The 105,521-nt window shown below is 43.2% G+C and overlaps 2 protein-coding genes across 18 annotated transcripts; one reads left to right on the forward strand and one right to left on the reverse strand.

The window, feature by feature from the left end:
• Positions 1-5,632: 5,632 nt before the first annotated feature.
• Positions 5,633-69,961, reverse strand: LOC132886624 (uncharacterized). Of its 16 annotated transcripts, none has more exons than XM_060921514.1 (5): positions 25,486-25,968; positions 25,327-25,386; positions 15,220-15,420; positions 15,001-15,118; positions 5,633-11,877 (listed from the first exon to the last, which is right to left on the reverse strand). In XM_060921514.1, the coding sequence occupies exon 5, from the start codon at positions 10,599-10,601 to the stop codon at positions 9,699-9,701; it is 903 nt and encodes a 300-aa protein (XP_060777497.1). In that variant the 5' UTR covers positions 10,602-11,877; positions 15,001-15,118; positions 15,220-15,420; positions 25,327-25,386; positions 25,486-25,968; the 3' UTR covers positions 5,633-9,698. The 16 variants fall into 16 exon arrangements, with proteins under 16 accessions (XP_060777497.1, XP_060777496.1, XP_060777498.1 ...); XM_060921513.1 differs by having other exon boundaries at positions 15,220-15,302; positions 25,486-25,967; XM_060921515.1 differs by lacking the exons at positions 25,327-25,386; positions 25,486-25,968 and adding an exon at positions 69,794-69,961 and having other exon boundaries at positions 15,220-15,302.
• LOC132886623 (protein NYNRIN-like) lies at positions 52,132-59,028 on the forward strand. 2 transcript variants are annotated; one of them, XR_009654716.1, is made up of 4 exons: positions 52,132-52,710; positions 55,265-55,601; positions 56,439-56,583; positions 57,992-59,028. XR_009654716.1 is itself a non-coding variant. In XM_060921506.1 (2 exons), exons 1-2 carry the CDS (start codon positions 55,626-55,628, stop codon positions 58,012-58,014), a joined length of 981 nt encoding a protein of 326 aa, XP_060777489.1. In that variant the 5' UTR covers positions 55,608-55,625; the 3' UTR covers positions 58,015-59,028. The 2 variants fall into 2 exon arrangements, 1 of the variants encoding a protein (XP_060777489.1); XM_060921506.1 differs by lacking the exons at positions 52,132-52,710; positions 55,265-55,601 and having other exon boundaries at positions 55,608-56,583.
• Positions 69,962-105,521: the final 35,560 nt, after the last annotated feature.

The following is a 105,521-nucleotide window of genomic DNA, read 5'->3' on the forward strand; positions in this document are numbered from 1 at the left end:
GGCAGACGTCCAAGAAAGAGTGTCAAAGATGAAGAGCTGGACAGCACCAGGCCCCGATATGATCCATACGTACTGGCTGAAGAAGCTAACTGCACTCCATGAACGCCTAGCAGCACAGATGAACCAGCTGCTGAGGGATGGGACCGACCCAGAATGGCTAACCCAAGGCAGGACAGTCCTAATCATGAAGGACCCCCAGAAGGGACCCATCCCATCCAACTACCGGCCAATTACCTGTCTCTGCACAACATGGAAGGCCCTGTCAGGCATCATTGCGGCAAAAATGAGTAAGCATGTGGCTCAATACATGAGCGAGGCACAGAAAGGAATTGGCAGTAACACCAGAGGAGCCAAGCACCAGCTACTGGTCGATAGAACAGTCGCCCGAGACTGTAAGAAGAGACAGACCAACCTGTGCACTGCCTGGATTGACTACAAGAAAGCCTACGACTCAATGCCACACACATGGATACTGGAATGTCTGGAACTGTATAAGATCAACAGGAACCTAAGGACCTTCATACAGAACTCAATAGAAATGTGGAAGACAACCCTAGAGGCCAACTCAAAACCCATTGCCCAAGTCAACATCAAGTGCGGCATATACCAAGGAGATGCGCTATCACCACTGCTGTTCTGCATAGGCCTGAACCCCCTCAGTCAGATCATCACGAAGAGCGGCTACGGGTACCGATTCCGTAGTGGGGCAACAATCAGCCACCTGCTCTACATGGATGACATCAAGCTGTATGCCAGGAACGAGCGAGAAATAGACTCGCTGATCCACACCACCCGGATCTACAGCGATGACATAGGGATGTCATTCGGATTGGACAAGTGTGGCCGGATGGTCTCAAAGAGAGGCAAGATGATCCGGACTGAAGGGATTGACCTACCAGAGGGCAACATAGGTGATATCCAAGACAGCTACAAGTACCTTGGCATCCCACAGGCTAATGGAAACCATGAAGAGGCCACAAGGAAGTCAACCACAGCCAAATACCTCCAGAGAGTAAGGCAGGTCCTGAAAAGTCAGCTGAATGGTAAGAACAAGGTCCGAGCCATCAACATGTACGCACTACCAGTCATCAGATACCCCGCTGGTATCATAAACTGGCCAAAGGAGGAGATAGAAGCCACAGATATCAAGACTAGAAAGCTCCTCACCATGCATGGAGGGTTCCACCCCAAGTCCAGCACCCTGAGACTATACACTAAGCGGAAAGAGGGAGGCCGAGGGCTAGTGAGCGTCAAGACCACGGTCCAGGATGAAACATCGAAAATCCGAGAATACATCAGAAAGATGGCCCCAAAGGATGAACTGCTAAGTGAATGTCTCAGGCAGCAGAACCCTGATGAGAGTGCAGAGGAGGAGGAGGAACAGACAACCTGGAGAGACAAACCCCTACATGGCATGTACCACCGTCAGATAGAGGAAGTGGCTGATATCAAGAAATCCTACCAGTGGCTGGATAATGCAGGACTGACAGACAGCACAGAGGCACTAATCATGGCAGCACAAGAACAGGCCATAAGCACAAGAGCCATAGAGGCCAGGATCTACCAGAGTAGATCAGACCCAAGATGCAGACTGTGCAAAGAAGCCCCTGAAACAGTCCAGCACATAGTAGCAGGGTGTAAGATGCTAGCTGGATCAGCGTACATGGAGAGGCACAACCAAGTGGCTGGGATAGTATACAGGAACATCTGCAACCAGTATGGAATAGAAATACCCAAGTCCCAATGGGCCATACCACAGAAGGTGGCTGAGAACAACAGGGCCAAGATTCTGTGGGACTTCAGCTTCCAGACTGACAAACAGATCCTGGCTAACCAACCGGACATAGTGGTGGTGGACAAAGAGCAGAAGAGGGTGGTGGTGATAGATGTGGCGATCCCAGCTGACGCCAACATCAGGAAGAAGGAACATGAGAAACTTGACAAGTATCAAGGGTTGAAAAAGCAGCTGGAACGGATGTGGAAGGTCAAGGGTTGTGTGGTCCCCGTGGTAGTGGGGGCACTTGGGGCAGTAACCCCCAAACTGGGAGAGTGGCTCCAGCAAATCCCAGGAACAACATCTGAAGCCTCAGTCCAGAAGAGCGCAGTCCTAGGAACATCGAAGATACTGCGCAGAACCCTCAAACTCCCAGGCCTCTGGTAGAGGACCCGAGCTTGAGGATGACATGGATACCACCCCCCCGCCGGGGGTGAGAAGGAGAGATTTATATACACAGTGGCTCTTGAAAGTTTGTGAACCCTTTAGAATTTTCTATATTTCTGCATAAATATGACCTAAAACATCATCAGATTTTCACACAAGTCCTAAAAGTAGATAAAGAGAACCCAGTTAAATGAATGAGACAAAAATATTACACTTGGTCATTTATTTAGTGAGGAAAATGATCCAATATTACATATCTGTGAGTGGCAAAAGTATGTGAACCTTTATTTCAGTATCTGGTGTGATCCCCTTGTGCAGCAATAACTGCAGCTAAATGTTTCCGGCAGGGCCATGCAAAGACCTTTGGAGGGGCAGGGGCTCAACATTCAAAATAGGGCACTTGGAACAAATTTATCACACAAGTTAACTTTATTCAAAACTAAATTTCAATTGCAACTGAACATTCTGTGTGTATGATTTTCTACATCTTCCACACTCTCTGCACTCTCTTCCTCTTCCTCCACATCAACATCTCTCTGTGACTTCACTGTTTCCTGCACACTTCCTGTGCCTCCTGCGTGAACTCCATCTTCTACCTCAACCTGTTCATCTGATCTGGAACTTTCCACTCCTGAGAACAAGTAACAGTTTATTTACCATTCAGTAGTCTATTCAGCAATCACTTCAATGTGAGCAACTGGTACATTAGTTCAGAATTGACAACATGCATCTGACTTATTACCAATATTTTCATACTGTATTTATTGAAGCATTAATATGAAAATATAGTTGATCTTGGTAACAAGACATGTCAGATAGTTCTTGTTCATTCTGAAGTGAAGATTAGTCTGACCTGTAGTTTTCTTTCTGACCCAACTGGACAGAGATCCACTGCCTTTTGCTGCCTCCCGCAGCTCCTTCTCTTTCTGCTTCTTTATCCTCTCTTTCCTTGGCATCTTTGCATAATGCAGGCTTTCACTTATTTAGAAAACGTTTCCCTGTGTTTTAACTCAACTAACCTAAGCTACTATAATAGTCTTGATAGAATGTTGTGGACGTCGTCATTCAGCCTTAAGTTTTCGAAGCTGCTAGAATATGTTATTAACGCCGTCGTTCAAACTAAAGTTTCCGAATCTGCCATGTTAATGAAATGGATGGAGCCAGGGGCGCCGCCAGAAATTTTGGGCCCCATGAAAGATTAGAATTTTGGGCCCCCCAACTTTGCCCACCCTCGTCACAATTGCACTATTGTCATTATTTGACTTTTGATAGCCCATGGACCTTGAGTTTGTGACGTTGTTATTACATTTTATGTATTAACCTACCAGGGACTACAAAAAACTATGAAACTACAAAAAGCTACTATGAAAACTGGTCAGTGACTAATTTTGCCACATGCCTTCTTGTGCTAGGACAATTGGTAATGAAATGTGTGATGTGACTGCTAATAAATCATAGAAAAGTTCTCTCCAGCTCCTCAATTTGAAACCAATGGTTTAGAACGTGTGAACATTCCACACACGTAACCATGTCAAACACTTGACTGGTGTCCGTTATTAGCAACACTTTAATCTAGCAAACTGTATATGGTGCTCGCTCATTAAAAACTTCAATCCTAAAGCATTTATGGGTTGTATTGCTGCTTACCTCCTCCAAAGGGGGGTTCAGTGATTTGGTAGGGCGGCGGTCCCCCTGAGGCTGAATCTGTGCATATCTGTGCACCCCATTAGTTATGAAACTGGTTATTAGCACTAGTTATTAGCACCAGCATAACGTAATATTTCATCTTGTTTATCACACAAGTCAGTTCAGTTATTAAAATGGAAAAAAATGTCACTGTACAAACTGTAAAAGTGTTCTCTTAATAGGCTAATCCAACCACGTTCATACTGTTCATTTACCATTCGCTAATATTTTGAACACACGTGAGCAATAGCTACCTTTCTTTGGGAAAAACTGAGTGACCAGTTGCCTGCCTCTCCGGTCCCTCTCAGCTTTCAGCTGCCTTTCTTTACGTTTTTGACAGCCACTCTTCATATTTAGCAATCATAGACTGTACGCACTCCACTGCTGGCTGGCTGGCTGGCTGCTGCACCGCGACACAGCAGCAAGCAGCGTTGCACTGATCAGCACACAGATTTAACGCATCGCGCTTCTACCAGAACTGGACCATACCATTTTGCAAAAGGGGGAGGGTTAAATGACAATATGTTGAAGAACTCAAGAAATAGACAACCTTGTTCAATTAGCTCATTTTACCAGATGGAATATTGCATTGTTGTTGTTATTTCAAAAGTCTTATTAAAATCATTAAAAGCATATTATCAGCCCCTTAAAGGGCCCCATGGCAGTGCTGGGCCCCTAGAATTGCTCTAACCTTTCCCCCCCTGGTGGTGCCCATGGATGGAGCAAACGGTTTAAATATAGCCTAGGCGGCTTCATTAAATGATAAACAACCCTACGCATTTACTGTTGTGTTCTAAGCTGCACAATATTGCATGTTCAGATAAGAAATGAAAGGAGACTCAGTGTGACCTTACCATGCCGTTCCTCGCACTGTCTCCCACTGTCATCCGCCTGCATGCGCTTTCTGCACGGAGGGTCACTGAATGCATGACGTCACGGATTGATGTCCGCATTTACATAGAAAAACTTTATTTTATAAATCTGTAACTTCATATATTGTCAAATTGTAGAGAATATTGATGTTGGAGCTAACTTATCTTTTACAAATATTAAAAAAACAAAACAGTCCCTATGAAAAGGGCACTTTGGATAGCAAACAGAAAAGGGGCAGGGGCTAGAGCACCTGTAGCACCGGTTCATTGCATGTGGGTGGTTTCCGGTAACTGTTGATCAGTCCTGCACACCGGCTTGGAGGAATTTTAGCCCATTCCTCTGTATAGAACAGCTTCAAATCTGGGATGTTGGTGGGTTTCCTCACATGAACTGCTTACTTCAGGTCCTTCCACAACATTTCGAATGGATTAAGGTCAGGACTTTGACTTGGCCACTCCAAAACATTAACTGTAGTCTTCTTTAACCATTCTTTGGTAGAACGACTTGTGTGTTTAGGGTCGTTGTCTTGCTGCATGACCCACCTTCTCTTGAGATTCAGTTCATGGACAGATGTCCTGACATTTTCCTTTAGAATTCGCTGGTATAATTCAGAATTCATGGTTCCATCAATGATGGCAAGCTGTCCTGGCCCAGATGCAGCAAAACAGGCCCAAACCATGATACTACCACCACCATGTTTCACAGATGGGATAAGCTTCTTATGCTGGAAAGCAGTGTTTTCCTTTCTCCAAACATGAGGCTTCTCATTTCAACCAAAATGTTCTATTTTGGTCTCATCTGTCCACAAAACATTTTTCCAATAGCCATCTGGCTTGTCCACGTGATCTTTAGCAAACTGCAGATGAGCAGTGTAATGGAAATTTCTAATAAACACTTCAGAACGCTTAACAGTTGTCTTTTCAGTCATTTATTATAGTAGATCATATAAAAGATATATAAAATAGGAAAGGAAAGACAAGAATAGAAGAAGACATCACTTCTGATGATGCCGAGAGTACGCGCACTCTGAGTTGTGTTTTAGGAATGTTATCTATTATACTCTGAAAGCATTCGCTCACTGCTTGTGTCTTCACGTGATTGGCTCAAGATTTTCTATGAAGCTTTGTTAGAGCGTGCACCTGGCGTGCGGATGCGTAGTTATGAGAACTCAGGCACCCTGCTTATCACCACCAAGGTCAGGAAAGGTGGTTACATCATGAGAAGATGCAAGCTAGGATGAACTCAAGCACCCTGCTCATTACCACCAAGGCCACAGAAAAGCGATTACAACATAGGAAAAAACATCTTTCTCAGTATAGGCCACTTGAGCTCAACACACAGAAACACAGAGAATAATAATGTTCATCCATTAAAAATTCCCTCACATTCCCCCCTTTTTATCCTACAAGATAAATTACTAAAAGGAAAGAAAAGAACTGTACACAGTTTCAGTGATGATAGTTCTCAGAGAGATTCAACTTAACACGTCATTGAGTGTACAGGGATAATGCTAAGGCTGTTTTTATAAGACATAGACATCTTAAATAAATGCTAGCAAGCCATATACATAGATCAGGAATAATAGAACAGGAAACAATCATAATGAAAGTGTTTTAAGTCAGGACTAGTTTCATGTCAACTGTGCTGATGTCATCGAACGGTGGGTTATAGTCTTCGTGTGAGTTTGGAGGCCAGTCAGGCAAGTCGTCTGAGTCTATTTTCACCATCTGGTAACCAATATTTGTCAGCTGCCTCTGAAACACAGACATACAACATTGACAGAAAACAGGGAGCAAACATAGCATCACAATCGCTAAGCCCAGGACCGGTACGGTGGATAGAATCAGAGTCTTCCATCCACTGAACTAACACGATCAGCTGTCTTCAACTCCTCCATGTTCATCTGCTTATGATTGTTCAGCAACCTTGCGCATCTTGTTCAGTGCCTCAATGATGTTACCGAGTTAACCCTTGCCCTTCTTGACGTGTATTGGTGCTCAGAGGGCGGGCACGCCCTATCAGCCCTCGTCCCACCTCACCGGGACTTGGAGGAAACTCAAAACCCTAAGACTTATCTATCAGCTAGACACAAATACTCTTCCCTATTGAGGGTGCGTGCGTGATTGATGTGATACTCGCACTGTTCCATGCAGTGATGCCTTTCTTCCTCACGAGCTTTAGTCAGCGTTTGGTCACTTAGGCCTTCCTTTTCCTCCTGCTCAGCCGGTTCAGGAACCCTCCTGCAGTGGCTAGCATGGATCCACATCACTCTGCCTGTGACTTTCACTGCCGTTGGGGTCGTGAGCAGGACCTGGAATGGGCCGTTCCACCGTGGCTTGTTCCACTTGGTTCGTCGGAAGTCCTTTACCACGATCCAATCCCCTGGTTGTAGATCGTGCAGAGGTCCCTCAGCGGGTTTGGGAAGTGCTTCTTTACCTGTTTGTGGATAGATTTCAAAGCAGAGGACAACGTTGCACAGTAATTCAACATTGCATCATCACACAGTGTGGTGTCCGGCAGTGTTCCTTGAGCTGGCCCTATCCCCATGTTGGGTACTCGTCCAAACAGAATTTCGAATGGGCTTAACCCATGTTTAGGCCTAGTTTGCATCCTCATTTGTGTGAGTACTACAGGGAGGACCTTTGTTCATCCTAGCCCTGTTTCTGCACAAGCTTTGCTTAGTTTATTTTTAAGTGACCCATTTTCCCTCTCTACTGCTCCCGCACTGGCAGGATGATAGGCACAATGTTGTTTCAGGTCTATCCCTAGGAATGCTCCTATTTTCTTTAGGGCTGCATTAACAAAGGGTGTTCCATTGTCACTTGAGATTTTGCTAGGTATACCCCACCTAGGAATTACATCTCTCAGGAGTGCTTTGACTACCGCCTCTGAGTCTTGTTTAGCTGTGGGGAATACTTCTACCCATTTTGAAAACATGTCAACTATTACCAGGCAGTACCTTTTCCCTTCACTAGGTGTCAGTTCAATAAAGTCCATTTGGAGGTGATCAAATGGTTTGTCTGGTATTGGATGTGCTGCTTGAGTTAGTCTGATACCTTGACCTGCATTATGTTGTGCACATATCAAGCATTGCTTGCAAAATTTCACAGCATAATTTGAAAACCCTTTTGTGAACCATCTCTTTGTTACTTCTGCTACCATCCCCCCTTTTTTTGACACATGGGTGAGCCCATGTGCCAATTTTTCATAGTAAGGGAACATGTATTTTGGTAGACAGGGACGGCCCGAGGGACAAACCCAGACAGAGTTTGCAAGGATACAGCCCGCCTATTTCCAGACTCGTCTCTCGTCCTGGATGGCAGTGCTCTGAAGGTCCGCTAGCTGTAAACAAGGGGTAGAAGCCTGAGGAAAGGCAAGGTTAGAGGGTGAACTGGAAGCCGAGGCTGCACACTTAGCTGCCACGTCCGCCCTGGCATTCCCTTGAGACACAAGATCAGTATTGTTAGTATGGGCAGCACACTTACACACAGCAATGGCTCTAGGGAGTAGAACAGCATCCAACAACTCAGAGACCAGTTTATGATGTGCAATGGGAGATCCTGTGCTAGTGAGAAAATTTCTGTGTTTCCAAATAGTGCCAAAATCGTGCACAACGCCAAACGTGTACCTACTGTACGTAAAAATATAGACAGATCACCCTGCAGCCAATTTGCATGTCTCGATAAGGGCACAGAGCTCTGCGGCCTGTGCTGACAGGTTTGAGGGCAGACATGACGCCTTGAGGACCTCGTGATCTGAGACTATGGCAAAACCTACTTTGTTCTTTCCCGTCTCTGGGTCTCTGGAGGCTGAACCATCCACATAGAGGACCATGTCTGGATTTTCCAAAAGGGTCACTCTTTATGTCTGCCCTGGGGGAACAAAAATCATTAGTGAGAGCAACACAGTCATGTGGTTCTCCATCGTCCTCTGTAGGGAGAAGAGAGGCAGAATTCAGAACAGAACAACGTTTCACAATGATGTTAGGCATATCAAGTATGACAGTGTTATACTTCAACCATCTCTGTGCTGACAAATGTGACATCTTTTCTCCAACAGAAGCAGGGAGACAGCATGTGGGACCAAAGGGTGAGGTTAGAATACCCCACAATATTTCTGGAGGCAGTTACCGCCTTTTCAGCTGCAGCAACTGCACGCAGGCAAACAGGAAGTCCAGCCGCCACTGGATCCAGCCTGCTGGAGAAGTAGGCTACAGGTCTCAATCTATCCCCGTGTTTCTGCAAGAGAACAGAGGTCATAAAACCCTTCTTTTCATTGACAGTTTGAACAAATGGTTTATTGGGGTCAGGCAGTCCCAGAGTGGGTGTGGTCTGCAGAGCGCTCTTTAGGGACGTCAGGCGTGTGCGGGACAGCCGCAGCATTGACTGCTTGCAGATCTTGGACAAACCTCCACTCATCGGGCTGGGACGGTTTTCTTCCTTCTTAACTGGAAAAATAGGAGTGCGCACTGGAGAGTCCTGGCAAGGGACAATTACATCTGCCTTCAGCAACGAATCAAAGACCGGTTTTATACCTGCAATTGCTTCTGGTTTGAGTGGGTACTGGGTCTGTTTAGGCCTGAAATCTAATTTGGGGGTGATCACCACTGGTTCAGCATTCTTTATTAGGCCCACATCATGTTTACCCTTCGCCCAAATGGAATTTGGAACTCCCGCCAATTTGGGGTGCACCTCTGCTGGAGTTATGCCTGTGGAAACGGAGACAAACAGGCCACTATGGCCGGGGTCCCCAGGATCCCGGTCATCAGTGGCTAATATTACGCTGCGCTTAACATGCACACACACAGCATGACTTTGTTTGTAGACCCCAAGCCTTTGACAAAACAACACACTAGGGTCCTCTGTTTGGGACCATTCATTGCCATCGACTGCGCACTTCTTGACCCATTTCCCCACGTCTTTCCAATGGGCGACTCATGGCCTTGGTAATGAGACATGGGATATAGAATTAATGATGTCTAAGAAATCATGTTGGCAGCAGCCGACCTCAAAGTCCTCTGACACAAGGCTGCGTATAACATGTTTGAGAACACTGCGATGAGCATTGATGCAGCTGTTTGGACAATGAGTAAAATGGACCTGCACAGCGCAATAATGTTTAGACCAATACATAGTTTGAGGGTCAATCTTTCACGTGCATGGGGGTCTGCAAACCAAGTCTTTTCAAACTCTACATCTTGACCTTGGTGAACATGTGCTGTACAATGCAAATCTTCCTCTTTCATATAATCTGTGTCAACTGATGAGGTGTTCAAGTGTGCGAGCTGTACAAGGTGTTTTGGAGTTTGTGTGAACTGATCTGAGCAGAGCTGCCAGACATACACATACAGGGGGCTTCCAAACCCATACTGCACACCGCACATTTCACTTACTTCAATAGTTAGTCCATCTGGAGTGGATGTGAGATTTACTTCTAATTTGCACATTAAATCACGTGCTAACAAATTTACTGGACATGTATGTGAGATGAGGAATGAGTGGGACGTAACTATTCCTCCCTCGCTTTTACACGGGAGGTTGACTGAGAAAGTTTCGGTTACAGGTCGTCCTGAGATGCCCATCGTCTGAATAGAATTTGAGCTGAGCGGTGGGTCTACTGGAAGTACCCCATGTTGTATCACTGAGTGTCCTGCTCCAGAATCTACTAGAAAGGCTAACACATGCCCACACACAGTGAGGGGCATACAAGGGAGTTTAGAAAAGGGAGTAGTTGTGTATTTTAACAAACTTAATGCAACTTCAGGTGTATCTATCTGGACTGGTGTATCGGGCATTTCTGTGTAGTCTTGCTGTTGCATGCAGGTGCTGCTACTAATGTGTTTAACGTTATGTGAATGCTCCTGTCTGTGTATGTGTATCATCAGGTGTGTGTGTGTGTGTTACCTCCCCTGTTCTCTGTGTGGGGCCCATTCCCGGAGTCCGCCCATCAGTCTGCTTTGCTGTACTCCTCACAGGGCTTCTGGCTGCTTCTGTGGAGACAATTTCGAGCAATGTGTCCCTTTTGATTGCAGTTGTAGCAGGTTGCACCTTTTATCCAGGACGAGTCACTCCAGGTTGTCCTGTCTCGGCCCCTACTTCGACCTCTTCCTCCTCTTGTTCCTTTTTCTCCAGGCTGAACAGTCTGAAAAGAGTGAGAGTGGCGGTGTGTAGATCTTGGTCTCTTTGTGTCGACTTTGTCTTCTCCTTCTCTTTCAGCAGCTTTTCTGCATGCACAGCGTACTGCTCGATCTTGGTGAGACTGGTGGTTTCCCACAGGAGACAGAGCTGCTTTACTAACTTGGCCACTGCTGGATCCATACCGCTCATGAAACTGTTCTGCAGATGCGCTTCCCAGATCTCAGGAGTGCCTTCCACTGCAGCCAGGTTCACGGGTCTGGTCAGGCCACTGTTTTCTCGTGCGTGGCGGTGAGACGGGTGAGAAATGCTGACACCACTTCTCCATCTTCTTGCTTACACATACTGATCTTAGTCATGTCTATGTTCAAAGGAAAAGCACTATCCAGACGAGCACAGAGAGCAGTGATGGTATCTCTATACTCACTATTGCCAGCCGCGCTCCAGTCTGGTGTAGTCATTCGCTGGTCAGCTTCCGGCCACTCTTTGGAAACTTTGTTCCAATCTACACCCATCTTGGTCATGATTAGGCGGCGAAGTTCATGGGTGGTCGGTCAGAATTCTCTGCAAAATATCAACAGTTCGTTACCAAATCTCTTTCCTCCTACCTCTCTCACGTTGGGAAGAGAAGCCATACTTTCCTTGATATCAGCTGTCATCCAGGGTCTGTGGACTAAAAGCACGCCGTCAGCTCCAGCCACTTCCATCATTGGAAGATGAAGGACTTCAGACTTTAGGTTATGGCCTTGTGGACCCACTGGTGAGCACGTGGTCAGGTCCAGGAGAGTGGTCTTTTCCATCGCCATATGTAAGACCGGATCTCATGTGTGATGGAGAAGCGAGGGGAGGTGCTGATGCTGGAGGCAGCTGGTAGGCTGGGGGAGATTCCAGAGGCTCAGTTTTTTCCTTCGTCTCAACTTCTCCCCTTCTCTGTGGGTGAGGCGCTTGTGGGAATGATGCTCCGCCTTGCTGAGGAGGCAGTGTGTGTTGGGGTGGTGGGGCAGACTCCAGGTCAGGGTCCATCTGAAATTTCAAACACTGAGAAGAGGGTGAGAGCCCTGCCTGTCATTTCTCTCTTTTGTACTCTCTCTTAAGTGTTTCTTCTTTCCATGCAGAAAACGCCCTCCAGTCCCCTAAGAACTTAACATTATCTGCAGACTCTTCTTTTTCCTTCTGTTTCAACTTTCTTCTAACTGTCCTATCTGCCTGGGACTAAAACTGCCCTTCTCAGGGAATCCTAAGTCCTTTACCCATATATCAAACTGTGCCAAATAATCCTCACCATACGAGGTTTTCATAAACTGGATGTTTGGGCTGTCATAGGAACATCCAATTCTTATTATAGCACATGTAGCTTCACACTTACTTGCTTTTTCTTTTCTTTCCCTAACTTACTGTTTCTGTTCCTCATTGTACACTGTTATATCAATAGGTTATGACAACAATGGCTGAGTTTTTTTTTTTTTTTTTCAGAATCACAAGAAGAGCAAGTTGGACTATGTCCAAAAATGCAACACAATAATCTTTTAGGTGTGTTCTTATTAGTAAACAATTTATCTGACATTTGCCTTAAACCAAAGTAGGTATCATTTAACACAACCTCAAAGACAACTCGCGCATGTGTACAAAAGCTGTTTCTCTGTTTCAGAATTTGGAGGAGGACAGTACTCTGTTGATTCATCAATATTTTGCGTGCACACCGGTGTGTCTTTGCGTTTTCGCGATCGAACCTCTCTATCCCGTTCCCCAGACGGGCCAGTTGCTCACACAGAACAAAGGGAGCAAGATTCAATTCCCACGAATCGCTGAACGTGAATCCGTCGAAACACGCACCCGTACTTCCCCTCCTCAAGTAGGCGAGCGATTACCCAGTCGTCACTTAGGCGGATAATTCTCTAACACAACCCAATAAACTACTCGCAGTTTATTGTCTCAAAATTGTGTTTTATCCGTTGTCTGCAAACATATTGATGGTACCACAGTTTAGCAGTCCTCCTGGGCTCGGACAAACTTCTGTCCGTCTCTTATATCAGTCTTCCTTGACTGGGACAATCTCTGTCCATGTCTTATATCATTCTTTAAATACTAGGACAAATCTCTGTCCATTTCTTGTATCATTCTTTAAATACTGTTTCCACTAATTTCTTTACACAAGAATGCAAAGTTATCACTTACTGGTTCGGTGAGCCCTGATGGTCTGGTCTCTCGTCCGAGTTCTCAGCTCCGCACCGTAGCCTTGAGAGTGTTCCGTCGTCCGAGGATCAGACGCATAGGGCCCACCCAGGGACGCCAAATTGTAATGGAAATTTCTAATAAACACTTCAGAACGCTTAACAGTTGTCTTTTCAGTCATTTATTATAGTAGATCATATAAAAGATATATAAAATAGGAAAGGAAAGACAAGAATAGAAGAAGACATCACTTCTGATGATGCCGAGAGTACGCGCACTCTGAGTTGTGTTTTAGGAATGTTATCTATTATACTCTGAAAGCATTCGCTCACTGCTTGTGTCTTCACGTGATTGGCTCAAGATTTTCTATGAAGCTTTGTTAGAGCGTGCACCTGGCGTGCGGATGCGTAGTTATGAGAACTCAGGCACCCTGCTTATCACCACCAAGGTCAGGAAAGGTGGTTACATCATGAGAAGATGCAAGCTAGGATGAACTCAAGCACCCTGCTCATTACCACCAAGGCCACAGAAAAGCGATTACAACATAGGAAAAAACATCTTTCTCAGTATAGGCCACTTGAGCTCAACACACAGAAACACAGAGAATAATAATGTTCATCCATTAAAAATTCCCTCACAAGCAGCAATGTTCTTTTTGGAGAGCAGTGACTTTCTCCTTGCAACTCTTCAAGATTAGCAAGGACCTCAGAGTTTTTCAAACGGCCAAGCAAGAGCGCCTGATCAGGCGCAATAACTTCATCCTCCTGTTGATCACAATAATTGGTGACCCAGTTAGCATGTCCAGCTACACAAGCTGCTTGCGGAACACTTACTTTGGAACCACAGGATGACGGACGGGCGTAATAAGGTTTTAATAAGTTAACATGGCAGAGCTGTGTGCTCTTCCTACGCTCCGGGGTAGCGATTAAGTAATTCTGCTCCGTGACCTGTTTCACCACAGAGTACGGCCCTGAAAACTTGGCCTGGAATGGAGACTGAAGCAGGGGGAACAAAGCCAACACCTGATCTCCAGGGACAAACACCCTACGCTCAGTATTTCGGTCATACCATGACTTCATTTTTTGTTGCGCTGTACCCAACTTCTCTTTCGCCAACATACCTGCCAAATAAAGACGATGCCTAAACCCATTCACATACGCAATCAAATTGGTTGGAGGAGTCTCCTCCCGCCAGGCATCTGCCAGGACCGCTAATGGACCCCGCACCGAATGAGCGAACACAAGGTCATTTGGGCTAAACCCTAAGCTTTCCTGTGTCACCTCCCTAGCCGCAAGCATTAGCCAAGGTAAACCCTCCTCCCAGTCTCAACCCAACTCTGTACAATAAGCCCGAAGGAGAGACTTAAGTGTTTGGTGAAATCGCTCCAATGCCCCTTGACTTTGAGCATGGTACGCTGAAGCCTTGTTATGCTGAATACGGAGTTGCTTTAAAACCTGAGCAAATACACGAGATAAGAAGTTCGACCCTGGATCAGATTGAATAATTTTGGGAATACCAAAAATTGAAAAATTGTGACAGAGCACGAACTACTGATCTGGTTGTAATCGATCGCAGTGGGTAAGCTGCCGGATACCGAGTGCTCTGACACATGACTGTTAACAAGTAGTTAGAACCAGACTTAGAGCACGGTAGCGGCCCCACACAATCAATTATTAAATGCTCAAACGGCTGACTAATTGCAGGAATGGAATATAATGGTGCCGGCTTTAGACGCTGATTTGGCTTATCGGTTAGTTGGCATATGTGACAAGTCTTAATGTAGGCTGAGACGTCCCTTTTCATGCAAGGCCAAAAGAAATGTCTCAACAATCGATTATAAGTCTTCTTAACGCCAGCATGTCCTGATCCATCATGAGCAACTTTCAACACAGACTGACGCAACTTAGTGGGTAAGACGACTTGAAAAACAGGGTCCCCAACAAACAAATCTGTGTGCCAAGCCCATTTTCTCACCAATAGTGAATCTTGAAGAAAATATCCACAAACACTGTCCCGCATTTCACTTTCAGGTTGGACCAACTCATACAACCCAGCCAGCGAAGAGTCAGCTTGCTGCTCAGCAACCAACTCACTACGAGACACAGACACAGGGAAATAAGACAGAGGCAGTGAAAATTTCTCCAACAACTTACTCTCACCAGACTGAAGTGTCGGCTCAGACTCTGCCCGCACCATAGCATGTGTTACCGCACAAGCAGGAAAAGTCTCAGGAAAATTTTGTGCACACTCTTCGAGTCCAGCTCTCGGCACAGGATCTACCACCAAAGCAGGAGAAACATCAGACCACAGTTGAGCACCTACCAAGCCATTGCCAAGAATCACAGAGATCTCTTCAATTGGCAATGCAGGACAAACAGCAAGTGCAGCCTCACCCTGAAACAAGTCACAATCAAGCATTACTTTGTGTAGTGGCACATGCATAACATTTAAACTCATTCCCTGAACTGGCACTGAACTGCCCAGTTCAGAATTTTCAGACAGAGGCAACACCTCAGCTTTAATAAAAAAGAGTCAAATGCCCCTGTGTCTCTCAAGATTTTAACAGGCACTTTTACATCACTGCCAACCATAGACACAAACCCCGTTCTAATGAATGGCAAATAAGAATCAAGTGCATTGACAGAGTGTATTAGATGTGGCTCGCCATCAACCATATGGCTATCAACAGCAACAGGTTTATTAGAACGTCCAGGTGCAGCCAGGCCTGCACCCTTAGGGCGCGAACCTGGAGGTGGCTTAGTATTACCAGACTTGAGCATGTAACAATCAGCTTTCCAGTGGCCACGTTTATGACAAAAATTACAAATCTTATATGCATTACCAGAACCACTAGGCCCACTAGTAGGCAGAGGAAATCTGTTTGAATGATTAAATAATTCAGCAGGTGTACTACCACTACTGGCCTGAAAACGACGATCAGATGGAATGTTTTGATGGATTAACACAATCATCAGCTAAAGCAACTGCTTCAGCTGCAGTACGAGCCTTGTGTTCACATACATAAGTGGCAACATGAGGAACAGAATTTTTAAATTGTTCTAACACAATTAGATCACATAGACCATCAAAATCGGACACTTCGACAGAAGAACACCAGCGGTTAAAATAAGTTGTTAAATCCCGTGCAAACTCTAAATGGCTCTGTCTTGGCCCCCTTTTCCACGATCTAAATTTCTGCCTATAATGCTCTGGAACACACTCATACGCTTTCAGTACAGCTAATTTTACCTTATCATAGTCTTGACTATCACCAGGCGACAAGGCTGAAAACGCCTCTTGTGCCTTACCAGTAATCACACACTGAAGCAATAATGCGCGAGCGGAATTGGGCCAGCTTTGCGCATCAGCTAAACGTTCAAACAAAAGAAAAAATGTATCAGGATCGCTCTCGGAGAATTTAGGCACTAAACGCAAATTACCCCGCACGTCAAAACCCAGTGTGTCAGATTGATCGACGCTAAAATGTAAGCCAGAGTTTAACCGAGGCGCAGGTGTAATTTTGCCCTCCCTGATAACTTGGAGCTTATGTTCTAGATCTAAACGCGTCTGTTCAGTCTCCTGACGCAACTTTTCAACTGCTAGATCTTTCTGGAACTCCGCCTCAATCTTATACTTCTCATGCTGAATTTGTAACAGTAACAACTCTTTCCGCTGATCAAAACTCAAGCCTTCCATTGATATAGCCAACGGAGACGTAATTGAAACTGGTTCACGCTCAATTAACACACCTGTAGCGACTAAGTTACTCTTCACAATTGCCTTAACCTTATCCTTCGCAAATTGACCATTTACCTCCACCTGATAATGCTCTGCTAACTTAAGCAGCTGATCCTTCGTACACTGGTCTAATATCTCCTCCGACGGAGAAGCAATAAAATCTTTAACTTCCACCGTCTGCATTATACCGCAGTGCGCAACGTTAAACAAAAAAACAAAATTAAGTGTCTGACTCCATGCACAAGACCCCCAAACTGAAGGCCAAACAAAAACAATGCCTGTCCCGCTACCTACAAAGCCCCACAACCTATTTAAGCTGCAGCCTAGCTCTTCATGTAGCTACTGGCGGTGGGTAATTAAGTGCCAAAGCCCAATAGGGAGAAAAAGCAACCAGAAACTGGCGACTCCTCTCACACTATGGAAACACTCCCGAGACAATTGCTCTGACCGCTTTCACCACAACACTACAAAACCCCCCCCGACGAAGTCCAAAGGGACAACGCCGCTCCACCTAACAAGGGACATTCATCGCTCATTTAAATTGAACCAGTGCAACAAGTCAAAGACTTACCTTATTAAGCGTTGCGCACCGAGGCAGAGCTTCCAAACTTTACCTCAAACAAAACTGCGCCTCCTCAAACAATAGAGACTTCCCGTTTCATTAGCTCTACACCTGTAACCTGAGCTAAACGTGAGGGAATACCCACAAGAAGTGACGTACCTAATGACGACATGCCATTCACAAAATTGATCTGCAACGCTTGCAGATCAAAAAAACTGCATCAAACAATTTAAAAAAAAACAAACGGGTTCTAAATTTGACGAGCCCCCATTTGTCACGGCTTGGCTCAAACCATGACAAAGAGGAAGACACAGGGGGTAAAGTTCAAATAATAATTAATTTATTATAATAACAAAATACAAGAAAAATCAACAAAATCAGCAAAGTGGAATGCATGAATGCGTGAACAATGAGCTCGTGCGTGTTACATGCAAAAAAAAACAAAAGGAAGGAAAAAAAAAGAAGCTCCCATTGAAAACGGGGAAAAAAGTGGTTTTAAGGACGTGGCGACACCGGGCCCAGGTGTCGCCAATTCCCGGGATGGTCTGCAGCCACGCCTACAAGGAACACACATACACACACACACACACACAAAGTAAGACAAACACAGACAAGGCCAGCAGACCATCACACCCTGCCATCCACACCATTGTTGTTCAGTGTTCTCCTGATGGTGGACTCATGAACATTAACCAATGTGAGAGAGGCCTTCAGTTGCTTAGAAGTTACCCTGGAGTCCTTTGTGACCTCGCCGACTATTACACGCCTTGCTCTTGGAGTGATCTTTGTTGGTCGACCACTCCTAGGGAGGGTAACAATGGTCTTGAATTTCCTCCCTTTGTACACAATCTGTCTGACTGTGGATTGGTGGAGTCCAAACTCTTTAGAGATTGTTTTGTAACCTTTTCCAGCCTGATGAGCATCAACAATGCTATTTCTGAGGTCCTCAGAAATCTCCTTTGTTTGTACTATAATACACTTCCACAAGCATGTGTTGTGAAAATCAGACTTTGATAGATCCCTGTTCTTTAAATAAAACAAGGTGCCCACTCACACCTGATTATCAAGTCAAGTTTATTTTTATAGCGCTTTTAACAATAGACAGTCGCAAAGCAGCTTTACAGAATTTAAATGACTTTTTAAACGAGCTAATTTTATCATCCCATTGATTGAAAACACCTGACTCTATTTTCACCTTCAAATTAACTGTTAATCCTAGAGGTTCAAATAATTTTGCCACTCACAGATATGTAATATTGGATTGGATATTGGATTGGATAATATTGGATGTAATATCGTTTCCTCAATAAATAAATGACCAAGTACAATATTTTTGTCTCATTTGTTTAACTGGGTTCTCTTTATCTACTTTTAGGACTTGCGTGAAAATCTGATGATATTTTAGGTCATATTTACGCAGAAATATAGAAAATTCTAAAGGGTTCACAAACTTTCAAGCACCACTGTGTGTGTATATATACAACCCCGATTCCAAAAAAGTTGGGACAAAGTACAAATTGTAAATAAAAACGGAATGCAATGATGTGGAAGTTTCAAAATTCCATATTTTATTCAGAATAGAACATAGATGACATATCAAATGTTTAAACTAAGAAAACGCATCATTTAAAGAGAAAAATTAGGTGATTTTAAATTTTATGACAACAACACATCTCAAAAAAACTTGGGACAAGGCCATGTTTCCCACTGTGAGACATCCCCTTTTCTCTTTACAACAGTCTGTAAACATCTGGGGACTGAGGAGACAAGTTGCTCAAGTTTAGGGATAGGAATGTTAACCCATTCTTGTCTAATGTAGGATTCTAGTTGCTCAACTGTCTTAGGTCTTTTTTGTTGTATCTTCCGTTTTATGATGCGCCAAATGTTTTCTATGGGTGAAAGATCTGGACTGCAGGCTGGCCAGTTCAGTACCCGGACCCTTCTTCTACGCAGCCATGATGCTGTAATTGGCGCAGTATGTGGTTTGGCATTTTCATGTTGGAAAATGCAAGGTCTTCCCTGAAAGAGACGTCGTCTGGATGGGAGCATATGTTGCTCTAGAACCTGGATATACCTTTCAGCTTTGATGGTGTCTTTCCAGATGTGTAAGCTGCCCATGCCACACACATTAATGCAACCCCATGCCATCAGAGATGCAGGCTTCTGAATTGAGGGCTGATAACAACTTGGGTCGTCCTTCTCCTCTTTAGTCCGAATGACATGGCGTCCCCGATTTCCATAAAGAACTTCAAATTTTGATTCGTCTGACCACAGAACAGTTTTCCACTTTGCCACAGTCCATTTTAAACGAGCCTTGGCCCAGAGAAGACGTCTGCGCTTCTGGATCACGTTTAGATACGGCTTCTTCTTTGAACTATAAAGTTTTAGCTGGCAATGGTGGATGGCACGGTGAATTGTGTTCACAGATAATGTTCTCTGGAAATATTCCTGAGCCCATTTTGTGATTTCCAATACAGAAGCATGCCTGTATGTGATGCAGTGCCGTCTAAGGGCCCGAAGATCACGGGCACCCGGTATGGTTTTCCGGACTTGACCCTTATGCACAGAGATTTTTCCAGATTCTCTGAATCTTTTGATGATATTATGCACTGTAGATGATGATATGTTCAAACTCCTTTGCAATTTTACACTGTTGAACTCCTTTCTGATATTGCTCCACTATTTGTTGGTGCAGAATTAGGGGGATTGGTGATCCTCTTCCCATCTTTACTTCTGAGAGCCGCTGCCACTCCAAGATGCTCTTTTTATACCCAGTCATGTTAATGACCTATTGCCAATTGACCTAATGAGTTGCAATTTGGTCCTCCAGCTGTTCCTTTTTTGTACCTTTAACTTTTACAGCCTCTTATTGCCCCTGTCCCAACTTTTTTGAGATGTGTTGCTGTCATGAAATTTCAAATGAGCCAATATTTGGCATGAAATTTCAAAATGTCTCACTTTCAACATTTGATATGTTGTCTATGTTCTATTGTGAATACAATATCAGTTTTTGAGATTTGTAAATTATTGCATTACGTTTTTATTTACAATTTGTACTTTGTCCCAACTTTTTTGGAATCGGGGTTGTGTGTGTGTGTGTGTGTGTGTGTGTGTGTGTGTATGTATATATGTATGTGTGTATATATATATATATATATTAGTGCTGTCAAAAATGTCGCGTTACTATCGCGTTAACTTGACTCAATTTTAACGGCGATAATTTTTTTTATCGTGAGATTAACGCTCTGTGACATGATGTAGGTTTTTCATAAGCTTTTGAAACTGGCAGGAACTTGGAACAGAACAGAGACTTTGCTTAGAAAAACGATAGCAGCTAGACTGTAATGTCACGCCCCACACAGCCAGAGTCCTCTGCCCTCCCCCCAAAGAACCAGCGTGGGCAGCTCACGCTGCCGCGCCTCGGGACGAAGAGCCACGGTGCTCGGCTTAGGTTTCGTTTTCCCATCGGCGGCTTCAGCCCGACTTTGCAGTGGCTGTGACAAGACGACGTGTTATACGGAGCCGTAGTAACTCGTCCCCTCACTTTTAATTACCCGAGCGCATGCCTTAACAAAGCGTGCGCACGGGTTATAACTCGTGCGCGCGCATTAATATCTCGTGCACACGCCTTATAAGTCGTTCCCACGCTTTATTTTTTTATTCACCATGTCTCCTCTACGGCTCCGTAGTGTTATGCTCTGCAATAAAAAAAAAAAAAAACATTGGTACAAAGCAAGCCCATTCACTTTTTTATGCTGATAAGAGAATTACAATGGTTTTTCATGTGACAAAAATGTACGATTAAATTGCGATTAATCGCGAGTTAACTATGACAGTCGCGACATTAATCGCGATTAAATATTTTAATCGCTTGACAGCACTAATATATATATATATATATATATATATATATATATATATATATATATATATAAAATCTCATTATCTCTAGCCCCTTTATCCTGTTCTACAGGGTCGCAGGCAAGCTGGAGCCTATCCCAGCTGACTACGGGCAAAAGGTGGGGTACACCCTGGACAAGTCGCCCGGTTATCACAGGGTTGACACATAGACACAGACAACCATTCACACTCACATTCACACCTACGGTCAATTTAGAGTCACCAGTTAACCTAACCTGCATGTCTTTGGACTGTGGGGGAAACCGGAGCACCCGGAGGAAACCCACGCGGACACGGGGAGAACATGCAAACTCCACACAGAAAGGCCCTCGCCGGCCGCGGGGCTCGAACCCGGACCTTCTTGCTGTGAGGTGACAGCGCTAACCACTACACCACCGTGCTGCCCTATATATATATATATATATATATATATATATATATATATATATATATATATATAAAAAAATTCCAATATATATATAATACTAATGATACTAATAATAAAAATAACAACAAAATGAAAATGAAAAAGGGGTGAACTTTATTGAGTTCCCTCTGCATGACACCTGGAGAATGTAAAGGCTTTAGGATATCTTTTCCTTGTGCATTTTTAGACTGATGTTTCTTTTCTCCAGCTATTATGACTGTTTTGTTTTTTATGTTTTATTTGAGATGCTACTCTCAGTTTTAAGTGTTTAGTTTCCCTCCAGGCTGTTAGCTGTAATCAGGGCCGCGTTAACCCTTGCCGAGGCCCTGGGCAGACACCCCCCCGAGGCCCCACCCCCGCCTGTTGTCAACTGCGCTCAGCAAATTCACCCCTCAGACCTGCCTGTCTAACTAGACACAGAAACTTAAATAATGACAGTGGCACAATTAGAAATACTATTGAACGATAAAACTTCATATCCATCAACACCTATTTAATCGAGAAAAAGCAATGGTGAAATAGGCAATTGCATGGTGAAAAAATCCATCAGACATCACGGTTAACAAGTCTGGTTAACTAAAGTTTAGCCTCAAGAAGCCTTTGAATGAGTGAGTCAATGAACAACATGTCAAGAACATAACCTTAATAATAATAATAATAATAATCTCATCTCATTATCTCTAGCCGCTTTATCCTGATACAGGGTCGCAGGCAAGCTGGAGCCTATCCCAGCTGACTACGGGCGAAAGGCGGGGTACACCCTGGACAAGTCGCCAGGTCAATAATAATAATAATAATAATAATATTATTATTATTATTATTAAGTTCAACTTATATAGCGCCTTTAAGAAACCCAAGGACGCTTTACAATTATAGACAAAGAAAAAAAATAATAACAATAAAAAATAATAAATAAATAAATAAATAAATAAATAATAAAAAGTCCACCAAGTAGGAGTCAGGATGTAATTCCAGTGGTGTAGCAGCCACAGTCCCACCAAAAGGCGCATGAAAACGAGTCCCACATCTCCAGCACCGCCGCCGTGACGCCATCAGCCACATCGCTCAAACACCACGCCGTGGATCCACAAAGCGAGCACAGAAGCTCCGCCACGCAGAGCGCTGGTGTGTCCCAAACCGCCTGCACAGCCGCCGCGACGCCACCGAGCAACATCGCTCGGAACATCACACCAAGCATTAAAGCGCAGAGCACTGGACAACCACGAATGTAAAATGAGCAGCGAGCTCACTGCAGTCCACACCTGGGAGCGCAGGCATCACCCACAGCGAACCAAAGCCTAGAGGGAACCAACGCCCAAAACTGGGTCCGGAGCTACACCACAACCGGCGGACAAAACACTCAAACAAACATCAAACTACACAAACACACAGAAAAAAAAATAAATAAAATGAAAATTGAAAAAGAAAAAAAATAAAATAAAAAAAAACCTCTGGGTTTTAAATAACCTAGGCCTACAACAGTTTCTTTAGTATTCAGAACAAGAACATTCATTTGGTATATAACTGTTCGTTTTCATTTTGGAATCCAGGCGACTTTTAACTTGTGAAAACAAAGAGCGATAACAAAGAAAGAAAAATATCTTGCTTCTCAGAAATAAATCTCAAAATGTTAGGCTATGTGAAACATTTCATCCTTTCACACACGTAATGTCCCAAACAGCAGTGGCACACAGCAGGCCCGGCGCCAGGAACAGTTTACTAAGGGGGCAATTAGAAATCGCAAGGGGGCAAATATTTTTCATATAGTGTGTAGTAGTGATGGCGGTCTGACAACATGTTTCTAACAATTAACTGCGCCAACCACAAAACCACGGCCCCGAAGGTTGCTTTAGTCCGGGAAAATCATGTGGCATATTACCAGGGCAGTTGCGCTTTATCAACCCCCGTGCCCACCTGTTAACCCTCCCCTCCGATTTTCTCACAGACACGCGGTACAACCGGAAAGATGCCAAACATAAAACAACACACACAAACCTACAGGCAAGTCCTTTACATTTAAAATACATACAAATAGCTCCGCGGCATGAAAACAAAACGTCAATGCAAGTAACGCTAACCACTTAATCCGCGATCCCAGTTTAGGCGTGTAGGGGACTAAACACTCTGAAGTGATGAATTTTCACCCCCGCTGCATGGGGGGTGACGTCAACGACACATATTCTTACGCTATTTGCGCACAAAGCGGACCATATATGAACACATACACCAACATAAACGGAGATAAACTTAGCCTACAAAGAAAGAAAATGGATTCACAATATTGTGATTGAATTCATTTAATTCGGTGGGGGAAAGACTACTCCCGTAAACTTGACTGCATATTACAGGATATTGCAGAGACAGTGCACTTTAGGGTTGCCACCTGTGTCTGACAAAAATCCTGGACATTTCGACCATCCAATCGACCTTTTTGCTTGTAAGCAATGGCGCCCTTCGCACATCTAACCCAAGACAAAAATCGCCCTTCTACGCTGAAACTGTATTGCTCTAATTAGTAAAAATGATGCTTTTGCTAGTTATTTGTTTAGTGAATTGCTTTACATAATATAGCAGGTCTTCATTAGCCTGGCAAGCCAGACTAAATGTGAATATTTAGTCTGGCCTCGATCCGTAGACATTTCTGACGGGGGTGGGAGGAACAAACCGCTGTCTTTCAAACTGTCTCTGTGCGTATAGGCCAACGCTCTGACCAATCAGCGCAACAGTGACTGTGACGTAGCCAGAGTGACAGAAAGCAGTGGGGGAGACCTTGAAATAAATAATTTTTCAAAATGCATATTAATTAATAAACAGGTTCTAGACATTAAGAAGTTTGGAGATAATGACCACAAGTTTGGAGTCTGTAACACATACTTAACATACACTCATTTTTTTCCTCAAGTGTTTTTCAAGGGTTTGCTTAAACTGTTTTTGAGAGTTTTTATTTAGTGGTGTTTGGTGAAATAATTTCCCTTAAATTTAAAATAACAGGAAAATAAGAAACAATCAAAAAGTAATGTTTCAAAGCTGTTTATTAATTCTTCATACTGCACAAACTAGCCCCATCCTTTTGGCTACGAGCGGAGCCAGCTGGTAGATCAGACTTTTGCCATAGCCGGTCGGCAAAACAGCGAAAACGTCCTTCTTGAAAAGGAATGAGCGGAGAGCCTCTTCCTGCTCATGTTTCAACGAAAACTCCAAGTCTAATTCTTCTAAAACTGATTCCAAAGCAGAGTCAAACGCGCGCTGTTCACTAGCCGTAGCCATCTTTCCTGTTGTGCTTTCTCCAGCGTCGCGCAGCCTTGTCGTCACTCCTGCAAAAGCCCGCCCAAAGAATCCAAACAAAAACCTTGCGTTGTGATTGCCGGGCACGATTTGATGCCCGGGGTGTTTTTGTTTATATGGTGCGAGGCTAGACCCACTCGCTAGGCAAAAATATTTTTGGCCGCTAGGCGGGTGGGTCTAGTTTACTAGGCTAGGTCTTCATTATTTTGGTTTATTTCCAACAGTTTTTGGTTGTGGACACCTGGGGGCAGTAGTGGGCACAGGTAAAAGGGGAATACATAAGTTCTGTTTGTTTGCTTATGTGGAATAAAAATAAATAATCTAATTTTTCATTGTATCTAAGAATACCTGAATGTAACAATGTAAGGTGTAGTGTCAAACAGCTTACCTGATTGCTTAGTGTGGTGTGTGCTTTGCTTGTGCTTGCCTGTGCCTCTGCTGCTCTTGGCTAAACAAATACATAGGAGGACATGTAACTGATATAACTGAGTACATACAGGAGTATGTACTACACTACACTATTTCATTTAATTCACCAAAACCTTACCTAATCTTCCATTTATATTTGGTGTTTTTCTTTGCTGCTGCTATGAGTCCTGGCTGATTTTCAATGAATGTCTTGAACTCAGTACAGGACAACTGAAAGTTTAGCCTGACTTGAAGCTCAGCCTTCACCATTGCAACAGAGAGTCTGTTTCTTTTATCAGTCCAAGCCGGTTCCAGGCTAACACCAACTCTCTGCTGGGCCAGAGGAAAGAACCGCTTACGTCAGCGGGGGGGGGCGGAGTTGTTAAGACCAACAACAATAACAAGACCGCGAAAGATCGCCATTTTTAAGCGCCGAGAAGCAGCAGCTGTACCAACGCGAAGTCATCTATTATTATTATTATTATTGTTGTTGTTGCTGCTTCTTCCGTGTTTTTGCTTTGATATTCGCGCCAAGGTTTATGTAAACGTAGCGCCGTAAATGACGTATACAGCGACGTAATGACGTATTCAGTGACGTGATGACGTGGCTCCGCTTAGCGGCGCTTAGCACGGGCGAGCTATGGAAAAGCAAACTGGTTCTCAGCTGACTCGCAAGTTGAAATACACATTTTGCCCATCATGTACAAAAAACCGGGACATTCAGTGTCCCGGATTTTTATTTTTTTTTTCCGGGACAGACCATGAAAATCCGGGACAATCAGGAAAAACCGGGACAGGTGGCAACACTAGACTTGTAAGTGTAGACTACATGTAAAACCAGTGGTGTAGTCTACGTGATACGCAGGTATACGCCGTATGCCCACTGGAAAAGCTCAACGATTTCCGTATACTCACTGAAGAGCTCAGTGATTTGCGTATGCGCATACGCCTACCGAAAAATATATTCGTTATCTGAACTGGCCAAACCAACGTCAACATTGTCAGATGAATGTTCCACAGTTCCATTAGATGCCTGTGTTCACCAAACGCGCTTGAGCGCTACAAGCGCCTATTCAATTCAAATCCTATGGGCTTCATTTATTAGACGCTGACAGAGCCCGACTCAGCACTCAAGCCGTTGCGAGTTGATCCAAGAGCAGAGAATTGACCCTTCTGGGAGCTCCGCTCCCCATAGCAACTGTTGCTATGTCAGTCAAGCCAGCCGTCTGTAGACCCCTTCGCAGTAAACGTCATTAATAAGCAGGGGCGTCACTAGACCCAAGACCATACTGGGGCACAAAAGGGGCACAGGAAATGTATGCGAAGCGCGCGAGCTAAAAATTTTGCACTATATTTATATTTATATTTTTTATATAATATATATTACATTTTATGTAATATATATTATATTTTATGTAATATATATTTATATATTGATATTTATATTTAGAAACGGCCTGCTTAAAACTAGTCACTAGAGCTGTAAAACTCAAAATGATTACGAGGACACTGAATCCAGGTCAATCATTTAATAATAACAGTATGAATATTTGCAACATTTGTGATAATAGCAATGTAATACTTATACTGTTGGTAATATTGTAAAAGAACATATTAACATACAATACAACACCGCCGAGTTTTTAAACTCAACCAAGAGTACTTAATGGCCAACAGTATTCACACTTGATACCTTTTAAATCACCAAACATATCTTTGTAAGCACACGCATTTTCAGCATTGAACATCTCTAAACACAATCCAAAAGCCTCTAAAAGCACCACTGTGTGTGTGTGTGTGTGTGTGTGTGTGTGTGTTGCCACCTGTCCCGGTTTTTCCTGATTGTCCCGGATTTTCATGGTCTGTCCCGGAAAAAAAAAATAAAAATCCGGGACACTGAATGTCCCGGTTTTTTGTACATGATGGGCAAAACGTGTATTTCAACTTGCGAGCCAGCTGAGAACCAGTTTGCTTTTCCATAGCTCGCCCGTGCTAAGCGCCACTAAGCGGAGTCACGTCATCACGTCGCTGTATAAGTCACTTACGTCGCTGTATACGTCAGTTACGGCGCTACGTTTACATAAACCTTGGCGCGAATATCAAAGCAAAAACACGGAAAAAGCAGCAGTAACAACAACAATAATAATAATAATGGATGACTTCGCGTTTGTACAGCTGCTGCTTCTCGGCGCTTAAAAATGGCGATCTTTCACGGTCTTGTTATTGTTGTTGGTCTTAACAACTCCGCCCCCCCCCGCTGACGTAAGCGGTTCTTTCCTCTGGCCCAGCAGAGAGTTGGTGTTAGCCTGGAACCGGCTTGGACTGATAAAAGAAACAGACTCTCTGTTGCAATGGTGAAGGCTGAGCTTCAAGTCAGGCTAAACTTTCAGTTGTCCTGTACTGAGTTCAAGACATTCATTGAAAATCAGCCAGGACTCATAGCAGCAGCAAAGAAAAACACCAAATATAAATGGAAGATTAGGTAAGGTTTTGGTGAATTAAATGAAATAGTGTAGTGTAGTAACATACTCCTGTATGTGCCCAGTTATATCAGTTACATGTCCTCCTATGTATTTGTTTAGCCAAGAGCAGCAGAGGCACAGGCAAGCACAAGCAAAGCACACACCACACTCTAAGCAATCAGGTAAGCTGTTTGACACTACGCCTTACATTGTTACATTCAGGTATTCTTAGATACAATGAAAAATTAGATTATTTATTTTTATTCCACATAAGCAAACAAACTGAACTTAATTATGTATTTCCCTTTTACCTGTGCCCACTACTGCCCCCAGGTGTCCACAACCAAAAACTGTTGGAAATAAACCAAAATACTGAAGACCTAGCCTAGTAAACTAGACCCACCCGCCTAGCGGCCAAAAATATTTTTGCCTAGCGAGTGGGTCTAGCCTCGCACCATGTAAACAAAAACACTCCGGGCATCAAATCGTGCCTGCCAATCACAACGCAAGGTTTTTGTTTGAATTCTTTGGGCGGCCTTTTGCAGGAGTGACGGCAAAGCTGCGCGACGCTGGAGAAAGCGCAGCAGGAAAGATGGCTACGGCTAGTGAACAGCGCGCGTTTGACTCCGCTTTGGAATCAGTTTTAGAAGAATTAGACTTGGGGTTTTCGTTGAAACATGAGCAGGAAGAGGCTCTCCGCTCATTCCTTTTCAAGAAGGACGTTTTCGCTGTTTTGCCGACCGGCTATGGCAAAAGTCTGATCTACCAGCTAGCTCCGCTCGTAGCCAAAAGGATGGGGCTAGTTTGTGCAGTACAAAGAATTAATAAACAGCTTTGAAACATTACTTTTTGATTGTTTCTTATTTTCCCGTTATTTTAAATTTAAGGGAAATTATTTCACCAAACACCACTAAATAAAAACTCTCAAAAACAGTTTAAGCAAACCCTTGAAAAACACTTGGGGAAAAAAAATGACTGTATGTTATGTATGTGGTACAGACTCCAAACTTGTGGTCATTATCTCCAAACTTCTTAATATCTAGAACATGTTTATTAATTAATACGCATTTTGAAAAATTATTTATTTCAAGGCCTCCCCCACTGCTTTCTGTCGCTCTGACTACGTCACAGTCACTGTTGCGCTGATTGGTCAGAGCGTTGGCCTATACGCACAGAGACAGTTTGAAAGACAGTGGGTTGTTCCTCCTACCCGCTTCGGAAATGTCTACGGATCGAGGCCAGACTAAATATTCACATTTAGTCTGGCTTGCCAGGCTACTGAAGACCTGCTATATTATGTAAAGCAATTAACTAAACAAATAACTAGCAAAAGCGTCATTTTTACTAATTAGAGCAATACAGTTTCAGCGTAGAAGGGCGATTTTTGTCTTGGGTTAGATGTGTGAAGGGCGCCGTTGCTTACAAGCAAAAAGGTCGATTGGATGGTCGAAATGTCCAGGATTTTTGTCAGACACAGGTGGCAACCCTAGTGTGTGTGTGTGTGTGTGTGTGTGTGTGTTACAAAAATGACAGTGGAATTACTGTCTACTAACCTGTAAACAGTTGAAAAACACGGAGAGATGGTTTCCCCTGCTCTGAATTTCATTGCATCTGAGGGCTGCTGGAGTCTGCGGTCCCCATAGCAACCAAGATGTTACTCATGTCACGCGCACACTTTTTTCACATTGCTTAGTGTGCGCGAGGCCAGCCAAAACTACCAATGTAAAAGCATTGTAGATGGTCTTCTTCGCGCATCGGTTAGCCTACCCCACGTTATGAATTAATTAAATTGCAGCTATTCCCAAGTTTAAAATTCAGAGCGTTTCGTCACTGGATTTTTTTTACTGGGGCACTACAGATCTATACTGGGGCACGTGCCCCAGTAAAATACCCCTGGCGACGCCGATGTTAATAAGTAAGAGTAAATTGCGTGCGCAACCTCAGCGACGGTAGAGACGAGAAGAAAGATTTGGAAGAAATGTCTAGTTGTTGTGTTGTCGGGTGTCAGAATCGTAGCAGTGATGGGGTTAAAATGTACAGAATTCCAGCAGGATCTCACCCATTCCAAAAAAATCGCCGACGTCTATACAAGCCATCAAACGTGTAGACTGGGATGAAAGCACCATCAAAAATGCGCGGGTTTGCAGCGCCCACTTCATCACAGGAAAGATCAGGCTATTTATTAAATCTTTCTTTTTTATTCTTTCTAGTCTTCGTTTATTGATGTAGCGAAATACTTTGGTAGCGTTTGTCTGATTAGCTGGTCATAGTTACACAATGTAGTGAATATTGTTAGCATGTTAACTTAGCTTTGCATGCAATTTTTTGCATGGCAAGCACTGAGTATACCCACTGCAAAAAAGTAGACTACACCACTGTGTAAAAACCCCCCGCCCGCACGACCCCTCCCCTTGTTCTTATCACAGGTCTGTGTGTGCGCGGCTGTGTCAGCATTTCACACACACACACCCACAATAACTAGTCCCCAGTAGTTAGGATTGATACATATGTATAAAACAGGGTTAATATTAAATTCAGGCTTTTTGAAATAATCCTACCTTAATACAGTTGAATTCTATGATTGCAACGTAAGAATCATAACAACCAATCAGATTTGTTCTACCGTGCCAGTTTTAGTAGTGATTTATGTGAAATGTATTTTTGTGCAATGCGCAACCACTTAATATTTCGTATTTGAAAATGCAAATTATTAACAAATTATCAAACAAACTCCTCATTTTTCGCCTGAACAATGACACCATTAAATGTCTCCTTCCATTCAGGAAGATACCGCCAGCAGTATCTCATTTTCTTTCTCGGTGTTCGCATTCTTTCACTCAGCAGACGCTATTCAAAATCTCTCAGGTGTAAACAATGTCGCTCTGCACAATGAGAAATGCAGATCGTGCGCATGACCGGAACGAGCAAAGTCTCGCAGTCGCGATACTGCACGAGGCTTGAGGAATAAACATCCGGTTTCACATAGTCTGGGTTATCTGCCCCTGCATACACACTGTTCTTTGTCTATAAATCGAGTTTTTGTATGTTTTTGCGACGATCAGCTGACGATGTTGACTATGTGAACTCTCAATATTGAATGTGGTTACTCAAAATTGAGAGTAATCACAGGTGCCCCTAAAATCACTGAATCATTGAAATTGAAAAGGATACCTCCACCCCTGCACAGGCACTCTCAGGTGATCATGTCAGGGCAAAATTGGCCTTTGGTTATTTACTCTTTCCATTAATGTTATAGAAAACATATTGCTCTCAATGGTGCATTTTGCCCATGTTCAGGGTGGAAAATAAAAAAGAAAGATTCGAGTAAGACAAGCCAAATTGGTGTTTTTAAAAAGAAGGGATCATGGAGAATAAAGAAAAAAATATTTTAAAAATCTGCGCACATTCCCACAAGGTGTTACAGTGCTCTGAAAATGACATCCAAAATGATTTGTAAGACTTGTGAGGTCTTCTGTTCAAACACTGATAGAGTTTCCTTTCTGTTTATTGCTTTTTTTGAGAGTGTTTCTACTTATCTCAATAAGGGAAAAAAATCAAGAGCCTATGTTGGGTAAAAATATGTCTTCTGAAGGCCTAAACAGAGCACGGCCAAAAACTCCAATAAAATTTTGATCATCTTTGAGGGAGTGCTATGACCATGCAGGATCATCCAGACCCAAAATGACAGTTTTGCTACATACTATTCCTGTTTATGTACCAGCATGCAAAATTTGAGCCTCCTATATGGTTTAGTTCTTGAGCTATGGGCTTGTGAACTTTGACAAAAAAAAAGTCTGAACAAAATTGACACCCCCCTCCCCCAGTAAAACTGGCTATGGAGAGTATACATCTTACATTCAAATACATTTACAGTGTTTCTCCTAGTTAACATGGGTACATCTGGTGATTTTTTTTTTTTCAGAATTTTTTGAGACCTAAGTGCGCGGTTGAATTGACATGGAATGACCCACATATAAAAGTATTTTAGCCAGATTTTTTTTAAATACCTGCCAAACTTGATGCAATTTGTTTTTTTTGTTTGTTTGTCCCATGGTTCAAGTTTTCAGTGATTTGAGTAAAACTGACAAACATAAATCGTTTTGTCTTTGGTCAAAATACAGTTATAACTGTTTATTTTTTCATACAGTCATCAGCATATTGTTGCTGTTTCTTCCATGTGGAGGAAGAAGTGGCTGTTCTGGCCATCAGCATCCGAATGGTACAGTCACATTTAATCTTGATGAAACTGTCCCTGTGTCTCAGCACGACACCTGGCTGATTAATGTGAGTATATACATCAACTGTTGTCCATTATAACTCCATTTTTTGGTTGCTGTTCTGTTTATTTCTTGTTAGTTTAGCTAAATCAGATTATTTTGTGAATAGTTGAGTCTTGGGAAGGGGTAGTGGCTGAATATTTGTTTTTATTTGTTTTTGCGGTCCAAATCCTGCGCTCTGATTGGCTGGCGAGCGGGTCCGTATCCTACGGTACGGACCCCAGTTACGGACCCCGGTTATGGACCTCTGGCGACTTGCTTGTTCACAACAACAACAAACATAGTAGAATTTTTTTTCAACATTTATCTTTTTTTTTATAAGATTTATTTATAATATTATCAAAAATCTTAAAGTTTTGCCAGCATTTCTCAGGAGAATAGCATTAATTTTACAGCATGGATAGCGATAACGACAGTGTTCACAGTGAAAGCGAGTTTTACTACCCTGAGGAAGAAGAAATAAAAGAAAACATTTCAGGAGAAAGCTAAAAACCTGTAATTTGCTAACACAGAGTAAAAACATGGCTGAATCCTGAATGACTCATCTCATCTCATTATCTCTAGCCGCTTTATCCTTCTACAGGGTCGCAGGCAAGCTGGAGCCTATCCCAGCTGACTACGGGCGAGAGGCGGGGTACACCCTGGACAAGTCGCCAGGTCATCACAGGGCTGACACATAGACACAGACAACCATTCATACTCACATTCACACCTACGGTGTGACGTCTTCTTTCTTGCAAGATCCATCACTCAGCGCGATTTTCTTTCTTACCCTTGGCAAAGGTAAACTCTAGAGTCGCGCGATCTTTAAACTCAACCTGAGTTACAACCGGTTTACCTGCATTAGAAGTGACGTCACGACTGCAGCCCAGGCAGTTAAAAGTTAAGAAGCGATTGAATCCTTTTTAACTCAAAAGCGCTGTGCATCTTATTCTGATCAGAGACTTTTCCTCACGAACGCTGAGGTTCGGACCAAGAATCCTCTGCTTTCCACGGGAACCACCCAAGTGCTCCGCTGGACCCGAAAGTTTTCTACGCCTCCATCACGAGCGGCTCACGTGCTCCCACGGCAAGGCCCGAAACTACACCGGCAAATAGTTCTTCATATCTTGCGAAAGGCAGGATTAAGTAAGATTTTGGCATTTGGGCATAATTAGGATAGTCTTAGGAATTTGCTTTTATTTGAAATAGTGTGAATTTAAACCCAGGTTTATGTTACACTGTTAGACACGCAGCGTGTTGATGATTTATTTTTGGTTCTATTCTCTCAATTGTTTGATAGGTTGTGCATTTTCTCTCTCTCTCTCTCATTCTGACTAACACCTTCATTTCCTTATCATACATTTTGACCTTTATCAAGGTTTCAGTGAGTTTGGTAATGCTATGAGTGTGGAATCTTTTTGTTACTGAGAACACGTGCTCAACAGGCCTGACCAGGCCTGATACACTTTAGATAGCTTCCCTTTTGTCTTTAGCCACACGTGCTCAGTAGGCCTCACCAGGCCTAACAAACACACTTTAGCTAGGCCATAGGGCCTTTCACAAACACATACTAGCAACACAAGGCTAATCTAGGCCTCCACCACGTGTAGTTAGCTACACGAGGCTAAACACATGGTCACACACACACAAGCAAAGATTAAACACAGAGCTAATCCTTTGTTCTATTTAGATAACATTCTTTTGTTTAGCTACCAACAAGCTAGGCCTCCACCACGTGTAGTTAGCTACACGAGGCTAAACACATGGTCAAGTCCTACACACACACACACACACACACACACACACACACCTCACTGCTTGTATATATTGATTTATTATTTTATCTTTTTATCTTTGTATAATAAATTAATTTATTAAACAAACTGTGTTTATTTGTGTGAACAACAATATCTGAAGTCCCCAATCTTCTCAAAGAATTCAAAAAGGGTGCATATGTTATGTAATATGGTAAGTGATCGTAATAATTTGGAAATATACCATAATTTAGCTGTTTGGTAATTTATTATTAAGCACCAGGATTAATGGTACGATTCACTAAATGATTCATTGAACGATTCAGTAAATGATTCATTGAACGATTCACTAAATGATTCATTGAACGATTCACTGAATGATTCACTTCAAATGAGACTGATTCTATGGTATGATTCAATTCAAACGAGTCAAATTAAACGATTCAATGGGATTGATTCATTTTAATTATTGACCTTCAAAATTTAATGAGACTGATTTAACGAGATTGATCACTTAATTTCAATAATTAACTGATTGCACCCACACTCTCTAACTTGCTAACACCGAGCAAAAACATGGCTGAATCCTGAATCACTCCTATTTGTATAAATAGGGGACTACAGAGGCGGTAAAATGTAGTTTTTTGTATACCGAGGAGAAAGCCATTTGCATTGCAGCCGTGAATGAGGATTCAAAATGGCGGCTCACTTCGGTTTTCCCCTTTCGGGCGCTCTCGTTTTCTGTTAGAATTTGGTAAAGAAAAAAAATTATTTACTAGCTTAAGGTCGGTCCGTATGGTGAAGTACCATCACCTCAGCCTTGAATACTGACCTCGGCCCAGAGGGCCTCGCTCAGTACTTTCAAGACTTCAGTCACGGTATTTCACGAAACGGACCTCCCAGCTGGTAAATAACATATATATCTTTCTTCTTGCATCTCCGGTTAGGTTCAGGTCAGTCATGATGTGCAGCTTTGCACAAGTCATTTTAAAGATAGACTTCCATTGTAGTCACAAGAACAAAATTATGGTAGTCTCTTTTAATTACTTTTATCTCTGATGCATTATCAAAAAGGTTAGCACTGTTGCCTCACAGCAAGAAGGTCCTGGGTTCGAGCTCAGTGGCTGACAAGGGCCTTTCTGTGTGGAGTTTGCATGTTCTCTCCGTGCCTGCGTGGGTTTCCTCTGGGTGCTCCAGTTTCCACCACAGTCCACAGACATGCAGGTTAGGCTAATTGGTGGCTCTAAATTGACTGTAGGTGTGAATGTGAGTGTGAATGGCTGTTTGTCTCTGTGTGTCAGCCTTGTGATGATCTGGCGACTTGTCCAGGGTGTACCCCATCTTTTGCCCGTAGTCAGCTGGAATAGACTCCAGCTTGCCCACGACCCTGCACAGGTTAAGTGGTTACAGATAATGGAAGTTTGGATGGATGGAAATTACAGTTCCACCTTACTTTTGAATCATTTTACACCAAACTTCGTAGCATCTTTAGTGCTTTTAGGAACAGCATTTTCTTTCATAATCTGTAATTCTTCCTCATTTACAGTAACAAAGTTATTGCCAGCCAATCTGCTGAGTCGCTTGCCGTGATTATTGAGAAATAGTCTGAATCTCTTGACCAATCAGCATGTGCGATTTCCGATAATCACCTGCTTATTTATACTAAAACTGTTTTAATAAGATTTATATGAGTCATGAATATATTCCGTAAAATGTGTTCGTAAATAATCCCACATTATTTTTTAAAAAGCAAATTAAAAATAAGCACTGGATAAAACCCATCTATCTTATGGAAATAAAGATACAAATTTCACTGTCTGGTGGTCAAGTATTTGAGATACATTGCCTTGCACTAATGATTGGGTTCCCTGTGGTGATACACGGACATCTCATGTTGAAAAATATTTCACTCATTCACTCCACTCACTCGTGAATATGTTCACCACTCAAAGATAAACTTCATATCGTGATGCCACTGTGTAATATCCAATTATCATACATCATGTGTAATATATTTCTCATAAGCATTTTATAACATGATGAATAAAACTGAATAAAGCATCTGTCATTTTAACTATTTCAATACCTTTGGGGGCAGCCTTCCTATTTGATGCTGACCACACCAACTTATGTAAGGTTACATGAATTATGTCACGCTATTTCTAAAAGTAATTCTAAAAGAAGGGCTTAGTAATAAGAAATAAAATAAGTTGTAAATATGTTTTGACTTTCTTTTATCAGGAAAGAAATTAAATGTTGCTGCACTTCAGCTGCTCCAGTTTAGCTGATGTCTCAATACATCTGAATTCACATTAGTATATAATCCCTGTACCACACATTTAGGAAATTACTGAAATTATTAAATACATACACAACTAAACTACACAAACAACTACAAGGCAGTGAGGTAACGAATACATTTTGGATTTTATATTTTTAATAAATTTTTAATACTGTATGCATATCTGCATATTTTTAGAATGTTGTCCAGGCAAATGAAATGAGCTTCAACAACAACACCATTGAGAGCCGAGGGCTTCGGTATGTCACCTTTAAGAAATGCTATGAAAATGTAACGTACTGGAGTGCTGATCCTGGCGTGAGTAATAACGTTTTATAATCATATTCACTGAAGTTCATCTGACATCCACACAGCACACAGAAAAAAGTCAACACTGAGGTTGAGACACATCAGACCACTAACAGTGTTTCCACTCACAACACAACTTGTGTTTAGTCCTTACTTATAAGTCACTAAAGTAAAAGTAGAGCTTATGTCTTTTAGATGAAGTCCTTTGTAATAACATCCAGACATGATAGAAAACAACAATGAAAGTTCATCTGACATCCACACAGCACACAGAAAAAAGTCAACACTGAGGTTGAGACACATCAAACCACTAACAGTGTTTCCACTCAAGATGATGTCCTTTGTAATAACATCCAGACATGATAGAAAACAACAATGAAAGTTCATCTGACATCCACACAGCACACAGAAAAAAGTCAACACTGAGGTTGAGACACATCAAACCACTAACAGTGTTTCCACTCAAGATGATGTCCTTTGTAATAACATCCAGACATGATAGGAAACAACAGTGACAAGTTAACAAGGTGGGTATTTTCCTAACTGATTTTATTTAATGACTGGATGTGTTTATCTGTCTCTGTTTTTGTTTCCACAGAAATCCATCAGCTGCCTATGTAAGTATAATGTTAAAAACATTCAGATATCTTTAAGACAAAGGAGTTATTTACTACACAGTATCACCCAGACAAATGCTTTAAAAATATTTCAGAAAGATAAAAACTAGCACACAAGTGTGTTTCTCTTTGGCCATCCAACTTTACTGCTCTTTACACTTGCAAGCCGTGCTGTAGCAGGTGAAGGTGACTAAAGATCATGAAGATTCCAACTTTATGTATTTAGCCCCTAAATCAGGTGCAACCTCAATGGATGTTAATGGTGAAGTGTATCACATTAATGTACATCCTTATTTTTATTGTTATGTAATTGTTCTATTTATTTTAGTCTTTTTATGGTTATGACTGGTGGAAAATGATTGTTTTTTTAAATGAGCTGCAGGATATCTATCTATCTATCTATCTATCTATCTATCTATCTATCTATCTATCTATCTATCTATCTATCTATCTATCTATCTATCTATCACCCCAATTCCAAAAAAGTTGGGACAAAGTACAAATTGTAAATTAAAACGGAATGCAATAATTTACCAATCTCAAAAACTGATATTGTATTCACAATAGAACATAGACAACATATCAAATGTCGAAAGTGAGACATTTTGAAATTTCATGCCAAATATTGGCTCATTTGAAATTTCATGACAGCAACACATCTCAAAAAAGTTGGGACAGGGGCAATAAGAGGCTGTAAAAGTTAAAGGTACAAAAAAGGAACAGCTGGAGGACCAAATTGCAACTCATTAGGTCAATTGGCAATAGGTCATTAACATGACTAGGTATAAAAAGAGCATCTTGGAGTGGCAGCGGCTCTCAGAAGTAAAGGTGGGAAGAGGATCACCAATCCCCCTAATTCTGCGCCGACAAATAGTGGAGCAATATCAGAAAGGAGTTTGAACATATCATCATCTACAGTGCATAATATCATCAAAAGATTCAGAGAATCTGGAAGAATCTCTGTGCGTAAGGGTCAAGGCCGGAAAACCATACTGGGTGCCCGTGATCTTCGGGCCCTTAGACGGCACTGCATCACATACAGGCATGCTTCTGTATTGGAAATCACAAAATGGGCTCAGGAATATTTCCAGAGAATATTATCTGTGGACACAATTCACCGTGCCATCCGCCGTTGCCAGCTAAAACTCTATAGTTCAAAGAAGAAGCCGTATCTAAACATGATCCAGAAGCGCAGACGTCTTCTCTGGGCCAAGGCTCATTTAAAATGGACTGTGGCAAAGTGGAAAACTGTTCTGTGGTCAGACAAATCAAAATTTGAAGTTCTTTATGGAAATTAGGGAAGCCATGTCATTCGAACTAAAGAGGAGAAGGATGACCCAAGTTGTTATCAGCGCTCAGTTCAGAAGCCTGCATCTCTGATGGTATGGGGTTGCATTAGTGCATGTGGCATGGGCAGCTTACACATCTGGAAAGACACCATCAATGCTGAAAGGTATATCCAGGTTCTAGAGCAACATATGCTCCCATCCAGACGATGTCTCTTTCAGGGAAGACCTTGCATTTTCCAACATGACAATGCCAAACCACATACTGCATCAATTACAGCATCATGGCTGTGTAGAAGAAGGGTCCGAGTACTGAACTGGCCAGCCTGCAGTCCAGATCTTTCACCCATAGAAAACATTTGGCGCATCATAAAACGGAAGATACAACAAAAAAAGACCTAAGACAGTTGAGCAAATAGAATCCTACATTAGACAAGAATGAGTTAACATTCCTATCCCTAAACTTGAGCAACTTGTCTCCTCAGTCCCCAGACATTTACAGACTGTTGTAAAGAGAAAAGGGAATGTCTCACAGTGGTAAACATGGCCTTGTCCCAACTTTTTTGAGATGTGTTGTTGTCATGAAATTTAAAATCACCTAATTTTTCTCTTTAAATGATACATTTTCTCAGTTTAAACATTTGATATGTCATCTATGTTCTATTCTGAATAAAATATGGAATTTTGAAACTTCCACATCATTGCATTCTGTTTTTATTTACAATTTGCACGTTGTCCCAACTTTTTTGGAATCGGGGTTCTATCTATCTATCTATCTATCTATCTATCTATCTATCTATCTATCTATCTATCTATCTATCTATCTATCTATCTATCTATCTATCTATCTAATGAGTCATAGTTATAGAATCATTATTCTACCTTCCAGATAACTGTACTGTAGCACCTATTCAAGGTGAGTATCTTTGTTTTATAGCTTTGGCAATGTGAAAGTCAATTTAAAGAAAAAAATTTGCTCTCCCTGATGATAATTAGATAGTCATGAAAGAGAGATATGCATGATCCTATTTTAACACTCATTGTGAGTGCGTATTATTCACCTAGGTGTTAGGACTTGGACTGTTTTGGCCTCTAGAGGCCGCTGTTATTTCCTTTTCGTGTCTTGTTTATTTTGGCCTCTAGAGGCCGCCACTGTTCCTGTGTTTTGTGTTTTTGTTAATTGCCTGTTAGTCCTAATTATCTTCACCTGTGTCCTTAATTAGTTTGTGTATTTATACCCCTGAGTTCAGTCCTCTTGTCACGGAGTCTTTGTGCTGTTATGTTTATCTCCAGTTTCCTTTGTACTGTGTTTTGTGGATCTTCTGAGCTTTTGCATTTTTGCCTTTTTCTTTTTGAATTATACTCTTTGTTTTTGTTTTTTTTTTTGTTTTGCCCTGGATTGTATATAGTGTACATAGTATAAATAAACCTTTTGTTACTTTTTCTACTTCCGCCTCACGCCTCTGCATTTGAGTCATTCCCCTGGTGGCCTAGTGGGGGTTTGCTGGATCATCACACCAACGAACCAGGTTCGAATCCCAGCAAAACCCTAACAGAAAGACTCTGTCATGACCGACTCAGCAGAGGCTGCTTCAACTGTCTACCCGGCCAACCTTCAGGGAATTATGGCAGCTTTGACACGCTTCGGAGCGCTCATGGACGTACGCTCACCAGCCAACGTGAGGCCCTTGCTCGCCACGAGGAACTGCTTCAGCAAATTGGGAAAACCCTGGCACAGCTGACATCTCTGCCTGCATCTCCTGATCCAGTTCCTGCTCCTGATCCAGCTCCCACTCCTGCTCCAGTGCCTCCTGCCATGCTGCCTTCTTCACCTCGCGAACCCAGCCTTCCTGCACCACAGAGGTATGACGGCAAGCACAGTGAGTGCCGAGAGTTCCTTACCCAGTGTCAACTCACCTTTGAGCTTCAGCCTACCACCTACACTACGGATCGCCGCAAGATTGCCTTTGTGATCACCTTATTAGCTGGTAAGGCGCGAGCCTGGGCTACTGCTATCTGGCAAAGACAGGGACCTGAGTGCTTTGATTTCCAGCTGTTTTCCGAAGAGATGCTTCGGGTCTTCGATCAGGCAGACATCAGTACCGACGCAGCCCGAAAGCTCATGTCCATCCGGCAAGGAGGAAGCGTCGCAGATTACGCCATCTCGTTCCGAACACTCGCAGCAGTAAGTGGATGGAACGAGACTGCCCTGGTGTCAGCCTTCCACCATGGTCTGTCTGACCCCATCAAGGACGGTCTGGCCTCTATTGGATGCCCAAGTGACCTCGAAACCCTCATCTCACATGCTATTCGTCTGGACAACAGGATGAGAGAACGCCACCAAGCCTTGAGCCCCCCCAGCCTCCCTACCTCTACCTGGAGACCGTCTACCTCCTTCAGTGACTGTCCAGAACCCATGCAAGTGGGTCGTACTCGCCTCTCCGCATCTGAGAGGGAGCGCAGAAGGAGGGACAAGTGCTGCATCTACTGTGGCAAGCCTGGTCACTTCCGAGCATCATGTCCCGAACTCTTGGGAAAAGGACCGCCCCGTCCAGCCGAGGGAGGGTTGTGACGGGGCCTACCCTCTCTCCCGGACTCCCTGGTCAAGGAATCTACATCCCGGTCTCCATCTCCTGGGGTGAGTCTGTCCACTCTTGTCAAGCTTTGATAGACTCAGGGGCGGCTGGGAACTTTATGGATATTCACTTCGCCCATAGCATCAATATACCTACTGCGCCTCTTGAAGTCCCTCTGTCTGTGTCTGCCCTCGATGGCCAAGCGTTAGGTGATGGAAGAGTCACCCAAGTTACTTCTCCAGTCTTCCTCCAGTCTCAAGGTCACAAGGAAGAAATATCCCTGCACCTGATTCCTTCACCTGAGTTCCCAGTTATTCTAGGCCTTCCTTGGCTTACTCGCCACAACCCTCGCATAGACTGGGTAACAAGCCAGGTTGTGGAATGGGGCCCTGCATGCCATGCCTCTTGTCTGCTCTCTAGCTCTCCTGTGTCTCCTGCCGAGCCCCCTGATCTCACCGAGTTATCTCAAGTACTGGGATCTCAAGGAAGTATTCAGCAAGAGCAGGGCCGCCGTTCTTCCTCCGCACCGGGCCTACGACTGTGCCATCGACTTGCTCCCTGGGACTACCCCTCCTTGTGGCAGACTGTTTTCCCTCTCTCAGCCAGAACGCAAGGCTATGGAGGAATACCTCAAAGACGCCCTGGTCTCTGGGTTCATTCGACCCTCCACCTCACCTGCTGGTGCCGGCTTCTTCTTTGTCGGCAAGAAGGATGGGGGGCTTCGACCATGTATTGACTACAGGGGCCTGAACAAGATCACTGTGCGCAACCGATATCCCCTTCCGCTGATGTCCACTGCTTTCGACCTGCTCCAAGGCGCCACCGTCTTCACCAAGTTGGACCTACGGAACGCATACCACCTCATCCGTATCCGACAGGGAGACGAGTGGAAGACTGCCTTTAACACCCCGTCTGGGCACTACGAATACCAGGTGATGCCCTTCGGACTCACCAACGCACCAGCTGTTTTTCAGGCCCTAATCAACGACGTCTTAAGGGACATGATTAACCTGTACGTCTTTGTCTACCTCGATGACATCCTTATCTTTTCCAAGACCATGCAGGAGCACCGCCACCATGTCCGCCAGGTTCTCCAGAGGCTGCTACAGAACAATCTGTTCGCCAAGGCCCAGAAATGCGAATTTCATGTTCCCGAGGTCTCCTTTCTGGGATTTATTGTACGGACAGGCCAACTCCAAATGGACCCTGCCAAGACCCTGGCCGTCCGGGACTGGCCTACTCGCAAGTCCGTTAAGGAGGTTCAGCGGTTCTTAGGATTCGCTAACTTCTACCGCAAGTTCATCAGGAACTTCAGTTCTGTGGCAGCACCCATGTCAGACCTCACCAAAGCGACAGGTGGATCTTATGGCTGGTCTCCTCAGGCAGAAAAGGCGTTCAAAGACCTCAAGCACCGCTTCTGCACGGCACCCATTCTGGTCCTCCCGGACACCTCCCAACCATTCATCGTGGAGGTGGACGCCTCGGACAGTGGTGTCGGCGCGGTACTCTCTCAACGTTCGGAAGGAAAGCTGCACCCCTGCGCTTACTTCTCCCACCGCCTGAGTCCTGCGGAGTCCCGGTACGATGTGGGGGATCGAGAACTGTTAGCGGTCAAACTGGCCCTTGAGGAGTGGAGGCACTGGCTGGAGGGAGCGCAACATCCATTCCTGGTTTGGACTGACCACAAGAACCTGGAGTACCTCCAGCAAGCCAAGAGACTGAACCCTCGACAGGCTAGGTGGGCCCTGTTTTTCAGTCGGTTTGACTTCACCCTCTCATACCGTCCCGGCTCCAAGAACACCAAACCTGACGCACTGTCCAGGCTGTTCTCTGCCACTAACAGGGAGAATGAAGTCGGGCCTATTATCCCGGTGTCCCGGATTGTGGCCCCTGTCCGCTGGGGTATTGAGGAGGCTGTTCGACGAGCCCAACGCCAGGACCCCGGTCCTGGGACGGGGCCACCGGGCCTCTTGTACGTCCCACATCAAGCCCGGGCCAAGGTTCTCCAGTGGGGTCACTCTTCCCCTCTCACCGCCCACCCGGGAGCTCGGAGGACCCTGGACTTCCTGAAAAGATGCTTCTGGTGGCCTAACATGGAGCAGGAAGTTAGGTAATTTGTCCTGTCCTGTGAGGTTTGCACCAGAACCAAGAACCCACGACAGCGTCCCCAGGGTCTCCTGCATCCTGTGACCATTCCCCGGCGTCCCTGGTCCCACGTGGCAGTCGACTTCATCACGGGTCTCCCTGAGTCACAAGGTAACATGGTCATTTTGGTCATTGTTGACAGATTCTCCAAGGCCTGCCGCTTCATACCTCTGTGCAAACTCCCCTCTGCTCTTGAAACAGCGAAACTTATATTTAATCATGTCTTCCGAGTCTTTGGTCTTCCACAGGACATCGTCTCAGACCGAGGGCCCCAGTTCTCCTCCCGAGTGTGGCACGGGTTCTGCAAGGTCATCGGAGCCACTGCCAGCCTCTCCTCTGGGTTTCACCCACAGTCCAATGGTCAGACGGAGAGGCTCAACCAGGACCTGGAAACCACCCTGCGAGGCCTGGCTATGGATAACCCGACATCATGGAGCACCTGGCTGCCATGGGCAGAGTACGCCCACAACACCCTGCAGTCATCGGCCACCAAGCTGTCGCCATTCCAGTGCCAATTCGGGTTCCAGCCACTTCTGTTCCCGGACCAGGAGGAGGACGCGGGGGTGCCCTCAGTCAACCAATATGTGAGACGGTGTCGCAAGACCTGGAGCAAGGTCAGGAAGACCCTCATACAGACCTCCAGCACCAACCAGACTCAGGCCAACCGCCACAGAAGACCTGCACACACTTTCTGCCCTGGGCAGCGGGTTTGGCTGTCCACTAAGGACCTTCCGCTGCGGGTGGAGAACCGCAAGCTTGCTCCTCGCTACATTGGCCCCTTCAAGGTGGTGCGCAGGGTGAACCCTGTCTCCTACCGGCTCCAGTTGCCCCGGACTCTGAGGATCAACCCCACTTTCCATGTTTCCCTGTTGCGGCCTGTACTGACGTCTACGTATGCCCCTGCCCCTAGGAACCCCCCACCCCCCCGCATCTTCCAGGGGCAGACTGTGTTCACTGTGCATCGCCTGCTTGACTCCCGCCAGGTCCGCGGTGGGTTGCAATATCTGGTGGACTGGGAGGGCTATGGTCCTGAGGAGCGCTGCTGGGTTCCTGCTCGGGATGTCCTAGATAAAGAACTGTGTCGGGACTTCCATTCGGCCCATCCGGATCACCCTGGGAACGTCAGGAGACGCTCCTAGAGGGGGGGGGTCCTGTTAGGACTTGGACTGTTTTGGCCTCTAGAGGCCGCTGTTATTTCCTTTTCGTGTCTTGTTTATTTTGGCCTCTAGAGGCCGCCACTGTTCCTGTGTTTTGTGTTTTTGTTAATTGCCTGTTAGTCCTAATTATCTTCACCTGTGTCCTTAATTAGTTTGTGTATTTATACCCCTGAGTTCAGTCCTCTTGTCACGGAGTCTTTGTGCTGTTATGTTTATCTCCAGTTTCCTTTGTACTGTGTTTTGTGGATCTTCTGAGCTTTTGCATTTTTGCCTTTTTCTTTTTGAATTATACTCTTTGTTTTTTTTTGTTTTTTTTTTGCCCTGGATTGTATATAGTGTACATAGTATAAATAAACCTTTTGTTACTTTTTCTACTTCCGCCTCACGCCTCTGCATTTGAGTCATTCCCCTGGTGGCCTAGTGGGGGTTTGCTGAATCAACGAACCAGGTTCGAATCCCAGCAAAACCCTAACACTAGGTTCATGTTTAAATGACATTTTCTTTTCATTTGTGCAGCCTTGTGATTTATTAGATACAGATGTTTGTACAACAGTTAGTTCCAGTCCACTCATTTGATTAGCAGCGTTCCAAGAGTGCTGATATTTTACATAACAGCACTGGGACATTTCACTGTGTGCTTCAGTCCACTTGTCTGTGTCCTGCATGTAAAACTCCACTTCCTAGCTCGAAATGGTGACTACAGTAGTGTTCTGGATATCATCGGCACACTGTAAAACCCGATAAGGTCACTGAGCTCAAAAATTTTATTGAAACCAATTACGTAAAAATTTTTGAGGTAAGTAACTAAAGATTTCTTAAAAATTACAATTAAGTGTAACTATAGTGTAATTTTTAAGAACTCTTACCTTAAATTTAGTTACTTACCTCAAAAATTGTTACGTAATCGGTTTCAATAAAATTTTTGAGCTCAGTGACCTTATCGGGTTTTACAGTGCATAAGATATCTAAATCCCAGACATAGCAGCTCTGTCAATAACTGCCGGCAGCTGGCGATTTTTTATTTTTGAATAGTTGATTAATCCCCTTAGAGAAATTAGGCTCTGCTTTCATCCATCTAAAGCACTGAACGAACACGCACACACATGCAAGTGAGCACATGCGCTACAGCGCCTGGGGATACATTTATTTATTTATTTATTTTTACAGCACTCTTAGTTTTTTGCTTCTGATAATCTGTTTGTATTTTGCCTGACCATTGCCTGTTTTTGGACTCTACCTTTGCATATCATTTTGGATTTGTCTGCCAGCTTTGCTTTATTAAACTCTCTGCTGCTTTTGCATCCATCTGTCGCCTGTATTCCTGACATTGGATAGGGAGCTATAGTTACCTGTTTTTTTTTTTTTGTTCTATAACCGGTTTGTTCACATTTTTCCAGATCCACACAGTGACATTCTGGTTGGTGTTATTGTTGCGAGCATTCTTTGTGCTGTTGCTCTTTTATGTATAGGTTGTAGATATTGGAAGACAAAAAGGCTTCGAAGGTAAGTCGCTCACATGGCTCTCACTTATTCTTTAAATGCTCAGTTAACTATTCTCTCTAATAGAAATTGGTAAAATTAACATTCTAACATCTGTTAGTGTGCCATGTTCTGTGTACAGATGGCTTCAAAATTGACGTGAATCTAGATGTGACTACAAATAAGCAGAGCAGGACCACGTTATTTCTATGGTAGAATTGGAGTCAAACAGCATTTGCTAAACTGTCACATCTGTACCTGCTTGCAATCAAGACTCCACTTCCCAGCATTCACAGCAGCCTGCCATGGATGACAACACCATCCTCCGCTTCACTGCTCACAACTCCCTGATTGCACACACCTGGACTCAGTCACCACAGCACACTATTTGAGCATGCTCAGTACACCAAGTCAATAGGAAGTAAATGCATGTGGCTGAGTTTGCCAAACCTTTTGCTTATTGTGCTGCTTTTCTGGTTTTGTACCTTGCCTTTTGATATTGCCTGTAATTGCCTGCCCAGCTAACAATTGAACATTCCATAAACATTCAGAGAACGTTTACTTTAAAGTTCTGGGAACGATCCCAGGGAATGTTGTAGTAAAAATTTTTTTTTAGAGTTTTTCTTATGTTATGGAATGTTAGGTCTTAACATTATGAAAAAAATGTTTTAGGAACCCAGTGAGAACCTTCATAATTTATTATTTTTGGTTTAAAAATAAATGAAAACAAGACATGAACATGTAATGAATGACTTTTATTTACAGCAGGTTCCAACTGAATACAATTATGTTACTGCTAATACTCAACTTTAAAAAATACAATCCAGCTCAAAGAAAAGACTCAAGTCATATCTGTATACAAACCATGTTTTGAAAGTTCAGAAAGTGTCTAAAATAATGTTCAATATGTATATTATGTAAATTTTTTTTAAATTCATTAGCTAAACAATATATTACTAATTTCAAATGTTGTGACTGAAAATTTTAGGCAAACTGAACCATCAAAATTCACTCAAGTTTTACAACAGAAATTAACTATAGTAATTAACACAGGGAAAAATATCATTTTACTTGTAAGTAATGCTCAAATCAAAACTATATATCATGCTAAGTATCATGCTAAGTAATTTTTTTCTTCTTTAAAAACATGGGTCTATATTAATTTCCATTGTGGAGCAAATAAGGTTTGACTGTAAAAAGGCACATTATTTATAATAAATTTACATTGAAATATCTGTAAAACTATTAATTTCTTTGATGAGTCAATATATCTAAATTTCAATGAAATATATAGGCTGACTGCAAAAAGTATAAATGTTTTGTTTAGCTCATCCATTACAAAGATGTTCAAGAATCACAACCAGGTGACAATCTATTCGCTGCATTATGTACCTGCTTCTTTGTCTGAAATGAAAGTTACGAACATTAGTCAGTTTTCTGTTGTGTGCCAATAGCACTGTACAAAATAAAACATGTAACACAGTTACTTAAATAAAGGAATGTCTTTCATTATCAGAAGTGAACAAGGGCAGTAATTACAATTTCCTGACTCTCATATTTCGACCCTCCAGGTCTTTGGGGTGCACAGTGTAGAAACTCAATCAGTTCCTCATGAACATCTCTCGTTTTAATATTTTTGTATGCTGCTTTACATGCCCCTGGGAAAAAATAAAGCATAATTGACCATATTGCGCTTTTTCCTCCCAGTGGTGTTTGGGGTCTACTGAAGCATTACTGCACAAGAGTATTCATGTATTATAATGTGCACGTGTACTCCTACTCACTGCTGAGATTACAAAAACACTATGTTTATTTTTCAATCTATTGGTCACAGGTGTGTGTGTGTATACACACACACACACACACACACACACACACACACACATTTATGCCTTATTTGCACTTCAAAATCTTTTTTCACTACCACTGATAGGAAGAAATACTGATGAACTAACCTTCATTGTTGGCACCAGTTCTTGGCTTGTTTCTCCTAGGTGTAGCCTGCATGTGGTGATGCTGAGCGCTGTGTCCTGTTCTCCTGATTCAGATGTGATGGAAAGTAGCTATTGTCTTCTTTGTATAGGGGATTGAGAATGTTGTGTTCTTCTGGTGTCACTTTGCATTGGGGATGGAGAATGTTGTGTTTTTCTGGCGTCGGTTTTTTTTATCTCCTGATTTGTGTAGATTTATTGAGAATTTATCTTCAAAATGCTCGTGATGTTGAAACACGGAAATGAGGCTGCTTTGTAGGCTGCACTTCCACACATGCTCACTTGGCCTTTTACTGCATCTTGAACGTTTTTAAATGTAGATATACATTATGAATATAATAGCATTGTACTCAAGACCTTTCTAACAAGCCCTCAAACACGAAAATTTGTTAATACATAAAGTTATGACGAATTTAATTTTTATCATTATTAAACGATAAGTAAAAGTTCACGAACAGCTAGACGGATGAGTACTGCCCCTGACTTAAATTACACTAATGAGCACTGCCCTTAGAAACGACACTCTAACTGGAAAATTTTCAACTCACACAATGTACATTGCATGAATTATTTTAAAACGTGGTAGACATAGAGTACAAATTTTTAAATCGTATATGATCTTTTAATTCTCATAAAATCTGTGAAATCTTATATAAATTAACATGAATAAATAGATTAATTTTACTTATACCTACGATCATGAATTCCAGTTTCTATATAATATGCAAAGAGGGCTTATATTATTTCTAAAATATAGGAAAAGTTTCTCTCTCATTACACTTGGATCATTGAGAGAAACATGCTGAAACTTTTATACAATATATTTCATCCAAAAAGTACTTTAACATCATTCTCTTTGTTTCATCTATGTTTCTACTCAAGGATTACTCTCAATAAACAAATTTATTCGGTAGAGCTTAGAAATTAAATTATACCTTTACACAAAAATGTAGCTGTGTTTAACAAATAACTGAAATCTTCAAAAATAAATTGATGTACATGTAATAACACAATGTTAAAGTGTTCTCTCGTGTTGTTTTTCGATATCTTCAGTGTTCTAGATATCTTGAGAAAATGTAAAGTGAATGCTGGCTGTAGAACAGAGGCTTTTAATAGGACCGAGACTCCGGCTCGAGAGTCCGGCTTTTAAAATGTTGGCAAGTTCAGGGCTGTAGCCAGCATTTTAAAATCACTGAGGCCATCCTTAAAAAAAATCCGTTTCCTGTCCACCGGGTGAGCAAAAAATTTTTCAGTATAGTACAGTGGTAATGCTCACTGACTACGACGCGGGAGATCGGGGTTCGAATCCCGGTCGGGGCAAAACATCATCCAGTAAGGGCCCTTAGGCAAGACCCCTCATGATATAACAGCCTACCTCAGGAATGAGTGAAGATATAACTGATAGAGTGATAGAGTCGCCCGGGTCAACAAGGTCTGCGTCAGTTGCTAGGGAACCAGGGCAAACTGATGATAAATGGGCTACTGGAACAAGACATTGATGTCTGAGGACAGAAAATACGGATTTGCTGGAATGCTACTATACAAGCAATCCATACATGCAGCGAATGTGGGACCATTGGATACTTCGAAACTTACAATCAAGGCTAACAAAGAAACAGCTGTTAGCCCAGTGTTACAACATCCGTAATCAAAATCTACTATCACAACTAGAGATTAATGAAATACAACAACGATGCTACGGCAAGGGGGAGCCAGGAAGACAGGTCAGCGGGAAGATGTCATCATCATCCCCACAACCAGAGATTGGGTACCAGGCCCTAACAGCCTCAACACAAGAGCTGCTGACCTGAGAAGGAAGATCGTGACCCAACTGGAAACCTGGAGCCCCCGACGAATACCGAAGCTGAGTTGCCAAGTACCTTCAGAAGTAGCATGTGAATGCTGCTCTGAAGACAATCTCCACAAGAACCATCACTGAGACCAACAAGCTGATACACAGTACAGCAACAGTAATCATGGAGATGCTTGGACACAAGGTGGGCTCGGGACATAAACAGTATCCACCATGGAAGAGACGATTAGAGGCCAAGATAAAGGCAGCATGGAGAGAAGTTAGCCAGTTAGCTGAACTACAGAAAGGGAACATGGTGAATAAAGGGGCACCCAGGAAGTACAACTCACTCTCCATACCAGAGGCATTCGAAACTGCCAAACAGCGACTAACAGCTCTGGCCACCCGGTTGAAGAGATACACCAAGGAGGGAGAGGCCAGGAGAATAAACAAGCTGTTCTCCACTGAACCAGCCAAGGTGTACTCTCAGTGGCAGGGGAACAACAACCGGTCAGACCCACCAAGAGCTGAGGTGGAAAAATACTGGAAAGACATATGGGAAAGAAAGCCATCACACAACACCGATGCCCAATGGTTAGTGGACCTAAGAGCTGACCACAGCAACCTCCCAGAACAAGAACTAGTAACCATCTCAATGGCAGACGTCCAAGAAAGAGTGTCAAAGATGAAGAGCTGGACAGCATCAGGCTGTCCATATGATCCATACGTACTGGCTAAAGAAGCTAACTGCACTCCATGAATGCCTAGCAGCACAGATGAACCAGCTGCTGAGGGATGAGACCCACCCAGAATGGCTAACCCAAGGCAGGACAGTCCTAATCATGAAGGACCCCCAGAAGGGACCCATCCCATCCAACTACCGGCCAATTACCTGTCTCTGCACAACATGGAAGGCCCTGTCAGGCATCATTGCGGCAAAAATGAGTAAGCATGTGGCTCAATACATGAGCGAGGCACAGAAAGGGATTGGCAGTAACACCAGAGGAGCCAGGCACCAGCTACTGGTCGATAGAACAGTCGCCCGAGACTGTAAGAAGAGACAGACCAACCTGTGCACTGCCTGGATTGACTACAAGAAAGTCTACAACTCAGTGCCACACACATGGATACTGGAATGTCTGGAACTGTATAAGATCAACAGGAACCTAAGGACCTTCATCCAGAACTCAATGGAAATGTGGAAGACAACCCTAGAGGCCAACTCAAAACCCATTGCCCAAGTCAACATCAAGTGCGGCATATACCAAGGAGATGTGCTATCACCACTGCTGTTCTGCATAGGCCTGAACCCCGTCAGTCGGATCATCACGAAGAGCGGCTACGGGTACCGATTCCGTAGTGGGGCAACAATCAGCCACCTGCTCTACATGGATGACATCAAGCTGTATGCCAGGAACGGGCGAGAAATAGACTCGCTGATCCACACCACCCGGATCTACAGCGATGACATAGGGATGTCATTTGGATTGGACAAGTGTGGCCGGATGGTCTCAAAGAGAGGCAAGATGATCCGGACTGAGGGGATTGACCTACCAGAGGGCAACATAGGTGATATCCAAGACAGCTACAAGTACCTTGGCATCCCACAGGCTAATGGAAACCATGAAGAGGCCACAAGGAAGTCAATCACAGCCAAATACCTCCAGAGAGTAAGGCAGGTCCTGAAAAGTCAGCTGAATGGTAAGAACAAGGTCTGAACCATCAACATGTACTCACTACCAGTCATCAGATACCCCGCTGGTATCATAAACTGGCCAAAGGAGGAGATAGAAGCCACAGATATCAAGACTAGAAAGTTCCTCACCATGCATGGAGGGTTCCATCCCAAGTCCAGCACCCAGAGACTATACACTAAGCGGAAAGAGGGAGGCCGAGGGCTAGTGAGCGTCAAGACCACGGTCCAGGATGAAACATCGAAAATCTGAGAATACATCAGAAAGATGGCCCCAAAGGATGAACTGCTAAGTGAATGTCTCAGGCAGCAGAACCCTGATGAGAGCGCAGAGGAGGCGGAGGAACAGACAACCTGGAGGGACAAACCCCTACATGGCATGTACCACTGTCAGATAGAGGAAGTGGCTGATATCAAGAAATCCTACCAGTGGCTGGATAATGCAGGACTGACAGACAGCACAGAGGCACTAATCATGGCAGCACAAGAACAGGCCATAAGCACAAGAGCCATAGAGGCCAGGATCTACCAGAGTAGATCAGACCCAAGATGCAGACTGTGCAAAGAAGCCCCTGAAACAGTCCAGCACATAGTAGCAGGGTGTAAGATGCTAGCTGGATCAGCGTACATGGAGAGGCACAACCAAGTGGCTGGGATAGTATACAGGAACATCTGCAACCAGTATGGAATAGAAGTACCCAAGTCCCAATGGGCCATACCACAGAAGGTGGCTGAGAACAACAGGGCCAAGGTTCTGTGGGACTTCAGCTTCCAGACTGACAAACAGATCCTGGCTAACCAACCGGACATAGTGGTGGTGGACAAAGAGCAGAAGAGGGTGGTGGTGATAGATGTGGCGATCCCAGCTGATGCCAACATCAGGAAGAAGGAACATGAGAAACTTGAGAAGTATCAAGGGTTGAAAGAGCAGCTGGAATGGATGTGGAAGGTCAAGGGTTGCGTGGTCCCCGTGGTAGTGGGGGCATGTAAGAATATAATCCTGAATACTCCTAAACCTACTCTTGTAAATGTGCGGCCCAAGGGTGACTGTCGTGTAGTGTAGCAGTTTAGGGTTAACTTTAGGCCAGAGATAATACGTGCTGCTCTGTACATTTTGTACTTTTCGTATGTTCTGTTCCTATTTCATATCCTGGTCAACTCACCATATAAGGAGTTGTTTTATTATACATGAAAGAGCAGACCATACACCCCCTAGAACAGGAGGAACCAGGAATGTGGTTTCAGTGAAACTAGAAGGTACAGAGAAAAGCAAAAGAGTATGTTCTCGCGGTTATTGAACTGTGCATAACTCCTGTGTGACCTTGATACTGAGTGTGCAAAACACATTCCATAACTTTCTACTGCTGATACTCCCTATGCAGAAGTGTGTATATATACGCCCTGACGCAGCTATGTGTCAGGACACGCAGAGAATAAACCAGATTGATTTAACTCATGTGGTTCGCTCTCTTCTTGTCCTCGGAGATCTCCTGGTAACGCATCTGAACAGCACGCAGCGCAATCTTAACAATTTGGTGACCTCGACGTGATACTCTCAATCAGGTAAGACATGTTTGATTGACTACCTGGTTGGAAGTAGTTCCGTAGTGCCCTAAGGAGGGCTTTGTTTTCCCTGGTTCGAGTCCAGGAAGAGCGCGCTATAGAAATTTGTGTAGTGCCCTAAGGAGGGCTTTGTTTTCCCTGGTTCGAGTCCAGGAAGAGCGTGCTATAGAAATTTAGATAAATATCTGCTGTTTGTTTCTGTTCAGATCCGTTTGCTTTACTGTACGATGGGGGGCTCGTATCCTAAACCTGAGGTCACAGACACCCCGGCGGAATGGATGAATAAGTGTGGTTTAGGCTATTACGTTACGCCGTGGCTGGACAATTTGGCTGGGTGGACGGAGGCAAATCCTCAGATTCCATCGTATCCCCGTGATGGGACGTTTAATCCAGGCTTTCTTGCTTCAGCGCACCGTATGATTTATGAAAGCTTAGGCGATCCGGATTGGGACCGCCCTTATATGCGCGCAGGGTATGATAAATGGTTTGACATGAAGAAGGTATGGGATAAATCAAAGGGTGTTTACACCCCGAGACCTGTTTTAAAGACTATTCCAAAACCAAAACTTTCTCAGTTAACCTCCCATGTAAAGCGAGGGAGGAATAGTTACGTCCCACTCATTCCTCATCTCATATACATGTCCAGTAAATTTGTTAGCACATGATTTAATGTGCAAATTAGAAGTAAATCTCACATCCACTCCAGATGGACTAACTATTGAAGTAAGTGAAATGTGCGGTGTGCAGTATGGGTTTGGAAGCCCTCTGTATGTGTATGTCTGGCAGCTCTGTTCAGATCAGCTCGCACACTTGAACACCTCATCAGTTGACACAGATTATATGATGAGGAGCGTTTGCTCGAAATAGTCGATGTGTTGCAACCTAGAAATGACGTCGCTATGAATATAAAGGAAGAAATAGCTCCGGCTCAGGAAGGTGGCCGTCCGCGTCAGCGCACCGTGTCGACATTTTTTTGGAGGGACACACCGAATGCTTTGCAGCTCCTGCGTGAGCAGTTAACTAGGTATTTACTGGCTATGAAACAAGCGAACCGTGATCTGTCGCAGGTTACTAACTGTAAACAGGAAAAGTCAGAAGTGACGTCGGCCTTTTGGAAACGTTTTGGTGAAGTTTGGCAGCACCTGGGTGGGTTAGAATTGGACATGACTCAACCCAATCCAATGTTCCTGTCCACCTTTTTATCTAACTGCCGCCCTGAGGTTCAGAACGTTTTGAAACATCACTTGAGCGATAGGACTCATTTGGTCCTTCGCCAAGCGGGTGAACGGTTGAGGACAATGGAAAGTGATGGGTTGTTAGATTGTAAGACTAATAAAGCATGTTTATCTGTGGCCCCACAGGGCCCCGGGTCGTATCGTCATAATAATGACAAAACACGCACCGGGCCTCGCACATGGTCGGGTGGGAACCGGAAGAAAACAGGCAGGTGCCACTATTGTGGAAAGGAGGGCCACTGGATGAGGGAATGCTATGCGCGGCGGAGGGATGAGCAGAGTAGGACGGGAGAATTAGGGGATGTGTTGCAAGGCCAGAATCCCGGACCTAAGGGCTATCGGCAGAATAACGGACAGGACCAGCGCTATCACGCCCCGCTATAGGGCTGCCCCCAGGGTACGGAATCCACAGCCGTTGCCATGTTAAATCTCTCTTTTAGCTCTCCTCGTAACGCGGAGCTCCCTCTTGTGCCTCTGTGTTTGGCAGGAAGGGAGTATCCGTTTATACTTGATACTGGGGCCACTATGTCCTCAGTAGGGAGGGATTATGAGGGTCCTTTATCTACACGGTTTGTTAGCTCTGTGGGGATAGAAGGGGTTCCTTTTGACTCTAGTTGTACACCACCCTTACCTGTCATCTGCACTCTGGACCCTTCATTGCGTTTTTCACACTCTTTCATTTTTATGCCAGAGTGCCCTTTTAATCTTTTAGGTCGCGACCTCATGAGTCTTCTCGGACTCTCGATCTCCTTTAGCGGCTCACACATGATTGTTGATACTCCGGACGGTGCTCCGCCTGATGTTTTTGCTCTATCCAGTTCTGTGCTGCCACATAACATTCTGAACGCTGCTTGTACGTCCCAAGCTCTTTCCCCTGTTCTCTCTGCTCTTCCTAACACCCTGTGGGCGGATCATAAGGACGATGTGGGCTCTGTGAGCTGCTCTCCGTATGAAGCTGTTATTAAACACTCTACACCTGTTTATGTTAAACAATACCCTCTGTCTCCTAGTAAGCTCGATGGTATTGACAATATTCTACAATCTCTTTTGCAGCAAGGTGTCGTGGTTCCTTGTGTCAGCCCGTATAACACCCCAGTGAACCCGGTCCCAAAACCGGATGGCACATGGCGCCTCACTCAAGATCTACGTAAAATAAATGAACTCATCGTTCCCGTGGCTCCAGTGGTCCCTGACGTTCCTTCTCTTATGTCTTCTATTCCGTGTGACCATGCTTATTTCTCTGTGATTGATTTGTGCTCTGCCTTTTTCAGTGTTCCTGTGGGCCATGAGACTCAGCCCCTGTTTGCTTTCACACACAGGGGAAGACAATACACGTGGACGCGGTTGCCACAGGGTTTCATTGACTCACCGGCGGTCTTCACTGCCGTATTGCGGGACGCGCTGGCTGATCTCTGTCTTCCCCGGGGCTCCACGGTGCTCCAGTACGCGGATGATCTTCTGGTAACGGCGGAGGATCAAGACGCTTGTGCTGCCGCCACATTGTCTCTCCTCACACTCCTGGCGCAGAAGGGTTTCAAGGTCTCCCGCACGAAGTTGCAGTTTTGCCTCACAACTGTTCGCTACTTGGGACATGACCTCTCCCAGGGTTCCAGGAGGCTTAGCCCGGAACGCGTTCAAGTCATTATGGACACTCAGGTACCTGCAACCAAGCACGCTCTCATGGCATTTCTGGGCCTCATCAATTACTGTCGTCAATGGATCCCTGACTGTTCAATCTATGACAAGTGTTTGCGTTCAGCTATAAGTCACTCAGATCCTTTGACTCAGCCCCTGGTCTGGACTGAGGACATGCTAACAGCCTTCAAGGCTCTGAAGCAAGCTTTGTGCTCCGCCCCTGCTCTCGGGCTGCCGAACTATCGTTTGCCGTTTCACCTGTATGTGTGCAATCAGAAGGGGACCGCCTCTGGGGTGCTGGCTCAGGAGCACGGGGGGGGCATGCGACCTTGCGCGTTTCTGTCTAAAACTCTTGACGCTGTGGCACAAGGGCTTCCTGGCTGTCTTAGGGCTGTTGCTGCGTGTGCTCTCATGGTCACGGACGCTGAAAAACTTGTTTTGTCGCATCCGCTCATTTTACACACTTCACATGACGTCGTGTACATTCTGCGGAATCTTAGCACTCAGCATTTGTCTGCTCAGCGTCGCTCTGGCTATGAGTTTATTCTTTTGGCCACAGAGCATCTCACTGTTAAGCCCTCCTCGTCGTTTGATTCTGTCGCCCACGCTCTTCAGCGTCTTCTTAACTCACAGGATGACGATGTTGCGTTTGACTCACATGACTGTCTTTCTAATATCGTTTTTGAGACTAGCATCCGCCCAGACTTACACTCCACCCCTCTTTCCACAGGCGATTCTCTTTTTGTAGATGGTTCCTGTTCCCGCCCTGCGGATGGTGTGTTCCTGTGTGGTTACTCTGTTTGTCGCCTCCCTGATGAAATTGTTGAAGCTCATTCTTTGCCTTTTTCTTCTGCTCAGGCTGCGGAGCTCTATGCTTTGACTCGCGCATGTATTTTGGCTCAAGACACAGACGTTACTATTTACACCGACTCACGCTACGCTTTCGGCGTGGCGCACGACTTCGGCCGCATTTGGGCGTCTCGGGGGTTTACGACAGCCGACGGTAAGCCCATTTCTCATTCTTCACTTGTTACTGATTTAATCACCGCCTGTCTCCTTCCGTGCACGTTGGCCATTGTTAAGACACGCGCGCACACAAGAGGGGACTCATTTGAAGTAAAGGGCAATTCATTCGCTGATCGAGTCGCTAAAGCTGCAGCCGCATCCGGTGTCCTGCCTCCAGGCTTTAATTGCGCTTTAGTTTCTACTGATCGCATGGTTAGCGCTGTCTTACCTGACATAGATCTCATTTCTATCCAGGCCTCGGCCTCTGTGGCAGATACACAGTTCTGGGACGCCCAGGGCGCGACAGAGAAGGGTGGCGTTTTGCTTGACGCACAGGGCCGTCTTTGTTTACCTCGTCACTGTACTCCCTTTCTCGTCCGCGAGTTTCATGGTCCCACTCATCGCGGCCGAAGAGGGGTAGTGGAGGATATGAACAGAACATTCTGCATCAATAATTTGCACACAGACGCACACAACATTCTGGACAAGTGTTTAACGTGCGCCCAGAATAATCTATCTAAACCAGGCGCGGTACATCAGCACCTTCCCATACCCGATACGCCTTTCCAAGAATGGCAGATCGACTTCACTCACATGCCAAAGCAGGGCCCGTTCAAATACCTTTTGGTCATGATTGACAAATTTTCACGGTGGATTGAGGCTTTCCCGTGCAGCAAAGAGAACGCCCGAACAGCAGTGAACAAACTTACACAGGAAATTATCCCACGTTACGGTCTTCCGGTAGGAATTGACTCTGATAAGGGAACGCCGTTCACCTCTAAGGTAACGCAGGAGCTATGTAAAGACCTCAAGATCAATTGGCGTTTTCATATCCCATACCATCCACAGTCCTCTGGCATTGTGGAGCGCGCGAATAGAACAATTAAGGGTAAGTTGCGTAAGGCTATGCAAGACGCAGGCACGAAAAATTGGGTCCAAGTTTTACCGTTGGTCCTCGCTGATATGCGCATGACTGCTCAGGTCGCTCTCGACAATTTATCTCCGTACGAGCTCGTCATGGGACGCCCCTTTCCTGTCCCTTGGCGTAGAGGCATGCAGGTTATAGGAACGGGTGATCTTGAAGTACATCTCAGCGAGTACGCGGTGGGTCTCATGCGGGTGCTGGATGAGTATTGGGCGAGAGTAAATTCCAAAAAGCCTCCCATTCCAGAGGCACACACTCACCCCTTTGAGGTAGGGGACAGAGTTTTAGTAAAGAGATTCGCTAAACTAAACGCTCCCATGGAGGAGTCACCCTACAGTGGGCCCACCGATGTACTCGCTGTAACTCGCACGGCTGTACTAACGGACCTTTTTCCACAGTGGATCCATGCCAGCAGAATAAAGAAGGCTCCAATGTAATAGAAATCTATATTGTTGATGCTTAACAGACTTTTGTGTTTCAGAAAGTTGCTGTGACAATAGCTGACGGCCTTTTCAGGGATCCCCTTCCAGCATCTGGAGCAATCCAGTTTCGGCTGATCTACAAAGAGGGGATGGTTGGTGAGTCTTGCAAAGTTCTGGGCTGAAGAGTCTGAAAAGCACGGGAGCCTGTGACATTTTTCGCCGTCTGCACCCTGTGAGCATTAGAGAACAAAGTCAGTGACCAGTATGACTTTCTTCATCATCGTGCTGATCTCAACGCTTGGGGCAGGGTTACCCGCACAAGCAATACACCGGGACCCAAGGGATAACGAGTTTTGGAAATATATAAACTTCACTGTAAAAACATCAATGAATATGAGTATACCTTGTTATGTGTGTTCTTTGTTACCCCATGACAGCAGCGATCCTTTTCCGGTCCGAATAGCCCCATCTAACTATTCTAAGGTTAATATGACATGGCTCAGCCTGTGGCCCTCGTATACTCAAATTAAGGTTTTCCTGACAGACAATACAGACCCAGAGGTAAGGTTGTCAATACACTGGGGTGTGAATAATACTCTGGGCTTGCGTCAGAGTATTAAAGAGGGGATTGTAAGAATATAATCCTGAATACTCCTAAACCTACTCTTGTAAATGTGCGGCCCAAGGGTGACTGTCGTGTAGTGTAGCAGTTTAGGGTTAACTTTAGGCCAGAGATAATACGTGCTGCTCTGTACATTTTGTACTTTTCGTATGTTCTGTTCCTATTTCATATCCTGGTCAACTCACCATATAAGGAGTTGTTTTATTATACATGAAAGAGCAGACCATACACCCCCTAGAACAGGAGGAACCAGGAATGTGGTTTCAGTGAAACTAGAAGGTACAGAGAAAAGCAAAAGAGTATGTTCTCGCGGTTATTGAACTGTGCATAACTCCTGTGTGACCTTGATACTGAGTGTGCAAAACACATTCCATAACTTTCTACTGCTGATACTCCCTATGCAGAAGTGTGTATATATACGCCCTGACGCAGCTATGTGTCAGGACACGCAGAGAATAAACCAGATTGATTTAACTCATGTGGTTCGCTCTCTTCTTGTCCTCGGAGATCTCCTGGTAACGCATCTGAACAGCACGCAGCGCAATCTTAACAGGGCACTTGGGGCAGTAACCCCCAAACTGGGAGAGTGGCTCCAGCAAATCCCAGGAACAACATCTGAAGCCTCAGTCCAGAAGAGCACAGTACTAGGAACATCGAAGATACTGCGCAGAACCCTCAAGCTCCCAGGCCTCTGGTAGAGGACCCGAGCTTGAGGATGACATGGATACCACCCCCCCGCCGGGGGTGAGAAGGAGATAGATTATATATATGGATGGATAAGAAATTGCAATGCTGTGTTTGCTTTTTCTTTCAGTACTTTTTTATTACAAAAGCAGACACATTTAATAAAATATGACCGTTTAATCAACTGAAACTTATACAAAAACTTTAACTTAGCATTTTAAATGCTGACTGCAACATTTGCAAAACTTTTACAAAGGTACTTAAAATGTCCGACACACAGACTTTTTCTAGTTCTAAATCGACCATTAGGCCTAGTTCGGATGAAATTTCACTATTAAAATGATCACTGAATGATTTGTTTTTCTGAATCTTTACTATTTTGATGTTCGCTAGAATACCATTTTGCGATTTCACACTTAAGCAAATGTTTGAAAACTCCGGATCTCCTTCCTTCATGGTGGCTGCCATTTTTTTGTGCCGCACGGCGCATGCACAGAGCTGATTTGATTCTATATTCTGCGCGGAATGCAGGGCTTTCCACAAGCGCCGGCTGCCGGCCATACAGCCGACTACACAATTAAGTCCAGCCGGCTACTTTAATGACTATTATTTTTGTAGCCCACAGGCTCTAAATATTAATTTTCGATTTTAATTAAATTAAATGTTTATCTAACGGACTGACAATAATGTCAAACTGAACCGCACTCATTTAAGTTGTGATTCGCGCTGTTTGTACCGATAATAACCACAAATTCCCCACCGACTTCGTTAATCAAGGGAGAGCAACTCATCCGCGGCCCCGACATGCGGTGTATGTGCGTGCACTTGGCGGAGGCAGTAGTGTGTCGGAGGGAACAGAAGCAGAGATGACGCTTATTTTGTCTCCGGTAAACCAGTCTTCTCTCGTTCAATTACGTGCTGGCATCAAAAGACACCATTGGTTGTAAATGAAACCAAACTGAGTCATTGGAGTGTATTTTCATACACAAATGGAGAAATGTTCGCTGAGTGTTTAATTGTGTAGCCCCACTGCAGACCGTTGTCGTTGTTAATTCATAGCATGCTCAGCTGCGTGAATGTGTCATGCACCGAAAATAAGAGATTTACAAGCCAGGAACGCCTCATGATGCAATACGCAAAAAAAGAAAGAAGATTTACTGCCATTTTACTTTGTATTTGAGTAAAGTGAATAAATAAATAGTCTGTGGAAAATACATTTAATCCTGGGAACTGCGTGCACAGGAGTTTATTTTGTGTTTACTCCCCCCCCGGCTGGCTACTTATTTGTCATGGCTGGCTAGTATGAGCCTTAGTGGAAAGCCCTGGGAATGCGGAAATGTCAAGTTCGATTTTAGATTTACGAACCCGAAAAAAATGTCGAAAAACCGGCATTAAAAAAAAAATTTCAACCGCACAAACGGCACTCACCCGGCCGGTGGACCGGAAACAGAACATTTTTTAATAATGGCCTGAGGTCTGTGATGCCAAAGCGCGCGCCGAAAAAATTTTGACATATTTAAATGAGAGGGGTGAATTACACACCACACAAGAGATCTATTCCTGAAATTACTTTTAATGGTGTTTGAACTGAATATCATCAGTTTTGAAAAAAAAAATCATGTATGTGGCAAGAGTAAGAATAATTTAAGTTTGATCTGGCCCAAGCAATGGGGACAAAACTGCGCTGCTTCACAAATGTAAATTTAACAGCTTCATGAAATTGCACTGATGGTTACCATGGAAACCCCATGTCTCCTGCATTGCGTTCCTCCCCTGAGTCGCGCGTTCATTCACTTTTGTGTTCTTGGTCTCAGAGCCACGCGCATGAAACAGACACAGAAGACAGAATCAGCGTTTAACATAATTAATAATGCGGGCGGCATGGTGGTGTAGTGGTTAGCGCTGTTGCCTCACAGCAAGAAGGTCCGGGTTCAAGCCCCGTGGCCGGCGAGGGCATTTCTGTGTGGAGTTTGCATGTTCTCCCCGTGTCTGTGTGGGTTTCCTCCGGGTGCTCCAGTTTCCCCCACAGTCCAAAGACATGCAGGTTAGGTTAACTGGTGACTCTAAATTGACCTTAGCTGTCATAGTACAAAACAGATAAAAAGCGTATACAAAAAACAAACAAAAAAATGGTGCAATAGGTGTAAAGTGATCCAAGTAAGTCAAGTATGAAATAGATAAAGTATACAGTGTGCACAGAATGACGGTATGAGTGTGCAGATATTTTACAAGCATGGACGTAGCGGATGCAGGGTACACGGGGGACATGTCCCCCGCACTTCCCGTATTTGTGCCCTCTGTCCCCCGCACTTTTTACAGCCATTACAACCACTCAGTTCATTTTTAACATGTGTAAACGTGTTTTTCCGAGCCGCCTCTAAACACATCATGAGCAGGCAGCGCTAAGGTGGCAAACAAACACTGCTGTCGTGTGTGATCAGAGACGCTTTAGAAAATATTGTATGAGTATCTTTGGTGTGATTCAGATCTGGGCAGTGCTTCTGTATATTCAGCAAACCAGCCAAGAGGCTAAAGACTTTAGACAGTTTTTTCCAAACAAACCGTGTAAGTTGAGTAATGCTGTTGAATGTAGATAATGTTTAGCTAAAAGATGACAAATAGATGTCAATTTAGTTAGTTAAGCTAGGTAGCTACGTTAGAGGCGGTAGTAACTAGTTACATTTACTCCGTTACATTTACTTGAGTAACTTTTTGGATAAATTGTACTCTTAAGAGTTGTTTTGTTGCAAAATACATTTTACTTTTACTTGAGTAATAGTATTCTAAAGTAACAATACTCTTATTTGAGTAACGTTACTATTTTGGCTACTCTAAGATTACTCACTTCTGTGTAGAAAATAAGAATATAAATGTATTTGTGTTCCTTTGACTGTTATTTTTGTAAAGATTAAATTTATTTTTGTGGTAGTTAAAGTTTAAAGTACATGAATTTGCTGATTATTATTACTGTATTCCTAATTCTATTTCAAAATGTTGCTTTCCACATATTTTTTAATCTTTATTGCCACAATAGAAAGAGCAGGGTGAGAGAGGAGACAGTGGATCAGAGGCCAACAGGGATGATTATGCAGGGTCACAGGTGAGAAGAGAATATAACTAGCTACGTCACTACTACTATTCTTAATTCTATTTATAAATTTTACTTTATAGATTTGTAGATTTTGACTTTAGATTTTGATAGTATATCATTTTAAAGAACTAAAGTCGGTTCCCTGGTGCTGTGCTGTTTGTGGTTATGTGGTTCTTTAGCTGCTAAGGAGAGGTGCAATTGAATGTGAGAGCACAGCAAATTCCTCAGTGTTGAATTAACACCCAGACCAGAGTGTTTATATAGGTGCAATTGGACCTATATAAACACTCTGGGTGTTAATTCAACACTGGGGAATTTGCTGTGAGGATGATAAATCACTCAATAGACCTCTGAACAATTTGTCCCCCTCACTTCTAAAATGATGGCTACGCCCCTGCTTCTGGATTCATGCAGGAAAAGTTCACCGTGTGCTCTTTATAGACTCGATCTGCGATAGATAGGCCTGACAATTACAAAGACAGTGTTGTTCGTTCTTTCTTTCTTTCTTTCTTTCTTTCTTTCTTTCTTTCTTTCTTTCTTTCTTCTCACATAGTTTAAAGGTCCCATGGCATTAAAATTTCACTTTCTGAGGTTTTTAACGTTAAAATGAGTTCCTCTGACCTTCTTAAGTCACCCCAGTGGCTAGAAATTTCATAATGTGTAAACAAAACTATGCCCAACATTTGAGAATGGCGCATCAAAACAGCGCGTTGATAAACTCTTCCCTTGCCTACGTCAGCAAGGGAGATGATCCCCACGCCCCCCATCTGGATTCCCACCCACTGTATGGATTGCCCGCCCAGCTCAAAAGTTGCCACCAAACATGGAAGTTGTGCTGTACATGGATGTGACAACACAGAAAGGAGTCTGTTTTTACTGCCGACGGGAGAGCCCCTGAAGACGCAGTGGCTTAATTTTATTTACTTCAATAATACGCCATCGAGTCTACCTAAGACGGTGTATGTTTGTCGGAAGCATTTTCCTGATGAATGTTTCCACAACTTGGGACAGTACAGGGCAGGTTTTGCACATCAACTATCACTGAAGCCTGGGTCCGTACCAAGCATCCCTGCCGCATCAGCCACAAACACCGAACAAGTAAGTGTATAACTGTTAAGTCGTTTTGCCGTGTTTTAAAATCGGTGCCACGTTAGCCTTGCAATGGCTATATTAGCTGTGCAGCTAACCGCTTCCTGCAGTTAGCCAGGTACTCTGTGCTACAAAACCAAAAAGCATGCAGCATGCTCTGTTATAATAGCCAATCAAAACAGTTTTTACAAAGACACCCACATTCTTTTTTTTAAGTCACTCGTTCATTTTATTTGTTTGTTTGTTCAGTAAAAACCCAAACATTTGTTGAATTTATTTTATTTCCTCGCGTCGCACCTTAATGACGTCAGCGTGCGGTATTTTTCCCTTCGTGGTTTGTTCCTTCTCTCTCACCATAGTAAGACACCCACATCTGCTTGTTCTGACCCACTGGAGGTAGCGTCACAGTGCTGTTAGCCAATCAGAGGTAACACGTTTACATGTCATGAATATTAATGATAAGACCCGCCCCCACCCTCTACCCTTCCCCGCCTCCTGCTTCTCATTAGCAAAACGACGCACTGGGAAAAGCGCTGAAATGGGGCTTTCTCCCAGGAGGCTATATCTACGTGCCGAGGGTTCATTTCAAGAAAGGCTGCGGATATAACATCCGGAAACCTCCACGAGCCCATTTAAAGCATCAACAAACCACCATGCCATGGGACCTTTAAAAAAAGAAAAAGTAAAGGTACAAAGTACATGCTGGAGGAGGGGAGGAAACCTAAATGGCTTATAATTAGCCCTCCCCCATCCAACACACACACACGTCTCATCTCATCTCATTATCTCTAGCCGCTTTATCCTGTTCTACAGGGTCACAGGCAAGCTGGAGCCTATCCCAGCTGACTACGGGCGAAAGGTGGGGTACACCCTGGACGAGTCACCAGGTCATCACAGGGCTGACACATAGACACAGACAACCATTCACACTCACACCTATGGTCAATTTAGAGTCACCAGTTAACCTAACCTGCATGTCTTTGGGGGAAACCGGAGCACCCGGGGGAAACCCACGCGGACAACATGCAAACTCCTCACAGAAAGGCCCTCGCCGGCCACGGGGCTCGAACCCGGACCTTCTTGCTGTGAGGCAACAGCGCTAACCACTACACCACCGTGCTGCCACACACACACACGTCACAATATTAAAAACAATAAGTTTACAAGCAGAAAAGTGTAAGAGTAAACATACTATCTGATTAAATAACTAATACTATCTAATTAAACATACTATCTGAGTAAATAATTAAGTTAATAGGTACTTGAGCAATACAGCAAATAGCTTTTTAAGACATATTTAAAGCCAACCAATGATGTGGCGGCTCTGATTGAGGAATCAAGACTATTCCATACATTAATGCATATTCTACACTGGATTGGGCTAAAGATGTTCTAAAGAGAGGAACATGAAGTTGACTCCTTTGGCAGGTAGAGTAATTGTAAACCAGTGAGTTAGGGCTTATAAAGTTATCAAATGTTGAAGGGAGACTGTTTGTAAGGAACCTAAATGCAAAGAGACAAAGCTGTAGTTTGTTGATATCCATGATATTTAAAACTTTTAGCTGCTGGAATATGGGCTTTGCATGAGTAAGAAAACTAGAAGTAGCAGCTATCTGCACAAACTTCTTTTGCAAAGAAACAGTCGGAGGTAAGGTGGTTTGACAGGTGCTACCCCACACGATATTACAATAAATAAGGTAGGGGTAAATGAGGCTGTTATAAATAGTGACAATAGTCTTTTGAGCAAGGAGATATCTAATTTTTTCCAATATCCCAATAGTTTTAGCAATCTTCTTACTTAACATGGAAATATGGGGCTTTCAGCTCAGTCTATTGTCAATAATTACTCCTAGAAATTTTGCCTGGGTTTCCTGCATAAGAGAGGCATTATCAAGGACAATTTTGGACTTCATGCTGTCATAAGTTTTATTTTTACTGTTGAAAATGAGGAAGTTTGTCTTTTTTATATTTATGGATAATTTGTTTGCTTGGAACCATGTAACAACCTTTTCTAGTTCTTGACTGGCCAATCATATAAGAGAATCAAAGTTCTTGTGAGAGAGGAATATATTTGTGTCATCAGCAAATTAAAAAAAAGAATCAAGGAGGCTTCAGCAAGATCATTTATGTAAATCAAGAACAACAAGGGGCCTAGAATTGATCCTTGTGGTACGCCACATTGGATTTCTTTGCAGGAAGACTTAATTTCATTCAATGTTACATATTGTTTTCTGTTATTTAGATAACTCCTAAACCAATTTAAAGCAATATCACATATGCCATAGGCTGATAGTTTTCTAAGGAGTATAGAGTGGTCTACTGTGTCGAATGCTTTAGAAAGATCTAAAAATATTCCTATTGTAAATTCTTTGTTGTCAATAACTGTAGATATTTTGTCAGTGAGTTGTATAAGAGCCAGAGAGGTAGAAAATTCTTTACGAAATCCATACTGATGTTTATAGAAAATATTATTAGTATTAGTATTTCAAAAGGTGATTGTATATGAGTCTTTAAATTTTTTTTTTAGATAGACTGGGTAAAACTGAAATTGGTCGATAACTGTTCATTGATGTTGGATCACCACTTTTAAAAATAGGAATTACTTTTGTGATTTTTGTCCCACTTGGGACCTCTCCACTTTGGAGTGACAAGGTAAGGATATGAGTGAGAGGGGTAAGGATCTGAGGAAGGGCTATCTTTAAAATTTTGGAACTAATATTATCATATCCAGCAGCAGAATCTTTTAGCTTTAGAACAATATCAGCTATTTCAGTGGAGGTTGGGGGCTTGAAAGAGGACAATCAGACATTGTGGGAGGTCTTAATGTAATTTAGGGGATCTTTGTGATGAGTATTAATTTTATTTGCTAAATTTGGACCAATATTGACAAAAAAAACTTATTAAATTGATTACACATTTCATTATTTGTAAGAATTTTGTTGTCAACTTGCACCTTTTGTGGGTTTGGACTTGTACTTTTCGTATGATTCATTACTTCATTGATAATGTTCCAGGGTTTTTTTTTTATTTACGTTATGAAAACTTTTTATGAAAATAATATTTTTTGCAATTCTCAATAAGTGACTTAGTTTGTTCCAGAATTTTTTATATACATTTCTATTCATCGGTATTGGAGACTTCGATTTGAGTAAACCCTTGCTTAACCATGGTTTATTGCAAGCATGTGGTGGGGCAGGCCCGGCGCCAGGAACAGTTTACTAAGGGGGCAATTAGAAATCGCAAGGGGGCAAATATTTTTCATATAGTGTGTAGTAGTGATGGCGGTCTGACAACATGTTTCAAACAATTAACTGCGCCAACCACAAAACCACGGCCCCGAAGGTTGCTTTAGTCCGGGAAAATCATGTGGCATATTACCAGGGCAGTTGCGCTTTATCAACCCCCGTGCCCACCTGTTAACCCTCCCCTCCGATTTTCTCACAGACACGCGGTACAACCGGAAAGATGCCAAACATAAAACAACACACACAAACCTACAGGCAAGTCCTTTACATTTAAAATACATACAAATAGCTCCGCGGCATGAAAACAAAACGTCAATGCAAGTAACGCTAACCACTTAATCCGCGATCCCAGTTTAGGCGTGTAGGGGACTAAACACTCTGAAGTGATGAATTTTCACCCCCGCTGCATGGGGGGTGACGTCAACGACACATATTCTTACGCTATTTGCGCACAAAGCGGACCATATATGAACACATACACCAACATAAACGGAGATAAACTTAGCCTACAAAGAAAGAAAATGGATTCACAATATTGTGATTGAATTCGTTTAATTCGGTGGGGGAAAGACTACTCCCGTAAACTGACTGCATATTACAGGATATTGCAGAGACAGTGCACTTGTAAGTGTAGACTACATGTAAAACCCCCCGCCCGCACGACCCCTCCCCTTGTCCTTATCACAGGTCTGTGTGTGCGCGGCTGTGTCAGCATTTCACACACACACCCACAATAACTAGTCCCCAGTAGTTAGGATTGATACATATGTATAAAACAGGGTTAATATTAAATTCAGGCTTTTTGAAATAATCCTACCTTAATACAGTTGAATTCTATGATTGCAACGTAAGAATCATAACAACCAATCAGATTTGTTCTACCGTGCCAGTTTTAGTAGTGATTTATGTGAAATGTATTTTTGTGCAATGCGCAACCACTTAATAAAAATGCAAATTATTAATACGTCTATAATACATTATATTTTCATAAGAAAACAATTAAGTGATCTGAGTCTCCGTTGAGGGGGCGGGGCTGTAGCCACGAGGGGGCGACGCCCCCTTTCGCCCCCCCATGGCGCCGGGCCTGTGGTGGGGTTTTGCTGTTTTGAGGGGAAAACATTTCTTAAATATAGAGGTGAGCATGTTGTGAAATAAGTCATATAATCTACTGGTATCTGTTTCCTCAAGTACTTCTCTCCATAATGTTTTGGAAAGCATGTCATTGAATGCAAAAAGTACTTCTCTAGAGAAGGACTTTTTGCATTGCCATAGTAATTATTTAAAAAGTTTGAGTCAGGATCTAAATACGAAACAGGAGATTCATTATCTTAATTTTGATCAAACGGGCAGAATACAAGAGAGCTCAGGTAATGTGGGTCAGGTGCCTGGCCGAAAGGTTGCTCTGGAGCAGATCATGGCGGTTGGAGAATAAAATGTAGGAGTGTCAGTTTCCATTATCTACATGTATACTATAAAAATCATATATCATTATATATCATTAAAGAACATCATGCTAGGGCATATCTGCATTTTGTTTTTTTTCCGGATAACCAATCGGTCATAGTTTATTCTTGTTTTTATAAATAATGTTTATTTTATTCATTATTAGTTTATAGAATATTTATCGTTCTTATTATGATTTTGGTAAATTTTTGGTTTGTTTTTCCAGCTCAGGTGCAGCTTCAGATTAAATAAAGAACTTAAAAAAAAAAAGCCTTCGTAAGTTTGGAGATAATGAAGGCTGAGGAAAAACGGCTTGTGCGTAACGTCGCCTGCGTCCTGCTGGAAGTTGTGAGTAGCTCGCTAAGAATAATCGTCATCGGGAAACTCACTCCAGATTTATAAACCCTTTTATAGATTTAGATTTCAAGAAAAACGGTTCTCTCTTTCTTGAGAGAGAGAGAGAGAGAGAGAGAGAGAGAGAGAATGATGTTTCTCACTAATGCATCATTTTCCTCACAATGGAAAAAAAATGAGCTAAAACAGAAAAGACCCCCAGCAGTGAAGGTTCTAGGTTTCTGACGTGAAACAGTATGAGAAATTACAAATGAGTGTTGTTGGTGGGAGACGGAGGAACAATTGTTTAGTCATTTGGAAGGAAAAGCGGTATTTAGGTCAGTGTTGTAGGCTACCACACAACAACAATAATAATAATAATAATAATAATAATAATAATAATAATAATAATAATAATAGTTTATTACAAACAACGATTATTGTTACTCTTTCTTAAAAACAACAACAATTATTATTGTTGTTTTATTACATAACATCAACTAATTATTATTATTATTATTATTATTATTATTATTATTATTATTATTATTAATAAGAATAATTTGTGTAATTGGCCAGCAGAGGTAGGCTATTCTTACTTCTGTAAGTATGTACCTACTTTGGTACCCGCACACGTGTGTGTGTGTGTGTGTGTGTGTGTGTGTGTGTGTGTGTGTGTGTGTGTGTGTGTGTGTGTGTGTGTGTGTGTCCCCTTCTTCCTCGCATTTCTTCTCCCATTCCCAGCCTGACCTTCTGTTAAGATATCCAGCTGGCTCGGGAAGGTTCTTTTTATTTTTTTTCTCGCTTTCTTTATAGACATGTGGATTGTATGATATAATATCCTAAAAATCTACTCCAGTAAGTTAGATTTGGCAGAAGCTCTTGTGCAATGCGGATTGTGATGCAGAAAGAATGAAAGTATGATTATTTGTGTGCTCGTCGGTACTTTATTATATTACTGTGTTCCACTGTGTCCAAATCTAGTTTGAGAGTTTCTTTTAACGAAGTTAAGGGGCTGTAAAATGTTTTGGACAAGCACTATCGGGCTCCTGAAGCTTTACTTTAGCGAGCTATAATGATCTATGCAATTATTTTTCAAAGTGCTGAAGAAAAATACAACAAACCGCGTAGTTAAAAAAGAAAGTAAAAAATTCCATCGTCTTTGTTAACAAGTTCACTTCCGCGAAGAGCGCGCGAGCACATAATTCACCTTCATTTTAACAAATAAATCAATAAATACAATCTTCACCACACAATCTGCGCTCCCAGTTTCCCTCACAAAGAAACTCCTTAAAATCAGCATGAACCCAAAGATTACAGGAATTAATCTGGAAATGAAGGATTCTCCTCTTACCTCGAATGAAGTCCGTAAAACAAGATCTGTTTAGTGTCCACTCTATCTATCTATCTATCTATCTATCTATCTATCTATCTATCTATCTATCTATCTATCTATCTTTAGAGCTATAAGATTAACTAATTCGCTAACAATACAAATGTCGTGCAAAAATGTAGTTTAGAATGAAACTGAAACCTCAAGCTCCAAACGAATCCAAGGTCGCTTTAATGGATCATATCCGGCATATAAACAAAAGAACAATCGTTAAAGGAAAGTCGTAATCATCGGCATAATGGCAGAATGATGAAATAACCAAAGACTAAGTAATTCATCAACTAAAACGGTTAAATTTAAAAAGAAGGAAAAAACGACTTGTGGGTCTATTTGGCGCACAATCTTTTCTGCATTCAAACAATATAATAATAATTATTATTAGCGGCACGGTGGTGTTGTGGTCAGCACTGTCGCCTCACAGCAAGAAGGTCCGGGTTCGAGCCCCGTGGCCGGCGAGGGCCTTTCTGTGCGGAGTTTGCATGTTCTCCCCGTGTCCGCGTGGGTTTCCTCCGTGTGCTCCGGTTTCTCCCACAGTCTAAAGACATGCAGGTTAGGTTAACTGGTGACTCTAAATTGACCGTAGGTGTGAATGTGAGTGTGAATGGTTGTCTGTGTCTATGTGTCAGCCCTGTGATGACCTGGCGACTTGTCCAGGGTGTACCCCGCCTTTCGCCCGTAGTCAGCTGGGATAGGCTCCAGCTTGCCTGCGACCCTGTAGAACAGGATAAAGTGGCTAGAGATGATGAGATGAGACAAAAGCTCCTGTTTCAGTTTGATGCAAATCAGTGATCTCGAAAAGCACAGGCACTGAAGATTAAGCTCTTTACTTAAACTTATTTCAGCTGTTGTGCAGCGCTTGATGGAGCAAAAGTAATTGTTTGGAACACACAAGACTATCTATCCCATCAATTTCTATCCATCTCATCTATTTCTACCTATTTCTATACCATGTATTTCTATATGTCTATCTAACCCATCTATTTGTATCTGTCTGCATCATCTATGGCTATGTACCGCATGTATTTCTATCTATCCCATTTGTTTCTAACTGTCCATCTATCTTGTCTATTTCTGTCTATCTACCTATTTCTATCTCACATCTGTTTCTATCTGTCTACCTTGTTTATTTCTATTTGTTCTATATATCACGTTTTATTTATTACATTTTTATCTATCTCACCTATTTATATCGCATCTATTTCTGTCTCTCATCTATCTCTGCCTATCTGTTTGTATATTTCATCTATTTCTATCTGTCTGTCACATTTTTCAATCTGTCCATCTCATCTATTTCTAATCGTTTGGAGCACAATAATACAAATGCTCCTGTTTCAGTTTGATGCAAATTGGTTTTGTCGAAAAGCACAGGCACTGAAAATTAAGCTCTTAGTTAAACTTTTTATTTCAACTGTGCAGCACTTGATGGAACAGAAGTAACTGTTTGTAACACAAAGAGCAGACATAGATAATTGAGACATTTTGTAAATACAGTAGTTGACTTTTTTCTTTTTTTCTGATGCTCGTTTGAAACGACTGTTCATAAGAGATATCAGATGGTGAATTCATCTAATAATGCCCTGAATGTGTGGTCTGTAGATGCTATAACTGAACTGTTTGGTACAATACAAATGTTTATCTAGAGTTTGAGGTGTGCCCAAATAAAGATTTTTGCCTCTATAACAGTTTTTGTCTTTTTTTTTTTATAACAGAACAAACACGTGAAATTTGAGAATACTTTTTACCATTAATTAGTACTAATGAAAAAAAAATTGAGTTCAGAGAACATGATCTAAATAATTGGACAGAATCCCACACAATTAGAGAATGCAATACTACTTTCATTTAAATGAACTTGATTTGGTTGTGTATTTACAGTAAAAAGTGTTCATGTCAGTCAAACAAGATCATTTGCAGTTCAAAAAAACTTTTACCTATTGTGTGGAACCACTGTCCACAATTCATTTAAGTTCATCCAAAGCATTATTTTCTTCAGTATAGTATAGTTCCTGCAAAAGTTATCTGCATTCCTCACATTCTAATCAGAGAAACATGCAACTGCACCATGCAGACACAAAACCATGCATAAGCACTGTTATTAATAAACCCTGGCCCATAGCGTAAGCTGTCAAATATGTGGTCTAATCAAGGTGAAGTTGTGGCTGTTTTGTTGTTATCTAATGAGCCAATCCATTGACAGCAGTACAATGCCTAAAATCATGCAGATACAAATCAAGAGCTTCAGTTCATGTTCATTTCAAACATCAGAAAGGGAAAAATTGTGATCTCAAAGTATAACTTTCACTATGGCATGGGTGTTGGTGCCAGATGGACTGGTTTGAGTATTTCAGAAACTGCGGAATTTCACTGTGCTGTAATATTAGTCATTTACATGTTTTTCATTCATGCATAATATATTATGCATGAATGAAAAACATTCTCACCTAATAACACCAGAATTATTTTAATTTTAAATGGTTTAAACCGGTTTTTGACCAGTGGGAAAATGGGCTTAAATGAATTGTGCTTGAACGAGACTGAGCTGAACAAGAACAGCCACAATTTCCCATTCTCTGTATTTTTATTCAACTAACAGGTAACCATTATTACAGCAATATTCAAAAATCACTTAAATTAAAATGACTTGTTCTGAAACCAAAATAAAATAAAATTCAGCTGAATTGGAAATGAAAGAAAAAAGTTTAAAAAAAAGTAAAGTTGAGTTACCAATTTACAGTATTATTTCTTGGTCAAGTAATTATACATCCACAACATTGATAACAAAACTGCATAACAAATAGCTTACATGAAAACCAGGGGCGTCAGAAGCATTTTTAATGTGGGGGGGACACACTGGCGGGGGGTCCTCCGCCAGAAAATTTTTAATTAATTTTCAACAATAAGTCCTCATTCAACTAGTCCATATATTCATCAGCCTGTTTTTAAACCCACCGCTACGCCTAAGATAATGAGATGAATGTGACACAATTTATCACCAACAATGACTTTATGGGTGCATTTTACTTTTTATTTTGTGTTTTCTATTTAGTTTTAGATGTAACACAACATGCCACTGGGCCAAGCAATAGTGACACTCAACTGTATGTTTAAAAATAAGAATATTCATAATTTCACACAATGAACAGGCATGACATGGCATCATGCAAACTTCATAACACAAAATCACACTGTGTCAAGCAACGGTGACACATAAAAAAATAACTTCACACAATGAACAGGTGCAATTTTGTTCACCACCAACAGTGACTTTAGTGGGTGCATTTTACTGTTTTCCGATTTAGCGATACTCATAACAAAAATGGCATGGCATCATGCAGTCTTCATAACACAAAATTACACTGGGTCAAGCAATGACACATAAAAGATAACTTCACACAATGAACAAGTGCAGTTTTGTCAACCTACATGCAATGGTGGTACTACAGTAACATTTACAGATTAGTATAACAAATAGATTTATAGATATAACTCCTTATATTGGTGCCACCACAATTTCTACCACTTCATAACTTTTATCCCCCTTTCCTTCACAATCCACCTGGAATAACATCCATCTCTCTCCATCGCTTTCCTTTCTACTATTCCTTCCCCATACACTGATTTCCCATGTTACTTTCCAGAAAACTGCCAAAGACCAGACAAAACAAGGAATCAATAAATATCATCAGAGCAGACTTGACCTCATTCTTGGCATTACAGTAAGGCAGGCCTACTGGGTTTGAATTAAATGATAGCTAACGTTAAGCTAGCTGATACATCTCCTAACATTGACTAGCCAGCTAACTGCACTAACATTTCCATTGGGACAAAAAACCCTGTCCTGTGGGGAAATTTTGACTGACTTTCCGCTTCTTTGTAAAGAATGTCCTTATGTCCATTGTGTCTGGGGAGGGAGCAAATACTGCAAACAATTCATCATCAACCAAGAATACTCTAGTAGGCTAAGCTTATTTCACTGTTTAGTTGAATATTAATTTAACGTGTCCTAGGGTTAATTTTGAGGGCAGATAACAAAAGAATAAGGTTTAAGCAAAAGCTAGACATTGTGAGGTTGCAACGGGGCTGACGTCACCTCCTCCACTTTCCAGCAGCTGCACCAACATTTCTCTGCTCGCGCTGAGATTCACTTCACTCGCGCGCGGTGAGCTGTTGTAGGGAACGCCCGGAAAACCCGGAGTGGATTTTCAGTGGTCTGTGTATTCTCTTATAGATCAAGTGGAATGGATTCTTTCACGAAGCAATAGAAACGGCGCTGGGTGAACTAATATCTCATCTCATCTCATTATCTCTAGCCGCTTTATCCTTCTACAGGGTCGCAGGCAAGCTGGAGCCTATCCCAGCTGACTATGGGCGAAAGGCGGGGTACACCCTGGACAAGTCGCCAGGTCATCACAGGGCTGACACATAGACACAGACAACCATTCACACCTACGCTCAATTTAGAGTCACCGGTTAACCTAACCTGCATGTCTTTGGACTGTGGGGGAAACCGGAGCACCCGGAGGAAACCCACGCGGACACGGGGAGAACATGCAAACTCCACACAGAAAGGCCCTCGCCGGCCCCGGGGCTCGAACCCAGGACCTTCTTGCTGTGAGGCGACAGCGCTAACCACTACACCACCGTGCCGCCCTGGGTGAACTAATATTTTATGTTAAATGTGGGGGGGGTCCAAACGAAGAATTATGAAATGTGAGGGGTACACGTCCCCTTCACATTCAATGGTGGCGACGCCCATGATGAAAACTCACTGGATATTAATCCATAACAGTCTCACTGTAAAAAAGGATTTGAGGTTTTTGCTATCTCAACTCAATTTCCTCAGTCAGTTCAACTAAAATGTGTTGTGTACTTGAAATATCAAGTTTTTCTGCGCCCAACTAATCAGTTCAATCAGAATCATTCAGGCAACATACATTTCTTAGTTGACTCAACTTATGTACATGTGGCCCCTGCAAAAGTGCATATGCAACCCCATATAGCCAACAAGGGCAATCAACCTCCTGCAGCACTATGTGCCACACAAAACTTCCTTTTCGGATCAGGAGTTTTCCAAGGTAAGAAGTTCTTACCTTGAACACACTTTTACCCTGCTTGTATTTATCAAAATGCTTGTTTAAGTATTATTAGACAGGTAAACTGGATAAATGTTACACTGGATTGTAAAATTAAACTTTGCAGCAGCATTTTTTTAGTAACATAAGATTGTTTATGGTATTTTTTTAACTTGTGTAATTTTTAGTTGCTGTAGTTGTAATGTTAGCTCAGCTACGAATTCATATCTATGCCCCATACCCCCCCGAGAGAATGGAGAAAATAAAATGTATGAATGCATGACCATTCAGGGCTTCTGTAGGAAAAATTATTTTTTGCAAGTAGCTAAATAAATCATGAGAAATGTTATAGAATGCAATGCTAGACATTTCATTTTCAGCCTTGTGTGGTTGAATGAGTTTACAGTACACAATTCATGTCCAGTTCTTAATAGTTACGCTCATTCAGTTGTCCAGAATCAGTGCTAAAGACAAATGAGATCCACTAGAAAAATGTCTCACTCTTTTAGATTTGATGGAATTAAATATATTACATTGATGTTAGAGTGGAAGTCCTTCTCATTAAACATCTTTTACAAGTAGCGTACTGTGCCCTGTTTTGTTCTCAGGTTGATCATGTGGCTGCTCGTCTTCTAAGACAGCAGTTTCTACAACACAGCATCCTACAAGACCAACTGAAAAGTGCTGAAATTGAAATACTAACTGGGCAGCAGTGGTGAGTGAAACAATGAGGTTGGGAAAATAATAAAATTAAATTAATGAAATTGAATATTACTAGTTAAAAATGTAAATATGACATTTTTGTATGACATGTTAATTGTGGGCTGTTTTTTTACATTTATTTTTTAGTAATTATTACTATTTCTAATGCATAGGTAAACGATAATGAAACGATATGGAGATACAGAAAGTACTTATAGGCAGTGATGTATGGAGATGTCAACCTCACTTTGACCTTCTTTCCTTCAGAGCTGGAGACTACTACAGAACAACCAGCCCTGTGAGTTATATGAATTGGATCTGCAAGTTCTGCACATTTTCTTCAGCCAACCAACGAAGCATTCTAAGGCATTATAAGCTAAGACACGGACACTATAATAGGTCTTGCCCTTTGCCTTGCATCTACAGTGACTGTGTGTGCTCATTTAAGACACAAGTTGCTCTTAAAAAACATTTGTTGAAACATCAATCAGTGGTTAATCAATCTCAGCCCAGTGTTGTTGCCCAGGAATCTCAGTCCAATGTAGTAACTTATCAGCTACAGTGTGAATTATGCAGTTTTTCTGAGCCATGTACCCTTAAGCAATACTTTACTCATTTGGGAGCTCATCTGAAAAGTAAGGAAACTGTTAACTGTCCTTTTGAGCAGTGCCAATTTAAGTCTGGTGTGTATTCCACCTTCACTGCACACAAAAGTAGATATCACTGTGATTCTGAATTTAGAAAGATAAGATCTGAACTAATTTGTAATTATAGATCAGCAGAAACCAGTGGGGAACAGTCAGGAGATGTGGTTTCATTAGTTCATGATAACCCAACAAATGATGATGATGAAGATAATGGAGAATCAATTAGGCATAGACTTGCGTCCTTATTCCTACATATGGAAACAATTTTGCATGTGTCCAAATCAGCTACACAGGAAATAGTTAATGAACTGTATGAGATGGGTGTTTTAGCAGGAGAGTTTAGCAATAAGTCAATTGAAAAAGTACTAAGGGAATATAATTGCAACACTGACAACACAGTTTTAACTGCAGTAAGGGAAACACTGCAGGACAGTAATCCTCTTTATCTAATTTCAAAAACAGGACCTTTTGGTAGTGACTACAAGAGGTCATTGTTTTTCAGAAATAATTTTACTGTGATTGAGCCAGTAGAATATATTTTGGACAATACTATCAGGAAGAGGACATTTATATATGTTCCCATTCTAAGTGTCTTAACAGAGTTACTCAATAGAAATGATATTCTCGAAAAAGTATTCATTGAAGAATCTGTTATATCGCAGTCGGGTCATTTTAAAACTTTCCGTGACTGCTCATTTTACAAAGAAAATCCACTGCTTTCCAGAGAGGAGCTGTCGATTGCTGTTGGACTGTACATAGACGACTTTGAAATATGCAATCCCTTAGGTACTTCTAGAAGAAAACGAAGTCTGTGCTGTGTATTGGGTAATAGCTAATTTGCCTATCAAATATCGATCATCTCTACAGTCTATATACCTTGCAGTCCTGTGTAACAGTAATGATGCAAAAACATTTGGCTAGACAAAATTCTTGAGCCACTTATAAAAGACATACAGATACTTGAAAACCAAGGGCTCTTCATCCAGAAATTCAGAGCACGTGTCAAAGGAACAGTGCTTTTTGTCTCTGCTGACAACTTAGCAGCTCATTCACTCGCTGGCTTTCAGGAATCATTCACTGTTGATAAATTTTGCAGATTTTGTTTAGCCAGTCGTAGCAATATTCAAACAACTGAAGTTAGAAGTGGGTTATTTACCCTCAGAACAAAACTGACTCATGATGCAAATGTTTTGGAGGCTAAACAAAATCAACGTGTAAATAATGCAAATGGTGTTAAAAGTGATTCTGTTTTGAACAATTTGACATACTTTCACACAGTTACAGGGTTTCCACCTGACTTTCTGCATGACCTCTTGCAGGGAATTGTACCTGTTGAACTTGGCTTGTGTCTGAACAAGTTCATCACAAATAAGTACTTCACACTGGATGAATTCAATTCTGCCATTCAGAATTTTCCATACTTATTCTCTGATAAGACTAACCGGCCCAACAGAATACCCCCAAGTTTCAGAATCACTGGATCAATTGGTGGAAATGGACATGAGAACTGGGTCCGGTTTCACTAAAGTAGTTTAGACTGGTCTATGGGTTAAGATTGGTCTTAAGTTTCTTTATAGACCAGTCTAATGCAAGTAACCGGCCCAACAGAATACCCTCAAGTTTCAGAATCACTGGATCAATTGGTGGAAATGGACATGAGAACTGGACTTTGTTAAGACTGCTTCCGTTGATCATTGGTGAACTAATTCCAGAGGATGACAAAACATGGGCTGTGCTACTTGAATTGAAGAACATAGTCGAACTTTTGGCATCATCCTCTTTCACAGATCAATCACTCTGTTATTTGGAGGATAAAATCTCAGCCCACAGGCAATTGCTCCAGGAAGCCTTTCCTAACCAGAAACTAAGGCCAAAACACCATTTCATCGAACACTGTCCCTACCTCATCAGTTGCTTTGGACCTTTGCTGGACTGTTGGACAATTCGTTTTGAAGCAAAACACAGCTTTTTCAAAAAAGTTGTGCTTGATGTGAACAATTTTAAAAACACTTTGCTAACATTAGCTACAAGACATCAGCATATGTTAGCTTACTTCCTTGACATGCCCAGCCTTTTCAAGCCACTAGTAGAAGTTGGCTGTGTATCTCTGGTTTCTCTGGACATTTTGGGTCACTCTGTCAAACAGGCTATCAGACATAAATACACGAGTGTTAAGACTGTGTCTCTTGCAACTAGTGTTATTCTACATGGCACTAAATACTCTGAGGGGATGTTTGTTTCTGTTGGGAGCACAAGTGGACTGCCTGACTTTGGTAAAATTATCAAAGTACTGATTGTGGGCAATAAAGCATTGTTCATCATTGAATGCTTTTCAGCATGGTACTTGGAGCACTTCAGATGCTATGAACTGACAAGGAAACTTCCCACAGACCTTGGAGTTGCAGACCCAGAAAAACTGAACAACTTCTGCCCACTGGCCCCATACATGGTGCAAGGACGACTAATGGTCTCACCCAAAGTGTTCCTACTTAACTGAGGTAAATGTAGTCTGATTTGGTGAATCTCTTGCCAGATAATATCTCAGTTGAAATTTGTTTACCTATTTAAATGACACATAAACAGCATTTTAAATTGAAAGAATAACTGAAAATTATTACACACTACATTATATTATTATTATTGTCTCTTTTTCTGTGTTCTGTCATCTACAGTGTCATTGTGATATTCCCAAATCTCATTAATTAACTTAGTGACTACATGTTTATCATAATTGAAATAAAGGGTGGGAAAATGCCAAAACGGGGCTAAACCAGAACTGGCCGTAAAGCGATAGTTTGTGTTATTTTAAGTATGGTGGTGTAAGGTTCTTATCCATTGTCAGTGGTACCATCTGGAGTATACTGTGGTCTTCATGTCCCTAGTTTGTAGAAGTAAACAGGAGGACGAGCATAGAAGCTAAGCAATGTACTGCTGTGGGTGGAGGCAGCAGCAAAACATGATTTTGACAAACAAAAACATCAATATCAGCCTAGGTATAAGTTATATTTGGAATAATTTCACTGTTTTACCTTGTCAGCATCCATTAACTACCAGAAACTGTAGCATTTATATCTATCTATGATCTACATTGTCTTCAATTTCTCCTTTGACTAAAACAGTCAGTTTAACTGCAGTACACACTGCAAGGGTATGCAGACCGTCGTCTACTGTAAATCAGTACCTTATACAATCACACTTCAACTAACCACAAACTATCCCTGTTAATTATATACCTAAATTGGACTAGTTAAAACAGAACTGAGCTCACCCCATTTTGGTTCTAATACTCCTCCTCTGTACTCTCCTTTTAGGTACCCAGCATGTTGCTTCATGTCATTCTTGTGGATGATGACATCCGTAGGGTCCAGATTGAAACTCTTCCAGAGACAGTGGATGAATTGAAGACTGCACTCAAGAGCAAGCTCTATCTAGAGGGTGATATTGTTATCCAGTTTCAAGATCCAGAGTTCAACAATGAGCTCTGCAACTTGACTGACATGTCTGAGCTACCTACAAAGAGACCAAGGTTGAAGGTGTTACTAAAGGCACCACCCCTTACACCCACCTCTGTAGCCTCACTGGACACTTCATCTGACACAGCCAGCATGTCCTCAGCATGTTCTCTATCAAGCCCTCGTTCCAAGCAATGGCCCAACTATTTCATCATACCAATTGTAGGTGCATTTGGTAATTATTAAGTGATCAATCTCATTAAATCAGTCTCATTAAATCTGAAGGTTAATAATGAATTATTGTCATTAAATCAGTCTCATATTATCATTAAATCAGTCATGGAATCAGTCTCATTAATTAATACCATTAATTTTGGTGCTTAATAATAAATTACCAAACAGCTAAATTATGGTATATTCCAAATTATTATGATCACTTACCATATTACATAGATCATATGCACCTTTGAATTCTTGGAGATTGGTTGACTTCAGAAATATTGGAACACAAAGAAACACAGTTTCAATAATAAATTAATTTATTATAACAAAGATAAAAAAATGGATAATAACAGTTGAAATATATACAAATATGATATATACTTGATGAGATGTGTGTGTGTGTGTGTGTGTGTGTGTGTGTTGTGGTGAAGACAAAAGATTAGCTTTGTGTGCTGATTAAGATATGTTTGTGTGTGAGAGAGAGGGACCTTGTGTGTGTGGTCTACAAAAAAAGGATTAGCTCTGGTAGCTAACTCCACGTGTGTTTGTGGGGGAGGAGTTGACCACGTGGTAAGGCCTAGATTAGCTTTGTGTTGCTAAGTAGACAAAAGAGTTAGCCGTGTGGCTAGCTAAGGCCCAAGGACCCTACCTCGTGGAGTTAAAACAAAAGGTGTGTATGTGAGTGTGGAGGAGGACAGCCACGTGTTGGAGACAAAAGACTAGCTCTGTGTAGCGAACCAAGATGTGTTTGTGTGTGTCCACGTGTTGGAGGCCTAGATTAGCCTTGTGTTGCTACCTAAGACAAAGGAATGCTAGCTAAGGTGTGTTTTTGTGAGGCCTGTTGAGGCCTGTGACCACATGTTTCTAAGTAACAAAGGACTAGCCGGTAGCTAACCCACTAGCTCATAACAATACTGAATCCACTGAAATCTTGATGCAGTCAAGATGTGATAAGGAAATTAAGTATGTTAGTAAGGAATAAAGAGAAGCATGCACAGCCTATCTATTAAACAATTGAGAGATTAAAACAAAACAGAACAATCAATTCAATTCGACACGCTGCGTGTCTACAGTGTAAACAAACTGTTCCTGAGTTTAAATTCACACTACTTCAATAAAAGCTAATTCCTAAGACTAGGTTTGATTATGCCCAAAAATGCCAAGTCAAGACTTTTGGAGTTTTCACCGTTGTGGAGATCTCCGTGAAGCACAGGGAATTTCTTGGAGAGGCCGAGTTTCACAGGAGCTCATGGGAAGACTTCTGTAGAAAACGGAGAATTCTTGGAGAAGCTTCGTAGCTCATGGGAAGGAAATCTTTGTAGAACAAGGTGCACAGCGCTGCATGCGAAGTGGGTGAAGCAAGTCAGGCGCACTCGTGACAAGTGGGAGCCCTCACCAACATCCGTCCTGTGCTCTGAACACTTTGATTTGGATTGTTTTGACACCCTTCCCAGCTTAAAGGAATCTCTTGGGTGTTCAGTTCAGCACAAACGTGTGCTGCTACCATCAGCAGTGCCTAGAGTATTCCAGAGGGGGTCTACTAGTAGCCATGATCCAGCAGTCGCCTGGGACAAGGCGACTCCTCCAAAGACAGTCCTCCTGTCAGAACGTGTTGAGAAACGACATAAGATAAAGGTACGTAGAGCTATAGAGTGTTCCGACATGATGCTAAAAATAGTAACCATGCGGTCTGCGCGGCCATCTTGGAAGTCACTCGCTCCAGAGCGCTCATAGAGTACACATCATAGAGTACACATTCATGATAATCATAAATGTAATCATAAAGTCGGCATGATATCAGTCATGTATTTGCTTGTGAAAGCTTGCGGCTTTCATGTAACTGCTGCCTAGCAACGAGAGGCAAAGGGTAAAGAGGGTAGGCTATCATAGATTCTATTCGGAAGAGATCAATACATGATTGCTTAAAAATTAGGTATTTTAACAATTTGCATCTGTTTTGTGATTATCGTGACACTTGTGTGTTATATAGAACTGTATGTCTTATCAGCACATCGAGGATCTTCCACCGGAGGCTTTAGCAAGTACTCGTAGCAACACTACACTTTACCCTTTGCCATGCGTTGTTAGGGAATGGTAGCAAGTACCCTGGTTTGTTGATGTGACAGATTTGTAGTAGCAGTTGTAGTATTTTGCCTTTGCATTGTGGTCTCTTATTGCCAAGTTGAAAGAATTTGTTTCTCAAAGCAAACACTGAGGGAAAGCTAACTTAGCCAGACAAGTAGCCTACAGATTGTCATTTGCTTACGCTGATGTAGGTTATCAAATATTTTGCTTCATTCAAGGATAAAACTAAGAAGCCATAAACTAGAAGACGTGCCTACCAATATTATCCTAAATGTATCATGGATCAGGCATAGTCGTAAGCTTATTATGTTAGCCGTTTGCATGCTCCATTAGGAACTATGTATTCAGTGTAGCATATGGCTTACATGATATAAGCAGTGTTTACACATGCAAGACAACAATACACAATATTAAAATATTGATTCCGTAACATTTTGAACAAATACGGGTTGACCTACCAATCCTTGTTATCCAACCTTGTGGTGTTCAATGCTGGGCTGTCTGCCTGTCCGCTGTCCATCTCGGGGTCGGAGTCGCTCTCAGATTGCACAGTAACAGGTTCAAACCTGTACGGTTGGATGCACCCGTGTTCGTCATCACTTGATTCTTCCGATCTATCCCACTCACAACACAATTCTAGACTCCCAGAAGAGGAAGAGCTAGAGAGTTCACCGGCGTTTTCATGCGCCATTTCCATTGAGTAGACAGCCAGTGAACCACAGCGTGTTCTTCCGCTGACGTCACAACATGGCCGCGAGCCACGGACCCAGTTTTCTTGCACTGTGCAATTAAAAGTTGGATATTCGCGTAACAACAGCTTCTTTTCACCTAATTATAACAGAAATCTAACATGTTTGTCATGTTGTATAGTTTATTTAAGAAATTGCATAGAGTCATGTTCATGTCATCAGCCCTTTAAGAGAGCCAGGTTCTTCCCATGGATGGTACTGCTGGAAGTTCAGCCTCACTTTTAAGATGGGTAACCTCCGTCAGAAGTACCGCATTGCTGGTTGCCCAGAGCTTGCAATCAACCAAAAGAGGTCAAGCACAACTGGGAGCAGGAAACTGAAGAAAGCCAGACGTTCTGAGATCAGCTTCTTGCCAGATATTCCAGAAGGGAAGTCCCCCGATGGCCTGGAAACTGAGAGAATAGCTCTGTTAGAAGAGATGAAGAAAAAGAAGAGAGATGGGAAAATGATGGATGCCCTGATGGACAGCACCTTTGCATTGCGAAGGAAGGAGCTTGTTGATGGTGAGCCTCCTGTCTCCGAAATTGAAGATAGATGGCCAGCACTGTTCTCAGAAAGACAGGTAATTCTTTTTTTGTATTTTTATTATTTTTAAACTTGGCTATACAAATATTTGCTTTGCTAGATTTGAGTTTTCATCATTTTACATTTCAATGGCCTGTGAGAGCCAAAGCTGACCTCTTTGCTCAGTGTATTTATGTTGTAAGGAAACCACTGATAACTCATTTGATTTTGTCCTTACAGATCAGTGCAGAGTTCCTGCGCCTGGTTTCAACTGAACTCCACCGGTCTTTCTTTGATGGACTGGACAAATATGTCCCGAGACTGCTGGAAATGTACAAAGTGTGAAGTAGCAGCAGTGCAGACCTGCGTGCTCTGCTTCAGCCCCTTGACATAGAAGTAAGGACAATAAAGATTTTTGCTATATTGTGCTATGACAAAGTTACAATGCTACTCATCTTAAAGTGTCATATTGACAGAGTAGCCATGTCCCATTTACCGGATTGTTAATCTATTCTAAACCAGTTTAATTTGTTGAATGCTAAGTGACACAGCAGGAACCCCATGAGGGTGCTTGTTTACAATTTTTCTTCTTTTGTTGATGTTGTTGTGTGTTGAGACTTCAAACCAGAAGAGAAGAGCAGCTGCTTTGCTTGGACTTCCGTATTACCTGAAGGAGGATCCAAAAGGTTTCATCTGCATCTGTGAGGTGTGTGAATTGATTTTTCGGCATGGGGAAACTCTAATTATGGTGAAAAACAACAGAAAACACTGATATTTATGCATGTTAAAGACTGACATTAAGATTTTAGGCTTACAGAATGTGCCAGAAATTATCACCTGAAAAAATGTATACCTACAGAGCCTTTAAGTAGCTATGAAACTCTTTTATGCACTTTACTTCACACTTAAGCACTGTGGCACCACTTGTAGATCCAGTGTGCTGGTTAGTAGCATCTAATGGTGTCGATATGTGTTTTGTGGCCACTGTGTCTCCTTTGTGCATGGAGTCAAAGTGTTAGGTGAGGGAGTTGCAACAACCATACTACTAGATGTCACTACACAGTACTAAATACTACACACTGGACTATTTCAAAAAGGCCTGTGATTACATGCTATGATGATTACACTACGTAAAATATTTGGACTTGCAACTTAAATTTGAGACTCCATGTTTCTCATCTCATTATCTCTAGCCGCTTTATCCTGTTCTACAGGGTCGCAGGCAAGCTGGAGCCTATCCCAGCTGACTCCGGGTGAAAGGCGGGGTACACCCTGGACAAGTCGCCAGATCATCACAGGGCTGACACATAGACACAGACAACCATTCACACTCACATTCACACCTACGGTCAATTTAGAGTCACCAGTTAACCTAACCTGCATGTCTTTGGACTGTGGGGGAAACCGGAGCACCCAGAGGAAACCCACACGGACACGGGGAGAACATGCAAACTCCGCACAGAAAGGCCCTCGCCGGCCACAGGGCTCGAACCCGGACCTTCTTGCTGTGAGGCGACAGCGCTAACCACCGTGCCGCCCGGATTTCACGTTTGCTATTTAATTTAAAAAAAGCAATGTTGTTTCATTAAGAAAATACTTGAAAGTATAACATTATTTATTATGAAAATTCAGAGTATTTCATGTCAAAATGTGTTCAGACTTGTGTCTACATCTTATCTTCATTATTTTGTCAAAGTGAATTAAACCATGACACCACGCAACTATACATTTGCAGCTCCCAATGTCAGAGCCAGAGCCAGGGTTAGGTGCCTTGCTCAAGGGCACTTCAGCCATTCCTGCCATGGTTCCAAAGCTGTTTCACTAACCATTAGGCCATGTCTTCCCCCCTTGCTTGTTGTAATCATTAAATGGCAGACATAACAACAATCAAGTCAAATTGCCTTCAAAGGAATCAAATCACCTGATAATTTTTCACCATATTTACCCATCTATGCTTTAATTTACATTCATTGTTCCAACGCTCATAGTTCCACATGTATCTTGAAAAACACAGTATGGACAGTATGCAAAACTTTGAGTAAGAACCACAAACCAATCAAAACACTGAAGGATTATTTGTTTTACTCATCAGACCAAGCTACTATGCTCATTGTGATTTTGTGAGTTGTGGGTTCTACTGCCATAATAAATTATTTACAGTGTTATCATGGCAAAGCTTAGAGCTGGGCCTATGAACACTAAATCGAATCAGTAATGTCCTAATAAAAATCATGTTTTACATTTCAAGAGAGAAATCAAACAAGTCAGACTTGCTTAGTTACGGCCTTCAAGTCATAATTTGCATTCATAATTTGGTCCCCCTTTTTTGGCACCATAGGCTACAATTTGCATAGAAATATGAATTTTAACAAAAACTGCAAGGCAGCTACTCTGCCATCACCTGAATATAGACATTTGATTTTTCTTTTTGAAGAATTATAGATTTTCCTTTCAGGCATTAGAAAGTTATCCTAGGAGGGGTTTTTTTTGGTTGCCATCCCAACATGCTCCATCTGTTAGGACTGGGACTGTTTTGGCCTCTAGAGGCCGCTGTTATTTCCATCTTGTCATGTTTGTTTTGGCCTCTAGAGGCCGCCATTGTGTTTTTGTGTTTGTCTTCATTGCCTGTTTCCTGCCCCGCCCTGTTCCTTAATTAGTGTGTGTATACTGTAAATACCCCTCTGTTTGTTCCCTTGTCACGGAGTCTTTTTCCTATGCTATGCCTGTTAGTGCTAGTTCCCTCTGTCCCACGTATCTTGCCTGTGCCCTTGTGTTTTTGATGTTTTTGCTTTTTTTGGACTTTGTATTTTTGATCTTCTGAGCGTTTGCATTTTTGCCTTTTCTTTTCTTATTTTTGGACTTTGAACTTTTGGATATTTTTTTATTTTCCCTTTATCTTCTGAGCTTTTGGATTACTTTTGTTTTTTGCCGTGGATTGTACTTTTTGTAAATAAACTTTTTGATACTTTTCTACTTCTGCCTCACGCCTCTGCACTTGAGTCATCCCCCTGGTGGCCTAGTGGGGGTTTGCTGGATTATTACACCAGCGAACCAAGTTCGAATCCCAGCAAAACCCTAACAGAAAGACTCCGTCATGACCGACTCAGGCTTCTTCATCTGTCTACCTGGCCAACCTTCAGGGAATGATGGCTGCGTTAACACGCCTCGGATCCACCACGGACACTCATGGACGGACTCTAGCAAGCCAACATGAGACCCTTGCTCGCCACGAGGTACTGCTTCAGCAGATTGGGAAAACCCTGGCACAGCTGACTTCTCTGCCCCCATCTCCTCCGCCTGCTCCTGCTCCACCATCCGCTCCTGCTCCAGTGCCTCCTGCCATGCTGCCTTCTTCACCTCGCGAACCCACCCTTCCTGCACCACAGAGGTATGACGGCAAGCACAGTGAGTGTCGAGAGTTCCTTACCCAGTGCCAACTCACCTTTGAGCTTCAGCCTACCACCTACACTACGGATCGCTGCAAGATTGCCTTTGTGATAACCTTGTTAGCTGGTAAGGCGCGGGCCTGGGCCACTGCTATCTGGCAGAGACAGGGACCCGAGTGCTCTGATTTCCAGCTGTTTACTGAGGAGATGCTTCGTGTCTTCGATCAAGCAGACATCAGTAAAGACGCAGCCAGAAAGCTCATGTCCATCCGGCAAGAGGGAAGCGTCGCAGACTACGCCATCTCATTCCGGACGCTCGCAGCAGTAAGTGGATGGAACGAGACTGCCCTGGTGTCAGCCTTCCACCATGGTCTGTCTGACCCCATCAAAGACGGTCTGGCTTCTATCGGATGCCCAAGTGACCTCGAAACACTGATCTCACATTCTACTCGTCTGGACAACAGGATGAGAGAACGCCACCAAGTCCTGAGCCTCCCCGGCCTCCCTGCCTCTACCTGGAGCCCGTCTACCTCCTCCAGTGACTGTCCAGAACCCATGCAACTGGGTCGTACTCGCCTCTCCGCATCTGAGAGGGAGTGCAGAAGGAGGGACAAGTGCTGCATCTACTGTGGCAAGCCTGGTCACTTCCGAGCATCATGTCCCGAACTCTCGGGAAAAGGACTGCTCCGTCCAGCCGAGGGAGGGTTGTGACGGGGCCTACCCTCTCTCCTGAATGTCCTGGCCAAGGAGTTTACATCCCGGTCTCCATCTCCTGGGGTGAGTCCGTCCACTCTTGTCAAGCCTTGTTAGACTCTGGGGCGGCTGGAAACTTTATGGATGTTCACTTTGCCCAAAGTATCAATGTCCCGACTGCACCTCTTGAAGTCCCACTGTCTGTGTCTGCCCTGGATGGCCAAGCCTTAGGTGACGGAAGAGTCACCCAAGTAACTTCTCCAGTCTTCCTCCAGTCTCAAGGTCACAAGGAAGAAATATCCCTGCACCTGATTCCTTCACCAGAGTTCCCAGTGATTCTGGGCCTTCCTTGGCTTACCCGCCACAACCCTCGCATAGACTGGGTAACAAGCCAGGTTGTGGAATGGGGCCCTGCGTGCTATGCCTCTTGTCTGCTCTCTAGCTCTCCTGTGTCTCCTGCCGAGCCCCCTGATCTCACCAAGCTATCTCAAGTTCCCACAGAGTACTGGGATTTGAAGGAGGTATTCAGCAAAAGCAGGGCCGCTGTTCTTCCTCCACACCGGGCCTACGACTGTGCCATCGACTTGCTCCCTGGAACTACCCCTCCTCGTGGCAGACTGTTTTCCCTCTCTCAGCCAGAACGCAAGGCCATGGAGGAATACCTCAAAGACGCCCTGGTCTCTGGGTTCATTCGACCCTCCACCTCACCTGCTGGTGCCGGCTTCTTCTTTGTCGGCAAGAAGGATGGGGGGCTCCGACCATGTATTGACTACAGGGGCCTGAACAACATCACTGTGCGCAACCGATATCCCCTTCCGCTGATGTCCACAGCATTCGACCTGCTCCAAGGCACCACCGTCTTCACCAAGTTGGACCTACAGAACGCATACCACCTCATCCGTATCCGACAGGGAGACGAGTGGAAGACTGCCTTTAACACCCTGTCTGGGCACTACGAATACCAGGTGATGCCCTTCGGACTCACCAACGCACCAGCTGTTTTTCAGGCCCTAATCAACGACATCTTGAGGGACATGATTAACCTGTACGTTTTTGTCTACCTCGACGACAATCTTATCTTTTCCAAGACCGTGCAGGAGCACCGCCACCATGTCCACCAGGTTCTCCAGAGGCTGCTACAGAACAATCTGTTCACCAAGGCCCAGAAATGCGAATTTCATGTTCCCGAGGTCTCCTTTCTGGGTTTTATTGTACGGACAGGCCAACTCCAAATGGACCCAGCCAAGACCCTGGCCATCCGGGACTGGCCCACTCCCAAGTCCGTCAAAGAGGTTCAACGGTTCTTAGGATTTGCTAACTTCTACTGCAAGTTTATCAGGAACTTTAGTTCTGTAGCAGCACCCATGTCGGACCTCACCAAAGGGACAGGTGGATCTTATGTCTGGTCTCCTCAGGCGGAAAAGGCGTTCAAAGACCTCAAGCACCGCTTCTGCACAGCACCCATTCTGGTCCTCCCGGACACCTCCCAACCATTCATCGTGGAGGTGGACACCTCGGACAGTGGTGTCGGCACGGTGCTCTCTCAACGTTCGGAAGGAAAGCTGCACCCCTGCGCTTACTTCTCCCACCGCCTGAGTCCTGCGGAGTCCAGGTACGATGTGGGGGATCGAGAACTGCTAGCGGTCAAACTGGCCCTTGAGGAGTGGAGGCACTGGCTGGAGGGTGCGCAACATCCATTCCTGGTTTGGACAGACCACAAGAACCTGGAGTACCTCCAGCAAGCCAAGATACTGAACCCACGACAGGCTAGGTGGGCCCTGTTTTTCAGTCGGTTTGACTTCACCCTATCGTACCGCCCCGGCTCCAAGAACACCAAACCTGACGCACTGTCCAGGCTGTTCTCTGCCACTAACAGGGAGAGTGAAGTCGGGCCTATTATCCCTGTGTCCCGGATTGTGGCCCCTGTCCGCTGGGGTATTGAGGAGGCCGTCCGACGAGCCCAACGCCAGGACCCCGGTCCTGGGACGGGGCCACCGGGCCTCTTGTACGTCCCACATCAAGCCCGGGCCAAGGTTCTCCAGTGGGGTCACTCTTCCCCTCTCACTGCCCACCCGGGAGCTCGGAGGACCCTGGACTTCCTGAAAAGATGCTTCTGGTGGCCTAACATGGAGAAGGAAGTAAGGTCATTCGTCCTGTCCTGTGAGGTCTGCACCAGAACCAAGAACCCGCGACAGCGTCCCCAAGGTCTCCTGCATCCTCTGACCATTCCCCGGCGTCCCTGGTCCCACGTGGCAGTCGACTTCATCATGGGTCTCCCTTAGTCACAAGGTAACACTATCATAATGGTCATAGTTGACAGATTCTCCAAGGCCTGCCACTTTTTACCACTGTGCAAGCTCCCTTCTGCTCTTGAAACTGCTAAACTATTATTCACTCATGTCTTCCGAGTCTTTGGTCTCCCACAGGACATCGTCTCAGACCGAGGGCCCCAGTTCTCCTCCCGAGTGTGGCACGGGTTCTGCAAGGTCATCGGAGCCACTGCCAGCCTCTCCTCTGGGTTTCACCCACAGTCCAATGGCCAGACGGAGAGGCTCAACCAGGACCTGGAAACCACCCTGCAAGGCCTGGCTATGGATAACCCGACATCGTGGAGCACCTGGCTGCCATGGGCAGAGTACGCCCACAACACCCTGCAGTCATCGGCCACCAAGCTATCGCCATTCCAGTGCCAATTCGGGTTCCAGCCACCTCTGTTCCCAGACCAGGAGGAGGACGCAGGGGTGCCCTCGGTCAACCAATATGTGAGACGGTGTCGCAAGACCTGGAGCAAGGTCAGGAAGACCCTCATCCAGACCTCCAGAACCAACCAGACTCGGGCCAACCACCATAGAAGACCTGCCCACGCTTTCCGCCCTGGGCAGCGGGTTTGGCTGTCCACTAAGGACCTTCCGCTGCGGGTGGAGAACCGCAAGCTTGCTCCTCGCTACATTGGCCCCTTCAAGGTGGTGCGCAGGGTGAACCCTGTCGCCTAACGGCTCCAGTTGCCCCGGACTCTGAGGATCAACCCCACATTCCATGTTTCCCTGTTGCGGCCCGTACTGATGTCCACGTATGCCCCTGCCCCTAGGAACCCCCCACCCCCCCTGCATCTTCCAGGGTCAGACTGTGTTCACCATGCATCGCCTGCTTGACTCCCGCCGGGTCCGCGGCGGGCTTCAATATCTAGTAGATTGGGAGGGCTATGGCCCTGAGGAACACTGTTGGGTCCCCGCCCGGGACATTCTAGATAAAGGACTATGCCGGGACTTCCATTCAGCCCATCCGGATCGCCCTGGGAACGTCAGGAGACGCTCCTGGGGGGGGGGGGGTCCTGTTAGGACTGGGACTGTTTTGGCCTCTAGAGGCCGCCACTGTGTTTTTGTGTTTGTCTTCATTGCCTGTTTCCTGCCCCGCCCTGTTCCTTAATTAGTGTGTGTATAAATACCCCTCTGTTTGTTCCCTTGTCACGGAGTCTTTTTCCTATGCTATGCCTGTTAGTGCTAGTTCCCTCTGTCCCATGTATCTTGCCTGTGCCCTTGTGTTTTTGATGTTTTTGGTTTCTTTGGACTTTGTATTTTTGATCTTCTGAGCGTTTGCATTTTTGCCTTTTCTTATTTTTGGACTTTGAACTTTTGGATATTTTTTTATTTTCCCTTTATCTTCTGAGCTTTTGGATTACTTTTGTTTTTTGCCGTGGATTGTACTTTTTGTAAATAAACTTTTTGATACTTTTCTACTTCCGCCTCACGCCTCTGCACTTGAGTCATCCCCCTGGTGGCCTAGTGGGGGTTTGCTGGATTATTACACCAGCGAACCAAGTTTGAATCCCAGCAAAACCCTAACACCATCACTTTCTATGTCACTGGCCACTGAGCAACTAATAATAACTCATCTCATCTCATTATCTCTAGCCGCTTTATCCTGTTCTACAGGGTTGCAGGCAAGCTGGAGCCTATCCCAGCTGACTACGGGCGAAAGGCGGGGTACACCCTGGACAAGTCGCCAGGTCATCACAGGGCTGACACATAGACACAGACAACCATTCACACTCACATTCACACCTACGGTCAATTTAGAGTCACCACTTAACCTAACCTGCATGTCTTTGGACTGTGGGGGAAACCGGAGCACTCGGAGGAAACCCACATGGACACGGGGAGAACATGCAAACTCCACACAGAAAGGCCCTCGCCGGCCACAGGGCTCGAACCCGGACCTTCTTGCTGTGAGACGACAGTGCTAACCACTACACCACTGTGCTGCCCACTAATAATACCTAGGAATGGAAAATTCAACCAAAAAAACAATGTAATTTAATTGACCGTGAATCTAAAATGTATGTACTCATGCACATAAACCTCTGGGGAACCATAGTAGGGGAAATGTTGTCTCTATGTGATGTATACTAAGGCCTATAATCTTTGGCTTCATAACAAAAGCCTGTGCAGTCTCTTTCGGGTCTTTGGTTTTGCTCCACGTGTTAAAAGGGTGCATTGTGCAAAAGAGTCTTCTACGACACTAAGCTGGTAAATAGGACCACATGTTACAATAAGCAGACCACAGCATTTGGCACGGTGGTGTAGTGGTTAGCACTGTTGCCTCACAGCAAGAAGGTTCTGGGGTAGCTGACAGGAGCCTTTCTGTGTGGAGTCTGCATGTTCTCCCCGTGTCTGCGTGGGTTTCCTCCGGAGTCTGCTCACTTGTGTGTGTGTGTGTGTGTGTGTGTTCACTGCTTCAGATGGGTTAAATGCAGAGAACGAGTTTCACTGTGCGTGGCTGGGCATGCGACAAATAAAAGCTTCTTTTTTTCTTCATTCCATAGTTTATTCACTCATAGTGAAGAATGTGAAAGCTTGGCAATCCAAGGAAAGAATGAGTCACCAGCAGGATGAATCAGCCCATGTTTACATTAGACCGTGTCAGCGGATCATCAGATTTACATTTTTAAAACGATTAGTGTGCACACAGCAACACCAATACACGATTTGCGTGCACACAGCAACAACAATACACGGATACGCTCGGCTCCACAGGCATCCTGCGCTCCAAATCACGCCGCCCTGAACAGCGAGTGCCCTCTGGAGGGTGCGCACTCCGGCCCTGCGCAGCTCACACAGCGCGCGAGTGAAGTGCACAAGCTGTGATTCGGGACTGAGCCGCTGTGTGTGTGATCCCAGCGCATATCACTTACCACTTGCAAGTGGAAGGATGGCAAGCCTAAAGACAATCATAACTACACAATGGGCAGTATTTGCATCAGTATTTGCAGTATTTTCATACTTTTATACTCTTTAATGAAAGGTGATACAAGGTGGAAGTCCGCGCCGTTTTTCAGCAGTCGCGTCACATGACCAATGCCAGCGAATCAGGAAGGTGGATGTCACAGTGACGTTGTCCAATGACGACGCCAGCTAGAGCTCAGCACAGCGTATCCGCGTATCTCAATGTTTACACAGCACCGGAGCTGACACGATCTGGATTGAATACGTGGACGCTGGCGGATTCCCGTTTCCTGGCGTTTCCAGGCGGTTTAATGTAAACGGACAGTGCATCCGCGAAGAAAACGAGACAGATACGGTCTAATGTAAACTTGGCCTCAGATTGGAACAGTCATTCTCAGTGTTTGTCACTGGACTGAGAGAAAGCAAAGAAATCAGAGCATTTTTTTAACATAGTTACTGGGAGACCAAATGGTCTCCCAGTGGCCAGATTTGGTCTCCTAATCAATGCCAAACCACCTTCACTGGGAGACCAAAGTTTAAACCAAGTTATGTCTTATCATTTGGTTCAATCAGTTGCAATTAATTAACCAAGTACCATGTAAGTATACATTTAACAAGGAAAATGAAGATCTATGTTCTAAGATATACACACAAGATCATGTTGGTTAAGAAAAACAAAACTAAAATTTGGTTACTGAGATGGCTGATGTCAGAATCCGATGTCATTACTGTGTAACTTTGAGTGTCTTTGACGTAACATTTGTGCTTGGTAATTGCTCTTGATAGCTGTGTAGTGTGTTTGTCTGTGTGGTGATTGGTGAACCATTTTGCATCACAGAATATGCCGCAGCGGTGCAGCCGCATGGACTCTGGGGCCTGTGATTGTATTGCCCAGACCAGTTGGTCTCCTAGTGGAAAATCCTTAAAAAATGCTCTGAAAGAAATGGTCTAAATATGGTAGAATGTAGGTACATAAGAGGCAATGACAAATGTGTAGCAGCAAGCAGACACATTTGTTTGTTGGTTTGCTTAAACAGCATTGGCAAATTATTAAAATGGATTTTTTATTTCGGGTCAAATGTCCAGCTGTAAATGTGTAGGACTGAACTGTAACTATCTTCTAACAGTCATATTAAAATTAATCCATCGTTGTCATTTCACATCATTAAGTTGAAGTGATTGGAATTGTGAGACATCACGAAATTATTCATTTCCTGATTTCCTCATTTCAGAGGGAAGGGTTTTACTTGATACTCAATGCCAAAGCATGCTATTACTTCTTCCAGCTTCAGGAAGTAAACCTACAGAACATTGAACCAAAAATGAATTTTAAAAATCATCTTGATCAAAATAAGTGATCCTAAAAGTGATGCCTTTAAATTAGACTCAGCCTAAAAATCTCATAAATTCTCATGTCATAAACCCTCACAGCGTGGTGCTGGAAACAGGCTTGGGACACAGTGGTAACATGCAGGAAAAAGTGCTCCTTTTTATACTCCCTCAGCACCTGATGGAGGGTAGATCATAGTACGCTCGTGTACATCACCACAATATGTCTGTAGCAGGAAAAACTTCAGGGATGCATGTGGTTATATTTTCACTTGCTATGATATACATTTGTTTTGAATATCAAAAAATGCTTCTCTGTGTTATATATTAAATGACTTGGCTCTTGTATTTTATAATGCAATAGCATTCGCCTGTTCAGTAACCAGCATCCAGTTGTGTGTATGCACATTTTCCTGACAAGTTTGACAACCTTCTCTACAATACTCTTTTCAATGGCTAAAGTAAAAATAATAATTTATTATTATTATTATTATTATTATTATTAAAAGCTAAACAAATAGTCTTGCTTTAATTATGAATTTCAATTAAAAGGGAAAAAGTAATTGCAAATTGACCACAGCAGCTTTATTCGTGGGCGAATATCAACAATACTTTATCTAGACTTCATCAACTGACCCTGTTGTCCACACAGCAATTTAAAAAAGTGTGCATTTGCATATTATATAATATCAGAGTAGAAACGCAAATATTGCAGTAATAATTCACAAAAGACATTTTGTGCATGTCTCTTGCACACCAATACAATATATAGTAGTGAGTGTGTGTGTGTGTGTGTGTGAGTGAACATTGACACTAGTGCCGCTTTTCCACTACAAACGCGGCTGAGCCGTGCCGTGCCGAGTCGAGCTGAGTCGGGCTGAGCGGGGCTATTGAAGTTGCATTTCGACTACAACCGCGCTGAACCGTGCTGGCTGGAAGTGGGTGGACACATTGGGTGGAGTTAGCGAAAGTGGGTGGACGTCATGTGATGTCGTTAAGCAGCGCAAACAGTGACATCAGTGACAGTGGCGGAACAAGTCAGAGCCGGGCCGGGGGCGGGGCAAATGACCGGGCCCTTTATTAAAGCTTATCATAACATCATTTTAGGCTACAAAATGTCCGCAACTGCGGTGTTTACCAATTTCAACACTACCGGGTGCAACTATGTTATTTAGTACATCAAGTCCTTCAAACGAACATGTAACTCAGAAACAAAAAACATTAGGATACTGTACATGGCTCATAATAAAACATCAATAGCCTATACTGCGCACATTATTTGAAGGGCATACGAATGAGCGCTCAGAGTGGTGACAGGAAGAGTCAGAAATAAAAGGAGGGCGGTGCAAACCTCACTGAATGCACTGTGTTTACCAATTTCAACACTACGGGGTGCAACTATGTTATTTTGTACATTAAGTCCTTCAAACGAACATGTAACTCAGAAACAAAAAAACATTAGGCGACATACTGTACATGGCTCATAATAAAACATCAATAGCCTACTGCGCGCATTATTTGAAGGGCATACGGCGAGCCTTGCGCTCCGCGAACTCGTCCACGATGCTCTGTATGTCACTGATTCAGTGATCTTTTAAGCGGTAGTCTCACGACCCGAATAGTAAACAATAAACATGGAGGACATGGAGTCGTTAGTGTTGCTGGTCTTGGTGCTGTGGCTTGTTGTCACCGACAACGCCAACAGATACTGGCAAGAGCGTATAGATGAGGCGAGGCGCATAAGGCTTCAGAAATTCTCGTAATTCATAATTATTATTCTTCTGGGTTTGCGGTGTTTACAGATCCCAGCGCGCTCGCGGGGCGTGTGTGGGCATGTGAGGACACGCCTCCTCATCAATCAGTGCACAGGGGAGTGTCTGCTCACGCCTCCAGCCTCAGTCGGCTCGCTTTGGCTCGCTTCAGCCCCACTCCAAAACGGTGCGAGTTTTAGGGGCTAAGCAGGGCTGAAACGAGCTGAGTCGTGCTGGTTTTTGGTAGTCGAAACGCGAGCCGTGTCGGGCTGAAGTGAGCTGAAGCGAGCTGAAGTGAGCTGAAAAAGGGTAGTGGAAAAGGGCCATAGCAGTCCCAGCATTTTTCTGTCTACCTAGAAGACCCACATAGGGGCCATTTGGCCCGACCGCTTTTCCCCAATACACTAATCACTCATTTTGTTATGGTAATGAGGCTGTTAGTGGCAGTGTGTGGGGTGAGGAGGTCACATTTCACACACTTCACACTTCAGTGGTGAAGTCATGTTGGCTACTTCTGTGTGAATGTGAGAATGAGGAATAAAAACACATTCTATTCTAAAATGTGAACATGTGAATGTCCCATGTGACCATAACGACTCATGTGACTGCAACCAGACAATTGTTTGATGGATAAATACCTCAGTGCACATGGACTATCGCTTCAGTTCCCTCAAGAATTTTGTGGTGAAAGAAGCTCCTCTCCAAGGAACGAAGATGCAGAGATTCAACATTCAACAGCTTCTGTGTGAATGTGAGAATGAGGAATAAAAACACATTCTATTCTAAAATGTGAACATGTGAATGTCCCATGTGACCATAACGACTCATGTGACTGCAACCAGACAATTGTTTGATGGATAAATACCTCAGTGCACATGGACTATCGCTTCAGTTCCCTCAAGAATTTTGTGGTGAAAGAAGCTCCTCTCCAAGGAACGAAGATGCAGAGATTCAACATTCAACAGGCATTGTAAGATTTCATTTCTAAGCTGTAAGGTAACTAACAGCCACATTTCCATAACAAAATGAATGTCTACAGGGAGGACTTGGGGCCAATTGGCCCTCTTGTGGGTTTTCTAGGTAAAAAGGCCAAATGGCCCCTGTCTGGGACTTCTAGTGTTGACCAGATCTCCATGTAGTAGTAGTAATAATAATAATAATAATAATAATAATGGCAAAGAAAAGACAGTAATAAAAATAAGGGACAGAAGAATAAAAATAAATGTCCGTATAATGATTAAAAAATTAGATAGCAAACTAAAGGGCACAATAAGACAGGTGCATATTCGTTATTAGGTGCAAAAAACTAGTAATCAATCCTGTTGTCATAGCAACACAATTCTTGTCATCTAAAAAGATTGTTTTTATTCACTGAGAAAAGCAAACAAAAGCATGTCAGAAAAATACAATGAAAATTCTAATTAAAAAACAAAGCAAAAAAAAAAAAAAAAAAACACTGATTAGCCAACGATGGAGTTTATAGGCAGCAAAAGGCCCTCAAAGGCTCGGTATGTATACACACACACACAGAGCCGGCCCGTGGCATAGGCAATATAGGCAAATGCTAAGGGCGCTGCGTCCATCCAGGGGCGCAGAAACGGGGGGAGAAAAATTATGACTTCCACTATTCTGAAAACGAGTCAGCATTATAATGTCTTAGCCTAATTTAATTGTACAGCAAAGCATGTAGTCAGGGTGCGATTTGTCAAAAAAAGCGGGGTGGGGTGGGGTGGTGGTTAATCATGAAACAATAAGCGCTCAGCAGTGGTTCACCCTGTCTGTCTTCGGGCGCACAAGTGCGCATCGCGGCTATTCTCTGTTTTGGCCATGTAATAGCCTAAGTGCAAAGTGTGCCCAGGTGCGCCAAGGGCGACCAAAACCCCACCAAAAAGGAGGGATGGAGTTATTGAATGGAGATGTTACCAAGTGCATCAGTGGTGTACAGTGTTTTCAACCACTGTGCTGCCGAACTCTATACCGCGGAACACTAGTGTGCTGTGAGAGATCACCAAGTGTACCGTGGAAAATTATAGAATGACTGTATATTGTAAATATTGGCAATAGCGTTTTAGTTTCAGTCAACATTTTCTATTGGTGATGTGCCTTGAGATTTTTTCATTGAAAAAGTGTGCCCTTGCTCAAAAAGGTTGAAAAACAAGTGTAGCCTACGCAGTAGTGGTCGGTGATTTCCTTATGCCTACTAAAAATGCACAATGATAGGTTATAAGGGGGGCGGGGGGAGCGGTGTTCATCGGGGAATGAGAATGGCTATCCACTGCAAAAAGTAGCCCAGACTACAAGTGCTTAAATGAAGAAATCCAAACTCTCGGGTGCGCAAGGGCGCAAACAAAGGCTACAGGAAGAAACAAATAGAGCGAAGTCGTAAGTCTGATCTAATCTCTCATATCAACCATTATAGTGGCAAATTAATATTTTAGACGCCTGAATCAATGTCTGCCTAGCTAACTAGATGCAAACAGCAATAGACTTCAATAACAAAGTACCCATAATAGCACTTTTGTTTGAAAATACAGCCCATTGATGTCCTAACAGGGTGCTTAAGTTTGCACAATTTAGAAATGTAGAATTTTTTATTCATTTAATTTGTTAATTCTTCAGAGATGACTTAACTTTTAATAGCAAAAAAGAAACTAAAAATAATTTCTTGTTTATTGTCCATGCACTATACTTTGAACAGGGTGCGGAAGAGTTTTTGCCCATTATATGGAGATATGTATTGAATTTGTGTGGTCATTTTACTTTGTGACACTTTATGTTAATAATGATAACAATAATAACAATAATGAAAAAGATAAAAATGACTTCTTGTTTATTGTCCATGCACTGTACATTGTTTAATAGTAATAGAGTGATTAGATTAAAGTGTTATTTAGATGTTATAAGAGGGTTTTTTTTCTTGGGGGGGGAGGGGGCGCCAAAACTCAATCTCGCCTAGGGCAGCCAAAGACCTAGAGCTGGCCCTGTACACACACACACACACACAACGAAACGGCATCAGGAACGGCACTAAATATTCTCATCTCATTATCTCTAGCCGCTTTATCCTTCTACAGGGTCGCAGGCAAGCTGGAGCCTATCCCAGCTGACTACGGGCGAAAGGCGGGGTACACCCTGGACAAGTCGCCAGGTCATCACAGGGCTGACACATAGACACAGACAACCATTCACACTCACATTCACACCTACGGTCAATTTAGAGTCACCAGTTAACCTAACCTGCATGTCTTTGGACTGTGGGGGAAACCGGAGCACCCGGAGGAAACCCACGCGGACACGGGGAGAACATGCAAACTCCACACAGAAAGGCCCTCGCCGGCCCCGGGGCTCGAACCCAGGACCTTCTTGCTGTGAGGCGACAGCGCTAACCACTACACCACCGTGCCGCCCTGGCACTAAATATAAACTAACAAAAAGCCGGTTTCCGATAGCAAATTTTCGATCCCACACGGCACTGTATTTAAACGTACAAACAGCAGATCACGGAGCGAATGAGAAAAGACAGGAAATGAGGGGTCTATATACACATTCCGGAAAGCCATTAGTGTCAAAACATGAGCGAAGTGGAATGACATTCATTAAACGAATAATTATGAAAGTCAAGTTCATCCAATCAAAAATAGTTAAAAATTTACAATGGGAAACCGACCAACAGAGGTGGGTAGAGTAGCCAAAAATTGTATACTCAAGTAAGAGTATTGTTACTTTAGAATAATATTACTCAAGTAAAAGTAAAAAGTAGTCGTCCAATTAATTACTTGAGTAAGAGTAAAAAGTACTAAGTGAAAAAACTACTCAAGTAGCTACTGAGTAACTGCTGAGTAACTTCCTTGTTTATTGATCAGGATGTCATAACAGGCAGAGATTTCATATATATTTCACACTTATAAACTGTGTGTGTGTAGTTCTGTGTATTAACAATAACAAGAAGCTCAAGGCAGTCTGCACATAAACCATAACACTGTGTGTGTGTGTGTGTGTGTTCACTCCATGAAGTGACTGTTCAGCTTTAACAGCAGCTGGCTCTCAATTTTGCACTGTGAAGCTGTGACCTTTTAGCTGTGAACAGGTGAAAACAATAATATATTAATTACTTAAATCTTTACAAAGTAACATCATAAAACAATGGGTAGAGGTTACGAAGAAAAAGAAGAAAAAGGCAGTCTGCACATAACACTGTGTGTGTTTGTGTGTGCGCGCGTGCATGTTCACTCTGTGAAATGACTGTTCAGCTTTAACAGCAGCTGGCTCTCAAGTTTTGCACTGTGAAGCTGTGACCTTTTAGCCGTGAACAGGAGGCCTGCATGACTGAAAAGTCTCTCACAGGCGGCAGACGCTGGCAGGGCTGTGTTGATTTTCAGTGATAGTCTCTTAATTTCAGGAAAAGAATGCAACAGATCCATACCTCCACTCAATGAACAAGAAAGGTACCTCTCCAACTCTCTAGTTTTTGATTTTCCTGCACTCAGGGATGCAAAGAAGTCATCTTCGTCAGAGTGATTGCTGTCAATTTGGGCATCATCATCCAAGTCTACGTCAGTGCCCAGGTGGCTTCTGATGTAGTCAAGGCCTGTGGTAAGAAAAATTGTTTTCAAAAGAGTTAGGTCTGCACATTTTTCTTACTTTTCTTGTCTGCCAAGCTGCTGTTTTTTAAATATTAAAACCCTCAGTGTTCGTAACTCTTGCTTGTCCATAATGTTTCAGTTTTTGTTAACAAAATAAGGTTACAGCCCTCACAATCTCAACAAAATATGTGGTTAAATCAATACTTCTCTGACAATGACAATTAAAAATGTATGTTATACATGTATGTATACAATGTTATTATCTTCATTGAGGCAGAAATTATGGCAGAGCTCTTGTACAATACTACTGATTTAGACTTGAATTGATACATAAGTACATTTACCAGCTTTTAAGATGTTCTGGTCAGTGGTCCAGGATGTCCTGAATTTCGGTAGTAGAATAGCTGCAGCAATCAGCTCCAGTTCTTTCATGATGTCCCCAAAGCGTTTCTGGATCGCCTTCTGCAGGGCATCAACGAGAGGGCCACACACTTTTCATGCAGACAACAACTTCTTCAGCTTGTCTTGCAACTGGTAAAGTGTTGGCAGCAGGAAGCCCATATGCACCGGTGATTGTCCTTGAAGGATGTTAAGGGCCATGGCAACAGGCTTCATTACATCAGTATACTCAGTCAAAAATGCCATTCAGCTGCATTCACACGTAATATCTCATACGAAAAAGACTGGAAATAATCCTGTAAGAGAGTCAAGATTCAAGATTTTTTATTTGTCATATACACAATAACAGACACAGCGGTTTATTATTGGGTAATGAAATTCTTATTTTGCAACTGCCTGATCAAACTCATCTCATCTCATTATCTCTAGCCGCTTTATCCTTCTACAGGGTCGCAGGCAAGCTGGAGCCTATCCCAGCTGACTACGGGCGAAAGGCGGGGTACACCCTGGACAAGTCGCCAGGTCATCACAGGGCTGACACATAGACACAGACAACCATTCACACTCACATTCACACCTACGGTCAATTTAGAGTCACCGGTTAACCTAACCTGCATGTCTTTGGACTGTGGGGGAAACCGGAGCACCCGGAGGAAACCCACGCGGACACGGGGAGAACATGCAAACTCCACACAGAAAGGCCCTCGCCGGCCCCGAGGCTCGAACCCAGGACCTTCTTGCTGTTAGGCGACAGCGCTAACCACTACACCACCGTGCCGCCCCTGATCAAACTACGCTTACCAAAATAAAAAGAAATATATATATAAAATATGAAATATAAAGTGCATATGGAATGCAAAATATAAAGGTAGAGTGAAAAATGAAGATAACATTAAAAAAAAGAAGCAAACAAACAATGTGCAAACATAGAGGTAGATATACTGTGCAATGTCTTTATATATATATATATATATATATATATATATATATATATATATATATATATATATATATATAAGATGCAATCAACGATGTTAATCCTTTCATCTCCCAAAAAGTTGTTTACTGGATCCATCTCGCAGAGGAGTTAGCAAGTGGAAGTAACAAGCAAAAAGGTTGCTAACTAGCTGCCAGTGCCCAGCTTGGCTGGGTGGTGGTGGGGATTGCTAGCAAGTGGTCAAGCTAACAAGCTAATGCCCTTCCTTTTGTGAACAAGCACTTGTAGACAAATAATAAAACAAATCTCACAGAAAAAAAAACCCACCTAAAGTCTTCACAAATCCCTCTAATCCACAACAAATACAGTAGCTTGAAAAATGGAGATTTCACAAATGATATGTTATGCGTTTTGTAATTTAGTAAGTTTTCACCAGTCTTCCATTCCCAGTTTTTGACCAGAGCCGTGTACAACTGTAACGCTATTGAGGAGCTGACATTAGGTGAGCAACCTTATTTTCATGAGCATTTTTTGGTTTCACATCAATAAAAAGTGATTGTTAGGAAGATTTTTTGTAGTTTTATTTCTTGGTTCTCTGGTGTGTGTGTGTGTGTGTGTGTGTGTGTGTGTGTGTATGTGTTATCTTGCCGTCTGAGGCCGCAGTGCGTCAATACATTTCCACAAAACAATGTATTTTACAGTTATTTATGATGTTACAACAGGGCTAACGTCTGCCTACGAAGACAGCCAAAAGCACATAGCCTACTTACCGCAGTGTGTTTCCTCAAATTCGACGTTGAGTTTTTATAAGCTGAAACATCCACTGGTTTGGGGAGACACATGTTTTTGTTGTTTGGAGAGTGAACATGGTTTGTATGTGCGGCCAGGGGTGTGCCTCTTCGGCTTGATGAGAAACGCTGGCCGTTGTCTCTGCCATTTTTCTTCTGCTTCCGTGCTCTTTTCCACCTGGACTGGTCTTGCTGTGGGAATTTTGTGTGTGGGCGCGCGTGGCGGCTTGGCTCTGTTTGATTGGCGAAACGGAGTTAAACCATAGCTGCTACCACTATGGCTCTGGCTGCTACATTTGATCGGTGAGATGCTGTCATGCGACAGAGTCTCTGCTGGAAGTCTCGACAAAACATAAACAAACAGACCATGCATCGCACGGATCAATAAAAATAAAGTAGCGAGTAATGAGCAGAATATAGCCCAATGTAACGGAGTAAAAGTACCGCTTCTTCTTCACAAATATACTCAAGTAAAAGTGCAAAGTATACTGCATTAAAACTACTCTTACAAGTACAATTCATCCAAAAAGTTACTCAAGTAAATGTAACGGAGTAAATGTAGCGTGTTACTACCCACCTCTGGCCAGGACCTTCCAGATGACTGTACAGAAGGTTTAGTAGTGTAATTTGGGCATCCTCCACCCCCCTATTGGCCCTATATGCAAACTGCATGGGGTCCAGAGCCTCACCCACCCTCAACAACAGCAACCATTTCACAATCTTTTCAAATGACTTCATTACCAGTGAGGTCAGTGCCACTGGTCTGAAGTCATTTAAACTCTGGTCTGTCTCCTCTGTCTAGCAGAGTCCGCACGTTCCATGCCCCAAAGGTCAGGGGCTTCCTCACTTTCTTTTTCCTGTTTTCTTGACCGCAAATTGGATGCCCAGACAGGCGTGGTTCCCTGCTAGGTGCGCTCATGTGGTAGGCTTTCTTTAGGGATCCTTTTAACTCCCCTTCCCCTTGTGGGGAGAGCAGTGCTATCCCTGGAAAAGGCTGCTCTGTCACTGTGGGAGGATAAAGGCACTGCATCTATCACTGTCTACAGTGGATGACCATCACCCCACAGCTGCCTGCATGCAGAGTCATGGCTAAGAACTCCCAGCAGCATCCTCTGCCTTTTCCCGTCACCATTTCTCCATCGCCACAGGACTTTGAACTACGTTGGGTATTGGGTGGCGCCTAGCTTGTTTTCAGCGACCTATTTGCCTGACCGGCACATGACTTTTTAAGGTGAAGAAGGGGTGTGCAATTCCTTCTCCACCCTCTCGCCTGACCGATGCTCATAGTCCCACAGGTGCAGAAAATGCCACATGTAAGAAGGCCCCAGCAGGTGCAGCTTTTTTATTTGGAGTATCCGTCTCCTAGGAGGACTTCCAACAAAGGATATGAGGAGTTCCTCCTATCCCTGACTCGTGTATGGCGGGTGTGTCATGCCCGAATAGATCAAGGACCTGCCACTGTCACAACATTTAAATACTGACATCTTATTATCATCTTATTCATGCTGCCATCTTATTATTCAGTCATCGGCATTCAAATGTTGTCATATTATTATTCTGTCTTTTTTTTTTTTTCATTTTGACTCTAGTCTGATCTCCACCCCTGTCTTGACTTATTGCCCTCATTCCCTTCTCAGGTTACTGTGGGAATTCTCTTTATGATTAATACGGAGGTGCCTCACTCACATTTTGACGGTTGGGATCTGACTGAATTTCAGGTCACTATAGGTCCTGTGACAAAAAGAAGTACACTCACCGGACACTTTAATAGAAACTTGTTCTTGATTCTAAGATTCCTGTTCCTGGCTGGCAGGAGTGGAACCCAATGTGTTCTTCTGCTGTTGCATGCTTTTCTGCTCACCACAGTTGTAAAGAGTGATTATATGTGTTACTATATTCTTCCTGGTAGCTCAAACCAATCTGGCCATTTTCCCCTGACCTCTCATCAATAAGACATTTCCACCCACAGAAATGTCACTCACTCAATGTTTTTTGTTTTTTGTTTTTCACACCATTCTGTGTAAACACTAGAGACTGTTGTGTGTGAAAACCCCAGGAGGTCAGCAGTTTCTGAAATACTCAAAACAGCCCATCTGGCACCAACACCCATGCGACAGTGAAAGTCACAGAGATCACAATTTTTCCCATTCTGATGTTTGAAGTGAAAATTAACTCAAGCTCTTGATTTGTATCTGCATGATTTTATGCATTGTGCTGCTGTCAAGGGATTGGCTGATTAGATAACTGTATAAAACAGCAGGTGGGTGGGTGTCCCTAATAAAGTGGCTGGTGAGTGTTCAATTTTTTTACAGTGGCACTTGAAAGTTTGTGAACCCTTTAGAATTTTCTATATTTCTGCATAAATATGGCCTAAAACAACATCAGATTTTCACACAAGTCCTAAAAGTAGATAAAGAGAACCCAGTTAAACAAATGAGACAAAAGTATTGTACTTGGTCATTTATTTATTGAGGAAAATGATCCAATATTACATATCTGTGAGTGGCAAAATTATGTGAACTTTTGCTTTCAGTATCTGGTGTGACCCCCTTGTGCAGCAATAACTGCAATTAAATGTTTCTGGTAACTGTTGATCAGTCCTGCACACCGGCTTGGAGGAATTTTAGCCCATTCCTCTGTACAGAACAATTTCAACTCTGGGATGTTGGTGGGTTTCCTCACATTAACTATTCACTTCAGGTCCTTCCACAACATTTCAATTGGATTAAAGTCAGGACTTTGATTTGGCCATTCCAAAACATTAACTTTATTCTTCTTTAATCATTCTTTGGTAGAACGACTTGTGCGCTTAGGGTCATTGTCTTGCTGCATGACCCACCTTCTCTTGAGATTCAGTTCATGAACAGCAGCCCTGACATTCTCCTTTAGAATTCGCTGGTATACTTCAGAATTCATTGTTCCATCAATGATGGCAAGCCGTCCTGGCCCAGATGCAGCAAAACAGGCCCAAACCATGATACTACCACCACCATGTTTCACAGATGGGATAAGGTTCTTATGCTGGAATGCAATGTTTTCCTTTCTTCAAACATAATGCTTCTCATTTAAACGAAAAAGTTCTATTTTGGTCTCATCCGTCCACAAAACATTTTTCCAATAGCCTTCTGGCTTGTCCACATGATCTTTAGCAAACTGCAGATGAGCAGC

This window comes from Neoarius graeffei, chromosome 5 (assembly GCF_027579695.1).
Source record: "Neoarius graeffei isolate fNeoGra1 chromosome 5, fNeoGra1.pri, whole genome shotgun sequence".
Lineage (NCBI taxonomy): Eukaryota > Metazoa > Chordata > Actinopteri > Siluriformes > Ariidae > Neoarius > Neoarius graeffei.

Excerpts from the sequence above, each read along its gene's own strand:
- LOC132886624 (XM_060921511.1), bottom strand. The coding sequence starts at position 16,947 with ATGCAGACGGTGGAAGTTAAAGATTTTATTGCTTCTCCGTCGGAGGAG.
- LOC132886623 (XM_060921506.1), top strand. The coding sequence starts at position 55,626 with ATGGCATTTCTGGGCCTCATCAATTACTGTCGTCAATGGATCCCTGAC. Across the intron at positions 56,584-57,991 it reads GGGGTTTACGACAGCCGACG|AAAGTTGCTGTGACAATAGC; the intron begins GTAAGCCCATTT and ends TTTGTGTTTCAG.